The sequence below is a fragment of the Mytilus galloprovincialis genome, chromosome 4 (genome assembly GCF_965363235.1).
Source record: "Mytilus galloprovincialis chromosome 4, xbMytGall1.hap1.1, whole genome shotgun sequence".
NCBI lineage: Eukaryota > Metazoa > Mollusca > Bivalvia > Mytilida > Mytilidae > Mytilus > Mytilus galloprovincialis.
The window spans coordinates 96,228,008-96,357,776 of record NC_134841.1 but is presented as its reverse complement, the minus strand read 5'-3'; the positions used below and the strand labels follow the sequence as shown (position 1 = coordinate 96,357,776).

Below are 129,769 nucleotides of genomic sequence, written 5' to 3'. Positions count from 1 at the left end.
TAGTACACATGACACAACATAGAAAACTAAAGAATAAACAACACGAACCCCAACAAAAACTAGGGGTGATCTCGGGTGCTCCGGAAGGGTAAGCAGATCCTGCTCCACATGCGGCACCCGTCGTGTTACTTATGTGATAACAAATCCGGTAAATAGTCTAATTCGGTAGGTCACATTCAGGAAAGGGAAGGGGATTGTAGTTACGACGTAAGGAACATATCCGATAGCATTTGTGATACGGTTATTCCATAACGGTATAACCATATCAATGATAATTCATGCTAGCACAAAAAGTGCTGACTACTGTGCTTGTGATACCCTCGAGGAATTAAATCTCCACCAGCAGTGGCTTCGTTCCAGTGGTTGTAAATAAACTCATCATAGGTATCAGGATTAAATTTTCTATATACGCCAGACGCGCGTTTCGTCTACAAAAGACTCATCAGTGTGACGTTCGAATCCAAAATCCAAAAAAAAAATAATAAAAAAAGGCCAAATGAAGCACGGGAATATCGTATCAAATGTATCCGTTTTCATTCTGTAGTTAGTCATCACTTCGGATTTATCATGTGTATCCATTATATAGTCATTTTATGAAATTTACTGTTTGCAAAAGTATGAAATATTCTAAATAAAAAGGATGCTCTTAACCCAGGCAGAAAACCCTAGCCGTATTGGTCGAAACGTTTTGGAACTTTGGTCCTCTTTATACTTTCATTTTTGTACTTTTTCGATCTTTTTTCATCTAAGCGTGCGACACTGTTTAGTCTTGTGTGGACGAAATAAACGTCTGGCGTATCAAATTTAAAATCTGGTATCTTTTGTTAGCTATAATTTGTGTGTTTGTCTGTCATATATGTTCTCCTTTTTATTTGTATTGTAGTCCTGTCATGTAATATTTCATTTTAATGTTATATCGAACATAGCTTTAAAAGTGGGAAGTTTGGCATGCCACAAAACCAGGTTCAATCTACCATTTGTTTTCTTAAAATGTCCTGTCCTTGTGTTTCTGTTGTTTCGTTGTTCTCCTCTTATATTTGATGTGTTTCCTCAGTTTTAGTTTGTAACCCGGATTCTTTTTTTTTTTTATCTCACTCAATTTATGAATTTCGAACAGTGGTATACTACCGTTGCCTTAATTAAATTGTGTTTATATAAGTAATTGTTTAACAAGACTTGAATCTCAAAATTGTTGTGTTTTAGATATTCTCAAGTGCTTAAATTATTTGTTGAATATAATCCATTTAGAAACTTACAGAAAGCAGATCATTTTTAATAAAGTTATCTTACAAACGAATCTTAATTCTCGAAATAACTTTTCTTCAACAGTGACTAAGATTTTGACAAAACTGTTAACAAATTTCTGCCATCTTAGATTTGCTTCTCATTCGTTTGTATTATTGTATAAACAATTGTGATGAAAAAAAAATCCGTGTGAAGTAGCGTATGTGTCTATACTACATTTTCTATGTGAACTAGCGTATGTGTTAATACTAAACCTTACAGGAAACTACCGTGTGTCATTACTACACATTCTGTGTGAACTAAGGTAAATATTAAAACAAAGCTTTCTACGTGAACTACCGTAAGTGTCAATACTTAATTGTCTGAGTGAACTACCGTAAGTGTCAGTACTAAATTTTCGGAGTGAATTACCGTAAATGTCAGTAATAAACTGTCAGAATGAAATAGCGTTAGTGTCAAAACAAATTTTGCATTGTGATCTAACATGAGTATCAAAGCTGACCACGTCTAAACTACAATCTGTACCATCATAACGTAACCTTGACTTCAATTGTAGGGCATTGAATTGTATTGCACAAACAACATATTCTTCTTAAAATTGTATAACCTGATACAGGATTTGACGTTAGGGGTGGCGCAGAATAAAATTTCGCCGAGCGGAGCGAGACGAAATTTTTTTGGAGGTTAAAATGATCAAAGTTATTGAAATATTCTTCTAGATGGGTGCAATGTAGATAGATATCTTGCCAAGCGAAGTGTGGCGAGAAACATTTGGGGTAAAATGAGTTCCTGTCAATATAATACTTCCATGGTGAGACGAAGCAAATGACGATAGCTCATCTGACCAATATAAGATATTGAAAATGAAAATTATTACTGGTACATTTATTGTTATGCGTTTACTTTTCTACATTGGTTAGAGGTATAGGGGGAGGGTTGAGATCTCACAAACATGTTTAACCCCGCCGCATTTTTGCGCCTGTCCCAAGTCAGGAGCCTCTGGCCTTTGTTAGTCTTGTATTATTTTAATTTTAGTTTCTTGTGTACAATTTGGAAATTGGTATGGCGTTCATTATCACTGGACTAGTATATATTTGTTTAGGGGCCAGCTGAGGGACGCCTCCGGGTGCGGGAATTTCTCGCTACATTGAAGACCTGTTGGTGACCCTCTGCTGTTGTTTTTTATTTGGTCGGGTTGTTGTCTATTTGACACATTCCCCATTTCCATTTTCAATTTTATTTGTCAATTCATAATACGTGTTTTTATTTTTGTTCTATTTTCGGAGGTCGTGCTAGACTTTTTACATACTGTAAAACAAAACAAAATGGCCGCTAACCACTAAAATCAAAATGAGATCCTTAAAAAATTCATTGTGCTTATTTTCTTGGGATCCCATGTAATACGGTAGTACCTACGGGTTTGGGTCTAGAACATTTATGCATGCTTCGGCAAAATTAACATGTTGCAAGTGAGAATCATATATTGTCACAGACATATTAAATAATGAGTCAAATTAACAAACTAACCTCTCGCTTGAACCATAATGTTTATCTTTCCTTAAGAAAGAATCTTAGACTCCTTTCTTGGTCGTGCCATGATGAAATAACCAACTGGTTACCTAAATAGCGGGTAGGGCACGTCCACCTTCTTCGTGGGAAAGTGATGTAGGGATGTTTTTGAACTTCGATTATCAAAGAAATTGTTTAATAAAACTGCAACTGCAATGTCACAATTGTTTTATTCTAACTGCTAAAAGCCTATGATATTTGTCATCAAACGCAGTACCGCGTTTGACACCTTCCTTTGAAGTGTAACATGTTTATAGAACTTAAATAAATAAAAGGTCAGTTGATTAGTAATCACGTTAAATGGTTCTGTTAAATTACTGTTTTATATAGTAATACTTGTTTGAATGTTAAAACAGATTGAATGCGACGACATTAGCTTTCGTCGGATACTTTATTACGTCCGGACAACCCCTGCTTTGCAAATTTTAGGGGGGGGGGGCGCACGCCCGCCACGCCCCCGCCTAAATCCGCCCCTGGTATAAACAATAATTCTAACCAACTAATTGAAATAAATAAAATTAACGTTTTCAATAATATTGACACTATATTCCTTTATTCATTATCATTTTCTTCAAGATCGAATTTTAGTACCTTAAGGTGTCCATTAAATACAGTGCCGATGGAGAAGTGCTTACTGAGCAATAATACATCAATACCACAAATGTTGATATATTTGTTGCATCACTAGACATAAACCTTCAAATCGTAGCATTTAAGTTGAAAATTTATAATTAGTTATCAAAGGTACCAGGATTATAATTTGGTACGCCAGACGCGCGTTTCGTCTACATAAGACTCATCAGTCACGCTCATATCAAAATATTTATAAAGCCAAACAAGTACAAAGTTGAAGAGCATTGGGGATCTAAAATTCCAAAAAGTTGTGCCAAATACGGCTAAGGTAATCTATAAATGATATGGTGACATTCAATGCGTTATGGTTTAATATATTATTATTTGATAATCCTTTGTATGTAAATGTATATATATTAGTCCACAGCAGAAACTAAGGATCCCAATTGACCACCAAATTTTTGGAAAGTTGATTTGACTTTACCTAATGAGGGAGGTCTATTTTAATTTTACAAGTCAAATCAACCACAGATACTTGGATGATGGTGTTATTTGAACGTTACAGTGAACAGTTGGTCAATCATGTTCGAATTTTGTTAATGAAGCACTAAATGATATAAAATAACAACAAAACCAAACGGAAATTCCATTCTAAGTCATGATTTACCTAGCATTTGTGTGTTTCAATGTTATATTTTACAATATGGCTTTCTTCGGCAGCTTTAGAAACAAAAGAACGCACACACTGAAATGTCTAGCCTGCGGTAATACCATAAAATATAAAGCCCTAAATATAAAGTTTTACTACAAGTATCACATAAATTTAACATGACCGAAGGAGAGGAAGTCAAGATCAGATAAAACAAACAAAGAATACATGAGAACTTCACAATCATTCTATAGATCGAATATAATTGGATTATTGCTAATAGTATACAAGAAATAGACCAATCTATGAAAACTTTATACTGACAAACGAACCATGAATATTGGGCTAAGATCAGGTGAACCCTGCCGAAGACACATGTACACTTTCCAATCATTCCATGGATCAACTTTAATATCTAAGAAACAATGTTTATGTCTTATGTAGACGAAGATATTAACTGGCATATTAAATTATAAGCCTTGTATCTTCGATAACTATTTACCAGGAAAACATGGACAATGAAAATGAGGCAAATGACATATGATACTTGCCAGACAGACATATAAACCCGGCTTACAATCATTTCATACACCAAATATAGTCGACCTATTGCTTATAAGGAATATTGAAAAAAACCAAAACACAAAAACTTAACACTGAGCAATGACCGGTGAAAATGAGTTCAAGGTAAAAATTAAACCTGCTCGTCTGTACATCAAAAATTAGGTCCATACAACAAACATAGCAGACATATTACACAATATATGAGAGAAATAAACCAAAACATAAAACTAAACTTTGACCACTGAAACTTGAAAACGTGGTAAAGGTGAGATGCCAGTTAGACATGTACACTTTACTATCATTACATACAAACAATAAGGTAGACCTATTGATATTGCTCATAGTATCTGAGATATGGACTTGCCCATGAAAACAAAACATTGTTCACCGAAACCATACAAATGAGATCACGGAAAAAGGACATATGACAGACGGAAACTTTATCACATAAGGCATCAAAATACACAGTATGATGCATCCAGGACATCTTCCTTCTGTATTTTGAAGTTATTTAACAACTCCGTGGCCACATCTCCAAGATAACTACACCCATGTCAAGCTTTCTGGTGTAGACTCGACAAAAAGCACGTTCTAAATCAATTTACACATGGGCTGCATGTGATTGACATCTCAATAGAAAAATATCATCAAAGAAACAGTGAAGTTAATTTTAAATGAATATTATCAATTCGGCTGCATCAAATCTAAAAGGCTGATTTTGAAACATGTATTATAGGTCAGGTTTTATAAACTTTCCTATAAGTATCGATGATGATGATGATGGATGGATTCTTAACATCCAGTGACAAAATATTATGCACATTCAGGATAAGAACATGTTAATTTTAAATGAATATTTACCCTTCTTTGTTAAAGAACATCACTCCGAAGAAGATTTTTAATATGCTAGTTTAAGAGGTTTAACAGTCAACAGGCCGACATGTCACCTTTCCAGGACACATTTATGTACCTATGTATCTTGTCATACTTTGAATGACAAAATTGTTTTATGATGTGACTCTGTACCTATGTATCTTGTCATACTTTGAATGACAAAATTATTTTATTCATTAATATTACTTTTACTGTTAACCAACTTTTTTTGTGATATACATTTTACGTGACTCTGTACTTATGTATCACGTCATACTTTGAACCACACTATTATTTTAAATTTATTATTATTACTTTAACTGCTAAGTCAGTGTTTGTTATATCTATTTTGCGTGACTGTATTTATGCATCCCGTCATACTTTGAACGACAAAATTATTTCATGTCTACCTGTGCGAATTTCAAACGCGCAATTTTACACCAGTACCCATACCCTCCTTCCTTGATGGGTGCATTTTACATAGACAAATATAATCGTATAATATAATCAAAATGAGGATGTTAATTTGATGTATGCCTTTTTGTGCTTCTTCGTTACATTTGTTGTTTTTATAGTGATTAAGATGATAACACAATGTTGACTGCTGTACCCCTATTTTTTGACATTTTTACCTATTATGTCTGTTTGTTTTGTTCACGCATCGGTGACTATATAATGGAATTTGATGCGACTGTCATACAAGTGAGAGGTTTAGCTAGCTATAAAACCAGGTTCAATCCACCATTTTCTACATTTGAAAATGCCTGTACCAAGTCAGGAATATGACAGTTCTTGTCCATTCGTTTTTGATGCGTTTTGTTATTTGATTTTGCCATGTGATTATGGACTTTCCGAATTGATTTTCCTCTGAGTTCAGTATTTTTGTGATTTTACTTTTTATCTGATTTAGAACCGACCAGTCTTTGCTGTTTCTTTTTACTGCCCCATGCTACTAGAGAAGCAGCATATACTATAAAAGCCTTTGGTATGACCCGTCCGGGTTCAAACCCACAACCTCTGAGATTTCAGGTGAACATACTCCCTCGATACCACTAAGGCGTTTTAGACATAGGCTACATGAGATTGGCATCTCAATTGAAAAATATCATCAAATTCCAGTTAGACATGTACACTTTGGTATTTATATTTCTGTGAGTGTTACATTTTAATGTTGTGTTTCTGTTGGGTCGTAGTTCTCCTCTTACATTTGATGCGGTTCCCTCAGTTTTAGTTTATAACCCGGATTCTTATCTCAATCGGTTTATGAATTTCGAACAGTGGTATTCTACCGTTGCCTTAATTAAATTGTGTTTATATAAGTAATTGTTTAACAAGACTTGAATCTCAAAATTGTTGTGTTTTAGATATTTCTCAAGTGCTAAAATTATTTGTTTAATAGAATCCATTTAGAAACTTACAGAAAGCAGATCATTTTAAATAAAGTTATCTTACAAACGAATCTTAATTTCAAGAATTAACTTTTCTTCAACAGTGACTAAGATTTTGACAAAACTGTTATCAAATTTCTGCCATCTTAGATTTGCTTCTCATTCGTTTGTATTATTGTATAAACAAATGTGATGAAAAAAATCCATGTGAACTAGCGTATGTGTCTATACTACATTTTCTATGTGAACTAGCGTATGTGTTAATACCAAACCTTATTGCACCCCTTACCAAACAAATCTTTAAGATCTTATTCAAAAAACATACTCTTCTCTCCAATATTGAAAAAGTAACATACACAAAGGTGAGCAACACATGCTCTTTATAGTCTCTAATTTACTTCTGAAGTATAAAAAGTAAAAGAATTAAAAATCAAATTTGAATCTGTTGATTCAGTTTGCATATAAAGGACAAGGTACGATAAGGCCTGTTTTTGGCCCCCCTTTTTTCTCATTTTTCAAATTCTGTTTTTAAAATCTACTTATTATATTAAAATATTCCTAAATGCTTGAAATTTGTTAGGATGAACTTCAAAACCACTAATTATAGCAACTGGGTGAAGTGAGGGGAGTAAACTCTGTTTATTATTCAAATATTGTAATTATTATTCACTTTTCAGGTGTTTTGCACAACACTATTTTTTGTTTTTAAGTGCCTGCACCAACGTGGCCCAGGAACTTTTTCATTGCAATGTCATTAGCACTGTTTTTTACTGTCTAAATCGACATAATTTTCTTTGGGTCACGTAGGCACACCCTATTAAATTTTAAGAAACAATGACCAAAAATTGTTATCTTTCCTTCTTTTGGCGTTTTGAAATTAATTGTTTTGAAGTTCAGCCAAACAAACTTCAAACCTAAGGAAATATTTTAACGCGATAAGTAGCTTTCCAAAACAGAATTTGTAAAATGAGAAAACAAAGGGGGGGGGGGGGGGGCAAAAAACGGGCCTTGTCCTACCTTGTCCTTTAATTTGTATAATGTATTATAAACCTGTATCTTCTGTCATAGGGAGAAGATACAGACCCAGCTTAAGATATCAGAAGTACTTACCACAGATATGGATAGAGATGCTCTAAATAATGATGGTTTTCTGTAATGTTTGTTTTTATGTCCAATGTATGGGCATATATGGGGCATTATGTTTTCTGGTCTCTACGTCCGTTTGTCCGTTTGTCCTGCCTCAGGTTAGAGTTTTTAGTAAAGTAGTTTTTGATAAAGTTAAAGTCAAAGTAGTTTTTGATGAAGTTAAAGTCAAATCTACTTCAAACTTAGTACACATATTCCCTCTGATATACTCTTTCTTATTTTAATGCCAAATTAAATTTTTGGCCCGAATTTAACGGTCGATTGAACATAGATAATGATAGTGACATGTACATTTACAGTGCTTCCATACACCGAATATACTAGACCTATTGCTTATAGTATTTGAGATATGGACTTGACCACCAAATTTAACCTTGTTCACTGATCCATCAAATGAGGTCGAAGTCAAGTGAAAACTCTAACGGGCATGAGGACCTTGCAAGGTACGCACTTACCAAATATAGTTATCCTATTACTTATAATAAGAGAGAATTAAACATTACAAAAAATCTTAACTTTTTTTCAAATAGTCACTGAACCATGAAAATGAGGTCAAAGACATTGGACATGTGACCGACGGAAAGTTCGTAACATGAGGCATATATTTAAATATAAAGCTTTTATGGAGTTAGCTAACGCCGCCGCTGCCACCGGATCACTATCCCTATGTCGAGCTTTCTGCAACAAAAGTTGCATGCTCGACAAAAATGAGACCAACGTTAGACGTAGCATGCAATGCCAGACGACATGTACTCCGTCAATCATTTCCTACACCAAATATAGTTGACCTATTACTTACAGAAACACAAGATTCAAACATCAACTGACCAATGAACCACGGAGAGACAAGTACAATTTCCATGGATCAAATACAATATCTAAGAATCAAACTTTCCCAGGAAAACTTAACATTGACCATTGAGAATGGATATGAGGTGAAGGTCAGATGATACCTGCCAGACACACATATAAACCTTAGTCATTTCATGCACCAAATATTGTCGATTTTTTAGACCAAAATACAAACATATTACACTGAGCAATTCAATGAACAGTGAAAATGAGGTCAAGGTCAAAATATAACCTGCCAGTCTGACAATTACATCGTATATTATTTGCATACAACAAATATAGCAGACCTATTACATACAATATTAGATAAAACCAAAACCCCAAAACAAAACTTTGACCGCTGAAACTTGATTTCATGGGCAAAGTGAGATGAGACCTGCCAGTACGCCTTACAATCATTACACAATATGGTAAACCTATTGCTTATAGTATCAGAGATATCAACTTGCCCATGAAAACTAATCCTTGTTCACTGATCCATGAAATGAGGTCTTGGTCAAAGGAAAACTGTATGACAACATGAGGACCGTGTGAGGAATGCACAAACTAAATATAGTTATCCTTTCACTCATAAGTGAGAAATTGACATTTTAAAAGATCTTAAGTGTATTTTCAAAGTTAACGGACAATGAAAATGAAGTCAGGGACAAAGGACATATGACAGACGGACAAATCATAACACTAGGCATCAAAATACACAGTATGAAGCATCAAAGACTTTTACCTTCTGAAATATTAAAGTTAATAAACACCTCCGTGGCCACATCAACTAGATCACTACCCCACATCAAGCTTTCTACACGACTTAACAAAAACTATGTTCCTATTCAAATTAGACATGGACTGCATGTGATTGACATTTCAAATGAAAAAATATCGTCAAACGGTGAACTTTTTCTAACATAGTGGCTTCATCAAATCTAAATGCCTGTTTTAAAAAACGTGTATTATAGGTCAGCTTTTGTGAAAAGAAGTTACACTTTCCCTATTAAAATCGATGATGATAATGATGGATAGAGGCTTAATGTCCAGCGGCAAATTATTATGCACATTTAGGAAAGAGAACATTTTAATGTTAAAATGAATATTTATCCTGTTTTGTACAAGATATGTTTAACATACTAGTTCACGAGCTTTAAACGGGAATGGAAATGGGGAATGTGCCAAAGAGACAAAACCTGACCATAGAAAAAAACAACAGCAGAAGGTCACCAACAGGTCTTCAATGTAGCAAGAAATTCCCGCACCCGGAGGCGTCTTTCAACTGGCCCCTAAACCAATATATACTAGTTCAGTGATAATGAACGCCATACTAATTTCCAAATTGTATACAAGAAACTAAAATTAAAATAATGCTCATTTAAACATTGGAAGGCATTATATTTGGCTACATTTTTCATCTCACTATCAAGATACTAATAAATATAAAACTTTTATCTCAAATATGCACTCATGATATTGATCAGGCATTATTTATGAATATGAACTTATGAACATTAAACTAAGCAAGAACAACTGTCCTTTGTGATAGCTTTTCTTAATTTGATCAATACACACCTTTTATCCTAGATGTAGAAAAGAAACATACTGGTACTTAGAAATAGCCAGATATACAGTGTAAGCTTAAGGTATGCAACATTTAAGTCTAGTAAAAAGTCAGCTGTCATGTAGATAACTTTCCTATACTTTATTAACAGGAGAAATAAATAACAATGTTCAATAACTAAGGAGATATTTATTTTTCTTTATTCTCATTGTGACTTTTATTTCTTTTCATTGCTCTGTAATCTCCTTCTTGATTGGCTAGCAATCCATATAACTGTTTCACTTTCCTCTTTCTCTCATCATCCCTGCAAAAATAACAAAAAAATCCATATTTAAAAAAATAGTCTTTTTCTAGTATAAAGTTTTATTTTAAAATAAACGTCAAGGGGCAATTATTCAAACAAAGAGTACACATACCATTTTTGCTAAATTCTTCTAATTTATAGATAACGTCTTACTGGTCAATTAGTTGATTTCAAGTTAAAATTTACCTTTTATATTTTCAAGATTGTTGGCATTAATGAGATAAAAGGTAAAATTCATCATCTAAAGGTAATAACTACTATTGGAGATAGTCAATACTAAATGTTCAATAGATAGAGCTCAACATTCCAAACATTGTCGATACTAAATGTTCAATAGATAGAGCTCAACATTCTCAACATTGTCAATACTAAATGTTCAATAGATAGAGCTTAACATTCTCAACATTGTCAATACTAAATGTTCAATAGATAGAGCTCAACATTCTCAACATTGTTAATACTAAATGTTCAATAGATAGAGCTCAACATTCTCACCATTGTCAATACTAAATGTTCAATAGATAGAGCTCAACATTCTCAACATTGTCGATACTAAATGTTCAATAGATAGAGCGCAACATTCTGAACATTGTCAATACTAAATGTTCAATAGATAGAGCTCAACATTCTCAACATTGTCAATACTAAATGTTCAATAGATAGAGCTCAACATTCTGAACATTGTCAATACTAAATGTTCAATAGATAGAGCTCAACATTCTCAACATTGTCGATACTAAATGTTCAATAGATAGAGCTAAACATTCTCAACATTGTTAATACTAAATGTTTAATAGATAGAGCTCACCATTCTGAACATTGTCAATACTAAATGTTCAATAGATAGAGCTCAACATTCTCAACATTGTCAATACTAAATGTTCAATAGATAGAGCTAAACATTCTCAACATTGTCAATACTAAATGTTCAATAGATAGAGCTAAACATTCTCAACATTGTCAATACTAAATGTTCAATAGATAGAGCTAAACATTCCAAACATTGTTAATACTAAATGTTCAATAGATAGAGCTCAACATTCCCAACATTGTTAATGCTAAATGTTCAATAGATAGAGCTAAACATTCTGAACATTGTCAATACTAAATGTTCAATAGATAGAGCTAAACATTCTCACCATTGTCAATACTAAATGTTCAATAGATAGAGCTCAACATTCTAAACATTGTCAATGCTAAATGTTCAATAGAAAGAGCTCAACATTCTCAACATTGTCAATACTAAATGTTCAATAGATAGAGCTAAACATTCCAAACATTGTCAATGCTAAATGTTCAATAGATAGAGCTAAACATTCTGAACATTGTCAATACTAAATGTTCAATAGATAGAGCTAAACATTCTCACCATTGTCAATACTAAATGTTCAATAGATAGAGCTCAACATTCTAAACATTGTCAATGCTAAATGTTCAATAGAAAGAGCTAAACATTCTCACCATTGTCAATACTAAATGTTCAATAGATAGAGCTCAACATTCTAAACATTGTCAATACTAAATGTTCAATAGATAGAGCTAAACATTCTCAACATTGTCAATACTAAATGTTCAATAGATAGAGCTCAACATTCTCACCATTGTCAATACTAAATGTTCAATAGATAGAGCTCAACATTCTAAACATTGTCAATACTAAATGTTCAATAGATAGAGCTAAACATTCTCAACATTGTCAATACTAAATGTTCAATAGATAGACTTAAACATTCTCAACATTGTCGATACTAAATGTTCAACAGATAGAGCTAAACATTCCAAACATTGTCAATGCTAAATGTTCAATAGATAGAGCTAAACATTCTCAACATTGTCAATACTAAATGTTCAATAGATAGAGCTAAACATTCTCACCATTGTCAATACTAAATGTTCAATAGATAGAGCTAAACATTCTAAACATTGTCAATGCTAAATGTTCAATAGATAGAGCTCAACATTTTCAACATTGTCAATACTAAATGTTCAATAGATAGAGCTAAACATTCTCAACATTGTTAATACTAAATGTTTAATAGATAGAGCTCAACATTCTCAACATTGTTAATACTAAGTGTTCAATAGATAGAGCTCAACATTCTCAACATTGTCAATACTAAATGTTCAATAGATAGAGCTAAACATTCTGAACATTGTCAATACTAAATGTTCAATAGATAGAGCTCAACATTCTGAACATTGTCAATACTACATGTTCAATAGATAGAGCTAAACATTCTCACCATTGTCAATACTAAATGTTCAATAGATAGAGCTAAACATTCCAAACATTGTCAATACTAAATGTTCAATAGATAGAGCTCAACATTCTCAACATTGTCGATACTAAATGTTCAATAGATAGAGCTAAACATTTTCAACATTGTCAATACTAAATGTTCAATAGATAGAGCTAAACATTCTGAACATTGTCAATACTAAATGTTCAATAGATAGAGCTCAACATTCTAAACATTGTCAATATTAAATGTTCAATAGATAGAGCTCAACATTCTCAACATTGTCAATACTAAATGTTCAATAGATAGAGCTCAACATTCTGAACATTGTCAATACTAAATGTTCAATAGATAGAGCTAAACATTGTGAACATTGTCAATACTAAATGTTCAATAGATAGAGCTCAACATTCTGAACATTGTCAATACTAAATGTTCAATAGATAGAGCTCAACATTCTGAACATTGTCAATACTAAATGTTCAATAGATAGAGCTCAACATTCTGAACATTGTCGATACTAAATGTTCAATAGATAGAGCTCAACATTCTGAACATTGTCAATACTAAATGTTCAATAGATAGAGCTCAACATTCTGAACATTGTCAATACTAAATGTTCAATAGATAGAGCTCAACATTCTGAACATTGTCGATACTAAATGTTCAATAGATAGAGCTCAACATTCTGAACATTGTCGATACTAAATGTTCAATAGATAGAGCTCAACATTCTGAACATTGTCGATACTAAATGTTCAATAGATAGAGCTCAACATTCTGAACATTGTCAATACTAAATGTTCAATAGATAGAGCTCAACATTCTGAACATTGTCAATACTAAATGTTCAATAGATAGAGCTCAACATTCTGAACATTGTCAATACTAAATGTTCAATAGATAGAGCTCAACATTCTGAACATTGTCAATACTAAATGTTCAATAGATAGAGCTCAACATTCTGAACATTGTCAATACTAAATGTTCAATAGATAGAGCTCAACATTCTGAACATTGTCAATACTACATGTTCAATAGATAGAGCTCAACATTCTGAACATTGTCAATACTAAATGTTCAATAGATAGAGCTCAACATTCTGAACATTGTCAATACTACATGTTCAATAGATAGAGCTCAACATTCTGAACATTGTCAATACTACATGTTCAATAGATAGAGCTAAACATTCTGAACATTGTCAATACTAAATGTTCAATAGATAGAGCTCAACATTCTGAACATTGTCAATACTAAATGTTCAATAGATAGAGCTAAACATTCTCAACATTGTCAATACTAAATGTTCAATAGATAGAGCTCAACATTCTGAACATTGTCAATACTAAATGTTCAATAGATAGAGCTCAACATTCTGAACATTGTCAATACTAAATGTTCAATAGATAGAGCTCAACATTCTAAACATTGTCAATACTAAATGTTCAATAGATAGAGCTCAACATTCTGAACATTGTCAATACTAAATGTTCAATAGATAGAGCTCAACATTCTGAACATTGTCAATACTAAATGTTCAATAGATAGAGCTCAACATTCTAAACATTGTCAATACTAAATGTTCAATAGATAGAGCTAAACATTCTCAACATTGTCAATACTAAATGTTCAATAGATAGAGCTCAACATTTTCAACATTTTTGCCTATGTCTCATTTCCTGTATAGTAGTTTTCAAAGGATTAGACAAACTTTTGCATTGTATTCCTATGTTCTATTTTGAGCAATGTCAGCATTCTTGGTTGGCAGACTGGGTCATCAGATAATTTGGTAGACTAAATACCAATATGATTATTGTGGCAAAGTTTGGTTAAACTTGGCCTATTAGTTTTAGAGGAAATGGTTTTTTTTTTTATAAAAATCAACAAACCACAAGGATGGATGGTAGAAACAACCTTGATGAGAAAAGCTCAATAGGCCCATTAGACCAGGTGAACTTAAAATGTTTGCAGTTATGCCAATTTCATCAAACAAATTTATAGTATATTTGTATTTGGTTGAACATTTGAATTCATACTTCCATTATAACCACTTTATTTTGTACCCCATTGATAATAACAATAACACAGTAAGTGTGAGTAGAAAGAATGATGCATACTTTTCTTGTTGTTCCTGGAACTGTACTTGAGCTATCATATAGGAATCTTTTCTTATTTCTCTGATAGCTCCCTTCATCTCCTTTTTGTATTTATGTACAAGTTTCTGTTTTTCGTTTATTTCCTTTGATCCACCCTTCCTTTTTTTTCTATCATCAAACCTAGTAAACAAAAGTATATATATGAAACAGTGGTACATTTTTTTTAATCTGAAACAAGAATATATCACAATGATTATAATCTACGTTAATGTTTTTAATTCCCTTTTCACTTTTCAAATTCGAAAGTTAAATGAATACAATGGTACTCAGTAAAGGGAATACTCTGAAGGTTTGTTTTCTATGTGAATGTGCTGGCCGTACATTGACCTATAATGGTTTACTTTTATAAATTGTTATTTGGATGATGAGTTGTCGCATTGGCACTCTATCACATCTTCCTATATCTATTTGATATTGATCAAACAAAAACAACGGAGACAGTGGTATGTATTTTTGTTAATTTGATAAATGAGTTTCACAATGATTATTTTATTATTAATTTCAAAATGCCCTTTTAAAACCGTATAACCAATATATGCATGTCCAATTTTTGTTTAAAGTTCACTTCTAACAGTTGAAAAGTTACATAAATACAATTGTACTCAATAAAGGAAGGGAATACTCTGCAGGTTGTTTTCTTTGTGAATGTGCTTTGCTATTTACAGTAATGAGTAGTCTTAGTCCCAAATGAAGAGCGACAAAAGATACCAACTAGAGGCTCTTTAGAGCCGGTGTGCTCACCTTGGTCTATGTGAATATTAAACAAAGGACAAAGATGGATTCATGACAAAATTGTGTTATGGTGATGGTGATGTGTTTGTAGATCTTACTTTACTGAACATTCTTGCTACTTACAATTTTCTCTATCTATAATGAGCTTGGCCCTTTAGTTACAGAGGAAAATATTTTGTAAAAATTTACCAAAAATTATCAAATTAATGAAAATTGTTAAAAATTGACTATAAAGGGCAATAACTCCTTTAGGGGTCAACTGACCATTTTGATCATGTTGACTTCTTGTATATCTTACTTTGATGAACATTATTATCTCTATCTATAATAATATTCAAGATAATAACCAAAAACCGCAAAATTTCCTTAATTTGTGGGCAGCAACCCAACAACCAGATGTCCAATTCTTCTTAACATTTCAGGGCAGATAGATATTGACTTGATAAACAATTAACCCATGTCAGATTTGTTCTAAATGCTTTGGTGTCAGAGTTATAAGCCAAAATCTACATTTTACCCCTATGTTCTATTTTCAGCCATGACAGCCATCTTGGTTAGTTGGCTGGGTCTGACACCACAACATGTTTTAAACTAAATAACCTAATAATGATCGAGGCTAAGTTTGGTTAAAATTGATCTATTAGTCTCAGAGGAGAAGAATTTTGTAAAAGATTACCAAAATTTACAAAAAATTGGTAAAAAATGACTATAAAGGGTAATTACTTTTTTAGGGGTCAACTGACCATTTTGGTCATGGCAACTTATTTGTAGATCTTACTTTGCTGAACATTATTGCTGTTTACAGTTTATTTCTATCTATATTAATATTTAAGATAATAACAAAAAGTGGCAAAATTTCCTTAAAGTTACAAATTCAGGGGCAGCAACCCAACAACAGGTTGTCCGATTCATCTGAAAATTTCAGGACAGATAGATCTTGAATTGATAAATAATTTTACCTTCATGTCAGATTTGCTCTAAATGCTTTGGTTCAGAGTGATAAGCCAAAACCTACATTTTACCTGTATGTTCTATTTTTAGCCATGGAGGCCATCTTGGTAAAATTTGGCCCAGTAGTTTCAGAGGAGAAGATTTTTGTAAAAGTTAATGACTACAACAAACGGCGGTCGCCAAGTGAAGAGAAAAGCTCACTTGGCACTTTGGGCCAGGTGAGCTAAAAAGTGAAATTTACAAAAATGACAAACACCAAGTAAAATTCAAAATGGAAAGTCCCTTATTAAATTGCAAAATCAAATCAAACATGTCAAACAAAAAGAAAACAACTGACATTTTATGTTAATTAAAATAATAAATGATTTCAATATTTTGCTCTGCAAATTGCTGACATTCTGTATTCAGGTCATGTACATATCTATCCCCCCCCCAAAAAAAAAAATTAACTGTTTTATAATAATTTATGTATACATTTGCAATCTCAGTAAAAATATGTTTCTAACTCTATAATCAAAGGTCTTAAATAACATACACTTCTTCTATTTTTGGTTCAAACATTTTCAGTGGTGGTGGTTTCTTTTTCTGCATGACTAATGGCTTTCGTTGAGTTTCCATCCCTTCAGTAATATTATTTACAAGTCTTTGTATTTGTTTCTGCAAGGATTCTGGGTAATTATTGACAGGAAGTTTACCACATTGACATTTGATTGGTGAAAATATTTCTAAGTATGATGGGTAATTATCATAAACTGCAGAAAATTGTTCCAGTAACACTGCTGTTGATGATATTACAGATAACCTGAAAAAAAATGATAATGAAATTATTTGACAAACATGTTTGACAATTAGTATATACATACATGTGATTTTCCTAAAAGGTTTCTGACACAAAATAAATATGGTCAAATATGTTACAAATCTATTGTGCAATATTGTTCAATTAAAATTCCTTCTAGAAACTTTTTAAAAATTTGAAATTTGTATAAATTTGAAAAAAAAATATAAATCCCCTAAAAAAATAGGGGAAAAAATACCCCCCCCTCTAACTTTTTGAAACTCCTCTTGGAGCAATAACCCTCGAAACTCAATCCCAGTCATTCCTTTGTATTGTAGAACCTTGTAGTACAATTTCAGAGAGATCCATACACTTAAACACAAGTTATTGTCTGGTAACTAGATTTTTTTGGGTTTTTGGCCCCTTTTTGACCTAATTCCTATACTGTTGGCCCCATAAACCCTTATTATAAATGAATCCCAACCTTCTGCTTGTGGTATTGAACATTGTGGTACAATTTCAAAGCAATCGAAATACTTATACACAGGTTATTATCCTGAACCTAGAAAAATGCTTTTTTTTACCCCTTATTCCTAAACAGTTGGGACCATCATCCCCAAAATTAATCCCAAACTTCCTTTTGTGGTGATTAACCTTCTTAAAAAAAACATAGAGATCCATTCACCTAGACTAAAGTTATTGTTCGGAAACCAATGTGTCTTCAGAAGACAACATCATACCATTATACGATCCCAAAAATATTTTTGCGGTCGTATAAAAATCCCATTGACAATGATTGAGGTCAAAAATGACAAGATCCCAATTATAAGTGCACGCAATAATTTCTGAATTTACAGTACCTTTCCTATTTTTTTCAAAGATTTAACAGGAAACACACATTTTTTTTGCCTTAAAAATTCTGGTTTTATTTAAAAAGTTTTATTTGTATTTTGTAAGATTTGTTTTATTGTTTAATTTTGTTTAACACTACAAACTATGTCATTAACTAGTAGAATATGATCATATCATATGGAACATGTGTACTAAGTTTCATGTTAATTGAACTTCCACTTCTTCAAAAACTACCTTGACCAAAAACTTTAACCTAAAGCGGGACAGAAGGATGAATGGACGGACAAACGAACACACACACCAGAAAACATAATACCCATAAATGGGGCCTAAAAACAAACGTTACCTAAAACCATCATTATTGAGAGCATCTCTGTCCATATCTGTGGTAAGTACTTCTGACATCTTAAGCTGGGTCTGTATCTTCTCCCTATGACAAAAAATACAGTTTTATAATACATGTAAAGCTGTAAAGAGCCTGTGTTGCTTACCTTGATGCATGTTACCTTTTCAATATTGAAGAGAAGAATATAAACTATGAATAAGATCTTACGATTGTTTTTGGTAGGGGGTGCAATTTTGCCTAAAAAAATTACCAATTTTAAAATAACATTCACTGAAATGCAGTACCTTTAGTTATATAAACGTTTAAGAAAGAATGATCTATTAATCCTTACATAAAATATGACCCAGTCTTATATAATAAAGCACTAAATCTAAATCAACACTCATAATTCATAATTATACAGCTTCCCTTGAATTTTTGTATATGAATTGACTTTAAATGTTCATTTGGAAACTTATTTAAAAGATGAACTTTCAAATAAATTGATTTAATCTAATATAATAATTGAGTATCAATAATGTAAAATTCTCATTCGCATATTTATATATAGTATATTTTGACAGACAGACCTGTCTATTCACTGAGCATGCAATGAACACTATTTCTCTATTTTAGTGAAAAAATCTTCTCTGCTATGTATCTCTCCCCAGTGTATGTATTGTAATTCATTTTTATTTCGATAGAATATGAATTTTAAAGTACCACAGTTAAAAATTATTCAAGCAATAGTTCTATAATGGAGACACATGACAACATTTTAAATCAACTGACACTATTGATAGCCAGGTAATCTATAATAATCAATATAATTTAAATGTTCAAACAAAATGTACCTACAATTGGGTATTTAAAAAACTTGACTAAACATAATAGTCTTCCATGACCCACAAAATCAAATAAATTATCAAAAAAGTATTTTGTATAGGTACAAACCAGGACGAAAATATGTCATATATATATTAATCTAAAATGGCATTTTCTCAGTCTGTTATAAGAAGTCAAGCCCCAGCCAAATGTGGAATATGTGAAAATGACCGACCAATCAAGTGGAAGTGTATTGACTGTAGTAAATTACTGTGTAATCATTGTAAAGAAAATGTACATCCACAATTCCAAAATGCCAAGGATCATCATGTAGTAAACATCAAAGATATGGGACAACCAACTGTTGTAGAACTGAACATCAATAAACAATATCAGACTAAACTAACTGCAGTAAGTCGTATATCTTATTATTATGATGATTCACTGTGGATAGGAAGTGTAGTAGATGGTGTATTACAGAGAGTAAAACCAGAAGGAACCAAACTGAACATACTATCCAGATTTAATATCCCGGTCTATGATATGGCTGTTACTCAATCAAATAATCTACTTATATCTAGAGTGGAATCAAGACTGAAACAGATCAGTAGTAATACAGGTACACTAACAGACTCAGTATATAATGTGTCACCATTCCTTTCTATGGCAGTCTATATCACCAGTGACAATAAAGTTCTAGTAGGAAGTGTTAATAGTGACTACCCTAAACCAGGAAGAAGAGTTGTAATACTACTGAATCAGAATGGAGACCATGAGAGAGTGTATGAACATGATCAACATAAACAACCTATATTTACCCTTCCCTATAGAATAACCTATACCAGGAATGGGAATATACATGTGGTAGATAAAGTAAGTGCTGACAGATATAGAGTAGTAGTGTTAGGATGGGGTGGTGATATCATCAATATCTATACAGGAGATACAGAGATCAACAAGGATGAACAATTCTATCCAAGAGACATAGCAACAACACTTAAAGACAATGTTATTGTAGCTGATGTAAATACTCATACACTTCATATCCTAAACAATATCGGCCTGCTGATGACATGTTATAAAACAAGGGACATAAACATAATATACCCATGGTCTCTTGCATTCTCTCCAACAGGACAACTCTATATAGGATGTAGTACACCAGAAGACAGTACAACAAAGGCCAAGATATATGAAGTTTAATACCATATCAGGATGTTAAAACATATAACATTAAGTTTTATATAAAAACATAGAAAATTTCCATATATGTCTCTTGCATTCTCTCAAACAGGACAACTATATATAGGATGTAGTATACCAAAAGACAGAACAACCAAGGATGCAAAGATATATGAAGTAACAATATCAGGATGTTAATAATGTGAAACACACTCTTTAAACTTTGCATTAAGTTATCTTTGATCAGTTTAATGTTTATAGTTAGGGGTTAGACAGGTCATATATTTACTAATGTGGACTCATTTATTTCGTGGGTACCAATTTTCGTAGTTTGAGATAAATTTGCATACTCCTGGATATTTGATTTTGTGGTATGCATACATTTCTTTTGAAAATTTGAATTCGTGGTTCTCTTGTACCCAAGAAATCAATGAAAATAAGTATCCAATGAATATTAATGAAATCTGAATATATTTACATGAATTTTGATATATATATAGATACTTTCATTAAATTTACATATAATATTTATAACATCTTTTTAAAAAATCATTGTCCTTCTTTATTCTAATGACAGTTTGTTGTGAATGTTGACTTTTAAGAGACAAGGTACAGGAAAGTATTTTTGGTCCTCTAAAAATTCTATGAAATTTGATGACGATGGTTTGGAGAATGTGATTTTAATTGGGATTAAAGTAAAATTGAGGTAAATATTAATGAAACATCAACCCAACAACAGAGGATCATAAAGACATACTGTTAATTCAGAAATTATCTAAAATGTTTTTTATAAACGCCAACACTGAGGGTTGGTAAATATTGCAATATTTATAATAAGAACTCACATTCTGACATCTATTACACAATACATTGTTTTTAATGATGATTAGAATCCATTACCAGGCAACTTCAATCAAATACATGCATCCATGCATGACTAGACCCTGTATTGGTTTTTATCATATAAGACATAGCTTTCTTATAAAAACAAGATGTGGTAAGATTGCAAATGAGACAATTCACCAACAAAGACCAAATGTCTTAAGTCAAGAACTGTTTGCAACCATATGACCTTTAACAATGAGCAAAACTTAGACTGCCTAACATGCTATAAAAGTTCTAGAAATGATGTATAGAACTATTTCACCTGGAAAACTAATGGTCAGTTTTATGTTCACAACAATGAAGGAAAACAAACAGGATACAGCATGACATGGGACAGACAAAAACAAAATGTGGAAAGATTAATCATGTTCGCAGGCATGCCAACTTTCCTCTAACCCCAGGACAGTGGTGTAACAGTACTACATAAGAACAAGCTTAACAAGATTGTAGCTGAAGTATTTTGCCTGCTTTGATTACTATGATAGAATTTATGTCTAAAGTGTGTTACATGAAAGTTTCACTACAATTTTCAAATGAAATAAGCATTCTCAAAGATTATTGTAAATGAGGTCAAAGTAAAAAAAATCCTGCAAGACAGACATGTACACATAAAATCCTACCATACACCAAAAAAAGTTAACCTACTACTAATTAAATCTAAGAAACAGACCTAATTACGAAAATTGAACATTGACCAATAAACTATGAAAATGAGTCAAGGTCAGATGAAGCCATGCCAGACAACATGTACACAATACAATCATTCCATACACCAAATATAGTTGACCTATGACTTCATGTACTTACAGAAACAAAAATACAGACATCAACATAAAAACTTTACTTTGATTAATGAGCCATATGAAAATGAGTTCAAGGTCAGAGGAACCCTGCATTACAGACATATACACCTGACAATCATTCCATACTCAAAATATAGTTGACTATAGCTTATTGTATACTATAAACAGACAAAATCATTAAAACTTTGAAGTGACTAATGAACCATGCAAATGAAGTCATGGGCTGATGAATTCTACAAGACAGGTTTGAACAGCTAACAATAATTCAATACACTCAATACACCAACTATAGTTGATCTATTTCTTATAAAATTTGATGAGCAGACATGAAAGCTTAACATTGACTTCTGAACCATTCTACTTGTATCTGAGATAAGACTAGACCACTAAAATTAACCCTTGATCACTGATTCATGAAATGAGTTCGAGTTCAGGCGAATAATGACTGAAAGACATGTAGGCAATGGACACGACAAAAACAACTTACAAAGACACAAATGACACAAAGTGCAGATCTAAGAGTACTAGTAGTTTCTAAAATAAAAAAAGAAGATGTGGTATGATTGCAAATATGACAACTCTTTACAAGATACCAAATGACATAGAATGAAGGTCACTGTACTGCCTTCAACAATGACCAAATCCCTTACCACTAAGTCAGCTATATAACCCAGGGATGACAAAGTAAAATAATTCAAACAAGAAAAAGACATGCCTAATTCATGTACAAAAAATATTGAAAGAAAAACAAATATGGTTTAACACTATTTATTTTTGGGACCCGTTATAGCTCACTGTTCTGTGTGAGCCAAGGCTCTGTGTTGAAGAGGGGCGTAAAGGGGGGGGGGGGGGGGGTATCTGCACGGAAGAACGAGAAATAAAATTGCCATTTCACGATGAACGAGCAATTAAAAATGTCTTTCACGTTGATCTTTTTACCAATTTCAGGAAACACGGTGAATAACAAACCTTTTTTCACGGCTGTATATGAAATAAAAATGGTAAAACACGTTGCACGAAAAAAAAAACCTTTACCACCCTCTTTGAAGTCCTTATATCTAATTAACACTAACTGACTGTTATGGACAAATATTGAAGGGATTCTTCTGAAGGCTTTTAATCTTTTCTAATGTCATAAAACTGAGAGGACATCATTTAAACATCAGGGGTCCATTTCACAAAAAAAACTTACGACTAAAATTTATCGTAAGTATACTGATTTGTTCATGACTTAAAGCCCCAGTCCCACTAGTCCATGATCGCACCACGCTCACCGCAATCTATAATAAATTTAGATCGTGGTGAGGTCGCGGTATGAGCGGCATGAAAATGTAAATTTTCGTTGCTTTCACGATGTTACTACGTCCTCTCTACGCTTCTACAAAGATCCCGCTACGATTATACCACGTTCTCACCGCGTTTATTCTGCGACCTCACTACGCTTATCAAGATCTTTCTACGCTCTTCACGTTCTCACTACGACCATACCCTGAGTTATCCGATTGCAACTCGATCTTACTGCGATTATAACACGTTCTTACCACGATTACACTACGTTCATAGCGCGACCTTACTACGTTCTCAGCAATAACGTCAACATCATGTTCCATATCAATATAGTTCAATTCCTTCTATTTCTGATTAAATCGTAGATTTCTCGGAAACAATACAGTCATGCCACCAAATTCTACCAGAACATGTGGGCATGGTGGTAGGAGTTGATGTAGAGGCAGAGGGACGAATCCTGATCAAGCAGAGATGTCGGACCGACCAATCCAACCTAAATTACAACCTATTGCTGGTCCATAAAGCTCAATGATGATATTTTAGTGAACGATAGCAGAGATGACATAGATGTATCAATATATATAGGAAGATGTGGTATGAGTGCCAATGAAACAACTCTCCATTCAAGTAACAATTTATAAAAGTAAACCATTATAGGCCAAGGTACGGCCTTCAACAAGGAGCCTTGGCTCACATCAATCAGCACGCTATAAAGGACCCAAAATATTACTAGTGATAACGTCGCTGTGCGATCGTAAAGCAGTCTCTCCGAATAGAATCACGCTTTCGCTACACTCTCGCTACGATTGTACAGCGACCTTTGTGATCTTACTACGATCTTAGTGCTCCCTCACTACGCTTCTACTATGACATGATTTCGCCACGACCACACCACAATTGTTTTGAACATGTTCAAAGTTGGCCAAGCTCTTCACGATCTTGAAGACCTCACCAAGACCTACCAGGCTTATGATCTGATCATGATTTACCTAGCATTTGTGTTTCAATGTTATATTTTAAAATGACTTTCTTCGTTTGCTTTATACACACAGAACACACACTCTGAAATGTCTAGCCAACTTTCTTATCATAAAATATAAAGCACAAATAAAGGCAACAGTAGTATACCGCTGTTCAAACCTCATGAATCTATGGACAAAAAACAAAATCGGGGTAACAAACTAAAACTGAGGGAAACGCAGTAAATATAAGAGGAGAACAACGACACAACATTAAAACACACAGAAACGGACTAAGCATTAGACAAAATCCGATGAGATTAACAAACATAACATCAAGACCAAATACATGAATTTGGGATAGAAAAGTACCGTGACACGTCTTAAAGTAATGTGAATTCACACTCAAATATAAAAGAAAATAAACGACACAACGGAAACACAACGTTAAAATGTAACACACACAGAAACGAACTACAATATAACAATGGCCATATTCCGGACTTGGTACAGGACATTTTTAAAAGAAAAAAATGGTGGGTTGAACCTGGTTTTGTGGCATGCTAAACCTCGCACTTTAATGGCAATGTTAAATATACTAGTAAAGTTTTCCTACATGTATCACATTAACTTAACATGATTCAAGAAGGAAAATGAGGTCAATGTCAGATAATCAAATCCAGAAATTCATGAGAACTTTACAATCATTCAATAGATCGAATATAGTTAACTTATTGCTAAAATTATGCAAGAAATAGACAAAACCATGACAAGTTTATACTGACCAATGAACCATGATATTGGGTTATGATCAGGTGAACCCTGTCGAAATAAAGTCATCATCGATACCAGGAGAGACATGTACAATTTCCATGGATCAAATAGAATATCTAAGAATCAAAATTTTCCAGGGAAACTTAACATTGACCATTGAAAATGGATATGAGGTCGAGGTCAGATGATACCTGCAAGACAGACATATAAACCTTAGTCATTTTATGCACCAAATATTGTCGACTTTTTAGACCAAAATACAAGCACATTACACTGAGCAATGAACCGTGAAAATGAGGTCAAGGTCAAAATATAACCTGCCGGTTTGACAATTACATCGTGAATTATTTGCATACAATATTAGATAAAATCAAAACCCCAAAACTAAACTTTGACCGCTGAAACTTGATATCATGGCCAAGGTGAGATGAGACCTGCCAGTACGCCTTACAATCATTACACACACACAATATGGTAAACCTATCGCTTATAGTATCTGAGATATGAACTTGCCCATGAAAACTAAACCTTGTTCACTGATCCATGGAATGAGGTCTTGGTAAACAGTATGACAACATGAGGACCGTGTGAGGTATGCACAAGCTAACAAGTGAAACTGCGAGCTACTGCTCACTGATGATACCCCCGCCGCAAGTGGATAATATTAATAGTGTAAAAATATGCAAGTGTTCAGTAAACAGGAAGTTGTCGAGTGATGAATCTGAAAACGCATGACACGGTATAGCTGACTTATATAAATCCTGAAACCAAATTTCAGAAATCCTTGTATTGTAGTTCCTGAGAAAAATGTGACGAAAATTTTTAACTTGGTTATCATGTGTAAAATCATACAAGTGTTCGGTAAACAGGAAGTTGTCGAGTTATGAATCTGAAAACGCATCACACGGTATAGCTGACTTATATAAATCCTGAAACCAAATTTCAGAAATCCTTGTATTGTAGTTCCTGAGAAAAATGTGACGAAAATTTTTAACTTGGTTATCATGTGTAAAATCATACAAGTGTTCGGTAAACAGGAAGTTGTCGAGTGATGAATCTGAAAACGCATGACACGGTATAGCTGACTTATATAAATCCTGAAACCAAATTTCAGAAATCCTTGTATTGTAGTTCCTGAGAAAAATGTGACGAAAATTTTTAACTTGGTTATCATGTGTAAAATCATACAAGTGTTCGGTAAACAGGAAGTTGTCGAGTTATGAATCTGAAAACGCATCACACGGTATAGCTGACTTATATAAATCCTGAAACCAAATTTCAGAAATCCTTGTATTGTAGTTCCTGAGAAAAATGTGACGAAAATTTTTAACTTGGTTATCATGTGTAAAATCATACAAGTGTTCGGTAAACAGGAAGTTGTCGAGTGATGAATCTGAAAACGCATCACACGGTATAGCTGACTTATATAAATCCTGAAACCAAATTTCAGAAATCCTTGTATTGTAGTTCCTGAGAAAAATGTGACGAAAATTTTTAACTTGGTTATCATGTGTAAAATGATACAAGTGTTCGGTAAACAGGAAGTTGTCGAGTGATGAATCTGAAAACGCATCACACGGTATAGCTGACTTATATAAATCCTGAAACCAAATTTCAGAAATCCTTGTATTGTAGTTCCTGAGAAAAATGTGACGAAAATTTTTAACTTGGTTATCATGTGTAAAATCATACAAGTGTTCGGTAAACAGGAAGTTGTCGAGTGATGAATCTGAAAACACATCACACGGTATAGCTGACTTATATAAATCCTGAAACCAAATTTCAGAAATCCTTGTATTGTAGTTCCTGAGAAAAATGTGACGAAAATTTTCAACTTGGCTATCATGTGTAAAATCATACAAGTGTTCGGTAAACAGGAAGTTGTCAAGTGATGAATCTGAAAACGCATCACACGGTATGGCTGACATATATAAATGTTGATACCAAATTACAGAAAGGGTGGATGTGTAGTTCCTGAGAAAAATGTGACGAAAGTTTCATGGGACGGACTGACTGACGGACGGACTGACGGACTGATGGACGGACAGACAGAGGTAAAACAGTATACCCCCCCTTTTTTAAAGCGGGGGTATAAATATAGTTATCCTTTCACTCATAAATGAGAAATTGACATTTCAAAAGATCTAAACTTTATTTTCAAAGTCAACGGACAATGAAAATGAGGTCACGGACAAAGGACATATGACAGCCGGACAAATCATAACATTAGGCATCAAAATACACAGTATATGAAGCATCCAAGACTTTTAACTTCTAAAATATTAAAGTTAATTAACACCTCCGTGACCACATCCACCAGATCACTACTCCACATCAAGCTATCTGCATGACTTGACAAACACTATGTTCTTATTCAAATTAGACATGGACTGCATGTAATTGACATTTCAATAGAAAAAATATTGTCAAACGGTTAACTTTTTCTATCATTTTGGCTTCATCAAATCTAAATGGCTGATTTAAAAACGTGTATTATAGGACAGCTTTTGTGAAAAGAAGTTATAATTTTCCCATTAGAATCGATCATGATAATGATTGATGGAGGATTAATACGGCAAATTATTATGCACATTGAGGATGAGAACATTTTAATGTTAAAATGAATATTTATCCTGCTTTGTACAAGATAGACATGCTGAAGCGGATTTTTAACATACTAATTTACGAGGTTTAAACGTCAACAGGAAGACATGGCACCTTACCAGGACACATTAATCTGATTTAGAACTGACCAGTGTTTGCTCTTACTTCTTAATGTCCCATGCTACTAGAGAAGCAACATATACTATAAAAGCCTTTGGTATGATCCGTCTGGGTTCAAACCCACAACCTCCGAGATTTCAGGTGAACACACTACCACAATACCACCAAAGTGGTTTACTAGAATGGAAATAATGACATGTGAGAATTATTCCCATAATATCAGAATCAAAATAATTCTATCATGTCATGCTCTATGCTCATTTAAACATTGGAAGGCATTATATTTGGCTACATTTTACACCTCACTATCAAGATACTAATAAATATAAAACTTTTATCTCAAATATGCACTCATGATATTGATCAGGCATAATTTATCAATATGAACTTAGGAACATTAATTTAAGCTAGAACAACTGTCCTTCGTTATAGCTTTTCTTAATTTGATCAATACACACCTTTTTTCTAGATGTAGAACAGAAACATACTGGTGCTTAGAAATAGCCAGATATACAGTGTAAGCTTAAGGTATGCAACATTTGAGTCTAGTAAAAAGTCAGCTGTCATGTAGATAACTTTCCTATACTTTATTAACAGGAGAAATAAATAACAATGTTCAATAACTAAGGAGATATTTATTTTTCTTTATTCTCATTGTGACTTTTATTTCTTTTCATTGCTCTGTAATCCCCTTCTTGATTGGCTAGCAATCCATATAACTGTTTCACCTTCCTCTTTCTCTCATCATCCCTGCAAAAATAACAAAAAAATCCATATTTAAAAAAATAGTCTTTTTCTAGTATAAAGTTTTATTTTAAAATAAACGTCAAGGGGCAATTATTCCTACAAAGAGTACACATACTATTTTTGCTAAATTCTACTAATTTGTATATAACATCTTGCTGATAAATTAGTTGATTTGAGGTTAATTTTTACCTTTTATATTTTCATGATTGTTGGCATAAATGAGATAAAAGGTAAAATCACCATCTAAAGTTAATAACTATTATAAGAGATAGTCAATACTAAATGTTCAATAGATAGAGCTCAACATTCTCAACATTGTCAATACTAAATGTTCAATAGATAGAGCTCAACATTCTAAACATTGTCAATACTAAATGTTCAATAGATAGAGCTCAACATTCTCAACATTGTCAATACTAAATGTTCAATAGATAGAGCTCAACATTCTCAACATTGTCAATACTAAATGTTCAATAGATAGAGCTCAACATTCTGAACATTGTCAATACTAAATGTTCAATAGATAGAGCTCAACATTCTCAACATTGTCAATACTAAATGTTCAATAGATAGAGCTCAACATTCTGAACATTGTCAATACTAAATGTTCAATAGATAGAGCTCAACATTCTGAACATTGTCAATACTAAATGTTTAATAGATAGAGCTCAACATTCTCAACATTGTCAATACTAAATGTTCAATAGATAGAGCTCAACATTCTGAACATTGTCAATACTAAATGTTCAATAGATAGAGCTCAACATTCTCAACATTGTCAATACTAAATGTTCAATAGATAGAGCTCAACATTCTGAACATTGTCAATACTAAATGTTCAATAGATAGAGCTCAACATTCTGAACATTGTTAATACTAAATGTTTAATAGATAGAGCTCAACATTCTGAACATTGTCAATACTAAATGTTCAATAGATAGAGCTAAACATTGTCAACATTGTCAATACTAAATGTTCAATAGATAGAGCTCAACATTCTCAACATTGTCAATACTAAATGTTCAATAGATAGAGCTCAACATTCTGAACATTGTCAATACTAAATGTTCAATAGATAGAGCTCAACATTCTGAACATTGTCAATACTAAATGTTCAATAGATAGAGCTCAACATTCTGAACATTGTCAATACTAAATGTTCAATAGATAGAGCTCAACATTCTGAACATTGTCAATACTAAATGTTCAATAGATAGAGCTCAACATTCTGAACATTGTCAATACTAAATGTTCAATAGATAGAGCTCAACATTCTAAACATTGTCAATACTAAATGTTCAATAGATAGAGCTCAACATTCTGAACATTGTCAATACTAAATGTTCAATAGATAGAGCTCAACATTCTGAACATTGTCAATACTAAATGTTCAATAGATAGAGCTCAACATTCTGAACATTGTCAATACTAAATGTTCAATAGATAGAGCTCAACATTCTGAACATTGTCAATACTAAATGTTCAATAGATAGAGCTCAACATTCTAAACATTGTCAATACTAAATGTTCAATAGATAGAGCTCAACATTCTGAACATTGTCAATGCTACATGTTCAATAGATAGAGCTCAACATTCTCAACATTGTCAATACTAAATGTTCAATAGATAGAGCTCAACATTCTGAACATTGTCAATACTAAATGTTCAATAGATAGAGCTCAACATTCTGAACATTGTCAATACTAAATGTTCAATAGATAGAGCTCAACATTCTCAACATTGTCAATACTAAATGTTCAATAGATAGAGCTAAACATTCTGAACATTGTCAATACTAAATGTTCAATAGATAGAGCTAAACATTCTGAACATTGTCAATACTAAATGTTCAATAGATAGAGCTCAACATTCTGAACATTGTTAATGCTAAATGTTCAATAGATAGAGCTCAACATTCTGAACATTGTCAATACTAAATGTTCAATAGATAGAGCTCAACATTCTGAACATTGTCAATACTAAATGTTCAATAGATAGAGCTCAACATTCTGAACATTGTTAATGCTAAATGTTCAATAGATAGAGCTCAACATTCTGAACATTGTCAATACTAAATGTTCAATAGATAGAGCTCAACATTCTGAACATTGTCAATACTAAATGTTCAATAGATAGAGCTCAACATTCTGAACATTGTCAATACTAAATGTTCAATAGATAGAGCTCAACATTCTGAACATTGTCAATACTAAATGTTCAATAGATAGAGCTCAACATTCTGAACATTGTCAATACTACATGTTCAATAGATAGAGCTCAACATTCTGAACATTGTCAATACTACATGTTCAATAGATAGAGCTAAACATTCTGAACATTGTCAATACTAAATGTTCAATAGATAGAGCTCAACATTCTGAACATTGTCAATACTAAATGTTCAATAGATAGAGCTCAACATTCTGAACATTGTCAATACTAAATGTTCAATAGATAGAGCTCAACATTCTGAACATTGTCAATACTACATGTTCAATAGATAGAGCTAAACATTCTGAACATTGTTAATACTAAATGTTCAATAGATAGAGCTCAACATTCTGAACATTGTCAATACTAAATGTTCAATAGATAGAGCTCAACATTCTGAACATTGTCAATACTACATGTTCAATAGATAGAGCTAAACATTCTGAACATTGTTAATACTAAATGTTCAATAGATAGGGCTCAACATTCTGAACATTGTCAATACTACATGTTCAATAGATAGAGCTCAACATTCTGAACATTGTCAATACTACATGTTCAATAGATAGAGCTCAACATTCTGAACATTGTCAATACTAAATGTTCAATAGATAGAGCTCAACATTCTCAACATTGTCAATATTAAATGTTCAATAGATAGAGCTAAACATTCTCAACATTGTCAATACTAAATGTTCAATAGATAGAGCTCAACATTCTGAACATTGTCAATACTAAATGTTCAATAGATAGAGCTAAACATTCTCAACATTGTCAATACTAAATGTTCAATAGATAGAGCTCAACATTTTCAACATTTTTGCCTATGTCTCATTTCCTGTATAGTAGTTTTCAAAAAATTAGACAAACTTTTGCATTGTATTCCTATCAGGCATGGGGAAATCATAATCAGTAATCGTAACCAGCTGTAATCAATTAAATTTTGCAGTGTAATCCTATGTAATCAGTAATCATGCCATTTCTGATTACAAGTAATCGTAATATAATCGATTACATTCCCAAAAAACAGGTGTAATCATGATTACTTTAAGATTACATTCATATGATTACTTGCTGATTACAAATCTTGTATACTGGTATAGGAAAATAGTATTTGATAGACAATATGAAAATGTAAAGCATGAATAAAAAAATCATAAAACTAGTGTTCGATATGATTGGAATTTGTTTAATGTGATAAAAATTGTCATCTATATAACAAGTTTTGTATAACCAAGTGTTTTATTTTGTTAACAGCTTACTAAAGGAATTTTCTTTCCAGAGTTTGTGAGATTGAGCTCTTATGATATAAGAGTATTTCTTGAAAGCATTTTTAATCATTGATTTAACATTTCGAATATTAACTCCAATTTCATATAAGTATGAAAATTGACTTTTTCGTAATGATAAAAAGTTATTAGAAATTCTGCAATATTGCAATATACAATGTAATCATAAGTAATCACAAGTAATCATGATTACTTTAAAGAAAAGTAATCTAATGTAATCAATTACATTTGAAATAGGGTTTAATTGTAATGTAATCGATTACATTTTATAAGCAAAGTTATTGTAATTTAATCGATTACATTTTAAAGTAATGGACCCCATCCCTGATTCCTATGTTATATTTTGAGCAATGTCAGCATTCTTGGTTGGAAGACTGGGTCATCAGACAATTTTGAAAACTAAATACCAATATGATTATTGTGGCAATGTTTGGTTAAACTTGGCCAATTAGTTTTAGAGGAAATGATTTTTTATAAAAATTAACAAACCACAAGGATGGATGGTAGAAACAACCTTAATGAGAAAAGCTCAATAGGCCCATTAGACCAGGTGAGCTTAAAATGGGTATGCAAATTTCATCAAACAAATTTATAGTATATTTGTATTTGGTTGAACACTTGAATTCATACTTCCATTATAACCACTTTATTTTGTACCCCATTGATAATAACAATAACACAGTAAGTGTGAGTAGAAAGAATGATGCATACTTTTCTTTTTGTTCCTGGAATTGTACTTGAGCTATCATATAGGAATCTTTTCTTATTTCTCTAATGGCTCCTTTCATCTCCTTTTTGTATTTATGTACAAGTTTCTGTTTTTCATTTATTTCCTTTGATCCACCCTTCCTTTTCTTTCTATCATCAAACCTAGAAAACAAAAGCATACATATGAAACAGTGGTACATTTTTAGTAATCTGAAACAAGAATATATCACAATGATTAATTTATGTTAATTTTTTTAATGCCCTTTCACTTCTAACAGTTGGAAAGTTAAATGAATACAATTGTACTCAATAAAAGGAATACTCTGAAGGTTCTTTGTGAATGTGCTTCGATATTTACAGTATTGAGTAGTCTTAGTCCCAAATGAAGAGTGGCAAAGGATACCAAAAAGTGAAATAACAAAAATACAAACACTAAGGAAAATTCAAAATGGAAAGTCCCTTATTAAATTGCAAATAAAATCAAACATGTCAAACAAAAAGAAAACAACTGACATACCAAAGGGTCATTTTATATTAATTAAAATAATAAATGGAATAAATTTTTGATTCAATATTTTGCTCTGCAAATTTCTGACATTCTGTATTCAGGTCAGGTACATATTTATCCCCTCCCCACCAAAATAAAGAAAGATAAACTGTATTATAATAATTTATATATACATTTTCAATTCTCAGTAAAATTATGTTTCTAACTCTATGATCAAAGGTCTTAAATAACATACACTTCTTCTATTTTTGGTTCAAACATTTTCAGTGGAGGTGGTTTCTTTTTCTGCATGAGTAATGGCTTTCGTTTAGTTTCCATCCCATCTGTAATATTATTTACAAATCTTTGTATTTGTTTCTGCAAGGATTCTGGGTAATTACTGACAGGAAGTTTACCACACTGACATTTGATTGGTGAAAATATTTCTTGGTATGATGGGTAATTATCATAAACTGCAGAAAATTGTTCCAGTAACACTACTGTTGATGATATTACAGATAACCTGAAAAAAAGAAATTTTTGAAATTGTATTACTATTCACTATTTGACACTCATGTTTGATAATTAGTATAAACATACATGTGATTCTTCTAATTTGTAAACCCTCTTCTCTCCCTCCCATTTATAATCTTATTAAAGTTCAATATTTGACAATTAGTATATAGATTTTGTTGTAAAGGTTTCAACAAAGGGTTTTCTGAATGTTGGCAAGCTATCAAATATTTTTTATAATGCATGCAACTTGATGCAAGGAAGGTTTTTAAAACTTCTTGATTGAAGACAGAAGATTCATGAAGAATTTAAAACTATTTAAGTCTCAGTCAATTCCTTCTTTTGTATACTGCCCACATTCAACACATTACGCCAAAAAAAAAAAGGATGTGTGCTTCATATTCAGTACCCACCTTATTTTTTAAGCTAAAAGTTTTTTTTGTCATTTATAAATAAGCAATGTTTAATCATGATAAATCATACTTTGTAAAGAATCATTCTGATTCAAACAAAAAATTCTCTGAAACCGATATTATCAAGATGCTTGAATTCTTGATTGACAACGTATTTGTAACATTCGGAGGACGTGTTTTCAACAGACTGTCGGCATCCCAATGGGAACAAACTGTGCCCCTCTACTTGCCGATTTGTTTCTTTATTATAATGAGGATGACTTCATGCAGGAACTTCTTAGGAAGAAAGATAAGAAGTTAGCAATATCCTTTAACTCTACTTTCCGGTATATAGATGACGTTCTTTCACTAAACAATTCAAAATTTGGTGACTATGTGGAACGCATCTATCCCATCGAATTGGAGATAAAGGATACTACAGATACAGTTAAGTCGGCTTCATATCTTGACTTGCATCTAGAAATTGACAATGAGGGTCGGTTGAAAAAAAAACTTTACGACAAAAGAGATGATTTCAGCTTTCCAATTGTGAACTTTCCATTTCTAAGTAGCAACATTCCAACAGCACCTGCATACGGGGTATATATCTCCCAATTGATACGATATTCCCGTGCTTGCATTTCCTATCATGATTTTCTTGATAGAGGGTTGCTGCTCACAAGGAAGCTATTAAACCAAGAGTTCCAAATGGTGAAGTTGAAATCATCCCTTCGTAAATTTTACGGACGCCATCCCGAGTTGGTTGACCATTATGGAATAACCGTTTCACAAATGATATCAGATATGTTCCTTACGTCGTAACTACAATCCCCTTCCCTTTCATGAATGTGACCTACCGAATTAAGACTATTTACCGGATTTGTAATCACATAAGCAACACGACGGGTGCCACATGTGGAGCAGGATCTGCTTACCCTTCCGGAGCACCTGAGATCACCCCTAGTTTTTGGTGGGGTTCGTGTTGTTTATTCTTTAGTTTTCTATGTTGTGTCATGTGTACTATTGTTTTTCTGTTTGTCTTTTTCATTTCTAGCCATGGCGTTGTCAGTTTGTTTTAGATTTATGAGTTTGACTTTCCCTTTGGTATCTTTCGTCCCACTTTTAAGTCAGAATGCCTCTTCCTATACTCAATGTAAACAAGAATGTGTCCTAAATACACAGATGCCCTATCCTCACTATCATTAACTATGTTCAGTGGATTGTGAAAATGGGGTAAAATTTCAAATTTGGCATTAAAATTAGAAAGATCCTACCATAAGGAACATGTGTACTAAGTTTCAAGATGATTGGACTTCAAGTTCATCAAAAACTACCTCAACCAAAATCTTTAACCTGAAGCGGGACAGACAGAAGGACAGGCAGACGGACGAACGAACGGATGCACAGACCAGACAACATTATTCCCATAAATGGGGCATGAAAAAAATGTAAAAAAAAAAAAAATCCCACCTACCTGCCCTAATTATTTTCAAAGATGTAATAGGAAATACACATTTTTTGTTTGGCTTAAATATTCTGGTTTACATTTACAAAGTTATGTTTGTATTTTGTAAGATTTGTTTTAGCCTTGTTTAATGTTGTTTACTCTACACACTGGAAGAATATGATTAAGCTTGTTAACATGAAATAAAAGGTAGAAAACATAATTAGAACAAGAATGTGCTCATAGTACATGGATGACCCAATGCAATCGCCTTATCACTTTCTCTGTCAGTGGACCGTGAAATTAGAGTAAAATCTCTAATATGGCACTAAAATGATCATATACTAAGGATCATATGTACTAAGTTTCAAGTTGATTTGACTTCAACTTCATCCAAAACTACCTCGACCCCTGAAGCGGGACAGAAGGACAAACAGAAGGACGGACAGAAAACATAATGCCCATCAATGGGGCATAAAAACCAACATTACCTAAAACCATCATTATTGAGAGCATCTCTATCCATATTTGTGGTAAGTACTTCTGACATCTTAAGCTGGGTCTGTATCTTCTCCCTATGGCAAAAAATACAGGGTTTATGATACACTATACAAATTAATATGAAAACTGAACCATCTGATTCAAATTTGATTTAATTTTTTTTTTTTACCTTTTATACTTAAGAAACAAACAAGAAGCTGCTAAAAGCCTGTGTTGCTCACCTTGGTGTATGTTACCTTTTTAATATTGAAGAGAAGAATATAAACTAGCTATGAATAAGATCTTAAGATTGTTTTTGGTAGGGGGTACAATTTTGCTTGAAAAATGTACCCATTTTAATACATGTATATCATTTACTGAAATGAAGGCACTATAGTTATATATAAATACAAATATTTAAGAAAGAATGACTTATATATACATACATAAAAATATGTAAAATATGACCAAGGTTTATATAATAAAGCACTAAATCTAAAATTAAAATCATCACTCATAATTCATAATTCATAAATATACAGATTCCCTTGAACTTTTATATATAAATTGACTTTTAATGTTCATTTTGAAACTTATGATGAACTTTTAAATGAATGGATTTAATCTGATATAATAATTGACCATTAATAATTTAAAATTCTCATTCTAGTATATAAACTAGGTATGTATGTAGATCACAAAACAGATCAATATACAGTTATCAAACATAAATACATTTTGATATAGGATCACATTAAAACAGAAAGTAATTTTTATATAAAACGTTTCAAAATTACGACCCATAATTTATTATTCTAAGCCAAACATTTTTTTTTTACTAAATAATTGGCCGAAAGCACATAATCTTATATCCATGATATCAATTTGAAAGTAGATGCATACTCAACATCCCAGATATACTTATACAAAATTTATTCAAGCATTATCAACAATCAGACTATTTACCATTAATTTAGAACATTTCATATACATCTATCTAACTTATATTGAAATCTGGTTTAACCTACAAACCTGTGAATGCAGCAAATATGTGACTCCAAAAATTGCTAATGACAAAATGTGAATTTAGATATAAATAATAATTTGACAGACATACTAGGACCTGTCTATTCACTGGGCATGCAATGAACACTACAGTTAATATAATACCATTTTTCAAATACTGTCAACATGATTTTTTTCATCTTTTTTGTTGTTGTTATATTCTAAACATTGTACAACACTATTTCTCTATTTTAGTGAAAAATGGAGTAAATCTTCTCTGCTATGTATCTCTCCCCAGTGTATGTATTGTAATTCATTTTTATTTCAATAGAATATGAATTTTAAAGTACTACAGTTAAACATTATTCAAGCAATAGTTATATAATGGAGACACATGAAAACATTTAAACAGAAATTGAGACTATTGATAGCCAGGTAGTCTATAATAATCAATATAATTTAAATGTTCAAACAAAATGTACCTACAATTGGGTATTTAAAAAACTAAACATTATAGTCTTCCATGACCCACAAAATCAATTAAATTATCAAAATAGTATTGTGTATAGGTACAAACCAGAAAATATGTCATATATATTAATCTAAAATGGCGTTCTCTCAGTCTGTTATAAAAAGTAAAGCTCCGGCTAAATGTGGAATATGTGATAATGACCGACCAATAAAGTGGAAGTGTATTGACTGTAGTAAATTACTGTGTAATCATTGTAAAGAAAAAGTACATCCACAATTCCAAAATGCCAAGGATCATCAGGTAGTTAACATCAAAGATGTGGGACAACCGACTGTTGTAGAACTTAGCATCAGTAAACAATATCAGACTGAACTATCTTCAGTACATTATATATCTCATAGTCATGATGATTCAATGTGGATGTATAGTTACACAGATAAAGTATTACAGAGTGTAAAACCTGAAGGAACCAAACTGAACATACTATCCAGCTTTAATATCCCAGTCTATGGTATAGCTGTTACTCAATCAAATAATCTACTCATATCTACAGGGGGATTAATTCTAAAACAAATCAGTAGTAATACAGGTACACTAACAGACTCAGTATATAATGTGTCACCATTTCGTTCTATAGCAGTTCATATCAACAGTGACAATAAAGTTCTAGTAGGAGGTGTTAATAGTGACTATCCTACACAAGGAAGAAGAGTTGTAATACTAATGAATCAGAATGGAGACCATGAGAGAGTGTATGAACATAATCAATATAAACAACCTATATTCACTTATCCCTACAGAATAACTAGTGCCAGTAATGGGAATATTTATGTGGTGGATCAAGTAAGTGGTCAAGAAGACAGAGTAGTAGTGTTAGGACAGGATGGTGATATAATCAATATCTATACAGGAGATACAGAGACCAACAAGGACATACCATTCATGCCAACAGACATAGTGACAACACCTAGAGACAATGTTATTGTAGCTGATATCAATAGTCATACACTTCATATCCGAAACAATGATGGCCTACTGATGACACATTATAAAACAAGTGACATAAACATAATGTTCCCAATGTCTCTTGCATTCTCTCCAACAGGACAGCTATACATAGGATGTGGTAGTTTAAAGGGCAGTACAACTAAGTTATATGAAGTGACTATATCAGGATGTTAATAATGTGAAACAAACTCTGTAAATTTTGCATTAAGTTATCTTTGATCAGTTTAATGTTTATAGTTAGGGTTTAGACAGGTCATATATTTACTAATGTGGATTCATTTATTTCATGGGTACCAATTTTCGTAGTTTGAGAAAAATTTGCATACTCCTCAGGGATGGGGTCGATTACTTTAAAATGTAATCGATTAAATTACAATTACTTTGCTAATAAAATGTAATCGATTACATTACAATTACACCCTATTTCATATGTAATCAATTACATTAGATTACTTTTCTTTATTGTAATCATGATTACTTTAGATTACTTATGATTACATTGTATATTGCTATATCAAAGTTTTTTTATAACTTTTTATCCACTTATTTTGGTGATTTTTTTTAAAAGCCTTAATTTATTCATCTTTTAAAAGAATTTATAGACAAGACAGTTACAGTTACAGTGTAACATGTTTAATTTTATAAAATAGCTATAGACAAGTGTCCTTTCTCTATGTAAAAGATGTAACTTAATTTTTAACTACAAATTGTAACCAACTGCCTAATTAACAAAAGAACTGAAAATAAGGAAAAATTAATTAAGTATAGTTTTATTGTCTGTTGGGACATAATTGACACATCCATTAATGTTTTTACAGGTGTTAATCACTACTTCCATTTCTTTAAACAAACAATGGGTGGGCTTGGGTATTAAAATGTTATTGTCTAAATAACGATATAAATAAAGTTAAAAGTGGTTGATTGTCATTATTTGTTTGAAAATTTTTAATACTTGATCTAATTGAAATTAATAGAATTATTGTCAGGTGAAAACACAAAACAGTTTTGTAACTTAGGAAAGATTATACATTTCTCTTTATATTAAGCAACAGTTTATTGTATTGATGAAACTTCTGACGTCACCTTTTGTTTACTATGCATATTGTTTGCAATATTTATGCCATATGTATACACTGTACATGTACAAAATGTACTTGTTTATACTGGTGAGCCTTAAGGCTAATAAATTTAATAAAGAATAAAAATAAGAAAGCACATATTATACACGAATTTATGGCAAATAAAATTCATTCAATATTGTCAATAAATGAAACCTGGTTTTAACTTCCATTTTCAATTAAGTGGGCTTATATATTTATGCCGACCATCAAAGTCAAATAGGAACTAAATGTTTTCTGCATTTTAATTTCAAGGTATTTATGTAAAAATATTGGGTAACATAATATGAACATGATGAAATTGGAGTTGATATCAGAAGTTTTCAATCAAGGAAAACAAATGCTTTCAAGGCATATTCTTGTATCATAAGAGCTCAATTTCACTAAGAAATATTGGACAGTAAATTTCTTTTTGTAAACTGTTAAAACAAAATAAAACACTTGGTTATACAAATTTATTATATAGATGATCACATTAAACAAGGTCCCATCATTGTGATTACTTAAGTTTCATGATTTTTCATTCAAGCTTTACATTTTCTTATTTTCATCTTGTCTATCAAAAACTATTTTCATATTTATACAAGATTTGTAATCATCAAGTAATCTGATGAATGTAATCTTAAAGTAATCTAAAAGTAATCATGATTACACCTGTTTTTTGCCATGTAATCGATTACATTATGATTACTTGTAATCAGAAATGACATGATTACTGATTACAAAGGATTACACTGCAAAATGTAATCGATTACAGCTGATTACGATTACTGATTACGATTACCCCATGTCTGATACTCCTGGATATTTGATTTTGTGGTATGCATACATTCCTTTAGAACATTTGAATTCGAGGTTCTCTTGTACCCAAGAAATCAATGAAAATTAGTATCCAATGAATATTAATGAAATCTGAATATATTTACATGAATTTTGATACATTTTGTACAATTACAATTGGTTATGGAAGAAATTTTCTAATTCTTTTTTTGTCCTATACAACCTATACTTTCATTAAATTTACATATAATATTTATAACATCTTTTTAAAAAATCATTGTGGTTCTTTATTCTCATGACAGTTTTTTGTGAATGTTGACTTTAAAGAGACAAGGTACAGGAAAGTATTGATGACGATGGTTTAGAGGCTGTGATTTTAATTGGGATTAAAGTAAAATTGAGGTAAATACTTATGAAACATCAACCCAACAACAGAGGATCATAAAGACATACATTGTACTGTTAATTCAGAAATTATCTTAAATGTTTTTTATAAACGCCAACACTGAGGGTTTGTAAATATTGCAATAATAAGAACTCACATCCTGACATCTATTACACAATACATTGTTTTTAAGGATGATCAGAATCCATGTACTTTCTGCAGTTACTGAAGATATTGAACACATATTTTGGACATGCCATAAAATAGCAGATCTGTGGATAAGACTCATGGACTGGATTTATAACCAAACACAAATAATTATTCCATTTAACATGGATATAATTTAATTCGGAAATTTAGGAAAAACAGAAAATAATAAAATAAAAAACTTAATAATACTTTTATCAAAATTCTTTATCTATAGATCAAAACTGTGTGAAAATCAAGTAAATTTTGCAGGGCTGAAAAACTATCTAAAAGAAAATCTAATACTAGAAAAGAATACATTTTTTAAAACAAAGCCTCTTCACATTGCCAACCTCTACTGGGACCCCTGGCTTCCATTATTAGAATAATTTACACTTAAGCAACTTAATTAGCATAACCCTATGTAATGTTATTGTGCATTTTATTTTAGCCTTCTCACACCAACATATATGTTTTTATATCATATAATATTATATGTTGTTTATTGTCTTTTGTTCTTGTTTTGTGCCTAAAAAATGCATATACATTCTTTAATATCTGTTTTGTGTTTGTATGAATTATTTACAATGGAAAACCAACTTTGCCAAATTTATTTAATGTTGTATCTTAAGAAAAAAATACTGCTGCCAAATTCCAAATTTCAAGGACTTTTTATTTTTTATTTTTATTTTTTTGTTTTTGTTTTGTTTATTTATTATTTTCTCTTCTCTTTTCACTTTCTCTCTTAAATAAAATTCTCACTTTATTGATCAACATTGAAATAATTGATACACAATAATATACTGTATATATATATTTTATAATTTTGAATACTAACAATTACTAACAATTTTTCTAAATATACAAACTAATAGTTAACGAGGCCGGGATAAGGTACCGGTACTTTCTGTATCAAACTAACAAATGTGAAAGTTTTCACTTAAGTATGTATAATTTAAAAAAAAAAAAAAAAAAAAGGATCAGAATCCATTATCAGGCAACCTCAATCAATTACATGCATCCATGCATGACCAGACCCTGTTTTGGTTTTTATCTTATAAGACATCGCTTTCTAACATGTCTAATAAAAATAAGATGTGGTAAGATTGCAAATGAGACAATTCGCCAAATGTTGTCCGTCAAGAAATATTTGCAACCATATGACCTTTAACAATGAGCAAAACTCAGACTGCCTAACATGCTATAAAAGTTCTAGAAATGATGTATAGAACTATTTCACCTGGAAAACTAATGGTCAGATTTATATACACAACAATAAAGGAAAACAAACAGGATACAGCAACAAACAACAACCACCATGACCATTGAATAACATGGACATGGGACAGACAAAAACAGAATTTGGAAAAATTAATCATGTTTGCAGGAATGCCAACTTTCCTCTAACCCCAGGACAGTGGTGTAACAGTACTACATAAGAACAAGCTTAACAAGATTGTACAAGCTGAAATATTTTGCCTGCTTTGATTACTATGATAGAATTTATGTCTAAAGTGTGTTACATGAAAGTTTCACTACAATTTTCAAATGAAATAAGCATTGTCAAAGATTATTGTAAATGAGGTCAAAGTAAAAAAAATCCTGCAAGACAGACATGTACACATAAAATCCTACCATACACCAAAAAAAGGTAACCAACTGCTAATTGAATCTAAGAAACAGACCTAATTACGAAAATTGAACATTGACCAACAAGAGTGCACATGCTGAAATGTCTCGCCTTCTATACTAATCATTGATATTATGTTGACAGTCCTAAGTATAAAGCTTTATTTCAACTGTCACATAAGCTTAACATTAACCAAGATAACTAACCAAAGACCAATGAACCTTGAAAATGAGGTCAAGGTCAGATGAACCATGCCAGGCAGACATGTACAGCTAACAATGCTTCTATACAACATATATAGTTGACCTATTACTTATAGTTTAAGAAAATAGACCACAACACAAAAACTTAACACTGTGCAATGAACCGTGAAAATGAGGTCAAGGTCAAATAAAACCTGCGCGACTGACATAAAGATCATAAAATATTTCCATACACCAAATATAGTTGACCTATGGTATATAGTATCAGATAAAAAGACAAAAACTCAAAAACTTAACTTTGACCACTGAACCATGAAAATGAGGTCAATGTCACATGACATCTGCACGCTAGACATGTACACTTTACAATCATTCCATACAACAAATATAGTAGACCTATTGCATATAGTATAAGAAAAACAGACCAAAACACAAAAATTTAACTATAACCACTGAACCATGAAAATGAAGTCAAGGCCAGATGACACCTGCCAGTTGGACATGTACACCTTACAGTCCTTCCATACACCGAATATACTAGCCCTATTGCTTATAGTATCTGAGATATGGACTTGACCACCAAAACTTAACCTTGTTCACTGATCCATGAAATGAGGTTGAGGTCCAGTGAAAACTGTCTGACAGACATGAGGACATTGCAAGGGCCGCCGCCGCCGCTGGATCACTATCCCTATGTCGAGCTTTCTGCAACAAAAGTTGCAGGCTAGACAATAAACTATGAAAATGAGTCAAGGTCAGATGAAGCAATGCCAGACAGTATGTACACAATACAATCATTCCATACACCAAATATAGTTGACCTATTACTTCATGTACTTACAGAAACTAAAATACAGACATCAACATAAAAACTTTACTTTGATTAATGAGCCCTATGAAAATGAGTTCAAGGTCAGAGGAACCCTGCATTACAGACATGTACACCTGACAATCATTCCATACCAAGATGTGGTATGATTGCATATAAGACAACTCTACACAAGATAACAAATGACATAGAATGAAGGTCACTGCACTGCCTTCAACAATGATCAAAGCCTTTACCACTAAGTCAGCTATATAACCCAGGAATGGCAAAGTAAAATAATTCAAACAAGAAAAAGAAATGCCTAATTCATGTACAACAAAAATGTGTCCAATGTACATGGATGCCCCATTCACTTTTTCCTTTTCCATGTTCAATGGACCATGAAATTGGGTAAAAAATCTAATTTGGCATTAAAATTAGAAAGATCATACCATAGGGAACATGTGTACTAAGTTTCAAGTTGATGTAACTTTAACTTCATCAAAAACTACCTTGACCAAAAACTTTAACCTGAAACTCGCACTTTCAGTTTCTGTGTTCAGTGGACTGTGAAACTGGGGTCAAAACTTTAATTTGGAATTAAAATTAGAAAGATCATATCATAGGGAACATGTGTACTAAGTTTCAAGTTGATGTAACTTTAACTTCATCAAAAACTACCTTGACCAAAAACTTTAACCTGAAACTCGCACTTTCATTTTCTGTGTTCAGTGGACTGTGAAACTGGGGTCAAAACTTTAATTTGGAATTAAAATTAGAAAGATCATATCATAGGGAACATGTGTACTAAGTTTCAAGTTGATGTAACTTTAACTTCATCAGAAATTACCTTGACCAAAAACTTTAACCTGAACTTCGACTATCATTTTCTATGTTCAGTGGACCATGAAATTGGAGTCAAAACTTTAATTTGGAATTAAAATTAGAAAGATCATATCATAGGGAACATGTGTACTAAGTTTCAAGTTGATGTAACTTTAACTTCATCAAAACCTACCTAAACCAAAAACTTTTAACCTGAACTTCGCACTATCATTTTCTATGTTCAGTGAACCATGAAATTGGGAGTCAAAACTATAATTTGGCATTAAAATTAGAAAGATCATATCATGGGGAACATGTGTACTAAGTTTCAAGTTGATTGGACTTCAACTTCATCAAAAACTACATTGACCAAAAACTTTAACCTGGAGCGAACGGACGCATGGATGGATGCACAGACGGAGGCACAGACCAGAAAACATAATGCCCCTCTACTATCGTAGGTGGGGCATCAAAATAATGAAAGAAAAACAAATATGGTTTAACACTAGTTATTTTTGGGACTGTTATAGCTCATTGTTCTGTGTGAGCCAAGGCTCTGTCTGTGTTGAAGTCCTTATTTCTAATTAACACTAACTGACTGTTGCGGACAAATATTGAAGGGATTCTTCTGTAGGCTTTTAATCTTTTCTTATGTCATAAAACTGAGAGGAATTACTAAACAATGCTAAATGTGGATAACTTATAAAAAACTCTTTTGGATATGCACACCTAACCAAATAAAACATCTGATCAAACAAGAATTACTAAATATGGATATTTCCAAAGCAAAAAAATATCTGATCCTATGGGAATTACTAAATATGGACATATATACCCAAAGCAAAAAGAGGAACCTTTGTGAGCTCACTCCCCTCCACCCCAATATTGTCACTGGGAAAACAAAATCTCATCAGATTACAAAGTTCTTAAGACTTAAAACTGTGGATATGCACACCTATAAAGCAAATAAACAGTAAATCACTTAGTAAATGCTAAATATGGATATCTCTATTCCAAAACAAGTTAACATCTCATAACCTTGGATTGACTTAATGTGGATATTTCTTATTCAAATTAACATCTAATCATCCAGGATTTACTTCATGTGGATATTTCCTATTCAAATCAACATCTAATCATCCAGGATTTACTTCATGTGGATATTTCCTATTCAAATTAACATCTAATCATCCAGGATTTACTTAATGTGGATATTTCCTATTCAAATTAACATCTAATCATCCAGGATTTACTTCATGTGGATATTTCCTATTCAAATCAACATCTAATCATCCAGGATTTACTTCATGTGGATATTTCCTATTCAAATCAACATCTAATCATCCAGGATTTACTTCATGTGGATATTTCCTATTCAAATTAACATCTAATCATCCAGGATTTACTTCATGTGGATATTTCCTATTCAAATCAACATCTAATCATCCAGGATTTACTTAATGTGGATATTTCCTATTCAAATTAACATCTAATCATCCAGGATTTACTTCATGTGGATATTTCCTATTCAAATCAACATCTAATCATCCAGGATTTACTTAATGTGGGTATTTCCTATTCAAATTAACATCTAATCATCCAGGATTTACTTCATGTGGATATTTCCTATTCAAATCAACATCTAATCATCCAGGATTTACTTCATGTGGATATTTCCTATTCAAATTAACATCTAATCATCCAGGATTTACTTTATGTGGATATTCCCAAAGCTAACTATAACCATTTGATCACCAAACATTACACAATATGGACATTTTGTCTTCTCTGTGGTTGGGTTGTTGTCTCTTTGACACATTCCCCATTTCCATTCTCAATTCTATTTCTATATTATGGATTTTTCTTAAGCAAGAAAATGCTGTAAGACCAGATGTTGAAAACATATCACTATGTTTATAACAAACTTACTTGACTGGTTTCTTTATCTCCAGTAAGTTGATGGATTTACCAACAGGTTTAAATGGAGGGATCACAGGTTCAACTGTAAAATAAAGTAAATAATAATACTAGTACTGTTATTAAACCTTCTGCCTCTAGAGAGTTTAAAAAAATCATTTAACGAAACTTGTAACAGTTTTAATAGTTTTTTTGATGATGAAAATCATAGATGAATTTTAAAATGAAATTTTTTATGAAATGTTTCAGGAGATCAATTGAAAATTATGAATAATATATATTTGACTGTACACTCTATCCTCAAAGAAAGCAGAATTAATGTTGTGTGTATAAACATGTTCATTTATCATCAATATATTGTACAATGAACCCTTATGCTGTAAAATTCATATTGTTTCATCACAAAAGACAAATGCAAATCAAAGTGTGTGTAAGCACTATAGGGTAACAATTGTTTTCATTCAACAGTGGGAACTAATCAAAGAGCAGATTGCTCTGAGGGATACGATTGCCGTTGTTTCATTGACACATGTATACATGTAGCTGGATAATATTATTTTCAAAACTAATTCACCTGCACATGTAAAATAATTACAAAATAGCCAATCCCAGATAAAAGTGTATGAACAATGTAATAAGGCCTATTGTGTTTTATTTTTGTGCTATCAATTCCAAGTTTACTTTCCACAGCAGTCACTGAGACTCAGAGTGAGAGAAGGTATTTCACTTCGTATCTTATCACCTATTTTCCTACGTTAATTCTAGGAGGAACCCCATTCTTAACTCTTTAAATATGTTATTTCCTTTGGGTCAGTGATCATGACTCCTTTCTGTACACATTCATCGGTTTAAATTGCGATCATTTTTAATATAATACACTTTATTGACAGAACGAGCTAATACTCGAAGTATTGTTTTCATTCACAATTCACGGAAGTTACTTCCAGAAGGGAGACAACTCGAAACGATAATATGGAAGACTCCATTTCGCCTGAAGGGGTGTTCTACGATACGGACAATATTTATTTCAATTTAAATGATGCATATGATTTAATTATGCAACAACAATACCTTCAATAGCAGACATATATAGAAAAGATCCCATGAGTTAAAAATTAATTAACTGAGTGGGGAATCCAGAGCAACCATTCAATTGAAAACCCCTTGAAGTCAAGAAAACTATACGCATGCGCATAATTTCCAAAACAAACCCTGGAGCAAGAACGTATATTAAATGTTTATTAAACGACCTAGATGGTTCTCTATTTCTTTATGGAAGTACAATCTCAAATATCAGTTTCATAACGGTAAAATATAAGAAAAACTCCACTTCAGTTCTTATATATGACAGAAATAGATTTATCGGAATTAAGAGAACTCTCGCATTTGATCAAAACTGGGAATTCCCTCTGACGAGTTTCTAAATTTATAAAAACACTAAATATAAATACTGCTTAATTCTGATTTTCCGTGTTGTTAAAAACACGCATATAAGTCAAGGGAATTATCAAACATGAAGATTATGAAAAGAGCATTATAGGAAAGTTGTTAAAGTTCAATGACCCTTTGTTTGTTTTTACCTTTCAAAGCAAGACAATCATAAGAATCTGAGATGTTCCTTCATGTTTACAATTAAACGATTGATGTGAGGGCAATGCTCTGAGCAACCGGTATAAGTCTACAGATTGCTTGAAAGCAATCGTATCCCAAAAATCAAATTGCAGTCGGAAACCAGGTTGAAATAGAACAAAAGAATCGAAGCTCTTTGTTAGAGAAGGCGATAAATGTTTACTGTATTGTTTACTATAGTGACAAAAATTTTAAAAGTTAATAGAAACAAACCAAATGGCGATTTTCTTCTCAATTATGAGGTGTTTTATTTTAAAAACACCATTTGCATAAGTTTTCAATTTATCTAGTACATAGTTAAGCAGAACAATTAGATATCAAGTCGACGACATGGGTATCTTTCAAGTTGGATGAAGAAAATGCATAACCTCCGATTTTTATGAAAAAATTACCCCGTACGGAAAACATATCAATCTATTAGTTCAGTAATTTTCGTGTCTGCCCTTCCATTATGTGACTGAAGAAAAAATTCCAAAAAATGGGTAACAATTGTATCGAAAAGAGAAAATCGAGTGCACCTTTTTATGTTAGGGGGTGTTTGAGTTGAGTATTTTGTCTTGATATCGTACAAAGTAAGAATATTTCATACATCGTCTCGCTTCAGATTCTATCATTTTTATATATTAAAGCTACAGGTTGACTTTATAACACAAAATCAAAGCGCTGTAAGCACTGTAGGCAGTTAACCAAAAACCAATGCAAACATAACAAGAGGCTGTCACGACGACAGCAAACCGGATTTATTAACATTTATTTGTCTCCTGGCAATATCACAAGAACCATAACTGATGAACGGTGAAAGTGAAAATCGTCAATATCAAATTTGACCTGCATTATATCATCAGTATCAACATATTAAAATGTGAAAGAGCGTAGGTTGAATGATTCATGAGTAAATGCAACAACATGAATGGAAACGCCATTTTTTGATCTTTCAAGAACCATAACTCCTGAACGGTAAAAGTCAAAATCGACATTATTGAACTTGACCTCCATTTTGTCATCAGTAACAACATATGAAAATTTGAAAAGCTTTGGTTGAACAGTTCATGAGTAAATGCACGTACACGACTGGAAACGCCATTTTTCAATCTATCAAGAACCATAACTCCTGAACGGTAAACGTCAAAATCGTCATTCTTGAACTTGACCTCCATTTTATCATCAGTAACAACATATTAAAATTTGAGAAGCTTTGATTGAACAGTTCATGCGTAAATGCACAGACACGACTGGAAACGCTATTTTTCAATCTTTCAAGAACCATAACTCCTGAACGGTAAAAGTCAAAATCGTCATTCTTGAACTTGACCTTCATTTTTTCATCAGTAACAACATATTAAAATTTGGGAATCTTTGGTTGAACAGTTCATGCGTAAATACACGGACACGACTGGAAACGCCATTTTTCAATCTTTCAAGAACCATAACTCCTTAACAGCAAAAGTCAAAATCGTCATTCTTGAACTTGACCTTCATTTTGTTTTCAGTAACAACATATTAAATTTTAAAAGCTTTGGATGCACGGTTTATGAGAACATTTGGTGCCGCCCAGCAGCCCGACCGCCCGCCGTACATCCCCAAATCAATAACCGACATTTTTGACACAAAAATCCGGTTAATAATGAAAACTGTGGCAATGTTGATTCAACTTTTTTTTAAAGATTTAAAAGAACAAACATTAAACATTCATATATAATTGTACATTTTTTGTTCATTTAATGAATTAATCATTAAGGCAAATAATTCATATTTTATCAAGGTTTTCAATAGCAACGCACATGACCACGAATGGTCATGAGTCTTTCATGAGTCAGCAGTGGTACAAATTTGCAATGATTACAGTTCTTCTAGTTGATCGTAATTGTTCGTATTAGTTGACTGTTAGTAGTTCAAGTTGACTTTAGTACGAGCTTGTAAAAGTATGAATGGATTTGCTTCCCTGGAAAGAAAACTGAGTTTGTGTTGTACAGTACAAAAGTTATGAGACACAAATCAGACAAATGTTTACTACTACAGGGATCAATGGTGAGGTCTGACTGACCTGTCCATAGTAAATGTAAATGACTCCCACCTTCACCCCAAGTCCATGATGTCTCAGTTTGGAATAAAATGACAGGTGTTATGGTCTAGCAAAGTGATATGCATATGTGTCGCCTATGAGATTGACCTTGTATGTCATTCAATCTTTTTTTAAATGACAAACAGGAATGAATATGGTTTAGGTGTTGGTATCTCAATCTTTTACAAGTTCTCAAAACACACACAAGAGGGTGTGGGGTGACCCTAGGGACTACCCCTATTTTTCATTTGACTTTTTTATATTGTCCCATACATGAATATATATGGTTTATGGGTGGGTATCTCGACCGTTATCAAGTTTTCAAACAGGAGGGGGTGGTGGACCCCAGTGACTTCCCCTATATTTCATTTAATTTGTTATATTGTCCAATACATGAATATGTATGGTTGAGGGGTGGGGATCTCATCTGTTTCTAAGTTATCAAACAGGAGTGGGTAGGGTGACCCTAAGGAATCTCCCTATATTTCATTTGATTAGTTCTCATACATGAATATACATGTAAATGGTTTAATTTAAAGGTGGGGATCTCGACTGTTTCCAATTTCTCAATCAGGTGACTGCAGGGACTCCCCCTATATTTCATTTAATTTAGAGTTGGGGATCCCAACTGTTTCAAAGTTCTTAAACATGAGGGGTAGGGTGACCACAGGGACTTCCCCTATATTTCATTTGATTTGTTATATAGTCTTATACATGAGTATATATCATTTATATGGTTAAGGAGTGATGATCTCGAATTTTTCCAAGTTCTCAAACAGGAGGGTGTACAGTGACCATAGGGACCCCCTTATAATTCATTTGATTTGTAATATTGTCCCATACATAAATATATATTGTTTAAGATTGTGGATCTCAACCGTTATAAATTCTCAAACAGAAAGGGGTAGTCAGAGTGGCCCAACGAACTCCACCTATATTTCATATGATTTGTTATATTGTCCCATACATGAATATATATGGTTTAGGGGTGGGGATCTTGATCATTACCAAGTTTTGGTCATTTTGGTCTCTTGTGGATAGTTGTCTCATTAACAATCATACCACATCTTTTTTTTTTATATAAGAAACTTCCAGCTATTCTAACTGACCTATCGAAATTGAGAAGAAAAAAATACCCCTTGAAATTGCAGTAATATGTTTAACTTGAAAAGCATTTAACATTCATTACCAACATTTATCACTGATAAAAAAAAATTATACTGTTACCAGGAACATATATATTGTTAGATAAACTGTTCCCAGCTGTCACATTGTATTGGATTTTGACATTAAAATTGGTGTACAAAATATTTTCTGCTTTTTCTTTCTTTAACATATATCTTTTGGTTTTAAATTCTAGTGTTTATATTTATTTACAAGGCATAGATGTATTTTGTCACCTGTCTGGATTTTTTTAGTTGATAGCCAAAACCCGGAATTACCCTTATCCGCTTCCGGAATCGGATCCGTTATTGTAATCTCGCGGCAGCCATTTTGTTTTCAATGTTGTTTTTGACAGATAGTGAGATACGATTTTACTCGGATTTACACATTATTTATCGGCGATTTTCTGTATAAAGCTAGCGGTTGAACAAATTGAACATCGCTGTCATGAATGGTAATGATGAAAATAAGTTTGAGATCGTTAATTAGGAAACTTCGGTAAAAATGTTTGCAAAGTTATTTTTTTATTTTCTTTCAAGGTCCGTCGGGCGTAGCTAGTAACCAAGTAGAAAGTCCGACTGCAAAAGTGGAAGGTCACAGACCTCGGACCACCGCTAATTTGAACACCTGCGTCCAAATTGAAAAGATATGAAAATTTCGTCTTCTATTTCAAAATTGCCGCCAACAGCGTGATCAGTTGAACTTATATTAATAGACTACTGACGTATATATACGTAGTTGACTACGTATTGACGACAAACAATATTCCTACGACTTTTGTAATTTGGGAAATCTTAACTACTTGTCTTTAGAGATTTTCGGCGATTAAATATTTCATACATTTGTTCTTTGACATCTTAGCCAAAAGCTCAGGGGATAATAAACTACATAAGCATTCCTAATGTGCTCTACTTCCTATGTGCAACTTCAAAACTTTTGGGAAAATCGACCATCATTTAAGGTTTTTCTGGTCATACTTTTTGTAATCCAGAATCAAAAGTATGAAAAAACTGTCCAATAAGTTATAAATAATATAGTAACCAGCTAGATGATAACAACGTATTTCAGCATTTATTGGGTAGCACACAAATCCAGGGCATAAGGCAGCTTAACTGCCTAAAAATCACAGTACTAAAAGATGAAATATATAGGTCAAGTGAAATACCTATCTAATGAGTCACAAAAACAGAGAAAGTGTGTTCGAATAGCTATTTTTTGACTGAAAGTACTTGACGACAGTCTTTCAAGTTGGATGATGAAAATGCATATCTTCGAAAAATTCTAATTTTTTGTGTGTGATTACTAGGGTTTATAGTCTTCATACACTTAAAAAATCTAGTCTGCCCTTCCACGAAATATTTAATTAAAATTTTTTTAAATGTTTATGAATTTTCGAAAATTCCACCTGACAACCAATCAGACAATAGTTTTAAGTTGAATCAATGCAGACAAGATTATTAACTGATGCTCATTAGCTAGTTGATACATTTGTCTTTTAAAATACAACTGACATATAAGGATCATAATGGTGCAATGTGGATAAATTTATCGGTTTCCAAGAGCAATATTGGTAGCGCGTCATCCCTACAATGGCTTCCATTTCTACGATTGTGAGCATGAACTGGCGTAATGGGGAGATAATTTTGACGAAGTAGACTCCTGACTGATTGTATTGTATTAAGCACTGGAAAGCAATACTAATTATGCACAAAGGAAGATAACTCCAATTATTAATACTACTTTAGCAATGACATCATTGATATTTTGAAAACATGCACACAAGTACTGCAAGTTTCTTGACAAATATGGTTATACACAAATAGTCTTTTTGTTATATAGATTTCTGAACGTATATATTTCATTGATGAACATCTTAATATATTCATGGATTGGATATCAAATATAGAATGATGAGATCAATGAATTATGTTTTATGCTTTGTTTATATTGAAATAGTGATAAAGTTTTGAAAATTAGTAATTACCAACCCCACCCACCCTCCCTCAATTCAATTATATTTAAAAAAAAATTAAACAGCGATTACAAATTAGTTGGTACTTATTTTTATAAATGTGCATATTACATAGGTTAAAATTGACATAATATCCTAGGAATTTCATTTGTGAAACAAGATTTGGTCAACTCTGTTATATACTGACATCAAATAGTAAACTTACTTTTATTGGGGTCTTTCTTTGATGCTAAATATAACAGACCATGAAGAAAGTTTATAGCTTCTGGGACAAACCTTCTTGATAAATAAATATACTGAAATAAAAAGAAAAAAAATATTATAGCATTACATCAGAGTTTACTGAAATATGAACTGCCTAAACAATCTAGTAAAATTAATATATTATTGTGTGACCCATTCACTGAAACCATCTTCAAAATACTTCTTCATATTTGCACATTAAAAAATAAGTCTTCATAATTTTCATGCAACTTAATTAAATTTATAAACATGTACTAGTGTGCACAATTGAGAAATTGTAATAAAGGTTTTGACTAAGTTTGAAAATAGTTAATATAAAGCTGATAAGCTGTAGGAATATTGCTTACAAGAGAAAAAAGAAAATGGACATACATTTACTGAAGTCTAGTTATTTTAAATAATGTGTCTTCCTCTATCTTGGATTTTTAAGTAGCAGATAACTTTGGTCTAGATTTTTTTATGAAATGTGAAAATTTTGAGAGTTATATGTAAATCATGTAAACGACTTTTCATATAGATATAGAAAATTGTGTGTTCTATCATAATTTCATCTGAAGTTTCTCAAAAACACCTTTTTTGTGTTTGATAAGATTTTTTCCAACTTTGCCAAATAAGGGTAGATATCTCAGTTAAAGTAATTCTTATAATAGAAAGTGTTATGAATTTATCTATTTTGATATGTAGCAAGAAAACAAGTTCAGTGACCATATTTTTTCTTTTTCTTATCTGAAAGCATGTTTTAAGAGCTATCTTCTTACATTTTATCTTAAAGTTCTGATAGTAGGTTTTCTTTTTATCACTCAAAATTTGATTTTCCATGCTTAATTTATACAAAATCTGACAATTTTGCACAACCTGTAGCGTGAAAAAAAGTCTTGTGAACAATAATTTTTAATATATTTAAAAAAAAAAAAAAAAAAAAAGCATAATAAAAGCTTCATTTTGACAAGTTATCCAAAAATTATACAAATTTTAATTAAGATGCCCTAGCCACCTTAACATGGCAAAAATTAACTGACACTGTCACCTACCTCTAAACATAAATTACATAAAAATAATCCAACAGCTACATCTCTTTCATGGTTCACAGGTGTCTGCAAGGCAAAAACAAAACACATTATTTCAAACGTATTGATATTTACATATTACCTTTTGATAATATATATTTTACACATGAGATAATTTAACAGTCAAATATAGTATGTGATGTTATAATGAATATTTCTTATGCTGTATATGCATGAGTAAAGGAGATGTGGAGGTAATTATTAACAGCAAATTAACGATGTAAGTCAAACAAATAAGTAATTTAAAGTATCCATATATATGAGTTTTCTCAATCTTTAATTGAACTTGCTTTACAATCCATAAAATAATAAGATATGATCTGTGAAGACATTTAAATATACTTGGACACTTAAATGCAACTCCTGTAGAGAAGAGTCTTTGCTCTTACTTTAAAAAGTATGTTGTATTGAATGATTGTTAGTGTTAAAAGCTATTTTCGATACTCCTGGCTTAAACCAGGTTTCATGGTTAATAGACTATGACAGACAGGATGGGCTAAATAATCCAGTGTTCTCCCAAGGATTTTTGGATAGCGCTGTGGTAAGCGCGTGATCGACAATTCTCAATAACCTTGTCCCGGCGCGCAGTTGGTTTGTAATTGATTTGTTATGTTTTTCTTATATTATGCTATTGATGATTTCTCTTGTAATGATGTCCTCATCATGCTCATTGAAGTTACCCCTTTGTTTGCTAATGTTATTGTCTGGATATAGACATGACAGAAGAAAAGTCTTTTTTTCTCCATTGTAAATTCATATAATCCTCATATTATCTGTGTTTAAAACCCAAGGAGAAGTCTTTTCCATGTTGGGTCTATACCAGACTGCCTATGTGATGATTTCTTATCACTAACAGGTGATGTTTCAGAACATGTAGGACCAACAATAAAGTCATTGTCAGCTTCTATGGTTGTAACCCACTGTAACAGTGTATTGTTAACCTTATGAAGTTTGACAGGAATTGACAATTTTTAGCATAATGATTTGTAATTTTTCTGACCTTAACGTTATATATTATTCAAATGGCTTCATCCAAGCTGGACAACGAGAAAGTGAATTTCTCAAGTCGTTTCAGCTTGAGGTTTGTTTTTCTAATCATATATCCTCTCAATTGTTTTCAAATGGTAAAATTCATTACTGTAGAATTGCTGCCTTACCAATAATTAGTCCGAAGATTCAAAGATTTGCTCATTTTCGGGGTTCCTATGGATAGTAAGCCCGGCAAATTGTAACAAACCCCTGTGTTTGATCGTTTTTAAAATCATTGTTTGTTCTCAAAGTTCGTTAAACAAAATTTTGAGTGTCGTCGGGAAATGCGGTCATTTTATTTTATCTCATTTCATTCATATGCGCCTCTATATATTCTATTAATTAAAACAATAGAGTCAATGTTGAAATCTTTGTTTATTTTCATCTTTCAAAGTTGCCATTATGTAAAATTTATTAGACAGGTCCCGCGGAGTTACTTAATACAACAGAAATAATTCATTCAGAAATAGTAAACCAGTTGATCATGAATATAAGAATAAGAATAAGAATTTTATTAGTATAAAATCCAAACAATAGGATTGTTACCAAAATACAAAACAAAAACAAAAACAAACAGACAGACAGGCATATTAATTGCAAAACGATAGACATTAAACACTACAAACATGTAGCATTGAAAGAATTTTTTTTTATAGATTATTAATCTTAATTATAATACTATTTTTGACAGCATGCCTCCTCTCTAAAATTATTAATTCAAAAATTATGCTTATATCTATAATACTAAAATAACGAGGTCCAATTTGTCAGCCGTCATCGGGTAAAAACGACAAATCAAAGAATTCAACTTTATATATAGCTAATATAGGACAATGGTGAATATTAAAAATTACACCACTCCAGACCCTTTTGTTTTTCCACATAATTAATATTGCCAATAATTAACAAGTTCCGGGTCGAATCCGATACCAATATCAATAGTATATTCAACTGTTGTCTATTATCTTATCTGTACGTTCCGCATCTGACAGGCGCACCACCAAAGTTTAACGGTGTATTCAGGATTTTGCTATATACACGGGTCATAATCACAGGGTTGACCCTACTAAATTCAATCATTGTCAAATTGTTCCCTATTGAAGTATTTTAATCAGTAAGACTTTCTAAGATAACAATAGGAATACTAAAAATCTGGACTTAAATAAGGCATATAGGTAGAGTTTTCAATTTGTTAGCGGGCATGATGTAAAACAGCGAATCAAAGAATTCAACTTATTTATAACTAATATAGGACACTGTTGTTGATTAAAAAATACTCCATTCCAGGACCTTTTGTTTTCCAAATAATTAACATTACCAATACTTGATAAGTTCAAGGTCGACGGGTTCACACAGAAAGAGTTTGAAAGCAAAGAAAACTGTGTATCTTATAGTCGGCATGACTTAATCAGATGACAATACCAATACTAAAATAAGGCTTACGCATAGTTGTATATTTTAATTCAGTCACGGACCTGCAATATCACGGGTTTGTTCTAGTATAATATAAGTTGAGACGTCAATTGCACAGTTCATATAATGACATTATAATTGTTTCTCTCATTATACATTTCACTTATATAGTTAACAATAATAAGTAAAATATCACATTCTTCACAGGAAAATATAAAATCAAATTTGTTTTCTTCACTTATTGAATTAAAACTGGGGACAATACTAGAAATTTCATTAAACATTTTGATCCTAGTTTTATTAATTTCTGAACATGTTATGATAATATGAAATTCATCTTCCACCTCTTTATGGCATAAAGGACATATTCTTTTTTCTAAAGCTGTTTTGTTGTATCTACCGCGTTCAACAGCCAGCATACTATTACTTATTCTTAATTTAGCATAATTTTTTGTAACATTTTTAACTAAATTCAATAAAAGGTACTTTTCTAGCTCATACTTTACTTTAAATTTTCGGTAGGTTCTTAGTTTATTACCATTTATTGAATTATCATCATTAAAGAGACATTTTTTCCAAATTATAATGTAATTTTCATTGAGCTTTTCCATGAGGGCTAAAAGTAATCGATTTTTACAAAAAGTACATTGATTTCCCAAACATGAGTGAAATTCAATTTTGAAAGTAGCATTTTAACTTTTGAAGCAAATCCATCATTTAACTGCTTGTTAGCTTTATAAACATTATATAATAAAGACTCATTTTCATTTGACTTTAAAATATGTAGCCAAAATCCTACAGAAGACATAAGGGCCTGTATACCAATAGGGTACATTCCCAATTCAACTAATACAGCTGTATTTACTGCCTTTGAATTAACATTTAGAAGACCTTTCGCAAATTTGATCTGGAGTTTTACTGATTCCATAGATAAGTATTGAGATTCAAGAGTTTTGTTGTTCTTCACAATATTTCGCGACCATATCTCACTACAATACAGTAATATAGGGCTAACACAGGAATTAAACAGTTTCATATGGGAAAAAACATCCATCTTATCTGAGTAGAGTATTTTTTTTTCTAATACAAAACAATGCCTTAGAAGCTTTTTTACAGAGGAGATTTACAGCATTAGTAAAAATTCCTGATGGCTTGAATATCATGTGATCCAAAGTGAAAACTAAGCGGGAAATTTGAAAAAATACGAAAATTATGAAAAAAATGGTATTAAATGAAGTGATTTCTGATTTAAACAATAAAAATGTTACCTGAGCTAACATCTGACAAATAAACAACATGGTTGGCGTGGTTACAGGATGTCTGAAATCTGAGGTAGGGAACAACACTGCCACCAGTTTTAACAACAGAAGCTGTAATGATATCATGATATTGTTTATATTCAAATTAGTGCTAGCATCTGCTTATAAATATTCAAATTAGTGCTAGCGTCTGTTTATATTCAAATCAGACTTTAGTGCTAGCATCTGTTTTACATTCTATACAAATTACATTCTGAGTAACAAATAGAGAATGATAGACCTTATATTAAACTATTATCTGATAACAAACCTGCTAGATCAATGTCACCAATACCAGTAACGCAACTTTAATGACTATACCATAAACAACATTTCGTATATATCTTATTTTCCCATGTTCACTAAAATGATTTTCAAATTAAAATAACCTGCAAATAAATAGTATTTTTCATTAATCTATAAGACAAACTGAAGTTTAAATAACACTATATAAACAATGAAATTACAACTTACAGTATCCAGACCAGGATACAGTCCCCTACCAGCCTTCCTATCACATATAGTATCATACTCTTCTTGTCTGTCTTTAATCTGATCCAGGACTGCAATAGCTGCTGGAACTGAGGACTGCTGTGTCAGGCCATAAAGAACTGGTACCAGTTTGTCAGCCAAAGAGAGGCATGGAGGTTCCTGAAGGGTCAGGTCACCATAATATTGCACCAGAAATGAGAATAATGACTGAAATAGATAATATGTGATTACTGATTTGATTTATTTTTTGTAATATCTTCAACATCTGACATATATACTAATACAAAATCTGTTAACAGATTTCCTCGAACATTTATATTATCACATTGAAGCTATCTTTTCTGCCTTTTTTTACAACTGAAGTTCTTGTTAGAAATGTAAAGCTGGATACATTTAAATCTTTATCGACTGAGGTTAATGTAATATCGTGCGCTAATGACGTGCTATCCTTCAATTAAAAAGTAACTGGTAGAAATATCATTATACATCTTCACACAAAGGTACTTAAAAGTTAAAATTACAAAGAATCACCTAAATTCATTAACGTCAATTAAATGCCTAGAATCTCCTGGGTAACCACTTTGTCTCTACTTTACATTTGTATTTAAAAGTCATACTATGTTAATTTATTTGAATATGTCTCTGTACTGTTGTACTTTGGTTTACGAGAATAAAGATATATAGAAGAAGAAGAAGAAGATGCTTTATTTCTATAAAATGGGCTCAAAAGGAGCATAATATAATATCATTATAATATTATTCTTTTACAAATATAATAAACAATACAGTATACATAGTTACAAACATAAATAAGAAACAACAGTTTTCATATATTAGTATATATAAAACCTTCGTCTCAGGCACACCTCTAGAAAGTAACAAAAAAGAATACTGTGAGAAGGCTAAATATATCTAGCTGAACTGCAGGAGGCACCAAGGGACGGTGCTATATGGCATGGTGGTTGCATATTAAAATGTGTATCGGGACTTTATGATATGGTAAGATATTGTAAGAAGTTGCACATAACTGGTATGTCATCCTCATGCCTGGTGAAGAGGAGTCAGTACTATTTAAAGTGACACAACTGCAAGAGGCACTAAGGGACAATGCTAATTGACATGCCAAAGTGCACATATTACGAAAAAGATAAAATATTACCAGTTTAATCAAAAATATCACAAACAGAAAGGTAATAGAACTTAAATATACGATGTGTCCTGTACCCCACCACAATGCACCATGCCAACCTCGTGCCTAGTGCAAAAAGCCTGATTTAAATATTTATATTTCAAGTTATATTTTGTCTTAATCAACTAACTCACAGACAGATATCAAGATATTAAGAAGCCATATCAGTTTTTGGCTAGGAATCAAATATGTAAAGTTTAGGCATAGTGAGTTAATAGTGGAATTTAAACAATTTCTCTTATCTTGAGTTAATGTACACGAGAACAAAAAATGTTTTTCATCATCAACTTCATTTGAGGTGCACCTGATACATATTATAACAGGTCATATTAAATGACATCCATATAATCTTAATTACTGTCAGTTTACATGTGTAACATATAAACAACCTACTTCAAGTTTCTGTTTGTTGCCTTCTGCAAGACTAGGATGATGGCATTTTATAATTCTATCAATAATAATTAGTTGGTCACTTTCTGTCTGAGTCTGTAGTAATTCTAGTAGATCTTCATAATTCTCTGGTGCTATGGAACAAGATTTTTTTTATGAAAACTGCTAGTAAATTTGACAAGAACAGTATTCACATAAAATTATGTCTCTCAAATATTGAAATTATTATTTGTTTCATTTAAAAAGTGTTATTTGTTTTTATGAATGTAAACATAAACTAATATGAAAACAGACTTGAGAAAACTGACCTTATTGCAAAAGACATAATGTATCAGTTTTGCAACTACTTCATAACATTGAAATTATAATTGTAATATTTCAGTGTATAATATTTGAAAGAGTTGCCTTATCTTATTCTAATTTTGAACTGAATTATTTAATGGCAGTAATCACTACACTATTTTACGTAATGGGTAACAAATTAGCATACAAGTCTAAATATGTCTATAACACATATATATATGTAAGAGGGTGATAGGGCAGATTGTTACCCTTGAAATAACATTGTCAACCTTGGATTCGACTCAGTTTGCAATGTTTTCCCGGGGTAACAATCTGCTCTATCACCTTCTAAGATACAAAGTTATTTATATAACGTACCAATGTAACAAAAGACTTTATGAAACAAGGATTTATCTAAAGTATAGAGTCCTAAGAAAGCAAGGTGGTAAAGATCAGCTTATTGATAATGTCTATCTTAGTTTTGTCAAGTTTGTTAGGACTCCCCCTTTTTGAACTACCATGGAGCCTATTTTTTGTTTGTTTGTTAATACTTTTTTTTTTTTATTACTGTTAACTTTTGATTCAAAAACTGCTACACTACCAGGAATGTATACAGTGTTTACATGTAATTTTGCATTTGTATGAATAAGTATAAGTTAAAACATTAAATCTTTCAGGCAAAATCTTTCTAAGTTTCACCTTTAAATGTATATGGCAGCTCTTTCCTGGCTTCTTCCATTACTTTCTTCTTTTTCTGTAAAATAACATTTAAGTTAAAGCTTTTAATTTCTTTTTTTTTTGATAATCAATATTCAGATGCTTTGTTGTTTATGGGCTTCAAATTTTCATTATTTTTTTAGCCAAAATCTAATACCATACAATTTGTTAAAAGTGAAATCAAACAAAAAGAAATGTATTAAAAATTGAATATTTTATGATTCTAAGAAATATTCATGAATGTTTTTGTCCAATTTTATATGTTACCTAAACAAATATTTTTCTCTTTTGTAAGAATTCAAGCAGTTATATATCAGAAAATAAAAGATATAAAGCCATTGTTTTAGATATTTTCAGATGTAATGTAATGAGCCAAAATTGTATGCAAAATTTTAGCAAAATCTGAGACATAGCCCACTTACTGTTCCTTGACCTTAAATGAGTTATATCTTTATTTCTAAATGTGTTATTTATGGAAAAAAATCCATCAAAAAAATACTAATTAATAATAAAACTATCTAGATTCAAGAAATCAGATAATACATGAGTAACTATGTAAGAATCTTTTTCTCAAATGATTAGCAAACAAGAATGTGTCCATAGTACAGGGATGCCCCACTCGCACTATCATTTTCTATGTTTAGTGGACCGTGAAATTGGGGTAAAAACTCTAATTTAGCATTTAAATTAGAAAGATCATATCATAAGGAACATGTATACTAAGTTTCAAGTTAATTGGACTTCAACTTCATCAAAAACTACCTTGACCAAAAACTTTAACGGAGGGAAGGAAGGACGGACAAACAGACGCACCGACCAGAAAACATAATGCCCCTCTACTATCGTAGGTGGGGCATATAAAAACCCTCCAAGTGCCTTCCACATTCCACAAGGTTGTCAATGTCATTAACAGAGCTGATAAAGGTCATGACCTGTAAACTCCTCCCATCATCTTCTGCAATTATTGGAAACCACACATTGATTAAATCTTTTTAAACATTGGGTCCCTAGATTAAATTGTCACAGAATACAAGAAACTGTAATAAGAAACTAAAGATTTAATTATTTACCTTCAGATCTAAAGTTGGTTTCTGTTTATCTTCTTCTTCTACATCTGATCCCTGATCTTCAGATTCTAGATCTCCATAACTATCATCACTGTCATCTAGATAATTATACAACATATTAAGCATTGGTAAAAGGCTTGCATGTTAGGGTTGCATATAGTGTTTCTCAAACAATGGAGAATGGTATATACTGAACATTTAAATGAATAAAAATATAAAATTAAAAGTTTGAAAAAAATCTATAACAGGAGATGCACAATGTCTGTATGTATATTTGAGAGAATGTCCCCATTTATTGCTAAGGAAAAGTAAAGTGGTAGGGTTGCATAGAATAGTTCTGTAAACAATGGATTATGGTCTTCTATGAACATTTAAAAATGTACCAAAATATAAATTGAAAAGTTTGAAAAAATCTTTATAAGATTCAATAATAGGAGACACAAAGTGTCTACATGATTCCATGCTTAGGATATGTGTAGTTTAACCCTTATTACTTATTTAGAAACAGGATTTATCAAAGAGGTTTAGATTGTAAACAAACAAATATTTTATATGCCATATTTATGGGCATTCTGTTTTTTGGTGTGCGAGTCCCTTCGTTCGTCTGTCTCATCCGCTTCAGGTTAAAGTTTTTGGTAAAGGTAGTTTTTGATGAAGTTGAAGTCCAATCAACTTGAAACTTAGTACACATGTTTCATAAGATATGATCTTCCTAATTGTAATGCCAAATTAGTTTTTACCCAATTTTCATGGTCCACTGAACATGGAAAATGATAGTGTGGATGGGGCATCCATGTACTTGTTATAAATCTGTAATTAGAATATAATATATCAATACAACAAACCTCCATCCTCACTTTGCTCCTCCTCCTCAATTTCTTCCTTTTCTCCATCTTCTTCCTCATCATTCTCTTCTTCCTTCTCTTCATCTATTTCATCATTGTCCTCTCCCTCCCATACATCTTCTCCCGAGCCTTGCTGATCCTTATCCTCTTCATCGCCATCAGATGCTTCAATTGTTTCCTCCTTATAATCCAATGCAAAACTGTAAAACAAAATTATTATACATATTGTGATTTTGAGAGTAAGAACAGCAATAAAAGCACTTTTCCTTTGCTTGGAAAAATAGAAAGACAAGACACACAAAATAATTATTTTTGTCTCAAATATGTTCATCATTATTACATAAAAGAAAATGTCTCAAAACTAGACAAAATTTTGAAACATATTCAAATAATGACAAATATTTTCGTCAAACTACTTTGGTTCAATATATCATGATCAAAATTATATAAATAACAAACCCATCGTTCAAGTCATCAGCTGATAAGTGTGTAGACTTGTGTTCGTCATCTTCCAGTATGCCCTGCATTCTCTTTAATCTGTCTGACTGAAAAACAAAGAGTCACATGTTCTCAGAAGTTCTATTGTTGATAATTAACAAAACAGTTTGTGATAAAAAAATCCACATTGTGGAAAAATATTTCATTGCAATGAGGTAAAAGTTTGTTATAACATATTCTTTGGAAGTATAATTCTTTAAACCCATGAGTTGAATCTTTAAACAAAGAGCATTGTTAACAAAATATTTTTATTCATGCTCTCCCTTCAGAAATGTGGGTATTGGTTTAATTAAACATTCGTATTTTCGTTTCAAAATGTCTGCACCAAGTCAGTTTATGGCAGTAGTTTTTCACTTGTTCTGTTGATTGATAGTTTTATGAGTTCTCCCCCTTTTCATTGCCCTGGAGTTCGGTATTTTTGTTATACTTTGTTGTAAGAGCCAGTGCCAAGTCTTCCAGTCATTGTAACATATTTTTGTTGTCTAAATTCTTTAACACATGTATTTAAAACATTAAAATCAATAAAATTAATTCAAGATGACAATAAAACACTCAAACTAGTTCATTTATTTCTTCTATATCTACCTCTTGTTTTTCCAGTCTTTCTTTCTCTTCTTTGGCTAACTCTTCTTCTGTTTTCAGTCTGTCTGTAGGCTAATAATAAAACAATATAATGAGATTAAATTAGTGAATTTGGAAAGCAATAATCACCATAAGATCTGCAGAACACTGATTTTACCCATCTATTACATTATATTTTAAATAAATTGCATGAGAAAAGTAATCCATGCAAGAACAAAATTTGATTTACTTTTTTGTTAGTTTAATTTGGTTTACAATATAAATTTATGGTAAATGTATGATAGGCTCATTTAAAAAAAAATACTATAAATTACTTGGCTAAATGTAGTGACAAACTGAACGACTGAAGCTCCTAATAAGTGACAGCAAAGAAATAGAAAGCATTGAGATTAATGGATGTCATATCTGTAAGGCCCTGTTACTGGTAACATAAAGTGGATATTTAATTAACAGAAACCTAAGGTTTGCATAATCAAGTTTGGTACCTATCTTCAAGTTAAATACAAACTTGTTAATTATAAACTTGCTGATAACAAACTTGTAGTAAACAATCTTTAAGACGTGAAAAATTTCAGAAGTTCTATCTATGAACACAAAGAAAACTCTAAGAGATAGGGGGACACTATTTTTAAGAGATCTATAATTGTTTTAAATGATTTTATTACATGAATCACTCCTAGTCTGTGACCTTAAAATGTTTGTTACCCTGACTTTAAAACTTAAGATGCTGTCCTTGTTCTCATTGCATCTGCCACAGTGAACCAGTAAAAGACTAAGAAAAGTTTGGTCCAAAATATTGACCAATCCACCATGCCCTTAATTCTACATTTCTAAAGTAAGCTCACCTTAGATTTCATTTCAAACTGTAATTCTCTGACAGCAATATCATAGTCATCTTTCTTTGGTTTAACTGTATCATCTTCTTTGTTCTGTCAGATAATATAATCAATGAATATAACAAATAGTTTAAAAATAAAAATGAGTTAAACATCACACATTGTTTTCATTTTAAAACTATTGGCACAATGTACTATGTTACATAATTTTCCCCTGATATTGTGGATTCATTTATTTTTGTGGATATCAATTTTCGTGGATTGAAGAAAATTTACATTTTTGTGGATACATGAATTCGTGGTTTGCCGATTTCTATGTACAAAGCCTATAGAAAATTTGTAATTCGTTGAACATATGAATTCGTGGTTCACCTGTACCCACGAAACCCACAAAAATTGGTATCCAACGAATAATAATGAATCCACAGTATTTCAATTCTTGGTTTAGCTAAAGTATAAATACAAAGCTAAATAAAGTGTGTTTTTCGTTAAACATTTATAAATTAATGGTTTATCTATACCAATTATCATATCATCATTGGTATCCCACTAATTATGATAAATTCACAGTAAATATAAAATAATTTTTAAGATATCTTCTTTAAACATTTTCATGATTTGAATGTAAAAAGAAATAGCCTCAATTGTTTTATCTAAAAAAAAGTTCTAAGTTAGTTTACTACCATGTCTATATTCTTTGAAAATTATATATATATAATTCATCTGTTGTGGTAGTTGTGTACAATACTTATTAGCATAAAAAGGATTAAGGCATCCTCCATAAGTAAAAATCTGTTACATGTATGTTAAAATGAAAAAAAAATATGTGTTAGGGATGTTGTTTTCTATTTGCATTCCATCAATTTTGTTTTTGGAAAAGTTTCTCACATTTCTTAAAAAAAATACAGATTTTAAAATAAGATTAACTGTACAGTATACTTGTAACAAATTAATTTCATGTAAATCTAAGATCATACTTACCCTGCCTGAAGCCATGAGAAATCTAAGACCATACTTACCCTGCTGGAAGCCATAAGAAATCTAAGACCATACTTACCCTGCTGGAAGCCATGAGAAATCTAAGACCAAACTTACCCTGCCTGAAGCCATGAGAAATCTAAGACAATACTTACCCTGCCTGAAGCCATGAGAAGTCTAAGACCATACTTACCCTGCCTGCAGCCATGAGAAATCTAAGACCAAACTTACCCTGCCTAAAGTAATGAGAATCTAAGACCATACTTACCCTGCCTGCAGCCATGAGAAATCTAAAACCATACTTACCCTGCCTTCGGTTTGAGAAATCTAAGACCATATTTACCCTGCCTGAAGCCATGAGAAATCTAAGACTATACTTACCCTGCATGCAGCCATGAGAAATCTAAGACCAAACTTACCCTGCCTGAAGCCATGAGAAATCTAAGACAATACTTACCCTGTCTGAAGCCATCCCTGCATGAAGCCATGAGAAATCTAAGACCATACTTACCCTGCATGCAGTCATGAGAAATCTAAGACCAAACTTACCCTGCCTGAAGCCATGAGAAATCTAAGACAATACTTACCCTGTCTGAAGCCATCCCTGTCTGAAGCCATGAGAAATCTAAGACCATACTTACCCTGCCTGCAGCCATGAGAAATCTAAGACCAAACTTACCCTGCCTAAAGTAATGAGAAATCTAAGACCATATTTACCCTGCCCGCAGCCATGAGAAATCTAAGACCATACTTACCCTGCCTGCAGCCATGAGAAATCTAAGACCATACTTACCCTGCCTGCAGCCATGAGAAATCTAAGACCATACTTACCCTGCCTGCAGCCATGAGAAATCTAACACCATACTTACCCTGCCTGAAGCTATGAGAAATCTAAGACCATACTTACCCTGCCTGCAGCCATGAGAAATCTAAGACCATATTTACCCTGCCTGAAGCCATGAGAAATCGAAGACCATACTTACCCTGCCTGAAGCCATGAGAAGTCTAAGACCATACTTACCCTGCCTGCAGCCATGAGAAATCTAAGACCAAACTTACCCTGCCTAAAGTAATGAGAATCTAAGACCATACTTACCCTGCCTGCAGCCATGAGAAATCTAAAACCATACTTACCCTGCCTTCGGTTTGAGAAATCTAAGACCATATTTACCCTGCCTGAAGCCATGAGAAATCTAAGACTATACTTACCCTGCATGCAGCCATGAGAAATCTAAGACCAAACTTACCCTGCCTGAAGCCATGAGAAATCTAAGACAATACTTACCCTGTCTGAAGCCATCCCTGCATGAAGCCATGAGAAATCTAAGACCATACTTACCCTGCATGCAGTCATGAGAAATCTAAGACCAAACTTACCCTGCCTGAAGCCATGAGAAATCTAAGACAAAACTTACCCTGTCTGAAGCCATCCCTGTCTGAAGCCATGAGAAATCTAAGACCATACTTACCCTGCCTGCAGCCATGAGAAATCTAAGACCAAACTTACCCTGCCTAAAGTAATGAGAATTCTAAGACCATACTTACCCTGCCTGAAGCCAAGAGAAATCTAAGACCATATTTACCCTGCCCGCAGCCATGAGAAATCTAAGACCATACTTACCCTGCCTGCAGCCATGAGAAATCTAAGACCATACTTACCCTGCCTGCAGCCATGAGAAATCTAAGACCATACTTACCCTGCCTGCAGCCATGAGAAATCTAACACCATACTTACCCTGCCTGAAGCTATGAGAAATCTAAGACCATACTTACCCTGCCTGCAGCCATGAGAAATCTAAGACCATATTTACCCTGCCTGAAGCCATGAGAAATCGAAGACCATACTTACCCTGCCTGAAGCCATGAGAAGTCTAAGACCATACTTACCCTGCCTGCAGCCATGAGAAATCTAAGACCAAACTTACCCTGCCTAAAGTAATGAGAATCTAAGACCATACTTACCCTGCCTGCAGCCATGAGAAATCTAAAACCATACTTACCCTGCCTTCGGTTTGAGAAATCTAAGACCATATTTACCCTGCCTGAAGCCATGAGAAATCTAAGACTATACTTACCCTGCATGCAGCCATGAGAAATCTAAGACCAAACTTACCCTGCCTGAAGCCATGAGAAATCTAAGACAATACTTACCCTGTCTGAAGCCATCCCTGCATGAAGCCATGAGAAATCTAAGACAATACTTACCCTGCCTGAAGCCATGAGAAGTCTAAGACCATACTTACCCTGCCTGCAGCCATGAGAAATCTAAGACCAAACTTACCCTGCCTAAAGTAATGAGAATCTAAGACCATACTTACCCTGCCTGCAGCCATGAGAAATCTAAAACCATACTTACCCTGCCTTCGGTTTGAGAAATCTAAGACCATATTTACCCTGCCTGAAGCCATGAGAAATCTAAGACTATACTTACCCTGCATGCAGCCATGAGAAATCTAAGACCAAACTTACCCTGCCTGAAGCCATGAGAAATCTAAGACAATACTTACCCTGTCTGAAGCCATCCCTGCATGAAGCCATGAGAAATCTAAGACCATACTTACCCTGCATGCAGTCATGAGAAATCTAAGACCAAACTTACCCTGCCTGAAGCCATGAGAAATCTAAGACAATACTTACCCTGTCTGAAGCCATCCCTGTCTGAAGCCATGAGAAATCTAAGACCATACTTACCCTGCCTGCAGCCATGAGAAATCTAAGACCAAACTTACCCTGCCTAAAGTAATGAGAATTCTAAGACCATACTTACCCTGCCTGAAGCCAAGAGAAATCTAAGACCATATTTACCCTGCCCGCAGCCATGAGAAATCTAAGACCATACTTACCCTGCCTGCAGCCATGAGAAATCTAAGACCATACTTACCCTGCCTGCAGCCATGAGAAATCTAACACCATACTTACCCTGCCTGAAGCTATGAGAAATCTAAGACCATACTTACCCTGCCTGCAGCCATGAGAAATCTAAGACCATATTTACCCTGCCTGAAGCCATGAGAAATCGAAGACCATACTTACCCTGCCTGCAGCCATGAGAAATCTAAGACCATATTTACCCTGCCTGCAGCCATGAGAAATCTAAGACCATATTTACCCTGCATGAAGCCATGAGAAATCTAAGACCATACTTACTCTGCCTGAAGCCATGAGAAATCTAAGACCATATTTACCCTGCCTGAAGCCATGAGAAATCTAAGACCATACTTACTCTGCCTGAAGCCATGAAAAATCTAAGACCATACTTACCCTGTCTGAAGCCATGAGAAATCTAAGACAATACTTATCCTACCTGAAGCCATGAGAAATCTAAGACCATACTTACCCTGCCTGCAGCCATGAGAAATCTAAGACTGTACTTACCCTGCCTGAAGCCATGAGAGATCTAAGACTCTTCCAATCATCATCTAACTGCTGAGTAAGTTGAAGGGATTTCTCTTTTTCCATTTGTCTTTCATGCTGAAAAAAATAATATTTCGCAAAACTTATTATCTATTTTGAATGACAAGTCAAAATATGTATATGCTAAAAATACCGTACATAAGTATATAATTTTCTGTCTCAAAGAATTTACCAAATTTTATGAGTGTGTCCTTCAAATAATACATTTTGTTAAATTTCTACAGTTAGATTATACATTAATGTTCCATTATAAAAACTATTGAGTACCTAAATATAAAATATTTAAAAAATGCATTACATTAGTAAAAACATTTCATCTTTTTAAACTAAGAGTTTCTACACATTTTATAACATTATCCTGCAAATAATACATTTAAATCAATTTGTAAGTCAGATATTAGATATAAAATCTATTTTTCTACCTTTTCCTTTTTAGATTTTGTAATGAGTTCCTCCATTCTTTCCTTCCATGATTTATTATCTCCACCACCCACTGATACATAATTACTGTTTTCTAGAAATCCTCCAAAATGTTCCTGGGATACCAGTTTACCTGAAGAAAGAAATGCATGTTTATTATACCAACAAAAAAAACCCAATTTGGAATTTACTGCAAACACTTAAGTAACACACTTTAAAATAATATATATAATGAAAATTCTTTCAAATTTTTTTTATTTTACACAGACATCATATTTTACCCTTTAATCTTAGGTTCAAAAACTATGTAAATCATAAAACTATTATATGCCTGTGATAAGGTTACTCATAAGGGACCGACACATGTGTCATTTAATTGCAACCCATTCTCCCCCTTTATAATCTTTATCAGCTTAAAGGAACTCAAACAAACTAGTGAATTTGTTATTTCTGCAAGCAGATAATGGCCAATACACATTAAATATTGACATTATAGTTGCAGGCCCTTTTCACCTCCTTCTAGCAAGATCTGTGATTACATAATATCAGCTATCACATACATCCTTTTACATAAACATAAAATGCCCAGTTAACATCATCCTTATATCCTTATACCACTTCATAAGCTCAGCTATTACCTCTAAATGATAACGTAATCCCACCCCTTTACCACTACATAATATCGTACCATCAATTCTTCCCTGGTCTTCATCATCTTCATCACTTATATCTGGATTATCAAACTTTTCTATTTCTGACAGAGACTGACCATAATGGGTCAGTTCTTCTTCATTGTCATTTAAACTGTACTTGTTAACTTTGTCACCTTTCTGATGAAAAAAACATATTGCTTTGATATTTACAGTTAAAACTATTTTATTCAAATATATGCAAATTGATGACTTAAAACAAAACCACTATTGAAGTTGGAAAGTAATTATTCTTGAAATATTTTGAACTGAAAGCGAAGAAGAGAAAAATAATGCAATAATAAACTGTTATCACAGAGATATGTCTCTACCTTTGTAATTTTGATTATGCAAATGTTGAAATTAAAATAGTAAAACTATTTACATGTTACATCAGTTATGCTAATATCAAGTCAATGAACCATGACTGATGTAAATGGCCTAACAATCTCCATGCAAATGAGATGTGCCAATGTTAATACAACTGCATACCAAATATCTTTGACTAATTAAAATTCATCCCCTTAATTTAAACAAACCTAAATGCGACCATTAGTTTTCTCGTTTGAATCGTTTTACATTGTCATTTCGGGGCCTTTTATAGCTGACTATGTGGTATGGGCTTTGCTCATTGTTGAAGTCCGTATGGTGACCTATAGTTGTTAATTTCTGTGTCATTTAAACATTTTGGTCTCTTGTGGAGAGTTGTCTCACTGGCAATCATACCACATCTTCTTTTTTATATTAATTTGTAAACTATGTAAAAGTTTCAAAGTCAATGAACCACGAAGAGGGGGTGGTGCTATATAATCTACATTGAAACGATACTTGCAAATTCCAATATACATACCAAACATCATTGATTTAACATTTAAGCAATTCATCATTAACTGATCTAATCACAAACTAATACATGTAAACTATTAAAGCAAAAGTTTCAAAGTCAATGCAATAGACCATGACTGGGCGGGGCCAAATAATCTCCATGGAAATGAGATGTGCAAATGCTTATTGTTCTGGAACTCATTCATCATTTATTCTTCATGTGATCATCATTTTATATTGCTAACATTTCATTGCGTACATTGCTTTATGTGCGCCAGCTTTAGGAGTTTTATACAGGACAGTGTAGGAATTTGTGTTACTTTCCCCTCTTCTGAGTGACGAAAACTGCTCAGCGAGTCGTGTGCACAACTACAAGGAACATTCATCGGACACATTGTCCAAAGGAACAATTCGTGGCTAACCACAGCGTGAGTGACATTTAAAACATTACAAATCATGTCTTTACATTAGCGATGAACTGTTTTAATATATTTTCCTATGTTATAAAGAAACTATGAACATTTAACCGTTCAAACTGTTCGTATCTGCGATTACACAATTTAATTCAGACAGAACCCGACGTGTGAAAGAATATTAATCTACTTATCATTATAAAGAACATTTACAGCTTTATATAATTACGAACTGTTTATCCGTATTTTTAATGGACTTAAATTACCATTTAACACATTGTAAAATTGTATTTATATTTGTATTTTCAGTTTTTCACCATTTGGATTGGTAGTGAAATAAAAGTCAGCTCCTGATTGTTTTATCTTTACTTAAACCCAAACATCTTGGTTACACTCACTGGTCCAGCCAGTACACTTATACAACGACATACTAAATATCATTGACCTACTACTAGTGGTTCCCCATATACTGACCTAATCACCAACTAAAACATGTTCAATTGGCAATAGTTTTAAAGTCAATAGCTAGACCATGACTAAAGAGGCGAAACTAGACCTAATCACAAACTGATACATTATTGACGCAATCGCCGGAAACAGCATACCTATGAATCGTTACTTTTGTAATGTTGTAAATTAATGTCCACATTTTTAGGAAGAATTAAGAATGTGAGTATCTACTAATTTATAAAACTAAATAATTATTTAACTTTGTCATGTTTGTGGTGCCTGAAAAATACATGTTTACATTCAATAGAAAAACTTGGTTGAACACACAGTATTTTAAAAGTGTTGTACATAAGAAATGGACATTTTATGCAAATAAAAGCTTTACAAAAATCTTACTGCTCTTTCTAAGGCAAATCTTTTCATCATTTTGTCTTCAACACTGAGTGTAGCATCATGTTCACCGAATCTCTTGTCTACAAACTTATTGCTTTTAAGTCTCTGTCCATATTCTTGAAGCAAGGTGGCTTTTCTCTGTAAAATAGCAAAATTACACAAATACATAATTTTTCAAGCTGTTTTCTTTTTTAAATCTCTTAAGGAACATTTATATTTCAATCTTTTATATCAAAGATACATGTACTGACATGAGTGAAATACATTTTGCTCAATGATGTTTTTTTATAAGTAAGTAAAACAACTTATGTATACAATTGTTTGTACTTTGGAAAATTAAGAAATTATTGTCTGGTTTCTGTAAATGAGAATAATCATTCATAATGCTAGCCTACTAGGCAAGTACCACATTTTTTTTTCTTTTAAAAAATAGCACCATTAATTATGCATGAAATAATTTGATTTCTGAATTTACAATAAATATAAATAAAATATATTTCATTGTTTCTGTAAATGTTTGCAGTGTTAAGATAAAAACATAATCATACTGAAATTGAAAAAAAATCTTCAATAATCTTTAATAACACTTATTACCTTTTTAATTGCTTTTGACCGAGATAGTCCGGGCATTCCTCTGTCATGTTTAGATATTTTTCGTCCTAACACATCATGTTTTTGACGATTTATTTTTACTTCAAATGGGTTGATCTTCCTCTCTGATTCTTTCCTTTTGTTACGAACTTTATCAGACATGTTCTTCTTTTTCTGTTTACCCATATTCTGAAATAGAAGTCCTCTCATTTTAAAAAACAAAATAATTATTATAAGAATGCAGTGAGAATTGAACTTAATTTTATAACATGAGTTAAATTTCCTCCACGAATAGTTTTTGTTTTTGTCAGTTTGGAACTATAGTTTTTGTTTTTGTTAGTTTGGAACTCTATAGAAGTATCTAAATTTTTATTGGAGTTATCATCGATCACTTTTTAATTCAACACAGATATGTTTTTCAACTCATTTTGTACCAATGAATACATTTGGACTACATGTATTTATAAAGATTCTACCATTACATCAAGTGAGTAACAATACTTTTGCAAGAAGATGATGTTAATATCTTAAGTCTTTCTCCATTTATTAGCTTAAACTATGATGTAAGTGGTAAAGATGTTACTTTTTTTGGCTTACTGATGCTAACCATACAGCTGTAGCAAAAAAAAAGTGTGTTTAATACTTGAAGGTGAACTCTCTTGTACGGGTATTGGACCAATATGTTAAATCAATTTTGAGATTCTTAAGTTGTATTTCTAAGAATAAATTACAACAGTACTAGTTGACCTGAGTTTAGTAATAACATGAACAACATAAGCATTGTGACATAGGAAATGTATATAGATAAGCAGAACCAAAAAAGCATGTTTTTAAAAGTTGTTTATTTCAGTGTTCGGTAGCCAATACATGTATGAATACCCAGAAAATTGATAATATCCATGTAGAATATCAGGTACACATACGTACAATGAGATTTAATAAATACACCAATATTAGGTTATTTTTGCTATCTTAAATCATTGTTAATTTGACTACATGTAGAGGGTGAATGTCCTACTTTTCTAGACTTCGAGTCCAACCTGATAAACTCAGCACTCGAACCAATTAAGCGAGAGAAGATATTCCCAAACTCAACCAGTTAGACTACATGTACCTTAAGCTTTATATCTCCAAGTCTACAACATATTAAAAAAAATCTTGTCTTCACTTGATACCTGTAACTATATAAATCCTAGTCCAAAGAATTATGAAGTCTTGAAAGGCTATTATACGTCTCTTAACACGTCATACCTATTTGGACTATATAAATCCTTGCTATAGAATCTTGCTACAGAAATTATACAGAATATCGTCTTGGTACCTGTTTTGACGCGGACCAGAAATGACGCACCGATTTATTTTTCGGTTTTATATTTCTAAACAAAAGCCGTGACGTCATCAACATTTACCGTACATAACATGTTGGTGAAGGTCATCTGACTACAACAAAGATGCCTTAAACTCTGCCCAGAAATGTTATTATTACTTAAAATATTAAAGATGATGCAAATTCCGCCATTTTATTAAGGCCAAAAACATTCTACCCTTCCCTGGATGATTATCAGTCCTACATCCACTTTGGCCAATAAAAATATGTAACCACATGCTTCCCCATTTTGTGTTTTTGAAATCACATGACTGTCATGTGACATGGTTTTACATTTAAGCGGGAATCACAGTAGAACAAATGGTTGTCGCTTATATAATTTTATATGGTTTATCATTTTTTTTTCATTCAATGTATGAGGTAAACATCGATATATGTATTATTGTCATTGTTGTTTTATGAATGCAATTACTTTTTATTTTCAAATATATGGAATATATATATCAATTTAATAAATTTTATACAATTTTATGATAAAATTGAAAGAAAAAAAATAATTATAAAATTTTGTTCTATTTGCCCCATAATCATTAAAGTGTATGAAAATTTAAAAAGTTGTAAATAACATAGAATTTGTTGAACAGTGTTAACTTTAAAGAATCCAGATTGAAGCAATTTTTCGATTATCAGGCACGAACAAGTGTTTTTTACTGGTTTGTTTACAGTGCGTCATTACTGGTACCCAACATTTTTTGACAGTCCGTTTGTAATCTTAGCAAACATGATTTGTATTGCTTTTAATATTTCAAATATCTACTGTTTAATGATTGAAATATATTAACAAATAATCAATCTATTATTCCATTCCGTTTTTCTACTTCTTTTAAATGGTTGATTAAATGCAGAGACAAACACAACCTTAGGTGCGTCATTACTGGTTCCTCTGGGATAGAATCTGAATAGTTGATTTGAATGATAGGACCAAAGGCAAAGTTAAGAAAGGCCGCATAGGTTAATAAAACTGAATACAACAAATATTTAGTCTACTAAAGCATGCTTGAAGATTTGAAGTATAAACCTGATCTTTCTGTCTTTATGGCACAAACTATATTCTTGGTCAGGGGAGACAATCTACAGATTAAAGTGTATTTTTCTAAAATGTGTAAATAAAAGTTACTTCCAATTGCTTGAAATGGAAAGAATGAAAACAAATAAGTATACAATCAATAGAAACCTGGTTTACGTGTAAATGTGTATCTGTAATTAGTATTAAACAACTAAACACCAATGACGTTTTCTAAGCACATGTGAATCTAAAACCAATGGTAAAAGTCCGAAGTGTTCCGGAAAAATGTAAACAGGAAGTAGATTAATTCCGTAATTGTAATTTATGCAACATGTCCAAGCGAAATCCCAACGAAGGAAAACTGTTCTTATACTAATACATAAAATAAACCAGTGACAGTTAAAACAAATTAAAGCATGGCTTCTCCGAGAAGAGTAGTTCTGATAGCGTGTGGATCGTATAATCCAGTAACAAACATGCACTTGAGAATGTTTGGTGAGTGAAAAAACATAAAAAAAAACTGTTGTGAAATCGAAAGTAAAATATTCTGTAAAAATATTAATATGGAAGATACAATCAGCTTTATATTTTAAAAATGTAAATGATAGAACCTTTTGAATCTTACAATGCAACATCATCTGTAACCCGAATAATCCAGTCGTTATATTCCGACTCACTATCGATCGCTACATAATTATTAACGTATAGTGCGTTCAAGCCCTCGAGAGGACACTGACCGATAGAGGGCGCTGAATCATTCGAGTTACATCATCTGATAAATTGTGGTCTGTTCCCTCAAATCAGGTTCGCTCCCCTTCTTGTTCGGCCCCTTTCACTTTAGCAGTTATCAATATCATTCTGATTACATGTTTGCCCTGAGTACGTTCAGGGTCAATTAATCCACAAACTGAACAAAACTTAGGACTTTAATGTTTATGTGAAGTTTGTGAGTATGAGCACCTGTTTAAACATCAATAACCTAGAAAAAATGTCTTTAATCCTTATAATTATAATTCTTAAGCAAAATATTTGAGATTTTTGATTAACATTTGTTTGTGTAATGGCTACTATAATAACCATCAAATGCACAATTGACACGCTGTAACCTGGGAACAGTTCCTGCTAAACATATTGAATTTTTAAAATCCAGAAATATTTGGTAAATTCAACAATATCTAAAATGAAATAGCACCTACATTTTTGTACATGTACCTTAAAAACTTGATTTTAATGAGATATTATTCAAATTTAAAGCACATAAGTTATGAAATAAATGTCATAAGTTTTATTAAAACATCATTATGACATGTATGATCATGGGATTAGGCATCAACATTATTAAAAACTATTTACAAATATACATATGACCAGTCACCCTGAATAAAATTTTGGTTTCATTGAAAAAAAGGTTGCAGATTTGTGTATAAGCAGTCAGTGAATCCGGGTCCGTTCACGCCCAATCCCGTTCACTCCCTTTCACTTTAGCACCCTACACATTTAATTTGCACCCAAAGTCTGATCTCACCCTACACGTTCGCGCCCAATTTTTATTGGTTTTGTGTTTAATAACTTTGTAATCAAGTTTTGGCAAGTGTATTCCTATAAGTTATTGTTGTCATCACAGTCTCAAATTTAAGTGAGACGTTTTTTTTTGTGTTGAATTAATCTTATTCATGTTTTGGATAGTGTATTGTTAAAAAATAATAATCATTGTTTTTAAATAAAGTGAGATTCTGTCAACGTTTTTTCTTTGTGTCGAATAAATCGTAATCATGTTTTGGTTAGTGTATTGCTTTAATTTTTTGTTTCATTGTTTCAGATGAAAGGGGCCAAGCTGTTAAAAACAATTATCTTTTGCGTTTTTCGTTTGAAATCTTCAATGTTTTGCTCATACCAAGCTAAATACATGCAATATTTATATCAAAGCAATTTAAAACAACAATCATGATTTTCTAATTATTCAACTGGAATTTTATTAAAAATTGGGTGCGAACGTGTAGGGTGCAAACGTGTAGGGTGCCAAAGTGTATTGTGATACCGCAGTCAGTATGGTCAGTTTTTTATGATACATATCCTCATACAACTCATGTCACTCATTCTGGACATACCACTCTACCAATTAATAGCAATTATATGAGATTGATGTACATGTAGTGTTGAAATACAATTTTATCTCTGACATACATTTTATTTTTACAAATACTTTTGAGAATGTATTATGATTTTGGAGTCCTTTTGATATTTTGACTTTTGTTTGAAGCTTACATGTATAAGTTTATTTTAATTGATGATTTGTAGTACATGAATACAATGTAGACCCACTTATATAATGGTACTCAGAACTTTTGTGACTTATGATTTCTTCAGATTTCATTATAATATACATTTGCACAGGCCATTTATGTCTTGAATTGGTTCCCTGATTTTGTCAATAGTTCAATGGTTTTATCAATTGTAATAGTAAAATTTTCATTGTGTGAATGCTATGGTATTCTCTTAGATGATATATTGATTTTTGTAACTAGTAATGGAAGGCAATATTATATTATATACATCGCAGTAGATTGATTAATTTCTTAATGCTTTGTAATAAAAACACCCATTGAATATGTGGAAAATATCTTATCATGTTTTGTTTAATTTTCTGTTATCTTTCGATACAATTGCAAATTTAAAGATAAAGTTTATTTTAATAGAATAACTGAATTATTAAGGACGTTGTAACATAAGTTGTAGCAATTTGCTTCTTTGCTTAATAAGATATGGTATAAAAAGAATTTATTTCAGAAATAGTTGTGTTGCATAGTACTAGTATTCATGAACATCATGAACATATAAGATACATTTCTTGTGTTATACATGTTATATAACTCCATGACATGATAAACTTACATGAAGTGGATCATACATTGTATATTCAACAATTTGCATAAATATAAGCAATTGGTTGGCAATAGAACAATAAAATACATGACAAATTGCATAAATCAGATTCTTTTTCTAACCATTGCTGCAAATATGTTTAATGGTTTTTATACATGTATATATGACATCTCAAAGAGAAGTTTGTGAGTCATATGTATAACAATGATTAAAAAAATGTTTAGGAATGTGATGTAGTAATATCTGAAAATATATTTATATTCAAATTAAAGATGCAAATATTTGTATTTTCCAGAGCTGGCAAGAGATTCTATGAATAGAACAGGCAGATTTAAAGTGATAGGTGGAGTTATATCCCCTGTTGGTGATCAGTATGAAAAGAAGGTACAAAAGTTTGTTATGTTTATATTTTTAACACCTGTAGGTTAAAAGAATAGAATAGACCTCCCGTAAACTAAAAAAAAATCTAAAATTCACAAAAATAATGCACACAATATCTCTGAATTTTCAGTATGCATTTTATAAGATGATTGATTAGCTGCGGAACTGTAACTCCTATGGTCCTTTTTATACCAATTGATTTTGAGTACCATGGTCCGCTAATAGTAAAATAAATTAACATAAGGACCTAAGAGCTATGGTTCTGCAGCTAATCATTGATACTCTGTCAATGAAAATTTGTGTAATTGAGTGTAACAGGGATGAAAATTTCATTATGAACAAAATGTAAACACTCAGGACAGACATCTACAATAGACACTGATACTATATTTTGAGATATGCATCTACAATTGACACAGAGACAGAAATCTCTAATAGACACAAGAAAAGACATCTATAATAAACATCTGTGTATTGATAATGCTTTTGTTCTTTGAGTTACTAATCCTGTTTATTCCCTATGTAGGATTTACAGCCAGCTAAACATAGGTGTAACATGCTGAGAGAAGCATTGACGTCCAGTGATTGGATAAGGTAATTATCAAGTAGAAGGCACACATGATGTTGATACATGTATAGGATAAATAACGATTGAAGGATGATTTATTTAAAAAAAATAAGTTGAAATAATGCTTTCACTTCTCTAAAAAGCTGATTTAATCTATAAAACAATGTACAATAGTCATTAACATAACTAAATTTTAAAGTAAAAAATAAGCAGGCAATTTTTGAAAAAAATAAGAAAAATTTCAAACAGAAAGGTAATTTTAACCAGTAAAATTCTTTCCTATTTATAAAATTGTCCTTTTACAGAATGGATACATGGGAATGTGAGCAGCCATCTTGGTCAAGAACAGCTTTGGTTTTGAGACATCACCAGGCTATTTTAGATGGTGCTGCAACAAACAATACAAATAATCCTGCTCCATCAAAGAGAAGACGGAGAGAAGTTAACAGAGACTACATCAATCAAGGTTAGAACTGGTTCTATAACATTTCTAAAAAGCTTTTTTTAAATTTTGAACATCTTTAAAAACATTTCATTATCTATTGTTCTGTGTGTACTAAAAAAAGATAATTAGAAAACATATTGATCCAGTAAAGATTTCACAGATGATTTTTATTATTAAAAAAAGAATAGCAATTTATATGGCAACTGAAATAAAAAAAAGATGCAGTATTAATTTCTACCAGAGACTGATTGGTATGATCTCAAGAAGTAGTAGGTTACTGTGCTGCCTTCAACAATGAGTAAAACCAATATACTAAGCTACAATAGGACCTAGCAGGACAAAAACAAACATAAATAACAAGAAAAATCAACTAACTAAAACAATAAACAGTCAGGGGACTTACCATACTGAAATAAGTGATTTTTAAATCACTTACTTGAGTAGCAAATTCGAGGTTTTGTCACAAATTGGGATTTTGTAGTTTTTTCAAAATTTTAAACACATAGGTTTAAATAACATCTTTTAATTAGTAAAATTAAAAAATATGAACTTTTTGCTTATTTTAAGTAGCAAGGTTTGTGCCTTTGATACTATCATTTACCTGAAAATTCTATTTTAGTTGAAAAAATGCTATAATAATGGCTTTACATATTGAACTGATACTTTCTTAAAAGATTTTTCACAGCAGTGGGAGTATTTTTCCTGTGAAGTTCAAGGTTTCATCTTTTAGCTTATGTAGTAAAATTCTACTGTTCGCAATAAAAATTTCACTGTTTGGGGGTGTTGAAATAAGTGGGGGTTATTAAAAGAATGATACTTAAAGAAGTGATTTTTGGGAAGGAAATTGGGGTCTGATACTTAAACAAGTGATTTTTATGTCATTATCCTAGATTCAGTACAAGGTCATCACCTGAAATGACCTGGTCATCCTAGACAACACAGATGTTGGTTCTGATAAGTTTAGAAACATAATTAGTCCCTGGATCATTAGTTTTCTATATTTAAAGCTACACTAATATTAAATCACTTCTTCTAGTGATTAATTTGTACTACCGGTACTTAAATAGGTGATTATTAAAGAAAGACAACTCTAACTTCCAACTTTTATGGAAATAATGTTACTTGAATCAGTGATTTAGAAAATCACTTGTTTAAGTAAGTCCCCTGACTGATAAAAGAAGTGCAAATATGTAAGACAGCAACCAAAGACGTCCACTGAATTACAGGCTCCTGACTTGATACTGGCTTATAGAATGTTTTGGGTAAGACATTTAGGATTTTAGGAACCCTCTGTCTCCCCTTACCTGGATCAGTAGTGTTACAGCACTATATAAGAACAAACTGTTAAAATGTAAATATTTGTTTTACAGATGATGACAATGCTAATCACAATCTAAGAAATAAATCAGATAATTCTGTCAATCTACGTCTGTTATGTGGTGCTGATTTATTGGAGTCCTTTGGTACACCTGGACTTTGGTCAGAAGAAGATGTAAGATATTTAAATGTCAGAATTGAAATAAAACTGAAACTGTAAAGATATTATGATAATGATTTTCACTTATACTACTATTGACTGTCATGTTACAGTATGAGAAAGTTATTATAGTTGCCCTCTATTGTTGAAGTGAAATATCATTGGTTATTATACTTCAAGTTTAAATGCCTGATTTTGATAGGTTTATACAAGGGAGATAATTTACTCTATTACCATTCACAGAGATGCTTGGTCAATTGTGTGCTTTATTAAATGATTATGATTATGATGTTGAATTAGAAATTTAATAGACAGTAATAACTGAACATTTAGGCACACATATAAAATTAAGAGGGTTATACTGTAGATTGTTACCCCTTGAAAACACATTGTCAATCACCTCGGTTTACAACGTTTTGTCAGTCTGCTCTGTCATCCTCTCAGCTATGTGTTATCTTTATGTTATTACTTACTTTTTCATTTTAAATTTGCAACCAATTTTTTCTAAAACAAATATGAAAAGGGTAAAATTGAATGGCATATTATATCATTGGTTTCTGTATGTTAATTAATAATTCATTGATGTTTGGTTTAAAGTTTAATAAAGCTTGATTATGTTACAGATTGAGTATATAGTTGGTAAACATGGGTTAGTGTGTATAACAAGAGAAGGCTCTGATCCTAGAAAGTTTATATATGAATCTGATGTTTTAACTAAATATGAGGTAGGTCATTGTATGTCACAGATAGATATCTACATTGAAAACAGAAAATGCAAGTGAAAAAAAGCCTGAATGTCTATTGAATCAGATACATTTAGTGGAAATTTTTTAAAACTTCTGACAGGAAAACTTATTTCATACTTTTACGTTCCCTGCAGCAAGTACATTAAAATGGAAATTAGAGGCTATTTGAGAAGATGCTTTTTGTTGAACCAAATACATATGAAAACTGAGCTCCAACATTATATAGTTCAAATATAGTTGCACAATATGAGATAAATCAGTTGCTCATTACATATTCAACGTAAACCTATCACTTACATGGTTGATCTTGACACTCAGTCACCTCTTTTGTTTATATACAATGTATATTGTACATACATAGTTAGAATTAAATCATGGAATAAGAAAACAATGTTTCAACATCACAGATTCAATCTAAATTGAAATTCACAAAATTGACAACACAAAAATATAAGGATAATAATTGTCAGAATTTTTTTTAGATCAGTTCTTTGTTCTCTATATTTTTTTTATATTAATTTTTATTATGATAACTATTTTATAGGACAATATTCATATACTAACAGAATGGATACATAATGATATAAGTTCTACAAAAATTAGGTAAGGATTGAGTTAATACTATGTGTATGCAGCTTATTTTAAAAACTACATTAAGTTGAAAGTTTAGGTAACTGCCTTATAGTTAGATATTTTCTTATTTAAAATATCACTGTATAAATTCTTTTCAGCAGAAACTTTTTTCTTTGGAATTTCCTTCAACAGGAAGGCTCAAACCTTAACATTTGAAAGCCAGCGTTATTTGATACATAGAAAATATTAGAAACTATATTGACTATAAGGGACCTAAAAACAAAACCAAATGCATCCAAGATCAGTGTTGTCTGAGGGAATTGGAACTTCTCTGCATAAATTTTTTATTTATCAAATGGGAATGAAAAATGTCATTACCAGGTCCAAGGACACAGTTATCGTCCTTTGGTTTTCGTTGTCTACCAATATAGTCCCTAGCATGAACCATGTATAACTTGCATTTTTTATTTGATACACTTTCCCAATTTATTTCTTGATATTTAATGCTTGAAATATTAAGTAGGGGGATGAAATTACATTTAAAAAAAAATTGGGTGCTGAATCTTTATGTAAGTAGTGATTTAGTCTGGTTAAAAAAGGTAAAATTTCATTACAACTGAAGCTGTCAAACTGAATTTTACACCCCCTTAACACAGAATTGTCAAGTGTTGAGTAAGAACTGGTAGAAATTTCTATAATTTTGATATTATTTATCCCACTAGTAGTACACTTCCCTAAAAATCTTTTTGAGAAAGAGCAGGTGCGATTTTTTTAATTTAAATTCATTGTCTAAAAGAAATGCACTACGAAATAACTGTGTTCTCGGGCCACCAAATCACTGACATCTGAGCTATAAAAGATACTTTTGTTATTTATATCGTTAATTTTTAACAGAAGTATACAAATATCACAAGTCTGTTATTTTAATTTTTTCTGACGATGGCTTTATATATTATTGTCTAACATACATATTTTTCAGGAGATCTTTACGAAGAGGAGATAGTGTTAAATATTTACTACAAGACTGTGTGATAGATTATGTTAATAAACATGGTTTATATGGAACTACTGTAGACAAGTAAGACTGTTGTCCTCTCTGTGAAATCCACTTTTCAGTTTGTCCTTTGTTGTATTGTGAATTTTACTCTGGCTTATTTTTGTTTATTTTTTAAGCATGATGAGAAATGTGCTACAACAAGTATTAATTCATTGTGAATATGGGGAAATTGTAGCAGTTGCAATATTTTTATTTTATGTATTTCCACATTTTTTTTTAATAAACATATATCTTAATTAATTCTAATAAAAAGTTTGACGTGCACAACCTATGACATATAATTTTGATAGTAGCTCAGCTTTTAAATCAATAACGTTCTGCATACTGGTATGACCCTAGTTTTGACCTAGAAGGGATTTTCGCCAAAACATTTAGTTTGTCTGAATAAATCACTAATAAGTAACAATAATTTAGAAATTTGTATGGACTAGGGTCTATGAAATAAATAAGACAGATATTTTCTTATATTCAATCAGGGATTTAAGATGGATTGCAAATAATTGCTTTCTGTTCAGAGCTTAAATGTCAGTTATTATATTATTTTACTGAAGATTGTAAAATTTATTATTCTGTATATAAAACCTTGACAAATTAATCTCATTTAACACAAGCATCACTTAGAAATCAAAATAACTTTTTATATTGAGTTCATAGAAATATACTTGGACGCTTTACAATCAATATCATTTCAAAAGTAGAAAAAAATGTCACCAATATACTTTCAATGAAAATCAGTTTAATGTACAATGATGGATTCCAGCAAACTCTTGGAAAAGTGAAAATAGAGTTCATGTAGAAATTCATAAAGACAACTGTAATGAAACAATTACATCTTTAAATACAAATGTCATAAGATACTATAAAAAATATACATTCACTGATTTTACTTACATTCCATGAACCACATTGGTTAGATCATCTTTAACAAATAACACAAGCACACACCAATTTGTTTTCACATATTATCAATTGAAATACAATGGGCAATCTGGGCACACATATAGAATTTACATGGATCTGTAGAAAATGCATTAACTATTCAGAACAGGGATCCAATTCTATGTATTGTAAACAAGAAAAAGTACCTGTTGATGATCATGAATATGTAATGAAATTTTATCATGTTTGTTAAAAATGAATATAGAAACTTTAAAAATTATTATAAACTTGATAGAAAAGTATTTCAATTTTAAGAGAAAGCTTTAATATATTTTATATGAAAATAGGAAAACAGTTCCATTTAATTTTGCACTAAGCTATGTGAGTATTGCTTGATTTGATATATTTATGACCTTTAACCCTCATTAAGGAATGTTTTCATCTTAATATCCATATATGCTTTATTGGTTCCACCTTGTCTTAGAGGTACCTTTATCAATCTTTCTCTAAATATTTGAAAATAAAATTTGAAAATTGGATAATTAATATTTCTGTATCATATATACTTATAAAATGCTCTTTGAATCTTATATTCAGTTTGTGAAACGGATGCAAAGAATTTGTCATTTTGAAAATTTAGATTTAATTTGTAGTTTTTATAACTTTTAATGAAAATAAATATCAAAATTCATTTATTACTGCATTTTAAATCTGGGATTATCACAAGATGAGATCAAATTAGAAGCATCTACATGTTTCAACATTTTGTTTCTTAGATATAATGAGGAATTTAGCATCCCAACATGTAAGGGGTCATGTGGTGGTTTAAACAAATAATAAAATCATATCAGATACCAGCATTAGAAATCACTTTTATAGAATGAGACCAAATGTAGTTTTGTTATAATGTTTACATTGTTATCTTTTAAGAAATAAAATCTGTATTTTTCATTTCTTTTGTTTATGTACATGCATGCTTACTATTAGTTTCCTGTATGCCCATTGAGTATTATATTTCAACTTTTATTTTATAAGAGTTTCAATACTAAGGCATGAAAAGTATGTCTATGGAGCAATATCTTTTGTCAATGTCCCAATATACTACATTTCTGAAGCTTAAGACTTCCCCTTTATCTTTTTCATTTATTCTTTCCGTGTAGGTCAAGCCTTTTGATTTTATTGTGGTCATACACATATCTAATCAGCCCAAGATTACAATTTTCATGTGCAGTGCATTTAAAGTGTCAACAGTTGTAGATCTACAGTTTTACTACATCCATCATTTGAGCCATACACCAGTTTACCTATCACTACAATCATGATGCCATATATTAACATAGTAAAATTTGTCTAAGCTGTTTCCTTCACAAACAAAGAGTTCATTCCCTTTAAATAGAGGTTCAGTTCACACAGGTTCAAAATATATTATTTCATTTTTATGTTTGGGAGTTTTTTGTTACGCCCATTATTCATTGAAAATGTAGAAATTTGTGTTCAGGGGCAAGCTGAAGCCACCTTCCGGGTGCAGCGTTTCTTGTTGTATTAAAGACCCATCGGTGGCCTTAATCTGTTTTCTGCTCTTTGGTAGAGTTGTTGTCTCTGTTACATTTGCATTTACAATTCACAGTTTTCAGGTATAGTTAGTATTTGATCAGACAGGTCTTAGTGTATTAGTGATCATAAGAATTTAGCATGCCAATCAACATTTTTACAAGGAAATTATAAACAAACTGGACAATGAAATAAGGAAAATTACGTATGAATCAGACTGATCCAGGTTAATTTAATTTGAATGATTTGATGACACATTAGTTTATAACTTTCTTGTTCATGAAATTGACATTATAATCATTACTAAATTATTTTTTTGTTAACAATCTCGTAAAACTTTAAGCCCAGTTTGTTGAAATAAGCATTTGTTGCAGTAAAAGTGTTTATATGAATATGAATATATTTAATGAATGGAATATGGCAACTGTTATCACATATGTAGTTGGTTTCAGTGTATGTTGACGTTTGTTATTGTAGCAGTTCAATGTTCTATTGTTCCGTTTAGTTTGCTCTTATAGTTGATGTTCCCCATCAGTTTGGTTTGTTATCAGGATTTGTTTCAGTCTTATCGATTTATGACTATTGAACAAAGGTAAACTTCTATAGTCTTTGTCTATTGACTATACATGCCGGGGAATTCAAATGATTATTATATATATTGACAGGATTTACTACAGCATGATCTTGAAATGTCTCATTCATCTCTGCTGTTTCAGTATTGTTCATAGTGTTGACTGCTAAGAATACGAATTTAAGCAACTATGTTCACGAATATTAATCTTAGAAACCACAATTTGGCTTTTTATAAGTGAATGTTCTGCATATAAAATCTTGACTTTTGACTTTGAATTTAGCCATCTACAATTTTATTTTTATACCAAAGTACAATAGTCTTGTATAATTTTTCAACATAGTATAACCAATAACTTCCAAACATTTTGACCTTGAGCATCACTGAAACAGATCAACTATTGCAATGTGCATCTGATGCAGTAAAATGTTGTTCATACAACTGGGGTAAGAGCAAATCCGCAAGAAACCATGCAAAAATAATAATATCTCATGAAGAAATGTTAGTCTTTGAAGTTATCACCAGCCTAGTAGCTCAGTACCTAGATCACCACAATACACCGATCAAGTTTGAGTTTGATGAATTATAAATGGGATGTGGTCACATATGAATCTTTATTTTGCTTTTTTCAACAACAAAAAATAAGGCAGTTAGTTGCAATCTTTGATTTGATAAACAAATTTTCAAGAAATCTGGAACAACACAATCTATCTGTTTTAAACTTGAGGAGATTGAAGTGATTGGAAGTACAATAAAAATAAAAAAAATTCCATCTCCTTATGATAGATTTTCAAGCAAGTCGTCATTGTAAGTAAAATAACAAAAATACCGAACTTCAAGGAACAATCAAAACAGAAAGTCGCTTATCAAATGTCCAAACACACCAAATGAATAAAAAACAATTGTCACATTCTGGACGTTGTACATACATTTCCTGATGTAAAACAAATGGTGGATTGAACATGGTTTTATACCTTGCTAAACCTCTCATTTGCATCACATTCACATTAAATTTCACTAGACTGACCACAATAGGTGAACAAAGTAAACAGATCTAGACATAATAAATATAAATGGCAAAATATTTGGGTACAACAGTCATCAAATGTGCATTAAGGAATAGTGACTGTAAACGACACGCTATAAGATAACCGATAATAGGAGCTAAGATAAGTAATATTTTCATCAGACTATAGACATTTAGTAAAAACTATATGTTTTCTTTATTTTGTGAGGATAATAATAAATTGATGTGGAGATTACGGAATATCTACCACATCAATTAATGAATCTTTCTTCGGACTTTCAAATTTTTTTCTTATCTCTGTCAAATTGTATTCTGATCTTCGAATCAGGCGCTGTTAGAGGTGCTAGTTTGCTTTTAACAATTGACTTGTGTGTTAATACTTCAATTATGGTACAGATTGTTACACGGACCATAGAATTGAAGCCAAAAGGATTGAATAGGAAGGGGGATTAATAAAATTTCCGTAGCACATGGTCTTGGTTGCTTTTTCATACTTTTTTATTCAGTCCTTTCCTTAAATTTGTACGTATTTGTATTCGATTGCATATAAGCTTTTCTAAATTCACCCAGGTCTTCTATAACAATACTCATTTCCCTTTGAAACAGTTATGTGTTGTATTTTTTTATCACCAATTTTACCGTCCACGACGAAAGAATATATTTCCGGCCCGTGGTGGAACTTTTTTAGTCAAACAATATCAATCAGGTTACAGTTGTTCCTTTTATTTTCGAATTTGAGAGAGATCTGTGTACACGATGCAGTTGTTTCTCGCACTTAGTCAACATTAGAAGCAGCTTGTTGATACGACACTTCACTTTCTTCAACCTTTGTCAATTCAGTCCTTTCCCGACTAAGATTTACATCGGTAATACGGAAATCTTTCTGGATTAAGACCTCAGCTGGCCAGCTGATGCATAAATATTTTTTTTACAACCATGGTTTATATCAATGCTGATTTACTTTTTTTCCTAGAGGCTTTCATCAGCTTAGTAGTCAATAATTCGGTAATGACATAATTCGTAACAAACATTATCCGTTTATAGATTTAAAAATTATTTAGAAAGTTTCAACTCCCTCAGGCAAATTTCTTAGATTGATTTGGCCTGTTGTCTTAGGTCCTGTTTGGTCATATAGCTCTACAGGTGTTTTTCGCATGTAAACACCAATCTTTACAATACGCAGAAAGATTGGGATGGGGAGCAGGTTCATTTATTTGCAATTGATGTGCCAAGTAGAATTTTGAGGAAACTCTTACATTATTATAGATAGATGGAACCATAAATAATTAAATGAAATATAAGTTTATTTTCTGAAATTGTAAATTGGAAGTCCACAAAACTGGCAAAACCAACGTTTGTAACAAAAAGAATGTGTAATAATTAAGGCTAGGTTTCGTCATTCCTACTGCCAAAATGGTGGCTAGCTTAACCTTGTATAACAGTTGTAAAACGTTATATTGTCAAATAGGATAACAACCAAAAACTGACATTATAGGTTAATGTGACAATAATTGTGATCCAATTGCCGAAAACTAAGGTGAATTAATAGAAACAATAAAATATATCATTGTATTTTCCACCTATAGCTACAATAACTTTTAGATTTGATCAAATACTTATTACTGGAACTTCATGTTAGGAACTTTCACATCATTGTCTGTGATTAGCGAACGGTTGTGATTTTATTCAAGTAAGTGTAAAATGTCGTGCTAATAGCGAGAATGTTTGATTCTATCACATTCTGAAGTGTTTTCGTTGTTTGATTTGTAAGTTGTTTAATTTCTAATCGTAGGGGTTGACTGCCATACATTGATGTTATATATTGTAAAATGTAGTCTTCATTAATTAAGAATAACACTGTTATGATTGATAATGCAAGTACGTGCATAGCATTGCTAAAAAAACTAATACACATTTTGCATGTATTTACTTATTTTCTGCTATTGCCAGATAACTTTTCTGTTGATTTTGATTCTATAACGATTTTAATAAATGGGGAATCGTGTTTTAACAAGGCGAAAGTAGGAGTATTTACAACAAGAAAGTAAAACTATTCACACCAGATAATTAACATCGGGTAGGTTGGGTTATGTACAATGGGAAAGTGGAATTATTAGCAACGGAAAGTATGATTATTAAGCACGCAAAGTAGGTTTATCTAAAAAGGAACATAGGGTGATTAAAACAGAAAAGTAAGAATATTGACAACAGGAACGAATGGTTATATATACGGGAAATTAGGATAATTTACCACGAGAAAGTAGGGTTATAAAGTAAAACACAGGAAAGTAGGATTATTATTAACAGAAAATTAGTGATGTTGAGGCCTTATTGATTGAATTTAAGAATTAAAAGTTATCGAGCTTTATATTCCAATATACTCGAGTTTGCTTAAGATTAATAAATACGATACTCGTATGCGGTTTTTTTTAAATTTTGACGGTAAAATTTGGTATTAACTTCTTAACATAAAGAAAAAGTCTTATCAGCTATTCACGGATTATTTTAATTTTAGTCAGTTAATTTTGACTCTTAAGTTGATCTTTCACCTAACAGTCAGAGATTTTCATCTTCGAAAGTTTTGTTTCCTGACACTTTTATTTTTATCAAAGCTGAGACGGTAATCGCTGAAATTATTTAATATTGATGGTTTTCATTTTGTTCAGAAACTATTCAATACACTAAGAAAGGTACGAATCGCGGTTGTTAAATAGCATTGTTTTTTATTTACACTTGCATTTATTGTTTAAACATCGAAAAGTGTAGTATATGTTGTTATTCTGTGAATATTGTCCATTTTCAGAAAAATGGAACAAGACCAACCAAATACATCAAAGAAACAGATGTCGATAAAATTCGACAAGAATGTTTCCGAATCTTACAAACAAAGAAAACGAACAGGCATGCGACGTTTGTGAGAAACTGTATAAAGATTATATGTTTTGTTCTTTTGCCAGAAAATTTTGCGTTTGACTTAGCAGGACAATTTTGTGATAAATTTTTGAATAAATAGTATTTTATTATTATGGTTGTTATTCTCTTCAATGTCGATGGAGTATTTATACTGTAATGTCCACCACTTTATGAAGGATTATAACATTTAGTTAGGTTTAGTATTTTGTATTTCGATATTAGCTTTTGGCAAATTCACTTATAAGCAACATTCACCACAAGAGAATTTAAGTTTTAAAACATCATGGGTTCATTTATATACAGTTGTTAAACAAATTCGAACAAAAGAACTCTAACTTGTACATATTGTAAATCCTATTTGTGGTTTTTGTTTAAATCATTAGAACACTACTAAACTTGTGTCACTGTATGAACTTGTATTTCTGCATTTTTGTTAAAGTCCGATGGAAGTTTTATATTTTTCGAAATAAATTGCGATCTTAGCTTTTCTAAATACAAAAGGAATAGAGCGAGAGCTTTCTTAAACTGGTATTATGTCATAAAAGTTTACTATGTTTAACAATATACATTGTTTTGTATGTATGCTGACGTTTTGCCTTTGAAGTACATTACAATCTTAAGCTAAGAAAAAGTACAAAAGATACGTATTTGTGACACAATAACTTATTAAATACATTCGTGGAAAATTATATTTTAATTACTAATATTATGAAGAAGTTATTTTAGGTTGCTCCCCTTTACTATCAGATAAACTAAACTTACACGATGGATAATACGTTGTTGTCAATTCGTTTGATGTGTTTTATTATTTGAATTTACCATTTGATTATTGACTTTCCGTTTTGAATTTTCCTCGGAGTTCAGTATTTTTGTTTTTTTTACTTTTTAAAAGCTGTAAACTTAGTAAACTGTTAAAGCAAATATGCATTAAAGATATTGTTACGTAAAAAACAATCTTAAGCTAATTTTTTGAAATAAGAAAACTATTTCCTAAAAAATATAGGACGCCTTGATATTGCTTTATAGTATTATAAAAGAATAGTGAAATCAGTCGAAAAAAAAATATAGTCATTGAAAGTAAAAACGTCTTATGACAACTTATCTTATCATATAGAATCACAAATAGTCTCCTTATTTTGATGCACCATATGGTTCAGTATTATATTCACTGATAGGTGAATGTTTGTGTTCTCTGTATTAATGATCATCTTTGTATTATGCTACATAAGTACACTACATATTATATCATACATGTACAATTTGATAATGATTTGACTTATTGAAAGGAAAGGAAAATACCATTCCCCCAAAAACCAACTTAAACATTATAAGAGTACAGGTATGGTGCAAATACACCCAGCGAAACATCGACAACAAATTATTTGGACATATTTTTATGCCTTTATTTATATTCGGGGCCCTTCAAAAGTACAACAGATATTCAAGGATTATTTGTCAGTTTACAGTTATGCTGTTTTCTTTGGGATAGTGCTCCTGTAAGGGTTATGCTAGCAAAATTCTAAATTGGTAATAAATTTACTGTTTTATTCCACGACTTTATGGAGTTCCTTATAGCTTAGCATGTCGACACAAAAAGGTTTCCGCGTTCAGTTGTTTTGGTATTTCTCTACTTTTACTAGCATCACAAGTGTTGACTGGGGTATATTGATATAGTAATTTCTGCCAGTGGGCTTTTTACCGTTTCGTTTGTATAACTCTGGGACGTCTGTTTATTTGCTGAATGTTTAAGTAATGCTGTTGTTTGCAACTGTGCCATTTGCAGCAAGTCCAGAAAAAAGGGCTTCAGATATATAGACGAAAATTAGAAAAGACTTCATTAAATGGCCGTCACTATGGAATCTTACTTCTATATTACTACCCAAGATTTGATTTCAAATCATAATTCGTATCCACAATATACCCACAATGTAAAAACAATATGATCCTTCACCTTCGTATATTGTGAAAATGTGTCTCTGGAAAATGTAGCAGTTAAAAAAATAATTAATGTTTCTTCTATCAAAATTCTATTATAATTCTATTATAATGATTGACGTTTTATTTTATGTACGCATGTTCAATCAATGTATTTATTATCTTTTTTTATATTTTATGTGAACTTAAGTTTGCATGAAAACAATTACATGTTTTTCAGTATCTACTGTTATAATGCTATTTTGTATATGAATTATGTGAATATTGCCCTGTTTGCATATATACAAAACGAAATTTATTTTTCTAAATGCAGCAAAGTTCTAAATGGAATTATCAAAACACCAACCAATGAAAAAGAAGTAGATGAAACAAAACAAAATCTGAGATTCGAGGACAAAGATGAAGTAGATGGATCACCTCGTCAGTCTCCCAGACCACAACCCATCCAAACACGTAACATAGTAGTGGAGGAGGAACGACCACGATCACCAAAAAGAGTCCATCCGAATTCCTGGGTGGGACCACCATCACCTAAATCACCACGGCATGTATCCTGCATGAGACCAGATATAAGTGGTCTGGTCAGACGTGTCCGAAATGTTCGTATAGTTGGGTTTGCTCCAGAAACTTGTGTCTGAACTATCTAGACGTTAGGAGTGTTATCCTATTGGAAATGTTTTGAAATACCATGAAAAGAATGGAAGAAATTTCTTTTGCTGATTGAGGCTATTACCAATTTGTTGTTCTGCTGTTTCATGTGTACAAAATGATAAGTAAACTGCCAACATTCCTCGCTTTAATGTTTAAATGTATGCCAAAGAAGAACATGTTCGCTTAATGTCGATCAGTATTGCACATTTTTACAGTTGTATTTACCAAAACAAAGGCTTTAACCCAAATTGTCAAGTACTGCTGATGTGGTTATTTTTTTACCAGACCTGAGTATTTATTTTTTTATTTTTTGTGAAATTTTTGTCGCAATGATTTAACAGTGATCATACTCTTATAGTTAATTTCAATTACCTCACAGTATGTATTTATAAAGCTCATGTATAATTGATAAAAATGCAATAGTTTGCGTCATTTAAAACGCAATGGTTTGCCATTTTCTGTCTGATAATGATTGTGCTATACTATTTGATCCAAATTAATTGGTAATGAAATGCTAATTGCTATTGAAAAAGTCCACTGGTGATTTTTTCCATGGCATTTTACTCTTCTGTTTTTAAAAATTGATATATTATATGTTATTTTGAAAGTGATTAAAAATTTGAACTTTGAATTTTGAATTTGATTTTGATCGTCTCTCTGCTGACATCATGTCATGTTGCGATATACTGAAACAGCTTGATGTTAAAAAGGTAAATGTAAATATAAACAAAGGAAGTTTAAATACCACGATCATTCTTATGCATAAAATAGCAACATTTAGGCATACACAAACTATTTCAACAGTGATACAAATAGATAAAAAAAGCATGTTACCAATTACTACAAACTTAATATATCAATTTTCCTGTCAAGTTGTAGTTAATATGTAGTATATAGTTTAAAAAGTTAACAGTAGTATGTTATTTGTTCTATTCAGATTCTTATAATTTGATTGACATAATGCAGAAACAAGTTTGATCTTCGCTGAAGATTCTTAAAAAAAGGTCATCTTCCTCCCTAAAATATAACTATGCTATTTGCATCGATCATAGCACATTGTGCATGTTGTAAAAGGATATTTTCATTTCGAAAACTCTTAATTAGAGTGAAACATTTTTTTGGTCAAACGTTTGGTATTTTGTAATTTATTCATTTAATAATATGATTATATATGATATATCTTAATCATTTTTTACAGAACAATCATAATTAATCCTAAATAACTGCTTTTTGTTAAGTGCCCGTCGATGTATCAGTATTAGGAAGCCTAGAATTTTTTTAATTTATCTTTTTTGTTATAGTTATATGTATACTGATACTGTATAACCAAATTAACAAATGAAAATATACACTGTTTTTTATGTACCAATGTTATGATTTCTTAAGAGGATGGCATTATGTATTTTGTGTAGACTGTATATGGGATTGTTCTTTATTTGCAATTTGCATATCTGTGATAAACAATAATAACTATACATTGAGTACTAGTATAATTAAATCTATCTGTAAAGCATGTATATTTTAACATATGCTTTACTTTGGATGTGATTTATATGATCTTAAAGGGACAATTATAGCTTTGGATTTTTAGGTATTGGAATAAATGAACATTAACTGAATTAAAACATATACTGTCTAGTAATTGAAACAACAAGCATTTTGTTTTCTACAGATTGTCATAATTAGTGCATTTGAAATGTTTTGAGTTAGATAATATTTAGAAATCTAAAATATTAATATGCAACATTTAAATGCTTTGCTCAGAAAAAATTAAGAGGTTAGAATGAAGTCAAAATAGCAAACGTCATTTCCATGTTATGGTTAGCAAAATTTTTCATTCAATGAATACACCTGAAACGAAATTTATTTCAATGTAGCAACAAGGCCTTCTACACTGAGAAAATACAAATCAGCCTCACTGCAGGTTCATGACGACCTCTATCACTGGTTTGAGCAAAATTATTTGCTTGAGGTCGATCATTCTTTAAATATGCATTTTAGAAGATACCATTGGGGTTATATCAACAAATCATTTAATCATCTTTGGCAAATCAATCTAACAAATTATGTCATAAACTGGCGGACAATCTCACTGTCAAAAATACAGTGTGTCGGGATAAGAAACCACCCCCTCCCCCCGGCCGTCAAAATCCACTGTTATCCGTAACAATAGATTTATTCTATTGACACTTGATTAAGAAATAAAATTTATGTAAGATTAAACGCCACAAATAACTAAAAGTCCCAAGGCCTTTTATGATATGTTTGTGAGTGACTTGGTCCAGTTTATACACCAATAAATTCCTTTAGAAAGGCGTTTAATCCTTATAATTCTTTAAAATTGGAGAAAGGGCATATATTGTTCAACACTCCTTAGCTCTATCACATGTAAATTGTATATTTATGTCATTGGATAGACCTGGTGCATGAATATATTTGTTGGTTAACGCAAACATGTGTACTCAATGAAATATTCTATCTGATAAAAAGTAAACTGCAAAACTCTTATTATCATTCAAACGAATGTGTTTGTGTATTATTTTATTCACAGATTAACGTGCAGTGAAAATAAATTTTGTTAACGTCGGTGTTATTATCGTCGCCATCTTGTTTACATTGGTTACGCAAAGAAGTTCGGTCAACGTCGTCTATCGAAAAATAACCAACGTCTAGATCAACTACCGGAATTCCTCTCGACCAATCATATAAACGTGTTCCCTAGTATGCAAATCATATAAGAATTATTAAAGTATAACAATATAACTGAGGTGTATTTTGTTTCAGAAATAATAGTCATGAAGTATAACAATAGAACTGGGGTGTAAATTTTGAAAATACAAGTGTTTTATCCTGTGCCATATGAGCAAATTGAAACTTCGATCCTAACAAATGATTGTTTACTATTTTCTTACGAGTAGATTCTAGACAACTCGTACCACGCAGATTTTATTTTAAAAAGAAAACATATATATATATTACATAAAAAAGTGAAAGCATTATAATTCTTATTATTAAATGTTGATATGACAAATGTATGAATGTACTTAAATTAAAAACCATGAAAAATGATAAAGGGTGCTTTTCCAATATTTTTACATTTGCCTATATTAGTTGTTTATTGAACATTTACACAGAAATTTATTTATAAGTAACTTTTCGTTTTGAGTATTCCTCGGAGTAAGTTATTATAGTTATTTTAGTTTTTCCTTACTAAAAATAGATTTGTCTAGTAACCAAAAATGTTCAGTATAATAATGACCTTAAGAGGTCTCGATTAAAAGCTTTATTATTTGCCAAAACGATATTGTTTATGTTTTCAAATCCCACATATCTTAGAACTATGTTATTTTGTCATAAGTATGCATTATTATGTACGGGTATTGTTTGTTTGTTAACGTAGATGTGTAGTCGTTGATTTAAATTGTAGTTGTTACTGTGATTATGTTATATTTATTTTAAATTTTTGCCACTTGTTATATTATGAATTAAGAATAAAATCGCTGATCGTTTTTATATGGTTTCCTTCTTATTTTGTCGGTTCGATTTAATCTTTTAGCAGAAAAAATTACACAGAAATCAATTTCATACCCGCCTACAATAAACTATAAATGCAGAGAAGGAGAGGCACGTGTTAGTTTAACGGAGGATTCATCAATTTCAATAAAAACATACATTTGAATCATCACTGATACTATGTTGAATTTGTTTCTATAGAGTCATCAAATGATAAAATGATCGGGCAAAGTTGACCTTATATGTATTGGACTATTATATGTATTAGACTATTATTTGTATCCCTTCATTGTCATTTACCACTTTAATTGTTTCGGTTCGTTTATATGCTAAATGTTCGGCTTTGAGCGTTCCTGATTGAGGTTACTACTTGTTTTTCAAATTTCAGTTTTTGATCCATTTTGTTAAATAAAGAATAGCCTATGCCAAGCTATAACGCCATCTTATTTCTATAGATACGTGTTTTTTTTCAAACCCGAGTTGGAAAGAATGATGTGGTGACGTTACGTGCAGACATTCTCTTACCGACAAAGTAACTATATATGTTATAGAGCTTTAAATGAATATAAAGGAAATCTCTACTATAAACTTTATTTTAAAACTATTTTAATCGTAATTGATTCAATAACAGTATATATTATGCCAAGGATGTATATTTATACAAGAACAGGAACAATAATTAATAAACTAGTAAACAGAACTTGAGTTTTGAGTAAAACTCATTGCATATACAGACTGGTTATGATTTGGTTCGTTGTCTTGTTTTATTCTTCTTTGTCGCTTTCGATGCAATAGACATCTTAAAACAGATCGTTTAATCCGATAGTTACGAATTCCATATACAAATGGATTAAGACAACCATTGCAAACTGCTATGGCTAAAGTTGCTATGAACATTTGAGATGACATTTTCATTTTATCGTCCATACCGTCCAATTGAATTAAAACAAATACAATAAATATCGGCGACCACATTAACAGGAATAAAACTACCACTAGAACCAGTGTTTGAATCACTCGAAGATCTCGGGCTTCTCTATGTCGCTTGTTCTTTGTTAACGTATTTCCATTAATGCTGGCTATAGCTCGTCTAGATTTACAGAATCTTTTCAATATGAGAAAATAGTTCACTGCGAGAATAGCCAACGGAATTAAAAATCCTAATGCACATAGAAAAACGGTGAAAACGACAGATATCCGGATCTTAGATACGGGCCAAATTAGTGTACAGATTTTTACAGTTTGTGTTCCGAAAGGAAATTGTCGAACGACAAAGTACATTGCAATAGGCGATGATACCGAAAATCCACCGATCCAAATAATTATTATGAAAACGATTGCCATTCTAGGTGTAATTTTCTTTGATGATGGTCTGTTTATGCATATATAGCGGTCAATACTTATCATTGTCATGGTCCATATAATGACGGAACCGGAAACAAATAAATTGAAAACCATCATGTGACAAATAAATCCACCAAGTACCCAGGTTTCAGTAATGCGTTGTATTGCTATTAATGGACTTGTAAGAGTAAAGAAGATGTCCGCTAAAGCCAAGTTGCACATAAAATAGTTTGTCACTGTTCGCGTGCTTTTAATATTTATTATTTGGTAAAATATGAGAATATTAACAAACATTGATATTAGAAATAACACGATATATATAACAGATTCCAAATAAGATAGTCCTTTCCATGGTCGATTGAATTCAGAGAAAAATGTAAAGTATGACCTATTTCCCCAGCCAACCTCTTCATCAAAGAAATAAGACTTGTTCTCTGTTGTATCTACCATATTTCAGTCTTGATCTGAAAAAGAGGATGTGAATTAATCATCAAAGTTACAACTTTACATGGCAAAAGTGGGTTGCTGGCCACGTACAGATGACTAAGAATGTTTATGAAATAATTATACCAATATTTCAACTCTTAAGTGTTTATCGAGGATAATTACCATTCCATAAAGTTCTACAAATAATGTTGTCATCAACCAAAGTATCAATCAAGATCTACTTACAGTTCGATTTAGGTAGTAAAAAACCAGCACTTCTTAAAATGAACAAACAAGTACAAATGTCCGGTAATATGAAAAAAAATGATTCTTACACTTGTGTTTCGTGTACTATTGCACTCAAAATATTTATGATAAAAACAAAACCGACACATTTTCATCTTTGATATCACAAGAACATATGATATGTGATTGTCCACATCTTCGACCTTTGTTTTTTTATAGATAGCTGTTGCATTGGTAATTGTGTCACATTTTATTTTGTTTAAATACGGTTTGTGAGTGACTTCATTTATTGCTCGTTCTGAAAAATAAAGGCAACAGTAGTATACCGCTGTTCCAAATTCATAAATCGATTGAGAAGAAAAACAAATCCGGGGTACAAACTAAAACTGAGGAAAACACATCAAATATGAGAGGAGAACTACGACACAACAGAAACTAAACACTAAAATGTAACACACAGAAACGAACTATAATATAACAATGGCCATTTTTCTGACTTCGTACAGCCTTAACTGCATTTCAAATATTTCAGTACTTTATTATTCATAAGATTTTAAACCCTTCACGCATTCCATTGGAATTGGATAAAGAAATTACTGCTGCTGTTTTATTTTCATTTGCATGAAATGCGTAGACCGTAGTAATGTTTCGAATGGTACGTTCTTATAGTCATCAAGGGTACCAGGATTATGATTTAATTCGCTAGACGCGCGTTTCGTCTGCATAAAACTCATTAATGACCCTCTAGACTAAATAATATTGACAGTTTATATACAATCTTTCTGGCAATAAATGCATAGCATAAAGATGATATCCTGTAAACAAAAAGTCGAATGAAATACCAAATGTACACCTTCCACCAAAAAAAAAAAAACAACTACAAAAGCGAAAAGACAAACAGCAATAACTTAATATTACACAAAAACTAATGAGATTACATACACGAATCAATCCCTTCGAAAACAGGGAGAGTACCTACGAATGGGTGAGCGGTTTCTGTTCTACGAGTATCATAAGTTGTATAGTTCATTGCATGATGAGACATGGCTTCAATCGGAGAAAGACAGACGAGATTGTTGTTCCGACAAATTGAACACTGAACTGAGTGTCACATATAACAAAAATATATTAAATCAGGGCAACAGTAGTATACCACTAAAACGGTCGATTGAATTGTCTAAACAATTGTCAGAACATCGACTCGAATCAAGTGATAGGAATAGCAAGCTCTGGAATATAACATCAATTTCAATCCTGGTAACATTTATTTAATATGCATGTGCTGCTGGAATGTTACTACACAGAAATGGAAAGTTCACAGAGAAAATCAAAATCTTCCTCAACCCTGTCTCATACAGTTAAAGAAACATTTTAGTGATAAAAAGAGTACATTTGGTTATTCTAAGAAAACACACTGATTGGCGAAAGGCAGGCTCCAAAACGTACTAATATATATTGTATAAAAACAACGAAAAACTCAAGCATCATGTCAGTTACACAGTTAAAACCAGTTTTTTCAATCAGAGTTTTTTTATGGATAATTGGTTTTTCCTAAAACACAAATTTGTATTTAAAAGGTGTTATTTATTTATATATTTTAAAAAACCAAATACATGTACAACTCACAGAGTCAAATGTTTGTGGAATACAAGTTGTACTAATTATCTCGCTTTATCATACTCCAATATTTGGCGAGATAGCTGTATCACTGCCTTAATGGCAGTTTACATGTACCAATCTGCTATTCTTTGAATCATTTTCAGTGACAATACAGATTTGAAATAGAAAACGACGAAAGTTTACAATAAGCCAGGCTTGTAGAGCACTATTTCAACTCATTTCTGAACTGGTATTTTTTTTTTTCGGAATAGAGTAACGGACTGATGTATATCTGCTCGTCTTTTTGTACGGCAATTGTGATATCTGTCTTTCTCACAATTGTTATTTTTAATTATCCCTTGAAATTGTGTACCCTCTTTCAAATTATTTTTGTAATGTCTTTGAATTCTCCAGACTGCGAAAAAAGTAAAACAAAAAACTTACCGAACCACAAGAAAAATTCGAATCGGAACCAAGTAGCAAACTCAAAGGCATTATTACTGAAAAATGTTCATTCTTGTAATTTATTTCGAAATGCATTCATACTCTCAAAATTATTAAAGGATAAAAAAAATATTAAAAAGAATCTTACCTAAATCAATGACAGACCAAATGCGAATTCACGTGTTAAACCCCAATTAAATAAAGAACTTAACACCTTTGATGTCTGTTTCTAAATTAAGAAACACTTCACTAAAGTACAACATCCTTCATTTGAGCTATAATGAGGGAACATATGATCTTTAAGTCATAACCACCCATATATTATAATTGCAGTTCAAAGATTTATTATTTTTTGTCCATGGCACAAATGAAATCTTTATGCTGGATTTCCTGTATCTATCCATTTTTAGGTAAAGTTGAGAAAGGAAATGGGGAATGTGTCAAAGCGACAACAACTCCATTAGAGCAGACACCAGCCGAAAGCCACCAATGGGTTTTCAATATAGCGAGAAACTCCCGTACCCGGAGGCGTCCTTCAGCTGGCCCCTTAAAAGAATGTATACTAGTACAGTGATAATGGACGTCATACTAAACTCCGAATTATACACAAGAAACTAAAATTAAAAATCATACAAGACTAACAAAGGCCAGAACTCCTGACTTGGGACAGGCGCAAAATTTCGGCGGGGTTAAACATATTTATGAGATCTCAGCTCTCCCTCTATACCTCTAGCCAAAGTAAAAAAGTAAACGCATACAAAACGCACATTAAAATTCCGATTTCGATGTCGGAAGATATAACAAAAGAAAATAAATAAAATAACAATAATACATAAATAACAACATACTACTAGCAGTTAACTGACATGCCAGCTCAAGACCTCAATTAAACTGATTGAAAGATTATGTCTTCATCATATGAATATCAGGCACAATCCCTCCCGTTAGGGGTTTAGTATCATATTATCATAAAATATATCAGAAGAACATAAACCATGTCATGCCAACAACTATTGTTTTTTTTAGGTTCCTAGTATAAAATTTTCTTATCGCTTTGTTTCTTTTATCCGAAAACCAACCGTTCCTTTATCCTTCCTCCTGAAATCTACATTTGCCTTGAAAAAAAAGATAAAATCACAAAAATACTAATAAAAAATAAAAGTCCGAGGAAAATTCAAAAAGTAAAGTCCCTAATCAAATGGCACAAATCCAAAGCTCACACATTTCAAACGAATGTTCTGGTCATTCTACCCTTGGATTTGTAACCATTATATTTCATTAACATAGATACGTTATGATATGATCTGTTCTGTTCCACAAACCCCATTCCAATCATATAACATTAAACTGCTTATAGGTTGCACTTTGTAAATACAGCTGTTTCTCAAAACACGCCTCTTTTGGGGAGTAATTGAATATTCATAGAAAAATAATTTTGTTTACATACTGGTTCCCAGTTATGTTCTCTGTGTTCCATTTGCATATTTGTAAGTTAAATTGTTAAGAAGTGCCTATATTTACTCTTCGCAGTCATTGAAACTCATAGATCCTTCCTGAATATTATTTATGGGGTATTTGTGTCCTTTCGATAACCCAAAAGTAAGCCGCAACACCTAAATCTGCTTTTTTGTCACCACGGCATAATAAATACAAGCTAGAAAAATAAAAATATCTCAAGAAAACTTACAATAGTGTGTTCTATCCTGAACATGTACTAAATATTCCAAATTGCTAGAAACAGCAGAATGATTTAGGAAATTTGAGGCCCCTGGGGCAAAAAACATAGAAAAATTGCCTACCCCCTAGGTCATAAAACAAATAATTTAACTTGTAAATGCTATGATTTTATGATTTTAAAGTTCTTGATATAGAAAACAATAACTATGCTTGGAAGTTATGCAAAAATCAGATGTTAGCAGTCATCTCTACAACATTTTAAGTGATTTTATATCTCAGACTGGTATCTGCATACATACAACTATTGCAAATATGGCTTTGGTTGAACACTTCTAGTATATATAGTAGCTAAATTGTGTCAGATATATGGTTACAGATGATACTGTTGTGACAAGAATTCTAAATTGACCATTTGAGGCAGAAAATGTGTTCTTTAATTGACAAATAGGCATACAGTAAGATGTGGACTGGAGATAGAGGCTGGATTGGATACTTTATATAATCTTGAATGTTGTAATGATTGACTGCTAAACATTACATTTATGATATTCTGATATGCTTTCAATATGTTATCAAAACAGTTTTTAACAGGTTCTAGGCATTTTTTATCAGAAAATATGCAAATAGGGTAAGCTGGCAATAATTCAAGTCTTGTTTTCAAATTCTTTAAAAAATTGAAACAGGGGAGGGGGTATCAAATGTATAGTAAAAAAAAACTTAGAGTATACACAGTGATTTCTTTAAGACTTTAATTCTGATAAATGAGTATTGATGTGAGAAAAACTGATTTTAGAGAGTTTTCTATTTGAATAAATGTCTGTATAGGTTGCACTTTGTAAATACAGCTGTTTCTCAAAACACGCCTCTTTTGGTGAGTAATTGAATATTCATAGAAAAATAATTTTGTTTACATACTGGTTCCCAGTTATGTTCTCTGTGTTCCATATCGCAGAGACAGAAATTGGGAATGTTACCAGTAAATAAACACGTGCATATTGTTTACATTGAAATCTGTGGTAACCTTTTATTCGAGGTAGGGGTAGTTAAGAAAATTAGTGTAAGTTTAAACTCTGAGAAGTTCAGGGCATATAAACGTTGAAAATATGCCGCACAGCCCTATATTTTGACCTTTGAAAAAAATTGTGGTGCATATGAACTTTCAATTCTAGGATAAGATTTTTTTCAAAACTTCATAGTAAAAGTGGTACAGTTTTAGCCGTAAAAGGAGTTCCTATGGGAAATTGCATTGTCAATATTTACAGAAATGCAACCTATAAGTCGTTTGTTTCTAACAGAATCATCCGAACATAATAAGATATCAAGCCATTTGTTACAGATTCATGTCCTTTGTATTTTTAATTATTAAAGTTGCAAAAACGTTAACTTCATTTCTGTAAGCTCTAACTTTACGATTTATTTAATAAAAAGATATATCGTGAATAACGTTAAGGATTGGAAACTGCAAGAATATCAAAAGAATCTCTCTCCCTAAAAAAAATACAAAACAAAAAACAAAAAAACAAAATCCCAAGAAAACAAACTTATTTTAATCAAATAATCACCTTTAAGTCATCATATGCCTGCATGGTCTCCAATCAATGAAAATTACCAAAGCATATGGCAATCTTTTAATAGATTAACTTTGATAAGATAATGTTTGCTACACGTGTTTGACAAACGTATACAAATTAATATAAAAAATGGGAAATATCGATCAAGATAGATATATCATATCGACTTGTTTCGTTTCCCTGTTCTGTGTATTCGTTTTTTTTATACATCTTTTGCAAGGATTGCATTTTAACGCTCAATAGAATATTCATTATTCTCTTCTTTGCCTTTTTATTGTTGATTTTATTTGTAAAAAATCAAAATATTACAAACTGATTGAATATTCGCAAAATTTTACAATTGTACAACTTTGTCATTTGGAACATTGTTATGACATTCAATAGGGTCCGCAACATAATAAAAGTTAAGTACGAAATCATACGACAAGACTTGGTTATTGTGTCTTTTTTAACAAATTTTTATCAGTATCTTCTAGGGTTGCACTTGATTCTTGGAGGAAATATTCAAGCATACCGACGAATTGAAAAAAAATATGAAAGTATCGGAAAAAACATATGGCGTTCAATAACAGGGAAAGGTCATATTAAATGGACATACCAACTTTCGACTCCCATATCCAATGGGTTATTTATTGTGAGAAAGGTATGGTATATTGCTTTGCATGTTTGGAGTATAATCTAACCAGCTATAAAGAAAAAAAGTAAGAAAATAAATCAAGATCTGCCATTTGAAAAGTGTAATGGATGAGGTACGATAGGAGCCTACAGTTGAACCCTTGCAAAAAATCAACTCTTTAAACGTATGGCACATTAAAGGAGGAGGTATGATAAGAGCCATTGTTTTGCCTTGAAATTGCAAAAATAGTTAAAACTTTTTAAATTAATCGGACCTTTCAAAATTGTGTTAGGTTTATTGATAAATGACCAGGTTAATATAATATGAACACTCCAGTGCAGATAAGGACTTGCGATGTTGTTATGCATATGTTGAAATTGTCATATTTGACCAAAGCTGGCCATTTAGAACATATTATTTAGCATCTTTATAGCTCTCTCAGGCAAAACTGACTTTGATGGATACGACTATGTATATGTTCTTTTTGTTCTTGAAGCTCTGAAAAATGTTCCAGTTCTCATACATAAGGGTTTGAATAAATTCGGCTTTGGGCGTATCTTATGAAGGTAAATCCACAACGATTGAATTTTCCAGCTACAATTACTGGTTTAAAATTTAACGGGGTTGAAAAGTAAGATTAGCGACTAAATGTTTGTTTTTCCAGAAATTCGATACTTTTTGAATGTTGTATTGTTTAGGATGTTAGTTTGTGGTTCCTTTCAGAATGTTAAGTGTGTGTTCTTATTAAGACACATTACAAATATTCACTAGAATCTCGGTATACCGGAACTGTTAGATGCAGTCCCTTTCCGAGTTTCGGACGCTAATTTCCTATCCTTATGAATGTTCTCCATAGTAAGTTTATTCTACTAGTCCATAGACTTTTCTAACAACGATTAACCCCAAGACAAAATCCAAAATCCGTATGATTTCAAAACATGAAACTAAAAACATTGAGTTCCATCAAGATAGGAAGTTTGAAATAACAATGATGATATTCCAACGATCGAAATTGTCAATTACAGTAAAACCTGACTAAACCGTACCCTTTCGAGACTTTTGTTCGGTTTTGGCAGGTATTCGGTTTCATCAGGTTCACAATGCATAAAATGTGATATGATTGGTCTTCAAAACAAGTTTGGATTAGGCAGGTCTCCGGTTTATTCAGGGTTCAGTTTAATCAGGTTTCACTGTATATTACACGTTGTAGATCTTTTAGGGGAGGAACACAGTAGCAGTTTCTTAAAATTGAGAAAAACATTTTCACGCGCGGGAATTCTTGTACATCGATAAATTTAATGTTGTTTAAACATGCGGACTTTTTTTTATTTGTACAAAATATATGAGACATCATGTAATTGTACCGATATATTTATATCAAGATGTTTATTTTGTTTTATTTGAACAACACTAAATCACACGTTTATCATCGATGAGTTGTAACAAAATTAATTGTAAAAATACGTAAAATGTAACATATGATAAAAAACCATTTCAATTGATTTACTTAATGAGCTTCATGGATGACAGATAGTTTTCATTTCTTACGGAATGAAGGAAATTAATTTAAAAAAAAATGGAATACGTTATTTCATTAATTTGAAGGGATTTGAAGCTTTCATTTCTGGATTAGCATTTATTAGGATCGATCAAAGCCGAATATTTGAAAGCTGATGATGGATGAGACTTTACAGAGTTGAAAAGCTATATAATAAAAAAGGACTAGAAATAGTAGTCAAATCCATCTGAAGTCAATTTTGTCTGAGAGGGTTGACAGCTTAGCTTCTTTACAATTTATGAATGTATAAACGGACAATTTAAGACATGCTTATCATAAATCATAGCAGCACCGAAGTATTGACTACTGAGTTGATAATATCTAAAAGACGGATAATTCACCTGCAGTTGTAGAAACTCAGAGGTGTGAAAAAATAAAATCAACACTTTACAAATGTCATGTGTCCGTAGCTTTTTTTATTACTAGTCTTTAAATGTTTTACTTGATAAATGACCATTCCTATTATTGTATGGTCGGAAATATTCCTTGCTAATGTTCAATATGTTTGTATTTTGTATGAATTTGTCGATAATAGTAGCACAACAGTTATGAAGATAAAATTTAAACCTAGCTTACTTTAGCAATGAGCACATAGATGATACAAATTACCGCAAATTGGATCAAAACGATAAAAATATACGGAAAGTAACAGCGTCCTGTCTATAGCTCATTGTTAAATGTATAGGTAAACAATCATCAAAGATATTTGAGTTTTTGGTTTTGCAATTTGATAGGGACTATCTGATTTGAATTTTCATTGGAGTTCGGTATTTTGGTTTAATTTTACTTTATGGCTGGCTAATAAGTTTGTACGACAGACTAGATAAGACAAATTAGTTATGTTAGAACAGTTGAAAGGCCATATAAAAAACGAAATTCAAGAGCCATGATATAATAGGAAATTCTCAAAAACGTTGTTCCAAGTAAGCATTAGGCAATATTTAACGCAGTATTTATTTTTTATATAAATAGTTATCAAAGGTACCAGGATTATAATTTAGTATGCCAGACGCGCGTTTCGTCTCAATAAGACTCATCAGTGACGGTCGTATCAAAATATTTATAAAGCCAAAAAAGTACAAAGTTGAAGAACATTGAGGATCCAAAATTCCAACAGTTAATGTACAGAAAAAAAAATATATTTCATCATAAAATTGAAATTAAAATGCCAATATTATGTATATACAGTGTATAGAATTGTGTATACATTGTAATTTAATACGGAATACTGCTAAGTGAAAATAAAATACTTTGTCAAGTATGAAAATTGGTTTTATTTATTTATAACTTTAAATATTACATACTTTAGTAGACTTGTAAATATATTTAATTCATATTTGAAAAAAAATGCATCACTAAATTTTGTTTTTATAAACTATTAGAATATAACTTACTTAAATAGTAGTGCTCATGGTCCATTTCAACTCTTCGTTGAAGTCACTGCTGCAAGTGAAAATACGTCACCAGTCTTCGTTTCCTTGACCAATAAACTTTCAGCAAACCAACGTTTGATACTTCAAATTACATCAATTAGTCGCTATACTAAATAAAGTACTCCACACACAGGATGCAGATAACAGCTTACTGATAAAACTATATTAGATAAATAATGTTACTGTGTGATTTAGTAAAACGTATTGATTTAACGTAATTATTAAACTAATCTGACGAGGAAATGCAAATAGACTTTAGATATTAAATAATAAAGTACTTGTCTGTCCCAAATTCATGTGTTTGGTTTTGATGTTATATTTGTTGTTCTCGTGGGATTTTGTCTGATGCTTGGTCCGTTTCTGTGTGTGTTGCATTTTGGTGTTGTGTCGTTGTTCTCCTCTTATATTTAATGCGTTTCCCTCGGTTTTAGTTTGTTGCCCCGATTTTGTTTTTTGTCCATGGATTTATGAGTTTTGAACAGCAGTATACTACTGTTGCCTTTATTTAACCAATGAAATTGTTTTTTTTCATGTATGAATACTTGAACTGGTTGTTAAATTAACATATGTTTTCTTCTTAAGTTTAAAAAAGGCATACCAATTTAGCGAAACAGCATTTTAGATTGATGACATGCATATTAACGTTGATAGATTATGTTTAATACACAACAAGAGGCCTACAGAGATGCTATATTGACCACTAAAACTAATTAATTCGAAAACAAGGATCATACTGTAACAAAAGACGAAAATCAATAACTTTCTATAAAAGATTATAAAGAAAGCTTAAGACTGAGCAACAAGAATCCAACCAACAATTGGGATGGTCACAGTTGCTATTGAAGGGTAGGTAGATACTAGTTCACATCTGATTAAGAGAAAACATGTGTACATGATGAAGTATTAAGGCATGGCAGGAACTATATGAATAAATATTAATATTGAGTCACTGATAAGGTCTTTGCATCGGAACTAAACACATTTATTCTAAAAACAGTTGTTGGCATGACACGGGTTATGTTCTTCTCATATATGTTATGATGGTATGATACTAAACCCCTAACGGGAAGGATTGTGCCTGATGTTCATATGATGAAATCATAATCTTTCAGTCAGTTTAATTGAAGTCTGGAGCTGGCATGTCAGTTAACTGCTAGTAGTCTGTTGTTATTTATGTATTATTGTCATTTTGTTTATTTTCTTTGGTTACATCTTCTGACATCAGACTCGGACTTCTCTTGAACTGAATTTTAATGTGCGTATTGTTATGCGTTTACTTTTCTACATTGGTTAGAGGCATAGGGGGAGGGTTGAGATCTCACAAACATGTTTAACCCCGCCGTAATTTTGCGCCTGTCCCAAGTCAGGAGCCTCTGGCCTTTGTTAGTCTTGTATTATTTTAATTTTAGTTTCTTGTGTACAATTTGGAAATTAGTATGGCGTTTATTATCACTGCACTAGTATATATTTGTTTAGGGGCCAGCTGAAGGACGCCTCCGGGTGCAGGAATTTCTCGCTACATTGAAGACCTGTTGGTGACCCTCTGCTGTTGTTTTTTATTTGGTCGGGTTGTTGTCTCTTTGACACATTCCCCATTTCCATTCTCAATTTTATTTTAAGATTAGATGCAATTTATGCTGTGAAAATAGGCGAACATCCTAAATTTTGAAATTCTATGTCTATACTTGAACCTAATGCACAAGTATAGACCTAGAATTCGATAGGACATCCCTCTGTTTAGATTGTTCACGACTGTATGCTGATGTCTGTTTAGATATGTCTACGGTCATTGTGTCGTTAAGTTATTCTCGTTATGGGTTTTGCTTTATAAAGAATGATAAACTGGAAATTGAATGTCAAAGTAACGGAAATTGACTGCCTGTACTACAGATCATTAAGGGTTTCAAAATGCGTTTGTTCCAGCACTCTGAAATTTTCATTTATTAATTTTAATCGAAAAGAATATAACTGATTGCATGTTGTTATCTCTATATTTTGTTCACATTAATTATGTATTTGAAATAAAATCGACTGCGGTGCACTCGATATGGTTCAACAGGAACCTGTCTTCATATATAGTATCTTATTCTTTTTTTCTCTCATTCGCCTAGTAAAAAATAAAACCCGAGAAGAAACAAGACACTAATAGGAGACGACTACATTTAGAAATATAATACATATAAAACTTGCCATCATTAGCTTAATTTAATATTCGTTATCAGCTGTAATGACGTGCTTAAAATTGAAACTGGCAGATATGAAGGTATAGATGTAAATGAAAGGTTTTGTTTTAATTGTAGAAAAAATGATTTAAATATAATTGAAGATGAAAAACATGTTTTATTAGAATGCCCAGAATATGCAGATTTGCGAACGATATTTTTTAACAGTGTATGTAATATAGAAAGTAGTTTTAGTAATTTAAGTAATGAAGAAAAGTTTTTATTTATGTTTCATGACGATAGAGTTTGTTATTTTACAGCCAAAATCTGCCATGAAGTACTTTTTAAGAGAAAGTGTATTTTATACTCGTAATAAGTGTATATAATGTTGTTTGTTTTCTTTTGTGTAATTGTTTTTAATAGTATGGTGTTTTATGCCAAGATATATTGATATATGTTATAGATGTAATATAAATGTATTTTAATCTGTGTTTTTACAGTCTCCCATAACTCTTTTTAGAGTGGCTCTTTTGTAAATTGTTGATATTATATTGTGTGTTATATCAAATGTTTAAAAGAGGTGAGACTCTAATAAATTATTTGTTTGTTTGTTTGTTTGTTTTGCTTGGTCATCTCCTATTTATCTGTTATTTACTATGTTGGTTTACTGATAGATGGCTCAACTATGCACAGTATGTATTTTGTTTGGTGTAAATACCCGCGTCAGCATACAAAAACACATTATGAATGACGATTGACATTCAATAGACTGTATCATCAATGTTAGATAATATACTGCTATACCACTGTCTCCCAACGTTGATCCTGATAATGCTTCCCTGTCGTTGTTAATACTTCGTTTGAGACTCATCAACCAGTACTTCAACATCGTGGTTAATTAGCTGTATTATTGACTTACCTGGCCCTGAAAAAAAACGTTGTGAAGGCAGTAGACGACAATCCAACAACAGAAAAAAAAATTGTTTCTAGATCTTATTTTACTGAACATTCTTGCTGCTTACAATTATCTCTTTCTACAATGAACTTGCCCCCAGCAGTTTCAAAAGAAAATATTTTGTAAAAATTTTAAAAAATTACGATTTTTTTAAAAAATTTACTATAAAGGACAATCACTCATTAAGGAGTCCATTGACAATTTTTGTGATGTTTGACTTATTTGTAGATCTTACTTTGCTGTATATTATTGCTGTTAACACTTTATCTCTATCTATAATAATATTAAAGATAATAACCAAAAACTGCAAAAAAATTACAAGATTAGGGGTAGCAACCCAACAACAGATTACCTGATTTATTTGAAAATTTACGGGCACATAGCTCTTGACCTTATAAACATTTTTACCCTTTGTCGTATTTGCTCTAAATGCTTTGGTTTCAGAGATATAGGCCAAAAACTACATTTTACCCCTATGTTCTATTTTTAGTCATGTTGGCCATCTTAATTGGCGGGCGGGGTCACCGAACACATTTTTTGAACTAGATACCTTAGTGAAGTTTGTTTGAATTTGGCCAAGTAGTTTCAGAGGTGAAGATTTTTGTAAAAGTTAACGGACGACGGACGACAAGTGACGAGAAAAGCTCACTTGGCCCTTTTGGCCAGGTTATCTAAAAACAAAATGTAATATCGTCAAGCAAAGTTAACCTAAGATTAATTTGTTACTTTTTCGCCCCGTCTGTCATATAGGTCTTCACTTGTTTCAATACTTTTATATATTTGGTTTTTACTGATAGCACTTAGCGATCCTGTTGAGGGTTGAGTTAGTAAAGGGCTTCGGAGTTATGATATTTATAAAGATTTTTAAGCAGTGGGTCGATACCTACCTCCTTGATTATCCCTAGCTCAGTAGTACATGATTTATGCCACTGCCATACAAGTGTGAGGTTTAATTAGCTACAAAACCAGGTTTAATCAACGTTTTGATATAAGGAAATACCTGTCCAGGAAGATGACAGTTGTTATCCATGCGCTGGATGTTTATGAGTTTTTTTTTTATTTTGCCATATGCTTAAGGACTTCTCGTTTAAATTTTCCTCGGAGTTCAGTATTTTTGATGTTATACTTTTGTCGATACTAATATGAATTTTAAAAAGTACAAATCTATGTATGTTGGCGTTTGTTTTTGTTGTAGATCAGTGTTTCTGTTGTTTCTTTGTTTTCCTCTTAAAGTTAACCTCTGTTTTAGTTTGTAACCCTGATTTATTTACTCTTAATCTAATTATGACTATAGAACAGTGTTATACCTACGTTGCCTTTATCTTGAATGTATGTGTCTAAAATTCCTCGTTGGTAAATTTAGAAATTACTATGAAACTGTATGTTTATCATCCTCAATTTGAACTTAGCCTAATTTAGCTATTCATTTTAGACCCCTTTTACTTATTTATACACTAATGGTTTTCAAATGTTTGGTTTTGATCGATTCAGGTAAAGATTAATTTGGAAAAGCGTTTCGAACACAGAAAACTATCCAGTTTCATTTTTTCTCCCAGTTAATACTTTTTTCACTAGATTACAAATGACGACAGAATGCAATCGTTTTGGAATAGTGAATAGCAGTTATAATTTCTACTGTGGCCATTCCTACGTTAGTTATGTGTTCGTTCAGGCTAACAAAGATACTGTTATAATATAACATATATATATATTATAATATTTTTGTAGTTTCGAAAGTTGTCTTTGAGCATATGATCGAAATTTTCAAAATTCAATCATTGAATTTATTCCACCAATGCAGGGTTGGCGTTAAATCTTCGAGGGAACGATATATTAGATTGGCAAGAATACAAGAGAGGCAAAAGATACCAAACAGACATGGAAACTCATAAGTCGAAAGTATACTGACAACGCCATGGCTAAAATGAATCCTAAAACATAACAAACTAAAGACTGAGCAACACGAACCTCAATTTAAACTTTTTCAAGTTCGAGTTTTTCAATTTCAGGTGTTGGGTAATTTCAAGTGCTAGATGGACGAGTAAGCAGATCATGCTCCACATTTGGCACCGTCGTGTTGTTCATTGATGTATAACATGCAATTCGATATATAGGTCACGTCTAGACAATGATTAACGACGAATCATACGACCATATGTATATCAACACACTATGCATTTAACGGAAATAAATTACAGATATTTAATCAGTGATATCTTAAAAAGAGTAGCCTAATGATATATGTTTTGTAATGATACATGTATATTATATAATAAATTACGCGGTCAAGCAGGAAGTTCCCACAGAGATAACGATCTTAATTGTAAAGCAGTAATATATTTAATATATATAGAATAAATTAGGGGAACCCTCCGAGTTGAACCTGTACACGTTTTAACGAAGGGAAGAACGCATAGGAGGCGAAAGATACTAGAAATTAGAGACAAAATAAAGTATAGGGACGTGTGTGCCAATATTCTTCAACAATATCGGTCAGTCAGTGACATTGTCAACAAAACCACAGATAGAAAAACAATTAGCAAAACCACAACATCCACTTAGAACATGTAGGACAAGAATTGAATACATGTATGTGATGCACGTATATGTTTTTTTCTTGATCAGCGAATGTATCAAAATGAAAACGCAAAATTCTAAGCGGGCAATAAGAAATCATAAACGAAGACAGACAAGAAACACAGAGATCACAAAAAAAAAAAAGACAAACAAACAAAACGATGTGCAATTAGATGTGGGTTCTCTCTGAAAAGTTTTTAAGAAATTAACTCTTGTTGCAGTACTACATGTACATGTCAAAGACAGTAATTCGAAGTGCACTTTCTGTATAGTTAAAGCTTCATTGCATGAAAGCTCATTGCTAATTAATAAACTATAGTTATTAATCATCAGTTTTAATACAAGGATTGATAACTGGGTGATTGAACCGTCCAATTATTTCCTCCCAAATATTATGTTTGTATTCATAGTGGTTTTGTGGCTGAAAAAAAAATGGAGAAAACGTATAAAAGTAATAATTTGAAATCTCTTCATAAAAGTGTGATAATTTGTAAAGATTCTGTAACTATAACTAGCTAAAAATGTTTTTAATTTGAATACTGTTTTGAAACAGTTATTTCCGCTCTAAAAATGTTTTTTTTTTGTGATAAGTAGGGAGTTTTGAGTATGGTATGAATTTAAACCATTGAATTTGCACTTTTTTATATATCTAGTGTTAATTCTGGAAGTTACAATTGGAACTTTGATTCTTGCACAAACATATATATGTCTAAAATTCCTATCTGTTCGTTTGTTTCTAAATCATGTTTTGTAGGCAACTATGGAATACTAATTAGGTCTTTCCACTTTTCGTGGAAAGACCTTTTGTTTTTCTTCTGATTATTTTTTTTTTCTTCTGCCGTCTGAGATTCTTTTTTGTCTTACAACATATCGAATGGATTTTTTGGCCAATGATGTTGTACAGTAATGGGGGTTTCAAAACTCACCCTGTGTGACCGAACACTTAATCTTATAGGAGTCTCTCCCTGCGTCCCCTTTTTCTGGTTATCGTTAAAGATTTTAGAAAACTGTTTTCACCAAATTGTTCGTCTATTCTTGAGAATGATTTGGCTTATTTTGACTTGAGTGATCGGAAGACATCTTATGGCAGTTATTTCCCTTTGAAAATTTAAGATAGGCGATTTGTTGGATAAATTCATACGTTATAAGTCGTAGAGGCCTACAGTCTTTTCATATGAAGTCCTTGGTCCATTTGAAGGAAATTGAGGTCAAGGTTATGTTCTAAATTTTGAATTTTGCTTGTTATCGTTATTCCACAGAAACTGTGACAGTAAATGATATGATGTGTTTGCCAAATAACTGTTTACAATAAGGCGCAACTTCAACCTATTTCAGTCAAAGTGTTTTGGTTAACTCTTATAGGAGTTTTCAACCCTTATGTATTTCAAATCAGTATTTCTCCACAACCATACAAGTGATTGACCTCCGGTCTTCCGTTTTGAGTTCACTGACCTGTGACCTTGAAATTGAGATCAAGGTCGAAGGTCAAGGTTATGTTATAAATTTTGAATTTTGCTTGTTATCGTTATTCAAAAGAAACTGTTACAGTTAATGATATGATTTGTTTGCCAAATTACTGTTTACAAAAAGGTGCAACTTCAACCTATTTCAGTCGAAGTACTTTGATTAACCCTTATAGGAGTTTTCTACCCTTATGTATTTGAAATCAGTATTTCTCCACAACCATACAAATGATTGACCTGGGGTCTTTTAATTTGAGATAACTGAGCTATGACCTTGAAATTTAGATCAAGTTCAAAGGTCAATTTGACATTCCAGATTTTGACCTTTGCTAAAAATTATTGTTCATAATAAAACATTTAAGTCTTCTGCATATACCTATTAATTTTATGTTTTTATATCACTTTGAAGAACCAAATTACATCAACAAGGAGTGACATTTTCTAACATCGTTTTCTAAATCTCATTCTTATTATCGAGGTGGAAAGACCTTCAATTGTTCTCTGAAGAATTGGTTTTTAATTGTACTTTATGAACATACTTACTCTGTTTCACATATGAAGTAATTGTGATCCTCACATTTTTTGTCCTCCCATTTATATCCTCGGCTGCCAGTCATTGCCATGCAATGTTCATTATTGTCATTGTTATTAGGTTGACCGGAATCCCAGTTCATGTACTGTACTTTTTCAAGAGTTATCGCCCATTGCCATTCTCCCTCCACCAGTATATCATGTCCACCCAACCAAAATGCATTATTTCCGGCATTATCTGAAATGTAATTTTTTGAGTTAACTAGAACATCAAGTGTATAAAAGTGTTAAGAGAAAGTTTGTCAGTAATTCAATTGGATATTTTAAAGTTGTTCAAGCTGTGTAAAAAAAAGTTCGTGTGCCCCCATGTTACTTTTTGTAATAATTGGACACGAAAGGATTTTACATAGAACTCTTTATGTTTTCCGTCAACATTGCGTGGATACAATATGTATACATATACACTTATTGCTTAAAAAATCTCTCTTACTTGGTAAAGTCTTCAGCATTTGTGCTAAATATAACTGTTCTTGTATATCTTCAATCACTGCCAGAGTTGCACCAAAAGAATCACAATATGCCTACAATAAAAGTGCATAAAGAAAATATATTATACTGTATATGTTTATTTTAATGTTATCTATTGGAAATATATTCCGGGCGATGCCGGCATATCAGGAACGCTCGCTACATGTGGACGTTCATGGTAATAAATAATACGTTCTAAATCTTAATCGATTCCTACTGTTTCAGATCGTTTCAGCCTTTAGTTTTTCTCTCTACCTGAAATTGTAATATTTAAAATGTGTATTCTGTTTTCATGTATATTAGTACCTGCATGTTAACTTGGTTTTCATATATTTGAGTGTTACTGATAAAAGGAAATCCAGAACATTGCTTTGAACGTATGAAATTATTTCACGTGTTGTTTTCATTTTTTCAGCATTTAATGTCTATAGCATCAGCACATATTAAATTAGTTTTCATTGCCAGATACATGGCAAGTTTATAATCTTACCGCTGATTCTGGCCATGTTGCTTTGACACGTGCAGCATGATAGCACGAGTTACTATGGCCAAGGAAATCCTTTGGACATGGCGGAGGAACATCTAATGATGAAACATCATAAAATGTATCATTTGTATAAGCTAATTAGTACATTAAAATAGAATTCGGACATGCAACTTTAATATTTATAATTAAATCTTAAAATAAAATGGGTCATGTGAACATCAGCTTGTTATATATGATCATCTAATGCACTGTATTGCAGAATGTTTATTTAATTTCTGTAATGTTTGCTACTACAGTTCATGATGACGTGGACGCTTGGGTTTTGTAAAATCTCTACTTTGAGATTAATCGTCACAATCTTAATTTCGTGTTAAGATAATGTAGAAGATATAGTGCGTTATACTTTTATCCATAATTCAAAGGTATTTATAGTCATTTTAGTATATTACAATCAACGTTCAGACATTGCTTCATATTATGAAGCTATTGTGCATAGATTTTCAAAATTTATTTAAAAAATGACTGTAAGTTTTGAAAATGCGCATTTTTTTAAATTTTTTGTTCATAGTCTTTTTGTCTCAAGAATAAGTGTCCCAAATGACCACGGATGTTAGATTTGTCGTAGCTGTATCATAGGTAATTCTACAAATCTCTTTTGGAAAATCTACCATGCACACTGCGAGGCAAGGAACACCAAAATGATCATTACACAGAAGGGATTTAATTGACAAAAAGTGTAAAAACAATAGATGTAATCTAGAATTTTGTTTGACTTGGCACGGTATTGGCCAATAATAAATGAATTTTATTGAAGAATGTTTGAAAAATTCAAATGACTACACAACGAAATATGTAATTTACAAAATTACATGTTATTATCAAATACTGTTAATAAAACATTAATAAATAAAGCAACTATTATTACATGTAGTTGTAGGTGAATCAGTGGCATTGGTCACGACTCCCAGTGGCTGAACTGTTGATGGTGGAAACGGCGTTTCTTTGTTGGTAAATATTGTACCGTACTAGGCGGAAATGGTGTCTCCATGTTAGGCAATGTCTGACTTGTACTTGGTGGGATAGGCGTTTCAATGTTTGGCAAAGTCGCTAAAATAAACAACAAGTAAAGTTAGTAATACTGCTTCTATAGAGAACATTCAAATATTACTGCATGCATTTATCAGGGCGATTGTTGATTATCGAGAAACATGCGAGATTGTTCCATGCAAGATTAGAAAATGTTGCCTTCAAACATTTCTAATTCTCTCTGTTTACTTTTTTCAATTTGACCGTCATCCGCAAACTTATTATGGGTGTGAATAAACTCATCATAGATACCAGGATTAAACATTTAAATTTACGCCAGACGCGCTTTTCGTCTACAAAAGACTCATCAGGGACGCTCGAATCAAAAAATGTTTAAAAGGCCAAATAAAGTACGAAGTTGAAGAGCATTGAGGACCAGAATTCCTAAAAGCTTTGCCAAATACAGCTCAGGTGATCTATTCCTGAGGCAGAGAAGCCTTAGTAACTTCTAAAATTCTAAATTTTAGTGATATAAACGCCGTTAAAAAAAAAACAATTGCGAAAAATCCTAGTTTACACACGATTTTTTTTTATCAATTAATGCAATCTGAAAATATCTGGATACCCTCACACTTTTTTCTTTTCTTTATATTTTATTTATCTTTCTTTAATTAATTTATATACAAACAGATTATAATATATATAGATTTAGATAATCTACTACATTTTATTCAGAAAAAAATATAGTTGCACTATTGCAGTTTAAAAGAATAAAATGTTTCATTTTATGATAAAACACCCATTTTGTAGTCCTAGGAAATAATACCAGTATATATATATTGACACTTACATCTTGATATGACCACCATAATATTTCCTGGAATATAGATATGATTTGTTGTCATTTTGTAATTGATTGGTACATTGCCTAATGTAACTGATATTTTTCGTAATGATGTCATATCATTAACAATAACTGATATTCTCAAATTAATAAATGCATTCTTGACAGTAAACGTTATGACGTAATTTACACACATATCATGCTCGGACAAAATATCCAATAAAATCACATGACAAAATAGAAAAAAAAAGAAACAGAACTTTGCAATTACTAATCTCTCAAGGTTAAACCCACATAGCCTTCGACATGGAGGAATAGCTCATAACTCAATGCTAATGCAAGACATCCCCTGGTACAGTTGTCATATATGCTTATTAAAGATACTATGACAAATGTGTGTATTCTTGTCTTTAATTTTTGGTGATATGCTTAGTCTATATGCCATTTTATGCTTCTTTGTTACATATCGTTTTGTTTGTTTTTAAAGTGATTAAGATTATAACACAATGTTTTATATAACACAATGTTGACTGCTGTATAGTTGACATATTACCTGTTATGTCTGTTTTTTTCACGTATCGTTGTCAATATAATGGAGTTTTATGCGAATGTCATACAAGTGAGAGTTATAGCTTGCTATAAAACCAGGTTGAATCCACCATATTCTACATAACAAAATGCCTGTACCAAGTCAGGAAAATGACAGTTGTTTCCCATTCGTTTGATGTGTTTTAGCTTTTGATTTTGCCATTAGATTAGAGACTTTCCGTTTCGAATTTCCTCGGAGTTCAGCATTTTTTTAATTTTACTTTTTATACATCTTTATAGAGTTAAATAAACAAGATATCAACTATATCGTAATAAAAATCATACAAAACCGGTCATAAACACAATAACGTAATGCTACAAGTCGAACGTAATATCTTGATGGATTTGAAACAAATAATATTTTGTTTTCTGTTTTTTGCTTTAGCTTTTTTTTCTCTCTCAGCGCTAATTTATAGCGCTATTATTGAAATTCAATGTATCTTACACGATAACTTTAACTATTTCTGTTCGACTTATTTTATTTGATATTATATACCAATTTTTCAACACAAAATTATTTATAATAAAACTGGTACCCAACAATATATAAATCAATATATTCTCACAAAAATTCAATCCTTTTTAACGTGTTTATCACTGTATTTAAAAAGAAATAATCCAAAAATTAAACAAATTCTTACCAATATGTAAGAAGAAATAAAAGAAAGCCATCATACTGTTAACCATAATTGTGTATGAATTATCAAAGTAGGTTAAATTATTGTAACGATAAGGGATGTGTTTATGTTCTGAAACCTTAACCGATATACAGTTATTTGACCTTCATGAATAAAAGGAAAAAGCCACAAGGTCATTATTTGCATCGGATATTTGTTATACAAGATTTTATTGTATAGGAAAATCAAAGCTGCACAACAACAAATAATCTATAGAAACAATGTATTGAGGAAGACTCCTACTGTATAAGAAGCTGTTAAAAGCCAAGGCATAACACATATGATGTTACTCAAATCAGAAACCAAACGGCATGATTATTTCTATAAACAATAAACAAAACCTTATATGGTAGACACCAACCAACGAAAGCAACTGAATTACATGCTCCTGGCTTTAAATGGACACATACAATAAGAAAAGTAGGTTCACGAAGGTATAAAAGGGGTAGACTTTGGTTCAGGGAGGTAACATTTTAAATGAGTAAAGCATTTGTAATAGTCAAGTTTCAACAATGTTTTTTAATCATTTACCTGAAAGAGATTGGAAATAATATATGTAACGGGATGAATAGAACAGAGCCACGTAAAATAGATACCACCAAAAACATACTAAACAGTGAAAGTAAAAGTATCATTAATAATGACAGATAAAAGAACACTATAACACGCTATCAAGATGAAAAACAACCGTCAGTACCCAGAATATATACTCCAAGACTATCGCGTATAATTTGTGAAGTTGATACAGAATAATTATCAACAAGATCTTGATGCTTTCCGGTGAACTTTCTTTTAGAAAAAGGACGAGACGTTCTTTGACATTCCCCTTGTTCATCAACTTTCTGTTCAGACACTGATGACGTTTTACAAAGTCTGAGTAATTGCTGCATGCTCTTGAATATCGAATAAGTTGGGAAATGTATATCCCATATGCAGGTGAAGTTTGTATATTGCTACTTAGGAGGGGAAATTGATAATTTCAAAATCAAAATCGTCTAGTTTGGCAATTGCTTACAAGCTTTTTGATGGATCCAAATTACGTTCATTTTTATATATATTATTATCAAGTTGAAACCGGGACATTAAAGTAAAACCATAATACAAGAATCATAGTGTTGTCGCACAGAAATCATATCATGTTTACTTTAAAACAAACGGAATGGCTTTATTAACAATATGCATGAACCCAGTATGTTATACCTTTAATTTGTGTCAAAGCTTCCGCATGCAGTTATGCCATTATAAAGATCGTCCACCCTTTTCTCTTTATAGATGTTTGTCTGGATTTTTTTTTACTGTGCCATGAGTTACGAAACTACTACCAAGCAAGGATAAAAAGCTCTTAACCTTCTACAACATGTTTGTTTAGACATTGGAACACACATTTTCGGTTTACTTACTTATACTTTTAAAATTGTTGTGTATGGTTGAATGTTTGTATTTGGAGATTAACCAAGTACAAATATCGAAATATGATATGGTGAATCATATATAGTAAACTAGAATTATTTCCGACATATGATCTTATATTTGGCCTTTACAGATTAAAAAAAGATAGGTCATGTTTTTCTCTGACATTTTATGACGTCTTTTCACTAAATCCTTTTGATGTTGGATGTGTACTGATTGATAATTTAGTATTAGATGCATGATTTTTATATTAATTGTTATTTATTGGCTTTGAACCATCTGTCATTAACTGCGAGTACTCTCAGATCAGTACTTATTATTTGTTGTTGGTACATGTATATACAAATACCCGGCCATGGCCACTCCGTGTTTTTGCTAGATGTATTTCTATTTGTATCCATCTGATGAGTTAAGCTTTTTTCAACTGATTTTTACAGTTCTTTATTATGTTGTACTGTTACACCACTGTCTCAGGTTAGGGATAGGGTTGGGATCCCGCTTACATGTTTAAGCCCGCTTCATTCTGTATGTATGTGGTTGTCAAATCAGGAGACTAATTCAGCGGTTGTCGTTTGTTGATGTGTTTTATATGTGTTGTTCTTTATTTTGTGTACATAAATAAAGGCAACAGTAGTATACCGCTGTTCAAACTCATAAATCCATGGACAAAAAACAAAATCGGGGTAACAAACTAGAACTGAGGGAAACGCACCAAACATAAGAGGTGAACAACGACACAACACTACAATGTAACACACACAGAAACGGACCAAGCATCAGACAAAATCCCACGAGAATAACAAATATAACATCAAAACCAAATACATGAATATGGGATAGACAAGTACCGTGACACGTCTTATCGCAATGTGAATATACACTCAAAAATAAGAGAAAACAAACGACATTAACTAGGCCGCTAGTTTTCTCGTTTGAATTGTTTTAAATTCGTCATTTCGGGGCCTTTTATAGCTGACTCCGCCTGAGAGCAAGTAACATAATCATTTCCATTGTTATATGTAATGAGCACATACATTGATAGGAAATGTGTCTTTTAACAGGAATATGGCAGTTGTTATAAAATAGATCGTTTCTATATATGTTTTCAGTTTTTATTTTGTTGCACTTCAGTGTTCCCATTTCCATTTTTTTCCTCTTATAGTTGGCAAAATCAAAAGCCAAAACACATCAAACGAATGGATAACAACTGTCATATTCCTGACTTGGAACCGGCATTTTATCTAGTTAAATTGTGTGGACCAAGAGTATGTGGACGCTATTTATTGGGTTTTAACATGTTCATCATCCCAATATACTTTTCATATAAACAATAATAACAATGTGTAATCCATGTATCTTCATTTCTTTCCAAGTATACTGCCACCGTTTTTAATGATTCTGAAACAACAAAACAAAACAGGATTTTAATACGAACTAAATCAATTGTAAAAGTTTCTTTGGTAAAGTCAGAGGAAGGTTCCCCTCAATCCGAATTTTTCATCACGTGAAAAGTCTACTATGATTTTTTTTTTCATCAGCGTCTGCGTTTTTACTATATTTCATGAATACAAGTATTATGGTCTACAACATAATGCAGAAATGCAATGATTATGTTTACAGATATATTCCCAATTTAAACGAAAATATTCTATAAATATTAAAGATGCATTTCAAAAGTAAATCAACTAAAACATGTAAAAGTACACTATACAATGTTATTGCTAAAACTAGATCATATACTTACAGTAACAGGTACCGGTGTATAATATAACTATGTATGTTTATATTGTTATTTGATCAACAAAATTATAATCATTTTTTGGCAGGTGCGCATAAAAAAATCAGAAATAGGGGATCCCCAGCTTGATAATGTTAGAACTGGGTTTGTAAAAGTAAAAAGTGAATGTATTAACCATATATGTAACAATAGGAAAGGAGGGATGTTGTTCCACCTACATTCGCCTCTGGACTATGCAATGTCCAAAACTAATATACTAACCCAGTTTCACATATGAAGTAATGATGATCCTCACAGCCATCATCGTTCCACTTGAATGATCTTTGTCCGGACAATTCCAGACAATGTTCGGATGTATGTGAGTTGTCCGGCTGTCCGTCACCCCAATTGGTGTAAATGATTCTGTCCATTGATATAACCCATTGCCATTCCCCTTCTGTTAATATATCATGACCTCCTAGCCAGAACGCTGCTTGGTTTTTATCATCTTAAAAGAAATGAGTTAATATGTAATGTACAAGAAATCCTTATAAACGTAATGAATTGTGTTTGATAATCTGTTTGCACCTGGTGAAAGATACTCGTAAATGAAAGAGAATGTATGGTTTATAAGATTAGTTGAGGACAAGAACATTTTTTTCTTCTTATGCCTTTAATCAGTTAAAAAGCCAAATAAGATATTGCGACCGATTTCAATGCTAAATATGATTATTCACGTCCATTTTTCCAACTTAAAAAAAGAAAAAAAGTTGAAAGTGGAGGTTACACATGCATATATATAACGTTGACCTTCTGAATATGATAATTATCCCTTATTTCGTCTCTCTATTTCGTAGTTTGTCTTTAATCTATAAATTTACAAGCCTATATTGTTCTAAAGAAAAGTGAAATGGTAAATCTTGCGATGCCAATTAATTTAAAATTTAGTAAAATGAAATTAATCCTGAAGGACGTACGGTGACCTATAGTTGCTAATTTCTATGTCATTTGTTTTTTTGCGAAGAGTTGTCTCATTGGCAATCAATACACATCTTCTTTTTATATATATGCATATTAATCCTTTTTGGACGACATAACTATTGATATGACTTACGAGGAAGGCCATTCAGCATTTGTTCTATGTAAGCTTGCTCTTGTGCGTCTTCGATAGTTGCAAGCTCAGCACCAAATGATTCACAGTAGGCCTTAAAAAGTGTTAAATGTGAAAAATTGTATTACATGTACATTAAAAAATGTCCAACAATGAGCAAATCCAATACCGAATAGTCAGGTATAAAAGGCCTCGAAATCATAAACGTAAAACCATTCAAACAAAAACAATGAACGAAAAAAAATATGTAACACAGCAACAAACGACAACCACTAAGTTACAGGCTCCTGACATGTGTCAGGCACATACATACAGAAAGTAGCGGGGTAAACATGTTAGCGGATCCCAACCCTCACCTAACCTGGGACAATGGTGTAACTGTACAACATAAGAACAAACATATGAAAATCAGTTGAAAAAGACTTAACTCATCAGATGGGTAAAAAAACAAAATACATCTAACTAAAAACAGAGTGGACGTGGCCGAGTACTTGTACTGTACATCCCAACAACAAAAAGACACCAAGTGCAGATCTGAGCTCAGATGTATGTTAACGCAACAGGAACGAAGCAACACATTATCTGAATTTTCATAGATTAATGTCTGCTACGTGTGGATAGGACTTTTTTGGTGTATTTTAATTTGTCAAACCTGCTATAAAATTCACACGTGTTAAGCTTAAACTTGTCTTGTCAGGGGACATCTTCTTGTCCTGCTGAAATAATGTCTATGGAATTCTGGGTCTCAATTCAACGCTTAACTTTTAGATAAGGCCAGTTTATCTACTCCCTGACGTGACCTTTTATACATGGTTGTTTATATTATACTCCTTTATAAAAAGCAAAAGAGGTAGAAAGGGCTTGACAAAAAAACTTACCGCAGCCTCGGGCCATGTTGCCAAGATATGAGCAGCATGATAACATGATGTACTATGGCCTAAGAAATCTCGTGGACAAGGAGGAGGAACACCTGTCATTAAACAAAGCTTTGGTTACAAAATATTAATGTTCATATAGTTTCATATACGTATTAAAGAGAATACATAATTATCTTTGTTGATGTTTTTTCAGGAATAGTATTGTTTTAAATAATTGTCATATCAACTTTTCTTATATTTCAGAAGAAATAAAATGGATTTCAGTGACATTTCAAAGTGTCTTAATTTTGTATTTTGGGCAAACAATGAATTAATGGTAGCCATCCTCAATATCGGACCCATAATGGCAAGAAGGATCATCTATAATATAAGCTCTAAATAGGTCATTGTTTAAGAATGAAGCGGAACATCGCAATTGCGTTAAGATAATATTTAATTTCCTTGGGCTGTACAAATAAAACGTTTCAATTTTACATAATAGACTATCGTTTTTTAATTCGTTCTTAAATTTAGAAATAGAGTCGACACTGCGAATTTTTGGATCAAGTTTATTCCATTCACGTATAGTGGAGGGAATAAACGATTCAGTAGTAAGGGAAAGTCTACAAAATGGAACAATAATATCATGACCATTTCGAAACGGGTAGTTGGTTGTACTTTGTACACAAGGAAGTACAAGATTACATAGATATTCTGGTGCATGCTTTTGGATCATGTTATAAAACATTTGTAATTTTCTTCTCCTTCTTCTTTCAAAAAGAGCTAGATTCCCAACCGACCTCAGAATATAAAGTTTCAGTTTTTGTAAATATTGGTAGACCTGTTACTATTCTTGCGGCCTCTAACTGCAAATTTTCTAATTTATATGAGTAGCCTATTCCACAATTATCCCACACTTCCGTGGCATATTCAAAAATGGGTCGAATAAAAACTAAGTATAGTTTTTCTAAATTATTTCGAGATAATCGGTATTTAAGTTTACGTAAATCATTTGAGTGTTTCTTTACACTTAGAATTATACTTTCAATATGATTGTTCCATTTTGTGTCACTACTGAAATTAACTCCCAGGTGCTTATGAGATGTACTTAAAGATATATTTTTACCATGTAAGGAAAAGCTAAGGTCTGGAGTCTCAATATTTGAAAAAAAATCATAATTTCGGTTTTATCTGGGTTAAATGACAGAAGCCATTTAGAAGACCAAACATCCAGCTCTTTCAAGTCGCGATCGATAACAGATTCAATCTGTTCTCCGTCGTTACCAGAATAATTGAATGATGTTTCGTCAGCAAATAGGCGACACAGTGATGTAAGCTTATCAGCAATATCATTAATATATAAGACAAAGAGAAGAGGGCCCAGAACCGATCCCTGGGGAACACCAGCTGAGACATTACAGAAGGAAGAAGACAAGTTATTTAATACTACTCTCTGTTGTCTGTCGTGTAGATAATCCTGAAAAAAATTCAATACGTTTCCGTCAACACCATAAGCTTTCATTTTACATATAAAACCCCTATGCCAAACTTTGTCGAAAGCTTTAGCGAAGTCACAGAATACAAAACAGTTTATATCTTTTTTTTTCCAAGGAGTTTAATATGCAATTATATATTTCTAAGAGTTGATGAACAGTTGAATTTTTAGGAAGAAATCCTGATTGATACTCATAAATTAATTTATTAGCTTTTAAATGATTGTATAAGTGCTTAAACACAACTCTTTCCATAACTTTTCCTACACAACTAATTAAGGATATCGGTCTATAATTTGATGGCAAAGATGAATTTCCCTTTTTGAAAATGGGTATCAGATTAGCTATCTTCCAGCTAGTTGGGTATATCCCCTCTCTTAAGGATTTATTAAATATAATATGGAGCGGAACTGCTACCTTTTCTGGACACAGCTTTAGCATCTTATGACTGATCACATCAGGACCAGATGCTTTGTTTGGATCTAATATCTGAATAATATCTATTATTTCTTTTATATTTACTTGGATATCTAAGTTATTTGCATAACGACAAAAATTATACCTTAATTATAACATCATATTTTTTCAAAGATTTTTTGCTCTTTTTAAATAAATAAGGAACATTCTAATTCTTACATACAGTTCCCCTTAACAGAAAATCGAAAATGTCTTATCCATCTCTCCATTATGCTCAAACTTCTGAATTGTTTATTGTGACAAATAAACTTGTATTTCCCAGGGAAAGCCATTGAGGAATTTATATTTCATCTGTTATCAGAAATAATACAGAGCAAATAAAATTTTCCACGTGCTTACTGTTGAACTCATGCTCCCTATTTATATCCGATTGTAAATGCACATCGACAAACTTAAGAAGTCTTGCCGACGATCGTCCCAACCCCATAATGCTCAAACAGCCTTAGTTTAGAATTATTCTTGTCATTGCTTTTTTGTTCCCTATAAAACTTTTGCAAAATCGGGTATTTATTTCACTATGTTATAACTTAGGTCGGAGATTTTTATTTCAATTCGTTGGGTATGGATTTGATATGGTGCTTTTTTTTTATTATAGTAAACCTACTCGAAATTGCATAGCTTAGAAGTTGCCTTTTAGATTCATATTCAGATTTAACAGGTGCTACGAAAAGGCATAAGCAGAAACTTTTCCTTATTTGGCTCCCGTCATGTTGCTTATTAAAACAAAATATGTAACAAGTCTAAATCGGTAGGAAACAATTAAGGAAAAGAGCCTGGGATTGTGGTTGCTATAATTGTAACACATATATAATAAACATTCTGTCGAATAATAAAAACACATATTTACTCACTTGTTGTTGGAATGGTTGTGTTGGCTATCTTTATCTGAACAGTTGCATTAATTATCACTCCATTAATCGAATTAACAGCTGAAACAAAATTAAAATACACTGCGTATTGCAGAATTGTATAATTGTCACCATAGGCAAAGGGGGTATGAATAATTCTCGCTTTTTTCTTCAATATTATTATAACTAAAGGGAATTAACTTTGTCAAAGGAATTAAAAAAAAAAACATATATAATTTTTGTTAAATCAGAGATTGTGTAAATCATGCCTACTCCTTTTATCGACCCTAAAGATAAAAAAAAGGTGTTCTTATTCTGGTTTTCTAGTCTTTATAATCATTTTAGTTTTTATATATTGGATAATTTTGTTGTGTTTTTATTTTGTAGAACTTTAATTGATCTTTCGCTCATAAACATTCGGACTCCAGTTGATCAGTATTCGCTCTTGCAAAAATATACCGAGTGTAAAGTGGAGAAGCAGAAAGACTAGTAAATACTTTTTCCCCCGACGGAAATAGTGAATAATAAAGTTTGGATATGCTACGTTTTATTATGCAAAGTATATATCTTGCATGTGTTGGGTTTCATTCTTTTTATAAAAAAAGTATGAATGCAAACAAAATCACATCGTTGTTTGTTATTTTCTACAGAGAGAAAGTTACCTACTTTCTTCTTTCTTACTTACAAAAGTCTACTTTTAAATACTCATTGTTACTCACGTGAGGTGTCAGCAGTAATAATCAAATATCCTGTAAATAAACATCAATATAGTTTCATTGGACAAAACATAAGTCATTGATCATGTGTTTACAAATATATAATAAGGACACGGTGTATGATTGACAATGAGACAACGACTGACAAAAGCCAAAGGACAATACATGTCACAGTGTGGCCTTCAACAACGAACAAATTACAAAGTAAACTGTAAAGTGAGACTATGAACGACCTTGAAATAACCAATTTAACTGAAATATGGAACAATTGAGAAGAGAACACTAGCGGCTTTATGAAATCGTACTAAATATAAGCGAGAAAAAAAATATAACACACAACAAAGAATAGGCATCCGAGTTCTTGTAGTTACAAACAGATGGTCCAAAGCCGAATTTCAACTAATACATATTACACGTTTTCCCAACTTAATCACCTATTCTAAAAATGTATATAGGATCTTCCGTTTCATCAAAGTTTTAATTGTTTGTAGTCTTTGACCACTTTATAACATGGCATAATATATGGCACTTTTTCAGACTTGAATTGACATATATATCGTGATGTACTTGTAAACGAACTGGCAACATAGTATGGTACCTTAATAACACAAATACAGTACTCAAAGGCTATAATGGAAGTAAAATTATATTTCATAAAAACATGTAGTCGCCAATTCGATAAATCAAAATACTTGTTGTAAATGTATATAAATTAACAGTTCAAATATTTGCTTTGCTTCGAGAATTGTTAGTAATTTGCATGATTAAAAAAAAACCGACCAAACTTAAACAGACATACCGATACATATCAGGAAACTTAAGTTATCCATTGTGTTGCCCTGTTAGCTGATAATGTAAAATGTTGTAACACGGTCGTCTGAGGTCAAATTGAATGATAAGGAAGTTTCGAAACTTTAAAATGAACTTCAGCTTTGCAAAGGCAGCAGTATTATAAAATGTTTATTAAATGAATATAAAGACATGTGTTATGGTTCTTATAGGTTGCACTTTGTAAATACAGCTGTTTCTCAAAACACGCCTCTTTTGGGGAGTAATAGAATATTCATAGAAAATTAATTTTGT

At 31.8% G+C, this 129,769-nt stretch overlaps 7 protein-coding genes across 18 annotated transcripts; 2 read left to right on the top strand and 5 right to left on the bottom strand.

Annotated features, from left to right (window-relative positions):
* Window positions 1-10,574: 10,574 nt before the first annotated feature.
* On the bottom strand, window positions 10,575-19,623 carry LOC143073509 (nucleolar protein 14-like). The gene is made up of 5 exons (XM_076249118.1): window positions 19,605-19,623; window positions 18,768-18,851; window positions 17,327-17,593; window positions 15,070-15,228; window positions 10,575-10,709 (listed from the first exon to the last, which is right to left on the bottom strand). Exons 2-5 carry the CDS (start codon window positions 18,824-18,826, stop codon window positions 10,595-10,597), a joined length of 600 nt encoding a protein of 199 aa, XP_076105233.1. The 5' UTR covers window positions 18,827-18,851; window positions 19,605-19,623; the 3' UTR covers window positions 10,575-10,594.
* Window positions 19,624-19,736: 113 nt separating this feature from the next.
* Window positions 19,737-23,401, top strand: LOC143073793 (uncharacterized). The gene is made up of 2 exons (XM_076249551.1): window positions 19,737-20,594; window positions 23,390-23,401. Exons 1-2 carry the CDS (start codon window positions 19,737-19,739, stop codon window positions 23,399-23,401), a joined length of 870 nt encoding a protein of 289 aa, XP_076105666.1.
* Window positions 23,402-28,805: 5,404 nt separating this feature from the next.
* LOC143073506 (nucleolar protein 14-like) lies at window positions 28,806-76,822 on the bottom strand. Of its 4 annotated transcripts, none has more exons than XM_076249112.1 (22): window positions 76,761-76,822; window positions 73,746-73,931; window positions 73,155-73,289; window positions 71,070-71,211; window positions 70,384-70,514; window positions 69,923-70,018; window positions 65,579-65,662; window positions 64,737-64,805; window positions 64,113-64,198; window positions 63,654-63,853; window positions 62,812-62,906; window positions 61,724-61,778; window positions 60,746-60,876; window positions 59,146-59,370; window positions 58,642-58,743; window positions 54,896-54,958; window positions 53,827-53,917; window positions 46,807-46,879; window positions 36,469-36,552; window positions 33,885-34,151; window positions 33,145-33,303; window positions 28,806-28,935 (listed from the first exon to the last, which is right to left on the bottom strand). In XM_076249112.1, the coding sequence occupies exons 2-22, from the start codon at window positions 73,926-73,928 to the stop codon at window positions 28,821-28,823; spliced, it is 2,586 nt and encodes an 861-aa protein (XP_076105227.1). In that variant the 5' UTR covers window positions 73,929-73,931; window positions 76,761-76,822; the 3' UTR covers window positions 28,806-28,820. The 4 variants fall into 4 exon arrangements, with proteins under 4 accessions (XP_076105227.1, XP_076105226.1, XP_076105225.1 ...); XM_076249111.1 differs by lacking the exon at window positions 76,761-76,822 and adding an exon at window positions 76,313-76,424; XM_076249110.1 differs by lacking the exon at window positions 76,761-76,822 and adding an exon at window positions 76,304-76,415.
* LOC143073507 (nicotinamide/nicotinic acid mononucleotide adenylyltransferase 1-like) lies at window positions 76,432-94,165 on the top strand. 5 transcript variants are annotated; one of them, XM_076249114.1, is made up of 10 exons: window positions 76,433-76,630; window positions 79,314-79,402; window positions 79,926-79,993; window positions 80,273-80,433; window positions 81,783-81,904; window positions 82,513-82,614; window positions 83,180-83,238; window positions 84,188-84,286; window positions 85,492-85,525; window positions 91,097-91,316. In XM_076249114.1, the coding sequence occupies exons 1-10, from the start codon at window positions 76,552-76,554 to the stop codon at window positions 91,304-91,306; spliced, it is 1,023 nt and encodes a 340-aa protein (XP_076105229.1). In that variant the 5' UTR covers window positions 76,433-76,551; the 3' UTR covers window positions 91,307-91,316. The 5 variants fall into 5 exon arrangements, with proteins under 5 accessions (XP_076105228.1, XP_076105229.1, XP_076105231.1 ...); XM_076249116.1 differs by lacking the exon at window positions 91,097-91,316 and adding an exon at window positions 93,455-93,611 and having other exon boundaries at window positions 76,434-76,630; XM_076249113.1 differs by lacking the exons at window positions 85,492-85,525; window positions 91,097-91,316 and adding an exon at window positions 93,455-94,165 and having other exon boundaries at window positions 76,432-76,630.
* Window positions 94,166-97,882: 3,717 nt separating this feature from the next.
* LOC143073505 (free fatty acid receptor 4-like) lies at window positions 97,883-108,372 on the bottom strand. Of its 4 annotated transcripts, none has more exons than XM_076249104.1 (2): window positions 108,181-108,372; window positions 97,883-99,113 (listed from the first exon to the last, which is right to left on the bottom strand). In XM_076249104.1, exon 2 carries the CDS (start codon window positions 99,097-99,099, stop codon window positions 97,993-97,995), a length of 1,107 nt encoding a protein of 368 aa, XP_076105219.1. In that variant the 5' UTR covers window positions 99,100-99,113; window positions 108,181-108,372; the 3' UTR covers window positions 97,883-97,992. The 4 variants fall into 4 exon arrangements, with proteins under 4 accessions (XP_076105219.1, XP_076105220.1, XP_076105221.1 ...); XM_076249105.1 differs by lacking the exon at window positions 108,181-108,372 and adding an exon at window positions 101,513-101,621; XM_076249106.1 differs by lacking the exon at window positions 108,181-108,372 and adding an exon at window positions 101,365-101,462.
* Window positions 108,373-114,232: 5,860 nt separating this feature from the next.
* On the bottom strand, window positions 114,233-118,218 carry LOC143073792 (perlucin-like). Its single transcript, XM_076249550.1, has 6 exons — window positions 118,198-118,218; window positions 117,848-117,947; window positions 116,926-117,017; window positions 116,398-116,488; window positions 115,920-116,145; window positions 114,233-114,334 (listed from the first exon to the last, which is right to left on the bottom strand). The coding sequence occupies exons 1-6, from the start codon at window positions 118,216-118,218 to the stop codon at window positions 114,289-114,291; spliced, it is 576 nt and encodes a 191-aa protein (XP_076105665.1). The 3' UTR covers window positions 114,233-114,288.
* Window positions 118,219-122,732: 4,514 nt separating this feature from the next.
* On the bottom strand, window positions 122,733-129,569 carry LOC143070859 (perlucin-like). 2 transcript variants are annotated; one of them, XM_076244980.1, is made up of 7 exons: window positions 129,486-129,569; window positions 128,690-128,719; window positions 127,974-128,051; window positions 125,174-125,265; window positions 124,299-124,389; window positions 123,467-123,692; window positions 122,733-122,865 (listed from the first exon to the last, which is right to left on the bottom strand). In XM_076244980.1, the coding sequence occupies exons 1-7, from the start codon at window positions 129,514-129,516 to the stop codon at window positions 122,826-122,828; spliced, it is 588 nt and encodes a 195-aa protein (XP_076101095.1). In that variant the 5' UTR covers window positions 129,517-129,569; the 3' UTR covers window positions 122,733-122,825. The 2 variants fall into 2 exon arrangements, with proteins under 2 accessions (XP_076101095.1, XP_076101096.1); XM_076244981.1 differs by lacking the exon at window positions 128,690-128,719 and having other exon boundaries at window positions 129,486-129,552.
* Window positions 129,570-129,769: the final 200 nt, after the last annotated feature.

Coding starts and splice junctions, on each gene's coding strand:
- LOC143073509 (XM_076249118.1), bottom strand. CDS start 18,826: ATGTCAGAAGTACTTACCACAGATATGGACAGAGATGCTCTCAATAAT. Junction 17,594..18,767: donor CTCAATAATGATGGTTTTAG/GTAACGTTTGTT, acceptor ATTTTTTTTCAG/GTTATCTGTAATATCATCAA. Junction 10,710..15,069: donor TTCCAGGAACAACAAGAAAA/GTATGCATCATT, acceptor TTATTTTTGCAG/GGATGATGAGAGAAAGAGGA.
- LOC143073793 (XM_076249551.1), top strand. CDS start 19,737: ATGGCATTTTCTCAGTCTGTTATAAGAAGTCAAGCCCCAGCCAAATGT.
- LOC143073506 (XM_076249112.1), bottom strand. CDS start 73,928: ATGGGTAAACAGAAAAAGAAGAACATGTCTGATAAAGTTCGTAACAAA. Junction 63,854..64,112: donor GCTGATGACTTGAACGATGG/GTTTGTTATTTA, acceptor TTTGTTTTACAG/TTTTGCATTGGATTATAAGG. Junction 36,553..46,806: donor GAGATAAAGAAACCAGTCAA/GTAAGTTTGTTA, acceptor TTTTTGCCATAG/GGAGAAGATACAGACCCAGC.
- LOC143073507 (XM_076249113.1), top strand. CDS start 76,552: ATGGCTTCTCCGAGAAGAGTAGTTCTGATAGCGTGTGGATCGTATAAT. Junction 79,403..79,925: donor GTGATCAGTATGAAAAGAAG/GTACAAAAGTTT, acceptor TTCCCTATGTAG/GATTTACAGCCAGCTAAACA. Junction 83,239..84,187: donor ATAAGTTCTACAAAAATTAG/GTAAGGATTGAG, acceptor CATATTTTTCAG/GAGATCTTTACGAAGAGGAG.
- LOC143073505 (XM_076249104.1), bottom strand. CDS start 99,099: ATGGTAGATACAACAGAGAACAAGTCTTATTTCTTTGATGAAGAGGTT.
- LOC143073792 (XM_076249550.1), bottom strand. CDS start 118,218: ATGACGGTCAAATTGAAAAAA. Junction 116,489..116,925: donor CAACATGGCCAGAATCAGCG/GTAAGATTATAA, acceptor CTTTTATTGTAG/GCATATTGTGATTCTTTTGG. Junction 116,146..116,397: donor AATGCTGAAGACTTTACCAA/GTAAGAGAGATT, acceptor ATTACATTTCAG/ATAATGCCGGAAATAATGCA.
- LOC143070859 (XM_076244980.1), bottom strand. CDS start 129,516: ATGGATAACTTAAGTTTCCTGATATGTATCG. Junction 128,720..129,485: donor AAGTTTCCTGATATGTATCG/GTATGTCTGTTT, acceptor GTTTATTTACAG/GATATTTGATTATTACTGCT. Junction 123,693..124,298: donor AATGCTGAATGGCCTTCCTC/GTAAGTCATATC, acceptor ATTTCTTTTAAG/ATGATAAAAACCAAGCAGCG.